Here is a 144179-nt window from a genome sequence, read left to right on the forward strand (position 1 = left end):
AGCACTTGCAAAGTTGAAATACTGACCTCTCCTTGCTCCACCGCCGTGACGTAGTCCGCGTTTCCTGGGCCCACAAAAAACTTGAGCCAGCCCTACCCCCCCCAACTTTAGCCAAATGACCCCCAATTTTCAATGCCTAGCTATTATTATAAGGTAAATTAAGATTCACAAGCTTAAGTGACACGAATTGATGTTTTTGACATTAAAATGGGCACTGTTGGTGTTTTCCTGTCCTCCACTCACTGCCGACTTTGCTTCCCCATTGACTTACATTGGGTTTCGTGTTTCGTCCGATCCCGACTTTGCGCGATAATCGGCCGATTTCACTCGACTCGACTTTTCACAAAGTCGGGTTTCGCAAAACCTGACTCGATCCTAAAAAAGTAAAAGTCGCTCAACCCTAGGCTGGACCAAGTCGCAGCTTTACAGACCTGCTCCGCCGACGCCTGATGTCAAATGGCCCAGGAAGCACCCACTGACCGAGTGGAGTGCGCTCTGATCCCCGCTGGGATAGGTGTTGTGAATTCTGCTTTTGGGTTCCCTCCGGTGGTAGTAGGTGGTAATGCAGTTGTCCCTGGGTTGCAGTCCTGGTCAGGTGTGTCTGCTGATTGCAGTTCTGACTGGGGTATTTAGGTGTGCAGGATTCATTAGTCCTTGCCAGTTGTCAATTGTTGTTGGGAGGTGTTGGACCTCTGCCTGGTTCCTCCTGTCATTCTGCCAAATCAGCAAAGATAAGTGTCTGGTTTTTTTTTCCTGTGGCACACATGCTGTGTGCTTCACAATTCAGTGCTATTCTTTGTGTTTTCTTGTCCAGCTTAGATTGTGTCAGTATTTTCTCAGTCTTGCTGGATTCTCTATACATTCCATGTCTTTAGTTAGATTGTGGAACTTTTTGTATTATCTGTTGTGGATATTTTTGGAAGGGTTTTAATACTGACCGCCTAGTAATCTGTCCTATCCTTTCCTATTTAGCTAGAGTGGCCTCTTTTGCTAAATCCTGTTTTCTACCTGCGTGTGCCTATTCTTCTCCTACTCACAGTCATTATTCGTGGGGGGGCTGCCTATCCTTTGGGGGTCTGCTCTGAGGCAAGATAGCATTCCTATTTCCATCTATAGGGGTATTTAGTCCTCCGGCTGTGTCGAGGTGTCTAGGGTTTGTTAGGCACACCCCACGGCTACTTCTAGTTGCGGTGTTAGTTCAGGATTTGCGGTCAGTACAGGTTCCACCGACTCCAGAGAAAGTTTTCATGCGGCTCCAAGGTCACCGGATCATAACAGATAGGCTCACCTCTGATGCGGTAGGACTCCTGAATGGTGGAACAAATAAACCTAGATATCGTAGCCTTTGAAGCAGCTAGGCCCTTCCTGTGCCCCTCAGGAAGCACGAACAAAGAATCCGACCTTTGGAAGGACGCCGTCCTCAATTCGTACCTTCTCAGAGGTCTGACTACATCCAGAGTATGGAGAGCCCTTTCCAGCCTGTGAACTGAAGTCAGACAAAATGAAGGAAGAACAATGTCCTCGTTAAGGTGGAAGGATGAGACAACCTTTGGCAAAAAGAATGGGGATGGCCTGAGGACAACCTTGTACTGATGGAAAATAAGGAAAGGAGCCCGACAGGACAGAGCAGCCATCTCCGAAACCCGCCTGATTGATGTGACTACCACGAGAAAAGCAACTTTCCAGGACAGAAAGGTGAGCAAAATGTCCTCAAGCGGTTCAAAAGGAGCTTCCTGTAAGACTCCCAGGACCAAGTTAAGGTCCTAAGGGTCTAAAGGCATACGATAGGGGGAAAGCATATATGTAACCCCCTGAATGAACGTCTTCACCTGTGGTTTTGTTGCAATCCTACGTTGGAATAAGACCAATAAGGCAGATATCTGGCCCTTGAGCGAGCTGAGCGCCAGGCCTGAGTCCACACCAGTCTGCAGGAACTCTAAACTGGTGGGAATAGAGAAGACGAGGGGGAGACGTCCACGAGCTTTGCACCAAGCAAAAAATGTCTTCCTGGTACAGTAATAAATGCGTACCAAAGAAGGCTTACAAGCACTGATCATTGTGGACACGACCTGTTGTGAAAAACCAGCCTGGGTCAGAATCCAGGATTCAATGGCCAAGCAGTTAAACACAGGGCTGCTGAGTTCTGATGGTAAATCGGCCCCTGGGAGAGCAGGTCTGGGCAATCCGGCAGTCGCCAGGGTATGTTGGCGACGAGGCTCACCAACTCTGTGAACCACACCCGGCGTGGCCAATCCAGAGCGACCAGGATGACTGGAACCCCTTCCGCCTTGATCTTTCTGATGACTCTCGGAAAAAGCCGCAGCGGGGGAAAAATGTACGGAAGATGGAACTGTCGCCACGAAAGAACCAGAGCATCCACTCCTATGGTTCTTGGATCTCACGACCGAGCTATGAACCTGGAGACTTTGGCATTCAGTCTGGATGCCATCAGATCCACATTCGGGGTCCCCCAATGAAGACAGATCGGTTGGAAAACATCCAGATGAAGTTACCACTCCCCCGAGGCGAGAACCTGACGGCTGAGGAAGTCTGCCGCCCAGTTTTCCATGCCTGGTATGTACACTGCTGAGATTACTGTGTGGTTCCTCTCTGCGCATCGAAGGATGCGAGATACCTCGCACATGGCCGCCCTGCTGTGGGCGCCCCCTTGATGGTTGATGTATGCCACAGCCGTGGCATTGTCCGATTTAATTTGGATGGGGTGACCCGCTAGGAGATAATGAAACTGCAGGCGCTAGCCATATCGCTCGGATTTCCAAGACATTGATTGGAAGTTTTGATTCCTGAGATGACCAGCGGCCCTGAATGGTGTGATGACAAAAAAACTGCTTCCAAGCCCAGAAGAATGGCATCGGTAGGCACCACTAGCCATTGAACCGGGAGAAATGACTTTCCCTGGTTGAGGGAAGAACTCAATGTCCACCATCTGAGAGTCTGCCTGATCCGCAGGGATAGGCGGCACTGGCAGTCGAAGGAGAACAGGTTCCTGACCCAAGCCACTAGAAGAACATGCTGTAAGGGACGGAGATGCATCTGTGCAAAAGGAACTGCTTCCATTGCTGTCACCATTTTGCCCAGTACCCTCATCGCAAAGTGGATGGGATGAGGGGATGACTGAGAAAGTGCACGGGCTACTTGCTGAAGGGCTAGGACCTTGTCTTGAAAGAGAATCACCAACCCTCAGGAAGAGTCCAGGGTCATGCCTACAGAGGTGTATCTAGCTCTTCCTGCACCTGGGGCAAAGGATCAGTTTGGCGCCTCCCCCTCAGATTTCTGCTCCCTGTAATGTCCTCAGATTTCTGCCCCCATAATGTCCTCAGATTTCTGCCCCCATAATGTCCTGGTTTCTGCCCCCATCACCTCCCTTCCCGGGTGCAGTTGCATGTGGTGGAGAAATCTGAGGAACACAGTAGTATACAGCACTGCCCACAGAGTAGTATACAGCACAGCCCGCTTAGTAGTATATAGCACAGCCCGCATAGTAGTATACAGCACAGCCCACACAGTAGTATACAGCACAGCCCACATAGCAGTATACAGCACAGTCCACATAGCAGTATATAGCACAGCCCACATAGTAGTATACAGCACTGCCCACATAGTAGTATTCAGCACAGCCACACAGTAGTATACAGCACAGCCCACACAGTAGTATGCAGCACTGCCCACACAGTAGTATACAGCACTGCCCACAGAGTAGTATACAGCACTGCCCACATAGTAGTATAAAGCACAGCCCACACAGTAGTATACAGCACAGCCCACATAGTAGTATACAGCACTGCCCACATAGTAGTATATAGCGCAGCCCGCATAGTAGTATACAGCACAGCCCACATAGCAGTATACAGCACTGCCCACATAGTAGTATACAGCACAGCCCACACAGTAGTATACAGCACAGCCCACACAGTAGTATACAGCAAAACCCACACAGTAGTATAAAGCACTGCCCACACAGTAGTATATAGCACAGCCCGCATAGTAGTATACAGCACAGCCCACATAGCAGTATACAGCACTGCCCACACAGTAGTATACAGCACTGCCCACATAGTAGTATACAGCACTGCCCACATAGTAGTATACAGCACAACCCACACAGTAGTATACAGCACAGCCCACACAGTAATATACAGCACAACCTGTTATGATCCTAGTGGTAGAGGATCGCAGAAGTTCCAGCTAAGTCCGCAAACACAAAATCTAGCTCATAGGGAGGTGGTAACTTGGCTGACCGTATATCTGATCCTAGCACAACAACTAGAAGTAGCCAGGGAACGTACCTACGTTGATTCTAGACGTCTCGCACCAGCCGGAGAACTAACTAACCCTTTCAGAGGAAATAAGACCTCACTTGCCTCAAGAGAAAGGACCCCAAAGTTATGATACAAGCCCCCAACAAATAATAACGGTGAGGTAAGAAGAAAAGACAAACATAAGTATGAACTAGATTTAGCAAAGTGAGGCCCACTAATTAATAGCAGAAAATAGGAAGAGGACTTATGCGGTCAGCAAAAACCCTACAAAAATATCCACGCTGAATATCCAAGAACCCCCGCACCGACTAACGGTGTGGGGGGAGAATATCAGCCCCCTAGAGCTTCCAGCAAAAATCAGGAATCACATTGTAACAAGCTGGAACAAAATAGCAGTAATGCGAATAAACAAAAATAAGAAAGCAGGACTTAGCTTATCTTGCAAAAAGCAGGAGACCAGGAGACAGGAGCAAACAGACATAGACTGACTACATCGATTCCAGGCACTAGACTGAGTTTCCAGGAAGTCTAAATAGGAACACCCAAGGCCTAACGAACCAGGTGGGTACCAACCTGGAGAAAGACAATCCAAGTGTCATACCGCTAGTGATCACAAGAGGGAGCCAAGAAATACAGTTCACAACAGTACCCCCCCTTTAAGGAGGGGTCACCGAACCCTCACCAAGACCACCAGGGCGATCAGGATGAGCAGCGTGAAAAGCACGAACCAAATCGGCCGCATGAACATCAGAGGCGACCACCCAGGAATTATCCTCCTGACCATAGCCCTTCCATTTGACCAGATACTGAAGCCTCCGTCTAGAGAGACGAGAATCCAAGATCTTCTCCACCACGTACTCCAACTCGCCCTCAACCAAGACTGGAGCAGGAGGGTCAACAGCAGGAACCACAGGCACAACGTACCGCCGCAACAAAGACCTATGGAACACATTGTGAATGGCAAACGACACTTAGGCAAGGGCACCAAATGGACCATCTTGGAAAAGCGATCACACACCACCCAGATGACAGACATTCCTTGAGACACCGGAAGATCTGAAATGAAATCCATGGAAATGTGTGTCCAGGGCCTCTTCGGGACGGGCAAGGGCAAAAGCAAACCGCTGGCACGAGAACAGCAAGGCATAGCCCGAGCACAAATCCCACAGGACTGCACAAAAGAACGCACATCCCGCGACAAGGAAGGCCACCAAAAGGACCTAGCTACCAAATCACTGGTACCAAAAATCCCAGGATGCCCTGCCAACACTGAGGAATGAACCTCGGAGATAACTCTGCTGGTCCATTTATCAGGAACAAACAGTCTATCAGGTGGGCAAGGGTCAGGTCTACCAGCCTGAAATCTCTGCAACACACGTCGCAAATCAGGAGAAATGGCCGACAAGATTACTCCCTCTTTAAGAATACCAGCTGGCTCTGAGACTCCTGGAGAGTCAGGCACAAAACTCCTAGAAAGAGCATCAGCCTTCACATTCTTCGAACCAGGCAGGTATGAGACCACAAAGTCAAAACGGGAGAAAAACAACGACCAACGAGCCTGTCTAGGATTCAGGCGCTTAGCAGACTCGAGATACATCAAATTTTTGTGATCAGTCAAGACCACCACACGATGCTTAGCTCCCTCGAGCCAATGACGCCACTCCTCAAATGCCCACTTCATGGCCAACAACTCCCGATTACCAACATCATAGTTCCGCTCCGCAGGCGAAAATTTCCTAGAAAAAAAAGCACAAGGTCTCATCACCTTGTCTCAGCAACCAGAGCCCTTCTGCGACAAAACAGCCCCTGCACCGATCTCAGAAGCGTCCACTTCAACCAGAAAGGGAAGTGAGACATCAGGCTGGCACAAAACAGGCGCCGAAGTAAACCGGCGCTTCAGCTCCCGGAAAGCCTCCACGGCTGCCGGAGCGCAATTAGCCACATCAGAACCTTTCTTGGTTATATCCGTCAAAGGTTTAACAACGCTAGAGAAATTAGCAATAAAACGTCGGTAGAAATTAGCAAAACCCAAGAACTTCTGAAGACTCTTAACGGACGTGGGTTGAGTCCAATCATGAATAGCTCGGACCTTGACTGGGTCCATCTCCACTGTAGAAGGGGAGAAAATGAAACCCAGAAAGGAAACCTTCTGCACTCCAAAGAGACACTTTGAGCCCTTCACAAACAAAGCATTATCACGCAAAACCTGAAACACCATCCTGACTTGCTTTACATGAGAATCCCAATCATCAGAAAAAAACAGAATATCATCCAGATAAACAATCACAAATTTATTCTAGATACTTCCGGAAGATGTCATGCATAAAGGACTGAAACACTGAAGGAGCATTAGAGAGCCCAAAAGGCATCACCAAGTACTCAAAATGACCTTCGGGCGTATTAAACGCAGTTTTCCATTCATCTCCCTGCTTAATGCGCACAAGGTTGTAAGCACCACGAAGATCTATCTTGGTGAACCACTTGGCACCCTTAATCCGAGCAAACAAGTCCGACAATAGTGGCAAAGGATACTGAAATTTGACCGTGATTTTATTCAGAAGCCGATAGTCTATACAAGGTCTCAAAGACCCGTCTTTTTTGGCTACAAAAAAGAATCCCGCACCAAGAGGGGAAGAGGATGGACGAATATGTCCCTTCTCCAAAGACTCCTTTATATAAGAACGCATTGCGGCATGTTCAGGTACAGATAGATTAAATAATCGTCCCTTAGGAAATTTACTACCAGGAATCAAATCTATAGCGCAGTCGCAGTCCCTATGAGGAGGAAGGGCACTGGACCTGGACTCACTAAATACATCCTGATAGTCCAACAAATACTCCGGAACTTCAGAAGGAGTAGAAGAAGCAATAGACACCGACGGAGAATCGCAATGAATTCCCTGACAACCCCAACTTGACACAGACATTGCCTTCCAATCCAAGACTGGATTATGGGTCTGTAACCATGGCAGACCTAAAACGACCAAATCATGCATTTTATGCAGAACAAGAAAACGAATCACCTCCCGATGTTCAGGAGTCATGCACATGGTCACTTGTGTCCAATACTGCGGATTATTCTCCGCCAATGGCGTAGCATCAATTCCTCTAAGAGGAATGGGATTTTTTAAAGGCTCCAGGACAAAACCACAGCGCTTGGCAAATGACAAGTCCATAAGACTCAGGGCAGCACCTGAATCCACAAATGCCATAACAGGGTAGGAAGACAATGAGCAAATTAGAGTTACAGACAAAATAAACTTAGGATGCAAATTACCAATGGTGACAGGACTAACCATCTTTGTTAGGCGTTTAGAGCATGCTGAGATAACATGTGTAGAATCACCACAGTAAAAACACAACCCATTCTGACGTCTATGATTTTGTCGTTTAGTTCTAGTCTGAATTCTATCACATAACATTGAGTCAGGTGTCTGTTCAGACAACACTGCCAGAGGATTAGCAGATTTGCGCTCCCGCAAACGCCGATCTATCTGAATGGCCAGAGCCATAGAATCACTCAGACTTGTAGGAATGGTAAAACCCACCATCACATTCTTAATGGCTTCAGAAAGGCCATTTCTGAAATTTGCGGCCAGAGCACACTCATTACATTGAGTGAGCACGGACCATTTCCGAAATTTTTGGCAATACACTTCAGCCTCATCCTGGCCCTGAGAGATAACCAGCAACGCTTTTTCTGCCTGAATTTCAAGATTGGGCTCCTCATAAAGTAATCCGAGCGCCAGAAAAAACGCATCAATATTTGCCAATGCCGGATCTCCTGGCGCCAATGAAAAAGCCCAATCCTGAGGGTCGCCACGCAAGAAAGAGATAACAATTTTAACTTGCTGAGCTGAGTCTCCAGACGAACGCAGTCTCAAAGATAGAAACAATTTACAATTATTCCTAAAATTCCTAAATTTAAATCGATCATCAGAGAAAAGCTCAGGAATAGGTATCTTAGGCTCTGACATAGGACTACTAGTAACAAAATCCTGAATGCCCTGCACTCGTGCAGCAAGCTGATCCACACTAGTAATCAGAGTCTGAACATTCATGTCTGCAGCAGAGCTTCAAGCCACTCAGAGGAAAAAGGGGAAGAAGAAAAAAAAAACAAAACTCAGAACTTCTTTTCTTTTAATCCCGCTTCTGCAATGCATTAAATATTCACTTTATGGCCTGGAATACTGTTATGATCCTAGTGGTAGAGGATCGCAGAAGTTCCAGCTAAGTCCTCAAACACAAAATCTAGCTCATAGGGAGGTGGTAACTTGGCTGACCGTATATCTGATCCTAGCACAACAACTAGAAGTAGCCAGGGAACGTACCTACGTTGATTCTAGACATCTCGCACCAGCCGGAGAACTAACTAACCCTTTCAGAGGAAATAAGACCTCACTTGCCTCAAGAGAAAGGACCCCAAAGTTATGATACAAGCCCCCAACAAATAATAACGGTGAGGTAAGAAGAAAAGACAAACATAAGTATGAACTAGATTTAGCAAAGTGAGGCCCACTAATTAATAGCAGAAAATAGGAAGAGGACTTATGCGGTCAGCAAAAACCCTACAAAAATATCCACGCTGAATATCCAAGAACCCCCGCACCGACTAACGGTGTGGGGGGAGAATATCAGCCCCCTAGAGCTTCCAGCAAAAATCAGGAATCACATTGTAACAAGCTGGAACAAAATAGCAGTAATGCGAATAAACAAAAATAAGAAAGCAGGACTTAGCTTATCTTGCAAAAAGCAGGAGACCAGGAGACAGGAGCAAACAGACATAGACTGACTACATCGATTCCAGGCACTAGACTGAGTTTCCAGGAAGCCTAAATAGGAACACCCAAGGCCTAACGAACCAGGTGGGTACCAACCTGGAGAAAGACAATCCAAGTGTCATACCGCTAGTGATCACAAGAGGGAGCCAAGAAATACAGTTCACAACAACAACCCACACAGTAGTATAAAGCACTGCCCACACAGTAGTATATAGCACAGCCCGCATAGTAGTATACAGCACAGCCCACATAGCAGCATACAGCACTGCCCACACAGTAGTATACAGCACAGCCCACATAGTAGTATACAGCACAGCCCACACAGTAGTATACAGCACAGCCCACACAGTAGTATACAGCACAACCCACACAGTAGTATAAAGCACTGCCCACACAGTAGTATATAGCACAGCCCGCATAGTAGTATACAGCACAGCCCACATAGCAGTATACAGCACAGCCCACATAGCAGTATACAGCACTGCCCACACAGTAGTATACAGCACTGCCCACATAGTAGTATACAGCACTGCCCACATAGTAGTATACAGCACAGCCCACACAGTAGTATACAGCACAGCCCACACAGTAGTATACAGCACAGCCCACACAGTAGTATACAGCACAACCCACACAGTAGTATAAAGCTCTGCCCACACAGCAGTATATAGCACAGCCCGCATAGTAGTATACAGCACAGCCCACATAGCAGTATACAGCACAGCCCACATAGCAGTATACAGCACTGCCCACACAGTAGTATACAGCACTGCCCACATAGTAGTATACAGCACTGCCCACATAGTAGTATACAGCACAGCCCACACAGTAGTATACAGCACAGCCCACACAGTAGTATACAGCACAGCCCACAAAGTAGTATACAGCACAACCCACACAGTAGTATAAAGCTCTGCCCACACAGTAGTATATAGCACAGCCCGCATAGTAGTATACAGCACAGCCCACATAGCAGTATACAGCACTGCCCACATAGTAGTATAAAGCACAGCCCACACAGTAGTATACAGCACAGCCCACACAGTAGTATACAGCACTGCCCACATAGTAGTATATAGCACAGCCCGCATAGTAGTATACAGCACAGCCCACATAGTAGTACATAGCATAGCCCACACAGTAGTATACAGCACTGCCCACATAGTAGTATATAGCACAGCCCGCATAGTAGTATACAGCACCGCCCACACAGTAGTATACAGCACAGCCCGAATCTCTCCTTCTGGCAGTTCGGTGTCTTCAGCTCCAGCCTCCATTACCCAGCCGTCTGGAGCTGGAGCACTTACCACAAACTGCAAGGCTGCCTGTGAAGAGCCGGCGAGTGACATCAGCAGCGTGATCATGTGACCTGATCATGCTGCTGGCGCTTCACTGAAGACGCTATTACATCCTTGGGAATCGACACGCAGCACTTTCTCTGAGCCGGCTGTCAATTTAACAGCTGGCTCACAGAACGGAAGAATCTCAGTGTGGGGGCGGCAGAATTCCGCCGACGGGGAGCCTCCTCCTTGGACCGCCGCATCAGGCGGCCTGCTGGCGCCCCCCTGTCGGCTGTGCCCGGGGCACATGCCCCAGCTGCCTTCCCCTGGATATGCCACTGCATACCTAGAAAGGATATCTCCTGGGCTGTTATGGGGGAAGACTTGGCTAAGTTTATCAGCCAACCCAGATGAGAAAGATTATCGCAAGTGATATGCACGGACTCCGCACATTCGTGGAAAGATGGACGCTTGACTAGGAGGTCGTCCAGATAGGGCAGGACGACTGTTGTGAATTCTGTTGTGGGTTCTGCTCTTGGGCTCCCTCCGGTGGTTATAAGTGGTAGTGCTGCTGTTTGTCCTTCACAGCAGTCATCAGGTGCTTCCACTTTGGACGGGGCTATTTAGTCTGGCTTCACCCTTTAGTGAGTGCCATTTGTCCATTGTTTTTCTGGAGGATTCACATCTCTGCTTGGTTTCTCCTGCTGGATTGTCCAAATCATCAAAGATAAGTCCTGGCTTTGTTTTTGCAGTCCACATGCCGTGGACTTTATAGTTCAGTGAATTGCTATGTTTTTTCTTGTCCAGCTTTGTCTGTGTAAGGATTTATTCAGCCAAGTTGGAAGCTCTGGAGTCGCAGAGTTACCCTCCATGCCTTTAGTTAGGTGTGGAGATTTTTGTATTCTCTGTGGTGGATTTTTGTAGTAATTTTATACTGACCGCACAGTACTCTGTCCTGTCTTTTCTTTCTAGGTAGCGTGGCCTCCTTTGCTAAATTCTGTTTTCAGTGTGCGTTTGTAATTTCCCTCTCCTCTCACAGTCAATATTTGTGGGGGGCTGTCGTTCCTTTGGGGATTTTCTCTGAGGCAAGATAGTTTTCCAGTTTCTTTCTTTAGGGGTAATTAGTCCTCCGGCTGTGACGAGGTGTCGAGGGAGTGACAGGAACATCACACGGCTACTTATAGTTGCGGTGTTAAGTTCAGGGTCTGCGGTCAGTATAGAGGCCACCTACTCCAGAGCTCGTCCATGCTGCTCCTAGGCCACCAGATCATAACAGTACAACTGGCCCACAATGAGTTAACCGCATCTCAAAAGAAGGGAAAGTGCTGAGCCATTTTTTTTTCTATACTCTGTTGTGTTTTTTTTTTTTTTCCCTCTTCACCTCTGGGTGGCTCAAGAGTTAGGCGCTGACATGGATGTTCAGGGACTTGCTTCTCGGGTGGATCAACTTGCTGCTAGAGTACAGGGTATTTCTGATTATATCGTGCAGACTCCTGTTTTAGAGCCTAGAATTCCTACCCCCGATCTGTTTTTTGGGGACAGGTCCAAATTTTTGAGCTTTAAAAATAACTGTAAACTGTTTTTTGCTCTGAAGCCCCGTTCCTCTGGTGATCCCATCCAGCAGGTAAAAATTGTCATTTCTCTGTTGCGTGGCGACCCGCAGGATTGGGCATTTTCCCTGGAATCTGGGAATCCGGCCTTGCTTAATGTAGACACCTTTTTTCAGGCGCTTGGGTTATTGTATGATGAACCTAATTCTGTGGATCATGCTGAGAAAACCTTGTTGGCCCTGTGTCAGGGTCAAGAAGTGGCAGAATCATATTGCCAGAAATTTAGAAAATGGTCTGTGCTTACTAAGTGGAATGAGGATGCTTTGGCGGCAATTTTCAGAAAGGGTCTTTCTGAATCTGTTAAAGATGTTATGGTGGGCTTCCCCACGCCTGCAGGTCTGAGTGATTCTATGTCTCTGGCCATTCAAATTGATCGGCGCTTGCGTGAGCGCAGAGTTGTGCACACTATGGCATTGTCTTCCGAGCGGAGTCCTGAGCCAATGCAGTGTGATAGGATTGTGTCTAGAGCTGAACGCCAAGGATTCAGACATCAGAATAGGTTGTGCTTTTACTGCGGCGATTCTGCTCATGTTATTTCTGATTGCCCTAAGCGTGCCAAGAGAATCGCTAATTCTGTTACCATCAGTACTGTACAACCTAAATTTCTGTTATCTGTGACCCTGATCTGCTCATTATCGTCATTCTCTGTCATGGCATTTGTGGATTCAGGCGCCGCTTTAAATTTGATGGACTTAGAATTTGCCAGACGTTGTGGTTTTCCCTTACAGCCTTTGCGGAGTCCTATCCCTTTGAGAGGTATTGATGCTACACCATTGGCTAAAAATAAACCTCAGTTTTGGACACAGTTAACCATGTGCATGGCGCCAGCCCATCAGGAAGATTGTCGTTTCCTGGTGTTGCATAATTTGCATGATGCTATTGTGCTGGGGTTTCCATGGTTACAGGTACATAATCCGGTGTTGGATTGTAAATCTATGTCTGTGACTAGTTGGGGTTGTCAGGGGGTTCATGATGACGTTCCTCTAATGTCAATTTCCTCCTCCCCCTCTTCTGAAATTCCTGAGTTTCTGTCAGATTTCCAGGATGTTTTCGATGAGCCCAAGTCCAGTTCCCTTCCACCGCATAGGGACTGTGATTGTGCTATTGACTTGATTCCAGGCTGTAAGTTTCCTAAGGGCCGACTTTTCAACCTGTCTGTGCCTGAACATGCCGCCATGCGGAGCTATGTAAAGGAGTCTTTGGAGAAGGGGCATATTCGGCCATCTTCTTCTCCATTGGGAGCAGGTTTTTTTTTTGTTGCCAAGAAGGATGGCTCCTTGAGACCCTGTATTGATTATCGCCTCTTGAATAAGATCACGGTCAAATTCCAATACCCTTTGCCTTTGCTTTCTGATTTGTTTGCCAGGATTAAGGGGGCTAGTTGGTTTACTAAGATTGACCTTCGAGGGGCATATAATCTTGTTCGTATTAAGCAGGGTGATGAATGGAAAACTGCGTTTAATACGCCCGAGGGCCATTTTGAATATCTTGTGATGCCATTCGGACTCTCTAATGCCCCATCTGTGTTTCAGTCCTTCATGCATGATATTTTTCGGAAGTATCTTGATAAATTCATGATTGTATATTTGGATGATATTTTGATTTTTTTCAGATGATTGGGAGTCTCATGTGAAACAAGTCAGGATGGTATTTCAGGTCCTTCGTGATAATGCCTTGTTTGTGAAGGGGTCTAAGTGCCTCTTTGGAGTACAGAAGGTTTCTTTTTTGGGCTTCATTTTTTCTCGATCATCTATAGAAATGGATCCGGTTAAGGTTCAGGCCATTCATGATTGGATCCAGCCCACACCTGTGAAGAGCCTTCAGAAATTTTTGGGCTTTGCTAATTTTTATCGCCGTTTCATTGCCAACTTCTCCAGTGTGGTTAAACCCCTGACCGATTTGACGAGGAAGGGCGCTGATGTCGCTAATTGGTCCTCTGAGGCTGTTTCTGCCTTTCAGGAGCTTAAGCGCCGATTTACTTCTGCCCCTGTGTTGCGTCAGCTGGATGTTTCTCTTCCTTTTCAGGTTGAGGTTGACGCTTCTGAGATTGGGGCAGGGTCCGTTTTGTCTCAGAGGAATTCTGATGGTTCCTTGATGAAACCGTGTGCCTTCTTTTCTCGAAAGTTTTCGCCTCCGGAACGCAATTATGATGTCGGCAGTCGTGAGTTGTTGGCTATGAAGTGGGCATTTGAGGAGCGGCGACATTGGCTTGAGGGGGTCAAGCACCGTATTGTGGTCTTGACCGATCATAAGAATCTGATTTACCTCGAGTCTGCCAAATGGCTGAATCCTAGACAGGCCCGATGGTCCCTGTTTTTCTCCCGTTTTGATTTTGTTGTCTCGTATCTTCCGGGTTCTAAGAATGTTTCTTGAGATTCTTGAGCCGGTTGGTATTCTGAAGGAGGGGGTGATTCTTTCTGCCATCTCCCCTGATTTGCGACGGGTTCTTCAGGAGTTTCAGGCTGATAAACCTGATCGCTGTCCAGCGGGGAAACTGTTTGTTCCTGACAGATGGACTAGTAAAGTGATTTCTGAGGTTCACTGTTCTGTGTTGGCTGGCCATCCTGGGATTTTTGGTACCAGAGATTTGGTTAGTAGGTCCTTTTGGTGGCCTTCTTTGTCACGGGATGTGCGTTCTTTTGTGCAGTCCTGTGGGACTTGTGCGCGGGCCAAACCTTGCTGCTCCCACGCCAGTGGGTTGCTTTTGCCTTTGCCGGTCCCTGAGAGGCCTTGGACGCATATTTCTATGGATTTTATTTCGGATCTTCCTGTTTCCCAGAGGATGTCTGTTATCTGGGTGGTCTGTGACCGGTTTTCTAAGATCGTTCATTTGGTACCTTTGCCTAAATTGCCTTCCTCTTCTGAGTTGGTTCCGTTGTTTTTTCAGCATGTGGTCGTTTGCATGGCATTCCGGAGAATATTGTGTCCGATAGAGGTTCCCAGTTTGTTTCTAGGTTTTGGCGGTCCTTTTGTGCTAAGCTGGGCATTGATTTGTCTTTTTCTTCCGCATTTCATCCTCAGACAAATGGCCAAACCGAGCGAACTAACCAGACTTTGGAAACTTATTTGAGATGCTTTGTGTCTGCCGATCAGGATGATTGGGTGGCTTTCTTGCCATTGGCCGAGTTTGCCCTTAATAATCGGGCTAGTTCTGCTACCTTGGTTTCACCATTCTTTTGTAATTCTGGGTTTCATCCTCGTTTTTCTTCAGGGCAGGTTGAGTCTTCTGATTGTCCTGGGGTGGACTCTGTGGTTGACAGGTTGCAGCAGATTTGGGCTCATGTTGTGGACAATTTGGTGTTGTCTCAGGAGGAGGCTCAGCGTTTTGCCAACCGTCGTCGGCGTGTGGGTTCCCGGCTTCGGGTTGGGGATTTGGTCTGGTTGTCTTCTCGTCATGTTCCTATGAAGGTTTCTTCCCCGAAGTTCAAGCCTCGGTTTATTGGTCCTTATAGGATTTCTGAGATTATCAATCCAGTGTCTTTTCGTTTGGCCCTTCCAGCCTCGTTTTCCATCCATAATGTTTTTCATAGATCTTTGTTGCGGAAATATGTGGTGCCCGTGGTTCCCTCTGTTGATCCTCCTGCCCCGGTGTTGATTGATGGGGAGTTGGAGTATGTTGTGGAGAAGATCTTGGATTCTCGTTTTTCAAGACGGAGGCTTCAGTATCTTGTCAAGTGGAAGGGTTATGGCCAGGAGGATAATTCTTGGGTTGTTGCCTCCGATGTTCATGCTGACGATTTGGTTCGTGCCTTCCATTTGGCTCGTCCGGATCGGCCTGGGGGTTCTGGTGAGGGTTCGGTGACCCCTCCTCAAGGGGGGGTACTGTTGTGAATTCTGTTGTGGATTCTGCTCTTGGGCTCCCTCCGGTGGTTATAAGTGGTAGTGCTGCTGTTTGTCCTTCACAGCAGTCATCAGGTGCTTCCACTTTGGACGGGTCTATTTAGTCTGGCTTCACCCTTTAGTGAGTGCCAGTTGTCCATTGTTTTTCTGGAGGATTCACATCTCTGCTTAGTTTCTCCTGCTGGATTGTCCAAATCATCAAAGATAAGTCCTGGCTTTGTTTTTGCAGTCCACATGCGGTGGACTTTATAGTTCAGTGAATTGCTATGTTTTTTCTTGTCCAGCTTTGTCTGTGTAAGGATTTATTCAGCCAAGTTGGAAGCTCTGGAGTCGCAGAGTTACCCTCCATGCCTTTAGTTAGGTGTGGAGATTTTTGTATTCTCTGTGGTGGATTTTTGTAGTAATTTTATACTGACCGCACAGTACTCTGTCCTGTCTTTTCTTTCTAGGTAGCGTGGCCTCCTTTGCTAAATTCTGTTTTCAGTCTGCGTTTGTAATTTCCCTCTCCTCTCACAGTCAATATTTGTGGGGGGCTGTCTTTCCTTTGGGGATTTTCTCTGAGGCAAGATAGTTTTCCTGTTTCTTTCTTTAGGGGTAATTAGTCCTCCGGCTGTGACGAGGTGTCGAGGGAGTGACAGGAACATCCCACGGCTACTTATAGTTGCGGTGTTAAGTTCAGGGTCTGCGGTCAGTATAGAGGCCACCTACTCCAGAGCTCGTCCATGCTGCTCCTAGGCCACCAGATCATAACAGACGACCACCACAAGAGAGTGAAAGATGGACATGATGGCCGCCATGACCTTTGTGAACACCCTGGGAGCAGTAGCAAGGCCGAATGGCAAGGCCGTGAATTGGAAATGCTGTTCGCGAATAGCAAAATGCAGGAGCTTTTGGTGGTGGTGGGGAAATTGGGATCTGCAGGTAAGCATCTCGAATATCGATGGATGCTAGAAACTCCCCTTTTTCCATTGAGGTAATGACCGAACGCAGAGACTCCAGGCAGAATTAACGGACCTTGACAAGCCTATTTAGAAGTTTGAGGTCTAGTATCGGTCTCACATTTCCAACCTTTTGTGGGACAACAAATAGGTTGGAGTAGAAACCCTTGAACCTTTCGTTTTCCGGAACCGTGGCTCGGGAAAGAGCTTTTGCTCTTGATGCTGGAAGTAGGGAAGGAAAGAAACAAGCCGGGGGATGCAATAAAAACTCGATTTTGTATCCGGAAGACACCAGATCTCTGACCCATTCGTTGTGAACGACTGAGAAGCAGACCTGGCAAAACAGGAGTAGATGACCACCTACCCTGCTTGTGTCGACCTGATAACCCCATGAGTCATTGGGAGGAAAATCTCTGGGACCTAGATCCCTTGGATCCAGACTGTTTGGGCCAGTTCCTCCATTGCTGATTGGACCTATAGGATGCTGGGAGTCCTCTGTTCATGCGAGGAGAGCATCCAAATCCTGAAGAGATAGTGGTAGTTGACCAACCCGGATTGGCGCAAAAGGACCGGAAAAGGGTTTGTTGTTGACGCCGAAAAGGAAGCCCAAGCCTCTGCTGGGAAAGAAATTTGCTCTTTCCCCCATAGCATCTGAAATAAGCTGATCCAGCTTCTCTCCAAACACCCACTCAGGTAAGGAAGAGATGTCAGAGACTTTTTGACGAGAATCCGCTTTCCATTCTCTGAGCCATAAAGAGCTTCTGATTGTGATGGCATTTGCCGCTGATAGAGCAGCACAGTTAGCCGTATCCAAATAAGCATGTACCAGGTAATCTCCTGCCTCAGAAATCTGGTAACCAGCTGCACTGCCTCCAGAGGAAGATTACTGCTCTGAATGGAATTAGCCAAGGTCTCCGACCAGGAAACCATTGCTTTAGCTACCCACGCTGCAGCAAAGGAAGGCTATAGAGCCGCACCTGAGGCCTCAAAGACAGATCGAGCAAATTTTCTATCTAGCGGTCTGTTGGATTTTTAATAGATGATCCGTCCGGCAGGGATAGAAGGGTTTTGGATGCCACGTGAGAGACTGGAGGGTCTACTACTGGGGATTCGGCCCAATATTTTCTCACATCGGCTGAGAAAGGGTACTTCGCCTCAAGCAGTTTTTGTCCTGTAAAACGCTTATCTGGTCGCTCCCTGTGCCGATTAACTATATCCCGAAAATCCGGGTGAATGGCGAATGTTCTATGAGGGTGCTTAGCATTTTTGAAGCACTCAGCCTGATCCGGCACGAAGCTGGTTTCTTTGTCAACCTTCAGAGTCTGGTTGATGGCCTCAATCAGAGAACTGACCGTCCACTGAAAGCTCAGAATCGAGTTCGCTACCAACATCTGGAGAGGGCGAACGAGAAACGGAGCTCATAGATGCCATGGTATGTGATTGCACGGGAGACGTACTACGGATCCCTTTCCTAGATGCTTGTATGTTTCTAGATTGTGTGTGGCCGACTGTTCCCGTGTAGGGGAGGGTCCCTCTACGTCAAATGTGCGAAAGCCACGATCCCCAGAAGGAACACTGAAGGATTCAAGCGCTTTGGCCAGAGAAGTCATAGATTGCAACAGAGACGAGACCCACTGAGGGGGACTAAGAACACTGGGCTCAGTGTCAGCGGGGGGCTCCTGAGCACATTTGGGGTCACAGGCTTTGCAGAGCGGTGAACTCTGAGCTTTTGGAAACACAGACTGGCAGGAGTTACATGAAGTGAAAAAGACTGTAATAGTCTTTTGGGAATTCTTAGGTGCCTAAGGCTGGGGCATGATGTACTCCTATGTTCCCCCTTTAATAGGGGTTCCCACAGAGGATAAGAAACTGAGAGGAGGAGAAAGAGCTAGTGGCAGCACTTCTTACCCAGGCCCTGTGTCCCAGCTTTGCAGCGAATCAGTGCTCCGCGTCGCTATCCGGGCAAGCAGGAGGCTTCCTGAGTATCTGGTGGCCCTGTCAGTGACAGGGTGTAGGAAGATGGCCGCGGAGATTACATGGGCGCCTCTCGTTAAGAACGAGAAGTGCCAGGAAAGTGGTGGAGCCGCCAGATCGCGACATAGCGAGGGTGGAACGGTACAAGGCCAAAGCTGGGGACTAACTTAGGCCCGAAAGTTGGAAGAACGCCCCCCCTGCCAGGAAAAGTCTGCTGCCTGTGCCCGGACCTGCTCAGAGCCCCCCTCTCAACGCTTAGCCGGAGAGGCTGGTGCAGGTACCTCCGTTGTGCAGCTGCTGCCTCTGGTAGTTTTTGGATGGTGCAGGAAAAAAAGGGGGTAAAAACAATCAATCCACTCTCCATTTCATAGGGAGATGGAGAGGGACCGTCCGCCTTATTGCTTCATCCGCTGAACAGTGGTGGAGCAGTGGGGGCTGCACAGACGCCAAAACGGTGGGTGCCACTGTGCAAGTGCGGCGCCCCAGTGTCCTGGCCGTCGCAGTGATGTTATTATCCTTTCAGGGGAGAAGTGATGTCATGTCTGAAGGCAATGAAAGACAGCCACATTCAGGTATCACACACATTCAACATGTTCACACTCCAGACCAGAAGGGGGAGCTCTAAGCCTGTTTAGGGTGAACTCCCCTATTTAACATCCTGATCTGGAGGAAAAGGGGGTTCAGAGTTCAGTTCCTGTCAGGCAGGGAGAAGGAGAGGAGCTCTGCTGGCATGACGTGCTGCAACTCCTGGGGAAAAGACACTAAAAGGTGAACATACTGCAGAGTGTGCAGCAAAGCAGAGCACAGGAGAGAAATACCAGAGGGAGATAAGCCAGGAACAAGCTGCTCCTTTCTGAAGCGCAGAAGCCGGTAGCCAGGAACACCGAGGGAGTCAATTCCAAGTTGGCTGCCCGACCTTAATACCTAAGAAGACACGGTGGCAAATTGTGGGGGTCGGGGTGTCTCTAGGGTCCCTACAAACAAGCCCCAGGCTATCCCAGTATATGGGTTGTCCTATCCATACCATCTGGGGGACAGAGAGGAAGAAATAACATCTAGAACATCTACAAGAAGTTGTGAGGACCTTACCAGGAAGCTCAGCAGGGAGGTACTACAACACACAGGCGCTAGAAGGAAGGCTACTGATTTCCACCTGGATAAGGGGACTCTGAAATTGCCTTCAGACCGACCGGACTCTGCCTGCCCTGTCATCTGGTGCTCCGGGCTGAGGATACCATCTGATGTCTTCAGTAAACAAGGTAAAAGACTGCAAACCTGTCTCTTCGTTCTTTACTGCGCCTTGCCCATATATAAACTCTTTTACTGGACACCCCTGAGGGCCACGGACCAGGTCAGCCACCGTGACATCCCCCAAACCGCAGGACCCGGTGCCGAGTACCCCATTGCCCTACTCTGGGGGCGATCCACATCCAAGGGGTTCACTCCCCCTGGGTGGACAGGGCTGGTTGTCTGGCATTAGGCCTGGCTGCAGAAGAGGATACATGGAGGCAACACTCCATGTGCTCGTCTGTTGGTGGTGCGGGGAGGTCGGTGCCATTCAAGGGACTTGTTGCCCCTAAAAATCAGCCCAGGCATGGCATCCCACGTCGCAGGAGAGGATACGTGGAGGCGACACTCCACGTTCTCGCCTGTTGTTGGTTCTGGGAGATCGGAGCCTTGAAAGGATCCGTCGCCCCTTCATCCATGGTAAAAAATCTTAAAAATTAAAAGTTAAACTAAAAAAGAGGTTTTGGTCCGAAACTGGACCCGTATGCCTCCTACGGACACTAAGCATGAAATGGGAGCCAGCATGAGGGTGTATACTGCAGGGAGCTAACTTTCTTTGTATGAACTTCGTGTGAGCCTCCTAGTGGTAGCAGCATAACACCCATGGTCCTGTGTCCCCCAATGAGGAGAAGGAGAAAATCATTGTTTGGGCGCACAGCAGAGCTTGGAAGGGAAGGAGCGCCATTGGACTTTTTGAATGCAAAATTTGCTGTAACAATTGGTGGACACCATGTCACATTTGGAGAGCCTCTGATGTGCCTAAATGATTAAAATCCTCAGGGAACTGATCTAGATGTTTGTTGAGCACATTGAGCACTCAGGTGCTTCACAGAAGTTTATAACTTTGAGCCGTAAAAATAAATAAAAAATTCACATTTTCCCCACAAATGTTTTAAGCACAAAATATTGCATTTTCATAAGGGCAACAGGAGAAATTGCACCATATAATTTGTTGTGCAATTTCTCCTGAGTACGCCAATATCCCATATGTGGGGGAATACTACTTTTGAGGCACAGTGCAAAGCTCAGACCGGAAGAGGCGCCATATTGGAGTTCAGATTTTGCTGGAATGGTTTGAGGGTGCCATGTCACATTGGCAGAGTCCCTGGGGTACCAGAACAACAGAAACTACCTATAAGTGAACTTATTTTACAAACTACACTCCACAATGAATTCATCTAGGGGTGCAGTGATCATATTGACACCACATGTGCCTCACAGGATTTTATACCACTGAGCGGTGAAGAAAGAATAAATTATTTTGACCACTAAAATGTTGTGTTAGCCCCAAGTTTGAAATTTTTCCAAGGGCTAACAGGAATTTTTATTACTACAAACTGAGGTCCATTTTTTCCAGAGTGCGCCAATACGCTATGTAGTGAGATGGACCAGAATAGTGGTCTATCTTGCGTGTCTGGGCCGGAACTGTCGGAACTGTCACCATTGTTGCCGGGGGAAGCACTTTCTGACCAGAGTAGACCTTTGCACCTGACTGTTGGGGGCAGGTGCGATATAAAAGGGACTGTGCGAGCGGGAATGAGGCTTTTGGCAGGGACTCAACGTGCGCTACAGAAGGTTGACTCTCCGCTGACCGATGCCAATTGACAAGACCACTTTGCAGCGATCCATCCCCCGCGCATATAGACTGTGTATTCCCTGAGACCAATTCCCTGTTACTCTCCGACCTTAACAGCACTAACTGGTCGGTACATCTTACATCTTCTGTCCCTCTTGGTAGCACTGATCAAGCGTTGCACGCAGCCCGTAGTGGTGAGACTGCCGCCTGCAGTCCGGGTCTTTGTACATCTTCAGCCATGCAGCAGACCTTTCCCCGTTCAGCACCTCGTTCAAGGATCACAAGACCACAGGGAAGAAGAACAGTGCGCTTTGTTGCCGTACAGAGACAGTGTACACTTTCCTTCAGGACCGGCTCAGAGACTTCATGCGCCACTTACGGCGCCATCGTGGGATTTTCCTACCACCATCGTCCAGGAACCAGAGACTGATAAGTTAACCCATTATTTCACCTGTTGTAGTTACTTTACTGCTATATACACATTGTGGGCCTGTATGTTTACACCCCCTTACTCCCTGCGTGGAGTATTTACTGTTGAGACATTCATATACACTCACTGGCCACTTTATTAGGTACACCTGTCCAACTTCTTGTTAACACTTAATTTCTAATCAGCCAATCACATGGCGGCAACTCAGTGCATTTAGGCATGTAGACATGGTCAAGACAATCTCCTGCAGTTCAAACCGAGCATCAGTATGGGGAAGAAAGGTGATTTGAGTGCCTTTGAACGTGGCATGGTTGTTGGTGCCAGAAGGGCTGGTCTGAGTATTTCAGAAACTGCTGATCTACTGGGATTTTCACGCACAACCATCTCTAGGGTTTACAGAGAATGGTCCGAAAAAGAAAAAAAATCCAGTGAGCGGCAGTTCTGTGGGCGGAAATGCCTTGTTGATGCCAGAGGTCAGAGGAGAATGGGCAGACTGGTTCGAGCTGATAGAAAGGCAACAGTGACTCAAATCGCCACCCGTTACAACCAAGGTAGGCCTAAGAGCATCTCTGAACGCACAGTGCGTCGAACTTTGAGGCAGATGGGCTACAGCAGCAGAAGACCACACCGGGTACCACTCCTTTCAGCTAAGAACAGGAAACTGAGGCTACAATTTGCACAAGCTCATCGAAATTGGACAGTAGAAGATTGGAAAAACGTTGCTTGGTCTGATGAGTCTCGATTTCTGCTGCGACATTCGGATGGTAGGGTCAGAATTTGGCGTAAACAACATGAAATCTTTGGGATGTGGTGGAACGAGAGATTTGCATCAGGGATGTGCAGCCGACAAATCTGCGGCAACTGTGTGATGCCATCATGTCAATATGGACCAAAATCTCTGAGGAATGCTTCCAGCACCTTGTTGAATCTATGCCACGAAGAATTGAGGCAGTTCTGAAGGCAAAAGGGGTCCAACCCGTTACTAGCATGGTGTACCTAATAAAGTGGCCAGTGAGTGTATATAAAATCTGTTAACTCTTGCTCTGCCTCCTGCTCGTCACTGCATCCCACATTCCTGCTAGTACCTTACATTCTTTTCAGGCACAGTGCAAAGCTCAGAAGGCAATGAGGGCCAGATTTTACTGTTATGGTTTGCTGGTGCCATGACCCACTGGGAGAGTCCACGAGGTGCCAGAACAGTAGAGCTCACCATAAGTGACCCCATTTTACAAACTACACTTCTCAATTAATTAATCTAGGGATGCAGTGGTCATGTTGATACCACGGGTGTGTCACGGAATTTTATACCATTGGGCAGTGAAGAAAAAATAACTACATTCTTACCACCAAAATTTTGTTTTAGCCCCAGATTTTACATTTTCACACAAGAAGTGGGTAAAAATGACACGAAAATTTGTCCAACAATTTCTACTGAACGTGGTGATACCCCATATGTGGCTGTACAGTGCTACTTAGCCATATGGAGAGACTCGGGAGGAACGGAGCGATATTTGCCTCCTGGAGAGCAGATTTTACTAGAACACTTTGCGGACTCTATATACAGAGCCCCTAATTGCTAGAAGAGCAGAATCCCCCCTCAAGTGACCCCATTTGGGAAACTATACCCCTTGGGGAATTTATCTACAGGTGTAGTGACGATTTTGACTCCATGGGTACTTTCCAGAAACAAGCAGCAATGAATGTTGCCGAGTGAAAATTGCAAACTGCCGTTGTAGTTACCAGTACGCTGCAATCACCAATACATTAAGCCCAGCCTGTGCTTCTGGAGACATGCACCCGTAAGTTAGGCAGGCTCTCAACGCTTCAGAAATGCCAAACGTGGACGATATATGTGGTGTAGATACACAGTGGCGCTCAGAAGAGAGGGGGGGGGGGTATTTGGATTTGGGAGCAGAGAATTTGCTGAATTTCTTTTGGGGGGTGAGGAGCCATTTCGCTTTTCCAGAGCCTTTGTGCTACCAGTAACATGGAAGCCCCCTATATTTCTGCTAACAGATGACAGATCTGAGTGGGGACTTAATTTTTTGTGGATTGAGTTGAAGCTTTTATTAGTAACATTTTACATAATGTTTCGGATCACAATTATCCGGCATTCTACGCTGACTACTTACTTTGGGGTTTCAATCTAAAACCCCGAGGTATACATTCACTATAATGAAGCAGCAGTTACGTCTGGCCTCTGTTCAGTGGTGTCCTTTTCAGAAGTGCACAAAACTGTGGCAGACGGCACTTATTATAGGGAATCTTCTGCCAGAGGTTCCATCTGAATCACGTATTTCAGAGATTTACATGGAAACCTCGGTGTAAGAGCTCAACGCAGAGCGCAGGATAAATGTGCGCCAAGCCTTACTGCGATCTTTGGGAGGCAGGATGAAAAAAACAGCATGTGAAGAATTGTTTTTTTTTTATTTTTTATGCTGTTCCTCATGTGGTATAAGTGATTAGGCGACTTTATTCTTCGGGTCAGTGCGATTACAGCGATACCAGAGATTTATATTGAGTTTTTAGATTTGGCTGCTGTCACACACTAAAAGACGCTTTTTATTGCAAAAAATCGTTTTTGCATTACCACATTTTGAGAACTATAATTTTTCCAGATTTTGGCTCACAGTCATGTGAGGGCTTGACATTGTGGGTGGTAAAACTGATAAGGCAGTTTTATTTTTCAAGTCAGTACGATTACAGCGATGCCTCGTTTATATCTTTTTTTGCGTTTTGGCGCTTTTATACAATAAAAACTATTTTATAGCAAAAATTATTTTTGCATCATTTTATTCTGAGGGCTATAACTTTTATTCTTCCACTGACGTAGCTGTATGGCGGCTTGTTTTTTGCGAGACAAAATGACGATTTTCAGCAGTACCATGTTTATTTATATCCATCTTTTTGATCGCATTTTATTCCACTTTTTGTTTGGCGGTATTGTAAGGAGAAGACCCGGACCAGGCCTACCTAATCCGTAACGGATCCGGAACTGTCCGGGCTGTCACCCGGGTTTCATGGGGGAAAACTTAAAGCCCAGGACCGACCTCTGCACCTAGGAGTAGGGGGTGTGGCTAAGATAAAAGGGCCACAGCGTGCGGCAAATCAGTTAGTTGCCGTGGGAACGTGCATCGCGCAGGAGGGCAGTGTCAAGGCTTCTGCGGGGGTGGGCCAACTACCAGAGTGAGCAAAAACCAGCAGAGGCTAAAAGCTGTTAAGAGACTGACGACAACGACGTACCTGGTCCCCGCTGACCGTGACAGGACGCCCAGTCAGGACATAAGCCTGCGCACGCTCCGATGGGAGAATTGGGACACCCCCCACTGTGAGGGGTTTCCCTTTGTACCTGAATCGAGTTGCTCATTGTCCCTGTACGCTGACAGGGGGAAAGACTGTGCTCTGTCCGGCTCATCGTTTCCTGACACACCGATCACCAACCAGATCACAAGGAATCACCACCGCCGACGCCAGGATCCAGATCGCCATCTTTTCCAGGACCATACTGGACCCCTTATGCACCTCTGCTTTGGCGCCAACATCCACATCCTGAACTAACCGCATTCTGAAGTCGTCAGAGTGAAAAGTTTGCTATCCTTGAACTTCCTACCCTATGCTTCACACCCGCTTACCCTCAGTTACGTCCCGTGTTCCTTTATATCGTTTTATCTGTTTTCTCCCTGCGAGTATACCTGTTCCATTAAACTCCACGTTAACACTTGCTCTGCCTCTGACCCGTGTCTTCATCTTCCTACCTGCTCACAGTATGATGATAAAGCATTGATTTTTGCCTTTTTTTATGGTGTTTACTAAAGAGGTTAACTAGCAGTAGTTTTATCAGTTGGGTCATTGCGGACACGGTGATACCAAATGTGTACTTTTTTTTTTTTTTTTTCTTCATTCAAATATTTATTTTCAGATACATCTTGATTTTTTTTTTTTAAATATTTTTACAATTATTTTTACATTTTTTTTAAGCTTTTTTTTTTTTACTTGGTCCCACTATGGGACAATCATTTTTTGCAGGCTGATTGCTTCTATAGCATGGAGATGAAGCAGCATCTCCATGCTATAGAAACTGTCAGCTCGGCACTGACAGAGAGCTGCTGATCATGCACTGCACATCACGACGATATCCGTTCACCATAGAATGCTGCGATCGTGTTCGATCGCAGCATTTTGGGGGTTAAAGTACCAGGTGTCAGAATCAGCTGACACTTGGCGACGAGCGCCTGTACACCCCTGTGTGCGCAGGTGATCGCGATGAGGTAATGATCCATATCTGGTCAAATAGGCCCAGGGCACATGGATTGATCATTACGCCTAATGTCAGAAAGGTGTTAAGGGCAAAAAAATTAAATATTTGAAAATTGTGAAATTTTCTAATTATGAAATTTTTATAAACGCAAATCATATGGACCAAAATTTACCACTAACATTAAATACGCGTCACAAAAAATTTCCGAACCACTGGAATATGATGAAGTGTTCCCGAGTTAGTGATCATTAACGCACAGTGGCTGGGTCCTTAAGGGCTTAATTAAAACAGTTGAACAAAAACATCCTGTGAAACGTTTAGGAATTGCAGCCATTTTACTACAAAGTTTCCACATTTCTGGAGCTCAAAAGTATTTGGACAAAATTAACTTTACTATGAATAAAATAATGATGTTTAATAATTTGTAGAGAATCCTTTGCAGGTAGTGACTGCCTGAAGTCTGGAAGCCATGGACGTCACCAGACTCTGGGCTTCCTCCTTTGTGATACTTTGCAGCTAGATGGGGCTGAGGACTCATCCACTGCAGAATATTCCTCCTCTTTGCCTTGTAGAACTCCCGTGTTGCTTTCGCAGTATGTTTTAGGTCATTGTCCATCTGTACACTGAAGCGCCGTCCAATAAACCTTCTGTATTTGGTTGAATCTGAGCAGAAATTATTGGCCTGTACACTTCAGAATTCATCCGGCTGCTTCTGTCTTCAGTCACATCGTCAATAAACACTAGTGACCCAGTTATATTGGAAGCCATACATGTCCGCGCCATCACACTTCCTCCACAGTGTGTTACAGAGGATGTGCCGTGCTTTGGATCATCAGCCGTTCCAAGCCTTCTTTCTTCTTCTTAGTTTCTCCTTCTTTCTTCTTAGTTTCATCTGTCCAATGAATGCTTTTCCGGAACGGAGTGGCTTCTTTAGCTTATTTCTGGCAAAGTCCAATCTGGCCTGTTTTTAAAAGGGTTGTCCACTACTTGGACAACCACTTCTTGATCTAAATGTTTGGCCCTGATAAAATAAAAAAATCTATACTCCCCTTCTGTGCCGCTGCTGTTCCAGCGACATCAGCTCTCTTGGTCCAGAGGCTGTCGTGCAGTTGCTGTGACCCCGGCATCCAATCAGTGCTGGTGTCACTGTCCCCACCTTCGGACAAATCGAATATGAAGAGGAAGTCCAGGCTGTAGCTGCTCTCTCACTGCCTCATGTTCAATTCAACAGGAGGCGGGGACAGTGACACCAGCGCTGATTGGATGCCAGGGTCACGTCACAACAACCGAACGGAAGCCCCGAGAACGAGTGCAGACACTGCGGGAATAGCGCCAACACGGGAGGGGAGTATAAGATTTTTGTATTTTCACCATGGGTCAAGCAAGGGGTAAGACAAGTTGTCATCGAAATAGTGGACAACATCTTTAAGGGTGATTAACGGTTTGCACCTTCTAGTGGATCTACTATGTTTGCTCTCATGAAGTCTTCTCTATATGGTAGACTTAGATACTGAGAAACCGACTTCCTTGAGAGTGTTCTTCACTTGGGTAAGTGTCCTGAAGGGGCTTCTCTTGGAAAGGATTCTGTGATCATCCACCACTGTTTTTTCAGAATGAAAACTATTGATTAGACAACGTCTAACATTTCTGCTTTCTTTGATGGATTTCTTAATTTTTTCAGATTAATGATTTGTCTGTTTCTCTTCCATTGAGATGTCCTTTGACCGCATATTGTGGGTTCACAGCAACAGCTTCCAAATTTCTAACCTGGAATCAGCTCCCGACCTTTTACCTGCTTAATTGATGGATTAATGGGGGGAATAAACCATGTAGCCCATTAAAGCACTTTTGAGATCACACAGTGTCTATCAGAATAGTGGTGGATGGGGTCACTTTGGCTTAGTACCAGCATGGTTAATAAGTGTTCTCACTTGTCAGCTTCACCAATTTTCACCATCAGACACTGCTGGCTCACCTATGTAAGAACAGGAGGGTAGAGGTGCAAGACACAGCATAGACTTTATTTAAGAAACTGATATACAGTCGAAACTTCTAATAACAAGTCCTCTAGACAGTAAACTCCGGTTCTGTTGTGACAGAAGAAATTTGTAAAACTCATACAAATGTTTTTGTTGTTTGCTTTTTTTTTTTCTTGCAGCTATCTGGGATTTTTCTACTTTTGCTTGACTGTGTATTCTGGATCATTATTTCAGTTTGGGTGTTAAGGGAGGGGTTGATAAAAAAAAAAAAAAAAAAAAAAGACTGGGTGACGATAATGGCCAAAAATAAATAAATCGTCTGGGGAGGGGGAACAGCGTTGCCTCGTCTATAAACAACAAAGTGCAAAGTTCATGCAGAGATCGGCACCAACATTAAGACGTACAGAGGAGCTGCAGATGATGCTTAGGTTTTATTAAAATAAAAATAAGATGTCATGATAGTGATAATGAACAGAACTGTAGGGAGTCCACTTTTTTATAATATTATATATATATATATATATATATATATATATATATATATATATATATATATATACATGGTTCCATATTAATGTTTTTTTTTTAGCTGATGCGAGATGAATAATAATTAAGAATAAAATCTCAGGAGTGGGAGATGAAATGCAAATATGAGACAGAAACGTAGAGATTCACTTTTTTTTGTTAGAACAGTAACATTTATCAGACTTAAATAAGTAAGGGGGGCTGTTCATTTTTTTTTTCTTTTAAAAATGGCACTTTTCTTACAAACCAATGAGCTTAAAATAAAACAAAAAAAAAATAGATATATATATTATATTATATATTTTTTGCACAGATGCAGATGTTAATTGAATGCCCCCTAAAAAAAAAAAAAGGAAGAAAAAAAACAAAAAAAAGGACGACTGCAAAATGCAGAAAACCACATTTAGGCTCTATTACATTTACAAATACATACATAAATATATTACATACACCAGCAAACCAAAAATAAAGCGGGTAAGTGTCGCACTACGGACGTGTTCGCGGACCGTTCCCGCACAGGTATTTTGGCTGATCACAGTTGTCTTTTCTGTAAAGTATTCAAATTAATGGTGGGGTCCAGGAATGCGCAGTAGCATACTCTTCCTTTAGGCTGCCGTGAAACGCGTCAGTTTGTCCAGTATGGGGAACTGGTGTAGGCCGTCTTGTTTGCCTGAGTCTTCTGCTGCATGGAGTTTGGTTGGCTGCGTTGGCCAGACCCACCCTGGTGGATATAAGCAATAAAATAATGTATAATACAACTACATACACACAGACTACATTACAGCCCCTGGAAATTAGAAAGCCACCAAAAGCAGACATTTAGTAAGACATGCAAGTAGAAGGCCAGAGCTAAATCTGTACCGTTTCTCTAGTCATAAAGTCAGCCCACGATCTGGCAATGGCTGGTGATGCTCAGGTTAATAACCTGCCCATTTCCCCTGGTAGGATAGTTGGGCGTCTCCCCCTCAGGGGCGGAACATATTGCAAGTCGGTAACTTGTTAGAAGTGCCTTATAATCTACATATAATGACTTTATGACTAATATTTCCACTATGTAAGGGTCAGTGTAGTTGTGGGGTGTAAAGGTCTCATCTGCACCTGTCACGGGTGTGTCAGACAGTCATCTTGGAACCGGCTGTGGAAGGTCATTGCGATTAGCTTTACAAGCACCTTCTTGATTTTTTGCATCTGTGTTACGGAGTTATATCCTTCTCCCTCTAGGACCCAACAATTACCTCCACCTTCTGCTGCTAGTTAACACACCCTTGCTGAAGGTTTAAATACATTCAGTCTCTTCAGCAAGGTGCTGGTGTTAGCTCAATTTACCTTAGTCTGGTTGGAAGTACTAGCAGTCGGCTAGTGTCTTCTTGGAGGATTGCTGGCGTGATATCTCGGTGGTCTACTCAAGATAAGTGTATCCCTTCGTTTATCCACTCTCTGTCTCAAGTTGTAGTGGGGGCTGACTAATGCTACCCCGTCCTCTCCCTATCCAGGGCCTATTGCTAGTGTCAGGCAGGGATTAGGTTCCTGCTCAGCGATAGGTACGGAACCTATTTAGGGACATCATGCTAGACAGAGTGTTAGATCTGCCTAAGGGTCTTCACTCCCCCCTTCTCTAGTGTTCTCCTCTTCCCATTGTTGTGCTCCTTGCTTCTCCCTCACCCAGCGTGATACCACAAGAATCTACATTGCACAGTATGTTACAACAGAGCAAAATTGTCACATTTTGTACCCACCACATGTGTCCAGCCCAAAACATACAATCGCAATCTGCTGGTCAAAACAATTTTGTGGCAGTTTTCAAGCTAATAACACTTATTAGGCTACGTTCACATTTGCGGTCAGCGCCGCAGCGTCGGGCGCCGCATGCGTCATGCGCCCCTATATTTAACATGGGGGCGCATGGACATGCGTTGTGCTGCGTTTTGCGCCGCATGGCCGCAAGCGTTGGACGCAAGAAACGCATCAAGTTGCATTTTTTTTGCGTCCAACTTTCGGCCAAAAAGGACGCATGCGGCGCAAAACGCAGCGTTTTAGCGTGCGTTTTGCCGCGTTTTTGTTTGCGTTGTGCGCTGCGGCGCCGACGCTGCGGCGCACAACGCAAATGTGAACGTAGCCTTACTGCAAAAGTGCAATTTTGTACTTAAAGATGCAACTGCAATTTTACATGCGTTTTTTCAGACATGTACCAAAAAACATAGCATTTCCGCAGCATCTTTAAACACAAAGGACACAAGTTTTCATGAAATTGTATCATATTGCTGCTGTACGCAGCTGATTTGTCACTTCCTCCCCCCACCTAACTTTTTTTTTTTTTTTTACAAAAGGAGCACGTTTGGGGTGCAGCACGTACCGGAGCATTCTGGGACAACAGGATCTGGTACATGCTGGGAGGACTTCTCACCTGTCCATCCTGCTGGAGGTGGTGATGTAGCAGCTGGGAGTGAGGCTGTTGATGAGCAGGGAGAATATGCAGGAAAGGGGCTGGCGCGTAACCTGCAGCGGCTCCAGGGTTTAAGGGCCCAGTGGATCCAAGAGCAGACGGGAGACTGAAGGGAGGTGGCGTGGCTGCGTGGAATCCCTGCTTGTCAAACGTCTGTGAAATACAAGGATAAAGGCATTGGTTTTATGCTGGGAGGGAAACCTGACCAGTATGGTCAAGTGTCCATATCCTGCAAACACAAGTCCGAGAGACTGACAGACACTCACCTGAGTCTTGTTATAGACCGAGCCGCTGATATCGGGCACTCCGCTGTTACTGGAGCTCACAGAGACACCTGCATCAGAGATCAACATGGTTACAACAAAAGGGTTTACTATGGATCCTGGCACATCACTGCTCAATGACCCAACTGATCTCTGAGACCCCGAATACCGAGAACACAGGAGGCCCCCATACTATAAAGGCCAGGATCCATTTTGCTTCTTTCTGACAAACACCCAAAGGCTGTATCTGGTAATCCAAGCTCCTTGCGTTATGCCGCATTCATACATCCGCAATTTACGGACCGGCCACAGGCCTACAGACCCGAACTCAACAGCTTCATAGGCGTACATGGGGCTGTCAAGTTTAACCATGGACATCTAAAGCTACTGCAATGCCCTGCACATGGGGTAAGCGACATAGCGAATCAGAAGAACTGTACTACAATTCTAATTAGAGGAAATTGCTAATATTATTATTGCACCTACTACAGATTGGGATTGGATTATGCAGATTGGAATACCTCTTTTACTCCTCTGCAAAGCGTTACTAACCTTTTCCTGGCCCCGCTCCTGCAGCCTTGCTTTGTGCTTGCGCTGACGCACTGTATCCACCTTTGCTGTAATCTGCGGCCGTCGTTCCCTGGGCCAGGTCATCGTAACCTGTTGGAAAATGGACTAATCACATACACATAATGTGTAAGGATCAGTAAGAAACACAAGCCTGGGCCAGACGACCGATTAATCGTTACCTGCACTGTAGCTGTGTTGACCGTACCCTCCGGCCTGTTGAAAAGGCGTCGACGCCGTGTTTAGATTAACCCCATGTTGCTTGGCTGATGCAGGAGGCACCTAAGGAAGGAAAATTACAAAAAAAAAAGTGTATGAGCATCCTATGCCTCCCTAGCTCATCAGTCAATGGGTGGATTATGTCCACAACTTATGCCGATACTTACAAACATGGTGGGACCGTACTGGAAAGCACTTGGCACTCCTGGCACGCCGGCGTAATAAGGTAATCCTGTGTAGCTGTAGCCAGGTGGGAGCGCGGGGTTCAGGAACGGCTGCTGAGCCGTGTGGTGTGTTTGCGTCTGATTTTGCTGAGGTTGGGCTAACGTTGTTGCAGGCGCAGGAGAAGCGGAGTCACTCCGGCCAAACTTTGCTACATCACCTGCAATATAAGAAAAAAAAAAGTAAACCAGCAAATAATGCATGGTATCGGCATAATCAGGCCACTTACAGCTTCCCACTGAATCGTCAATAGTCTGAGTAGTAATTAATGTGAAGTGAAGCGGGTAGGTGGGCGCTGGATAGCAGCCCCTGATGTACCACTAATGATCCCAAAAGTATAGAGAACATGTCATAAAGAAAATCCATACAAGCAACAATGGGATTTTTGTTCTCTGTATCAATAGCCTTTTAATAGAACCCAGGGAGATCTTAAAGGGTTGTCCCAACTTACAAGTTATCACATCCACAGAAGAGGTGATAAATTGCCATCACTGGGACAATCACCAATGCCAAAACTATGGATCTGAAGTGCCTGATGTGAATGGCGAATATACTCCATTCATTGTCCATGGGACTGCTGGTCCCATAGTGCATGAAATGTGGAATAATGGTGTGCATGCACGGTCTTCACCCCATTCCTACAGGGCACTTCAGAACCCTGTTTTCATGTTCCAGGCGATCAGCATATTATCACCTGTCTTGTAGATAAATTCCTTTAATGTCCCTGAAATGTAACTAATTACTTGTCCCAACATTGTCAGGATTCTGTCCGACTGAAAGAACAGCAAGAAAATTCTGCGGATTTGATTGCATAAAGTCCTCGATAAATAATTACATGGTTCCAAGTTTACGACAAAGGTCGAGGAAATGTACGATGTTGAGAGGCCGCACGTACAGGAACGCAAGAACGGGCCGGAGAATGGATTCTCCTTTTATGCAGTCAACCAACCTGAGTATGGGTTGCTTGCGAGTCCTCCATCTCTACCAGTAAGCGTTGCAGGGGCAGGGAATGTGATTCCGTAGTAGTCCTATGGAAAACAGAACAGGTGCAGAGAGTTTAAAGGAGCCCCATTAAGACAGCCTTAGGATGGTTTCACACTAGCGTACAGGAGGGCTGCGGATGGCAGCGTACTTCCTTCCTTCTTCCTCCCTGAATCCCCACCTACTTCTCCTTGCATCCTGTGGTGCCCTGTGTACCTATCTTTAACATTGGGTCCGCAGGGAGGTGCGTGGTATGTGGATGCCTCCGCATGCGCTGCTTTGACGCTGCACCGACCGCAACAAAATGCAACATGTTGCGTTCGGCACGTCAAAACGGCGCAAGTGGAGGCATCCACATACCACGCACCTCTACGTAACCCAATGATAAAGATAGGTACGCAGGGCAACGCAGGAGGCAAGGAGAAGTAGGAGGGGATTCAGGGAGGAAGTACGCTGCCATCCGCAGCTCTCCCGTACCCAAGTCTGAAACCAGCCTTATACTAGGAAAGCTGCTCTTCTATGCAGCTATCCAACATAGTCAGCAAGATGAAGGGTCTTAAGTATGTACTTTCCCTAAAAGAGCACACGGATAAGATGTGTCCTGTAGGAAATCCATTTTTTTGGGAATAACCTTAAAGGGGTTGTCCGGGCTTTCCGTATAATGTGTGTGTACCTAGGATGCAGAATGCTGACGGTTTGTAAAATACTCTCTGCCAGCATTCTGCACGGTGTCCTAAGATATCACACCTAGTGATGTGAGCAGCTGTCTCACGATTCTGGAGGAGCTGCTCACTCCGAGTTTTCCTGTTGCCAGAGACTGGTCCTAACCGCAGACCCTCCCCCCTGCTCCAGCCTCCCGTGCAGCACACACTGCAAGGCAGCAGGGGAATGGCTCAGATTGGGAGAACCGGGAAGGAAAAGGCTTCTAAATAGGTGAGTATAATGTGCTGTGTGCATCCATCCCTCCCTCATCCATCCATCCATCCATGCCTCATCCAGACAACCATCCCTCATACACACACACACCACTATAGGCTGAGGTTCTGCAGCAGCTGAAGCGTATTATGAAGTATATATGTAGATGTATACACATACCACACTATAGACTCTTCACCTCACAGATCTCGTATATCAGGTTTATTGTGGGAACATGCAAAGCTCTGTCACCTCTGTGGATGTGGTGTGAGGACATGTGACGCTCTATCACCCCTGTGGATGTGGTGTGGAGACATGTGATGCTCTATCACCACTGTGTATGTGGTGTGGAGACATGTGATGCTCTATCACCACTGTGGATGTGATGTGGGGACATGTGAAGCTCTATCACCACTGTGGATGTGATGTGGGGACATGTGAAGCTCTATCACCACTGTGGATGTGGTGTGAGGACATGTGAAGATCTGTCACCACTGTGGATGTGGTGTGGAGACATGTGATGCTCTATCACCACTGTGGATGTGATGTGGGGACATGTGATGCTCTATCACCACTGTGTATGTGGTGTGGAGACATGTGATGCTCTATCACCACTGTGGATGTGATGTGGGGACATGTGAAGCTCTATCACCACTGTGGATGTGATGTGGGGACATGTGACGCTCTATCACCCCTGTGGATGTGGTGTGGAGACATGTGAAGCTCTATCACCACTGTGGATGTGATGTGGGGACATGTGAAGCTCTATCACCACTGTGGATGTGATGTGGGGACATGTGATGCTCTATCACCCCTGTGGATGTGGTGTGGAGACATGTGAAGCTCTATCACCACTGTGGATGTGGTGTGGAGACATGTGAAGCTCTATCACCACTGTGGATGTGATGTGGGGACATGTGAAGCTCTATCACCACTGTGGATGTGATGTGGGGACATGTGATGCTCTATCACCCCTGTGGATGTGGTGTGGAGACATGTGAAGCTCTATCACCACTGTGGATGTGATGTGGGGACATGTGATGCTCTATCACCACTGTAGATGTGAAGTTCTGTCACCACTGTGGATGTGGTGTGAGGACATGTGAAGCTCTATCACCACTGTGGATGTGATGTGGGGACATGTGACGCTCTATCACCCCTGTGGATGTGATGTGGGGTCATGTGACGCTCTGTCACCACTGTGGATGTGATGTGGAGACATGTGTAGCTCTATCACCTCTGTGGATGTGATGTGGAGACATGTGAAGCTCTATCACCACTGTGGATGTGATGTGGAGACATGTGTAGCTCTATCACCTCTGTGGATGTGATGTGGAGACATGTGAAGCTCTATCACCACTGTGGATGTGATGTGGGGACATGTGACGCTCTATCACCCCTGTGGATGTGGTGTGGAGACATGTGAAGCTCTATCACCACTGTGGATGTGATGTGGGGACATGTGAAGCTCTATCACCACTGTGGATGTGATGTGGGGACATGTGATGCTCTATCACCCCTGTGGATGTGGTGTGGAGACATGTGAAGCTCTATCACCACTGTGGATGTGGTGTGGAGACATGTGAAGCTCTATCACCACTGTGGATGTGATGTGGGGACATGTGAAGCTCTATCACCACTGTGGATGTGATGTGGGGACATGTGATGCTCTATCACCCCTGTGGATGTGGTGTGGAGACATGTGAAGCTCTATCACCACTGTGGATGTGATGTGGGGACATGTGATGCTCTATCACCACTGTAGATGTGAAGTTCTGTCACCACTGTGGATGTGGTGTGAGGACATGTGAAGCTCTATCACCACTGTGGATGTGATGTGGGGACATGTGACGCTCTGTCACCACTGTGGATGTGATGTGGGGTCATGTGACGCTCTGTCACCACTGTGGATGTGATGTGGAGACATGTGTAGCTCTATCACCTCTGTGGATGTGATGTGGAGACATGTGAAGCTCTATCACCACTGTGGATGTGATGTGGAGACATGTGTAGCTCTATCACCTCTGTGGATGTGATGTGGAGACATGTGAAGCTCTATCACCACTGTGGATGTGATGTGGGGACATGTGACGCTCTATCACCCCTGTGGATGTGGTGTGGAGACATGTGAAGCTCTATCACCACTGTGGATGTGATGTGGGGACATGTGAAGCTCTATCACCACTGTGGATGTGATGTGGGGACATGTGATGCTCTATCACCCCTGTGGATGTGGTGTGGAGACATGTGAAGCTCTATCACCACTGTGGATGTGATGTGGGGACATGTGAAGCTCTATCACCACTGTGGATGTGATGTGGAGACATGTGTAGCTCTATCACCTCTGTGGATGTGATGTGGAGACATGTGAAGCTCTATCACCACTGTGGATGTGATGTGGGGACATGTGACGCTCTATCACCCCTGTGGATGTGGTGTGGAGACATGTGAAGCTCTATCACCACTGTGGATGTGATGTGGGGACATGTGAAGCTCTATCACCACTGTGGATGTGATGTGGGGACATGTGATGCTCTATCACCCCTGTGGATGTGGTGTGGAGACATGTGAAGCTCTATCACCACTGTGGATGTGATGTGGGGACATGTGAAGCTCTATCACCACTGTGGATGTGATGTGGGGACATGTGATGCTCTATCACCACTGTAGATGTGAAGTTCTGTCACCACTGTGGATGTGGTGTGAGGACATGTGAAGCTCTATCACCACTGTGGATGTGATGTGGGGACATGTGACGCTCTGTCACCACTGTGGATGTGATGTGGGGTCATGTGACGCTCTGTCACCACTGTGGATGTGATGTGGAGACATGTGTAGCTCTATCACCTCTGTGGATGTGATGTGGAGACATGTGAAGCTCTATCACCACTGTGGATGTGATGTGGAGACATGTGAAGCTCTATCACCACTGTGGATGTGATGTGGGGACATGTGAAGCTCTATCACCACTGTGGATGTGATGTGGGGACATGTGATGCTCTATCACCACTGTGGATGTGATGTGGGGACATGTGATGCTCTATCACCACTGTAGATGTGAAGTTCTGTCACCACTGTGGATGTGGTGTGAGGACATGTGAAGCTCTATCACCACTGTGGATGTGATGTGGAGACATGTGTAGCTCTATCACCTCTGTGGATGTGATGTGGAGACATGTGAAGCTCTATCACCACTGTGGATGTGATGTGGAGACATGTGTAGCTCTATCACCTCTGTGGATGTGATGTGGAGACATGTGTAGCTCTATCACCTCTGTGGATGTGGTGTGGGGACATGTGACGCTCTATCATCACTGTGCATGTGATGTGGGGACATGTGACGCTCTATCATCACTGTGCATGTGATGTGGGGACATGTGACGCTCTATCATCACTGTGGATGTGAAGTTCTGTCACCACTGTGGATGTGATGTGGGGACATGTGAAGCTCTATCACCACTGTGGATGTGATGTGGGGACATGTGATGCTCTATCACCACTGTAGATGTGAAGTTCTGTCACCACTGTGGATGTGGTGTGAGGACATGTGAAGCTCTATCACCACTGTGGATGTGATGTGGGGACATGTGACGCTCTGTCACCACTGTGGATGTGATGTGGGGTCATGTGACGCTCTGTCACCACTGTGGATGTGATGTGGAGACATGTGTAGCTCTATCACCTCTGTGGATGTGATGTGGAGACATGTGAAGCTCTATCACCACTGTGGATGTGATGTGGAGACATGTGTAGCTCTATCACCTCTGTGGATGTGATGTGGAGACATGTGAAGCTCTATCACCACTGTGGATGTGATGTGGAGACATGTGTAGCTCTATCACCTCTGTGGATGTGGTGTGGGGACATGTGACGCTCTATCATCACTGTGCATGTGATGTGGGGACATGTGACGCTCTATCATCACTGTGGATGTGAAGTTCTGTCACCCCTGTGGATGTGATGTGGGGACATGGGAAGCTCCATCATCATTGTGGATGTGATGTGGTGACATATGATGTTCTGTCACCCCTGTGGATGTGATGTGGAGACATGTGAAGCTCTGTCACCACTGTTGGTGTGATGTGGGGACATGTGAAGTTCTGTCACCACTGTGGATGTGATGTGGGGACATGTGAAGCTCTATCACCACTGTGGATGTGATGTGGGGACATGTGAAGCTCTATCACCCCTGTGGATGTGATGTGGGGACATGTGAAGCTCTATCACCCCTGTGGATGTGATGTGGGGACATGTGAAGCTCTATCACCCCTGTGGATGTGATGTGGGGACATGTGAAGCTCTATCACCACTGTGGATGTGATGTGGGGACATGTGAAGCTCTATCACCCCTGTGGATGTGATGTGGGGACATGTGAAGCTCTATCACCCCTGTGGATGTGATGTGGGGACATGTGAAGCTCTATCACCACTGTGGATGTGATGTGGGGACATGTGAAGCTCTATCACCCCTGTGGATGTGATGTGGGGACATGTGAAGCTCTATCACCACTGTGGATGTGATGTGGGGACATGTGAAGCTCTATCACCCCTGTGGATGTGGTGTGGAGACATGTGAAGCTCTATCACCACTGTGGATGTGGTGTGTGGACATGTGACGCTCTATCACCACTGTAGATGTGAAGCTCTATCACCCCTGTAGATGTGATGTGGGGACATGTGACGCTCTATCACCACTGTGGATGTGGTGTGTGGACATGTGACGCTCTATCACCACTGTAGATGTGAAGTTCTGTCACCGCTGTGGATGTGATGTGGGGACATGTTAAGTTCTGTCACCACTGTGGATGTGATGTGAGGACATATGATGCTCTATCACCCCTGTGGATGTGATGTGGGGACATGTGAAGCTCTATCACCCCTGTGGATGTGATGTGGGGACATGTGAAGCTCTATCACCACTGTGGATGTGATGTGGGGACATGTGAAGCTCTATCACCCCTGTGGATGTGATGTGGGGACATGTGAAGCTCTATCACCCCTGTGGATGTGATGTGGGGACATGTGAAGCTCTATCACCACTGTGGATGTGATGTGGGGACATGTGAAGCTCTATCACCCCTGTGGATGTGATGTGGGGACATGTGAAGCTCTATCACCACTGTGGATGTGATGTGGGGACATGTGAAGCTCTATCACCCCTGTGGATGTGGTGTGGAGACATGTGAAGCTCTATCACCACTGTGGATGTGGTGTGTGGACATGTGACGCTCTATCACCACTGTAGATGTGAAGCTCTATCACCCCTGTAGATGTGATGTGGGGACATGTGACGCTCTATCACCACTGTGGATGTGGTGTGTGGACATGTGACGCTCTATCACCACTGTAGATGTGAAGTTCTGTCACCGCTGTGGATGTGATGTGGGGACATGTTAAGTTCTGTCACCACTGTGGATGTGATGTGAGGACATATGATGCTCTATCACCACTGTGGATGTGATGTGGAGACAAGTGAAGCTCTATCACCACTGTGGATGCTATGTGAGGACATGTGAAGCTCTGTCACCACTGTAGATGTGAAGTTCTGTCACCACTGTTGGTGTGATGTGAGGACATGTGAAGCTCTGTCACCCCTGTAGATGTGATGTGGTGACATATGATGCTCTATTACCACTGTGGTGTGGGGACATGTGACGCTCTATCATCACTGTGCATGTGATGTGGGGACATGTGACGCTCTATCATCACTGTGGATGTGAAGTTCTGTCACCCCTGTGGATGTGATGTGGGGACATGGGAAGCTCCATCATCATTGTGGATGTGATGTGGTGACATATGATGTTCTGTCACCCCTGTGGATGTGATGTGGAGACATGTGAAGCTCTGTCACCACTGTTGGTGTGATGTGGGGACATGTGAAGTTCTGTCACCACTGTGGATGTGATGTGGGGACATGTGACGCTCTATCACGACTGTGGATGTGATGTGGAGACATGTGAATCTCTGTCACCACTGTTGGTGTGATGTGGGGACATGTGACGCTCTATCACCACTGTAGATGTGATGTGGGGACACGTGAATCTCTGTCACCACTGTGGATGTGATGTGGGGACATGTGACGCTCTATCACCACTGTGGATGTGATGTGGAGACATGTGATGCTCTATCACCACTGTGGATGTGGTGTGGGGACATGTGATGCTCTATCACCACTGTGGATGTGATGTGAGGACATGTGAAGCTCTGTCACCCCTGTAGATGTGATGTGGTGACATATGATGCTCTATTACCACTGTGGATGTGATGTGGGGACATGTGACGCTCTATCATCACTGTGCATGTGATGTGGGGACATGTGACGCTCTATCATCACTGTGGATGTGAAGTTCTGTCACCCCTGTGGATGTGATGTGGGGATATGGGAAGCTCTATCATCACTGTGGATGTGATGTGGTGACATATGATGTTCTGTCACCCCTGTGGATGTGATGTGGAGACATGTGAAGCTCTGTCACCACTGTTGGTGTGATGTGGGGACATGTGAAGTTCTGTCACCACTGTGGATGTGATGTGAGGACATGGGAAGCTCTATCACGACTGTGGATGTGATGTGGAGACATGTGAAGCTCTGTCACCACTGTGGATGTGATGTGGAGACATGTGACGCTCTATCACCACTGTGGATGTGATGTGGAGACATGTGATGCTCTATCACCTCTGTGGATGTGATGTGGAGACATGTGAAGCTCTGTCACCACTGTAGATGTGATGTGGGGACACGTGAATCTCTGTCACCACTGTGGATGTGATGTGAGGACATGTGATGCTCTATCACGACTGTGGATGTGATGTGGAGACATGTGACGCTCTGTCACCACTGTGGATGTGATGTGGAGACATGTGATGCTCTATCACCACTGTGGATGTCATGTGGAGACATGTGACGCTCTGTCACCACTGTGGATGTGATGTGGAGACATGTGACGCTCTGTCACCACTGTGGATGTGATGTGGAGACGTGATGCTCTATCACCACTGTGGATGTGGTGTGGTGTGGAGTGCAGTGATTTTGCGGCTTTCCACAGATGAGGGCACTGCTCTGTTATTTCCAATACTGGAGTGATGACAGAGGTCAGCACAGGAGCAGATTACCGACAGTCGATGAGTGTGCCAGCTTTGGCTGTGAGGATAGATAGTAAAGCACAGGGAGCGGTCAAGTTTGGTAGACCTGCAGGTAAAGTGAGTGCAAGGAATTAAGTGAAATTCAGGAAGAGTGAAAGGCAGAAACAAAAAACAAAATGTATAGGGGTGTTGTATATCACAATACAGCACAAAAGAGAGAAAAAAATTGGATTTCGTCTTTGGACAACTTCTTTAACCCCTTCACAACCTTGGATGTATCCTTCTTTAAAGGGAACCTGTCACCCGCAAAATCGAAGATGAGCTAAGCCCACCGGCATCAGGGGCTTATCTACAGCATTCTGCAATGCTGTAGATAAGCCCCCGATGTATCCTGAAAGATGAGAAAAAGAGGTTTTATTATACTCACCCAGGGGCGGTCCTGGTATGATGGGCGCCGCGGTCCGGGGTCTCCCATCTTCTTACTATGACGTCCTCTTCTTGTCTTCACGCTGCGGCTCCGGCGCAGGCGTAATTTGTCTTCCCTGTTGAGGGCAGAGCACAGTACTGCAGTGCGCAGGTGCTGGGCCTCTCTGACCTTTTCCGGCGCCTGCACACTGCAGTACTTTGCTCTGCCCTCAACAGGGAAGACAAATTACGGCTGCGCCGGAGTGTGAAGACAAGAAGAGGACGTCATCGTAAAAAGATGGGAGGCCCCAGACCGCCCATCGTACCGGGACCGCCCCTGGGTGAGTATAATCTAACCTCTTTTTCTCATCTTTCAGGTTACATCGGGGGCTTATCTACAGCATTACAGAATGCTGTAGATAAGCCCCTGATGCCGGTGGGCTTAGCTCATCTTCGATTTTGGGAGTGACAGGTTCCCTTTAATGAGGCACCACGACCGGTCACGGTGCTAGCATTAAAAGTTCAACACCATCTTGCAGCAGGGACCCGGGGGTCTTCGTCGCAGCTGCTGGTTTGGCCCCACACCCCATGACGATGATTGCTGTGATTGGCTGTTCAATTCTGAACAGCCAATCAGTGTTTCTCAGTGTAAGAGCACCGATCATAGGCTGGTGCCTAGCAACGCTAGGATCACCAGGGCCAGCTCTGATTATCATCATCATCACACGATTGATCACACCAGAGAACACAGACGCAGTCTGGACTCTCAGTGACCTCTCTGTGCTTCCTCATTTCAGGATCCAGACGTGAGGAGAGCGGTCACAGAGATCTGCTGTGCTGGGCCTTGTGGTGCCACAGACTTTTAAAGCCTGTGCCACCTCTGCTAGTGTTGCTGGTGAACAAAGAAGAGTTCCTGATCCCTCCTTGAACCGTTCCTGATCTTTCTCCACCCCAATCCCCTTCTCAAACCTACTTGATCGCTCGTACCTCTACACCGGTCCACAAACCAAACTGTGTCCTGGGGTACAACAAGAACATCGGGGAAGTTGAACTTTCCAATCAAGTCCTCCAACCGTACAGTGTGATGAAAGAAGCCAAGGTGTGATACGAGAAGCTGGCCATGCACATCGTACAGATGACAAAGTACAACACTTTCCTGCCATCAGGATGTGCAGGCCAGGCCGGTGCAACATACCTTCAGTTCCAGGAGGTTGTAACCCAGGCCCTAATCTTTGGAGACCAGGAACGAGCAGGCACAAATACGTCTGGAATTGAAGGTGCTCGTATTGTACCAGGCCAACATTTCACTGGGCAGATCCCTCAAACCACAAAAAAAAGGAAGGTCGCAAAAGAAATGCTGAGTTTGTTACAGAAGGGGGGTATGAAAGGACACCACTTATCAATGCGACACCTGCCCCGACAAACCTGGTCTGTGTATAAAAGAATGCTTCAGACCGAACCACACATCCATGGACTATTAAATTCATTTCTGACGCACACTACACAACTCAGATATGCTAACCTGATGCACTAGACAACTTACATATGCTATTATATAAGTCACACACCAGGACACACTAGATCATTTCCAATATAGGGCTACTTGCGGGGGATTTCCACTGTTTAGGCACATCAGGGTCTTTCCAAACACGACATGACGCCCACAGACCATTACATCAAAGTCTGAATTCCAAAACGTCACTTCTTCCCTTCCGAGCACTGCCGTGCGCCAAAACAATGGTTTTCCTCCACATATAGGGTATCAGCTTGCGCAGGAGAAATTACACAACAGATTTTGGGGTCCATTTTCTCCTGTTACCCTTGTGAAAATAATAAAAATTGGGGCTAAAGGATTATTTTTGTGGAAAAAATGTAATTTTTTTTATTTTCACAACTCAACGTTACAATTTTTTGTGAAGCACCTGGAGGTAATAAATAAGTTCTTTGGGGGGGGGGGGGGGGTCTAGTTTGCAAAATGGGGTCACTTGGGGTGAGCATACACTGTCTAGCCACATCAGAGGCTCTGCAAACGTGACAAGGCATCTGCTCTAAATTCCAGACAATTCTACGTTCAAAAAATCAAAAGGCGCTCCCTTCCCTTCTGAGCTCTGCCGTGCGCTTAAACAGTGGTTTCCCTCCACATATGGTGTATGGCATGTTCAGGAGAAATTGAAATACAAATTTTGGGATGCATTTTTTCCTGTTACCCTTGTAAAAAAAAAAAAAAAAAAAAAAAAAAAGAATGTGGGTCTAAAGAAAAATGTTAGTGAAAAAAGTTAAATGTTCATTTTTTCCTTCCACATTGCTTCAGTTCCTGTGAAGCACCTGAAGGGTTAATAAACTTCTTGAATGTAGTTTGGAGCACCTTGAGCGGTGCAGTTTTTAGAATGGTGTCACTTTTAGGTGTTTTCGGTCTTATAGACCGCTCAAACTCACTTCAAATGTGAAGTGGTCCCTAAAAAAAAAAAAAATGGTTTTGTAAATTTTGTTGGAAAAATTGGAAATTGCTGGTCAATTTTTAAAACTTCACTTACTAGCAAAAAATGTTTCAAAAATTGTGCAGATGTAAAGTAGACATGTGGGAAATGTTATTTATTAACTATTTTGTGTGACATCTCTGTGATTTAAGGGCATAAGAATTCAAAGTTTGAAAATTGATACGTTTACCAAATTTTGGCCAAATTTACGCTTTTTTTTTTTCACAATTAAAACGCAAGTTGTATCAAATAAATTTTTCCACTATCATGAAGTACTACTCACCATTGGCAATCTGGATTGAAGCATCTGGAGGTCATCATATCCATAGATCTGCTTAAAAGTAACAGCACAGGATTATAATCAAGAGTGGGCATAATGGGGGTGACATGTCATTTAACAAAAAATGATGATTGCACACACACAGCCTTTATGAAATATGGATTTGATCGAGACACAGAACTTGAATGAGAAACAAGGCAAAAGCACAAGCACGCACGTGCACGCACACACACACACGTCACATCCCAAAATTACGACATCTGCGACACAACAGTAAACTCCTCATCACGACACAACGACTGGGCTTACTGGGTATGCAGGCAGGAGACCTCCAGGTCCTACTATGTACTGATTGTGTAACAAAGGGGGCACACCCTGCGGCAGGTTGGGGGGAGCTTTTCCTGGTAAGGGAAGGAAAAATATATATATTACTTGGAATATCTATTGCAACATTAGCTGATGTCATGTGTTACATAACCTCTACAAAACAAGGACCTGAAATGTCTACAGAATTCAAGAAATATGCAGAGTCTATGAGCATTTTAATGACTGTCATTTCCATTGCATTTTACTTGTCCTGGTGCTCAGATACAAGTCCCTACTTGCTGGAAAGTGTCGGTCATCTAATGAAGACAGACAAAGAACTGTGTAACGGCAAGAAGGTTGTGCTGAAAACGCGGTGCATCAGCAAGACTCATGTAACCACACTAGCAGCTTTTTTCTGCACTGATGTTGTACGTAGAATCTGCATCAACCACAACCCTAATACCGTAGTGATTGCTAAGTGCTCAATAAGAGCGATAAAGGTCTATATAGCAAAGCAACATTGTCGTGGCAGGTGGGGTGCACACCATTGTACACAGCAGGTGGGGGGCACACCATTGTACACGGCAGGTGGGGGGCACACCATTGTACACGGCAGGTGGGGGGCACACCATTGTCACGGCAGGTGGGGGGCACACCATTGTACACGGCAGGTGGGGGGCACACCACTGTACACGGCAGGTTGGGGGCACACCACTGTACACGGCAGGTGGGGGGCACACCACTGTACACGGCAGGTGGGGGGCACACCACTGTACACGGCAGGTGGGGGGCACACCATTGTCGTGGCAGGTGGGGGGCACACCATTGTACACAGCAGGTGGGTGGCACACCACTGTACACGGCAGGTGGGGTGCACACCACTGTACACGGCAGGTGGGGTGCACACCACTGTACACGGCAGGTGGGGTGCACACCATTGCACACGGCAGGTGGGGTGCACACCATTGCACACGGCAGGTGGGGTGCACACCACTGTACACGGCAGGTGGGGTGCACACCACTGTACACGGCAGGTGGGGTGCACACCATTGCACACGGCAGGTGGGGCGCACACCATTGCACACGGCAGGTGGGGTGCACACCATTGCACACGGCAGGTGGGGTGCACACCATTGCACACGGCAGGTGGGGTGCACACCATTGCACACGGCAGGTGGGGTGCACACCATTGTACATGGCCACAGCCTCTTACCTGAAGAGACAAGTGGAGCAGTTCTGTTGTTGGCAGCGGCCGCTGGCACACTGACACTGGGAACGCTCAGGCCCAAGCTGTTTGTAGTGTTCATACTGCTGGCCAGGCTGACTACAGAAGAGGTGGTGCTCGTCGCAGACGTGGGGGCCGTAGAGAACGTTGTGCTGGGCTGGAGCGACACGGAGTTCTCCACACTCGTATGCTATAAAAGTGTAACAAGTTTAGATTCCTGGAATAATTACACAGCTAAGCCATCACAAATGAGAGATCTTACTGTGTGGGAAACGGCCGTGGACAATACAGACGCTGCAGGAAGGCTGTTCTGGTGCCCAGACAAAGTGCTACGGGGAGAATTATAGACATGGTGTTACAATGACAAACTAGCAGTGAAAAACATTGCCAACAGTTTGTGCAAGACTCAGTCATAAAGATCTCCAAATGCAAGGTCAGATGTGTGCTTGGTTACCATCACCGTCTGCTGCGCTTACTGCCGGACAAGCTTGTTGGGTTTATACCTGTTGAGTTGGGATAGAGAGCTACTTGAGAGGTCGCTGGGCTGCGGTAAGCTGGAGAGCGACACAGCCGACGTGTGCTGCTGAGACACTGCTGGAAGGAGAGAGGAGGCAGTGGAGGCCGGACTGGACAGAGACACCACAGAAGACAGGCTCTGCGAGTTCTCAGACTTCAAGGATGGTACAGAAGAAGTTGCTGTAACAAGAGGACACACAGAATTATTGCTCTATTTAGCCAGACCAGACAATGGCTCCCAGACATATGGGAAATCTTACATTTACATACAGGCGCCATCCAGTTAAAAAACAGTTTGTTATACTCGCCCTGGGAAGCCGCGCCATTGGGATCGCAAGTACTCGGATTCTGCAGCCAATAAGTGGCCGCAGCCTTCAGGTGACTGGTGGTCGTCACATCACCATTTGCAGTCTGACAGAGAACGTCGGACCAGTAGCGCTAAAGCGGATTTTTGGAGCAAGTATAGTAGTTTTTTATATCTGGACGGTTCCCTAATTCAATATCGAAAAGAAGGCAGGAAGACCCCCTTTAAAAAGGAACTGGGCAGGAAAACAAAAATTGCTACTTACCTGAAGTAAGTGATAACTGTTTTTAGACCTGTTCCGTTGTCTAACTGGAAGTGCGGTAAAGGGAGAGAATGAAATAGGGATTTTTGTGTACTCACCGTAAAATCCTTTTCTCCGAGCCATTCATTGGGGGACACAGACCGTGGGTGTATGCTACTGCCACAAGGAGGCTGACACTAAGTGAAACAAAGAAAGTTAGCTCCTCCCCTGCAGTATACACCCTCCTGCTGGCTCTCAGCTAACCAGTTCGGTGCAAAAGCAGTAGGAGATCAATAACAACATATGAGCGTATAGCATGTCACATTACATATGAGAGTATAGCATGTCAAATCATAAAAGCAAGCACAAACTAATAATAGGGAGGGAGCTGTGTCCACCAATGAATGGCTCGGAGAAAAGGATTTTACGGTGAGTACGCAAAAATCCCTATTTCTCCTTCGCCTCATTGGGGGACACAGACCGTGGGACGTCCCAAAGCAGTCCCTGGGTGGGGACAACATCAGATCAGGCCGGTGTAACCGCTACTTACAAGTGCGTCACCGCGGCCTGCAGAGTCCGCCTGCCCACTCACATGTGTGGAAGTGTGGAAATTATAGTGCTTCAAGAATGCATGCGGACTAGAGGAATTTGCAAGCTTGCGGCCGTGCTTGCCGACGTCTGGTGTCTAGAGCCCTCAGACAGGGAGATAGGCTGACATCTAGCACGGAAGGACTCCTGGATGGTGAAAAGAAACCACAAAGCTAACATGGCTGATGAAACGGCTAAACTCTTCCTGTGACCATCAGGAAGCCTTCTTACCATCGAGAAGCCCAAGTAAAGTGTCCAACCTTCGGAAGGACGCCGTCCTTGATACGTACCCACTCGGAGCCCTCACTTCTTCCAGATTATGGAGAACCCATTCCGTTTTGTGGACTGGAGCCGAAAGAGATGAGAGAAGGACGATGCCCTTGCGACAGTGGGAATACAATACCACCTTGGTAACGAGGGAAGGAGATGGCCTGAGGGCGACCTTGCGTTGATGGTAATAAGGAAAAAGTCTGAAAGAACAGAGTGGCGAGCTCTGAAGACTCATCAGGATGACAGGAACGCAGAGAAACAAGGGGAGCGACCATCCTTGATAGTAAAGTCTGTCCGGATCAAAAAAGGAGTCTACTGTAAGATCCCCAGGACCACTAAGGTCCCACAGAACTAACGGTACGCGGTAGAGAAAAACTACAGGTGAAGACTCCCCGCTATAAATTCCATATTTGCAGTTTTGTCGCAATAAGACGGAAAAAATGCTAGTACGGCAAGCGAGAGAACCTGACATTGTCAGTGTGGGTCTCCTGGGACCCCTGGGGCCCTTTCTGCTTCCAAAAAGATCTCAGAAGTAGTGGAAGAGGGGTTATGGAAATTGGTACCATGGAAGAACCGAGCATGCACTGCGATGGTCTTGGATCTCGAGGTCGAACCATGAACTGGAGTACATTGGTGTTCAATTTGGACGCCACCCGACGTACATCTGGAGTACTCCAGCAAAGGCAGATCTGATGGAAGACTTCCGAGTGAAGTTCCCACTCACTTGAGGAGAAAACCCTGACGGCTGAATAGGTCTGCGGCCCAGTGTTCTACTCCAGAGATATGTACTGCTGAGACCACCAAGTGACAGATCTCGGCCCATCAGAGAGTGCGAGGTACCTCGGCCATGGCGCTTGACTGTGGGTACCTGCTAGACATTATCCAATTGAAGACGGATGGTTGACCCGCCTGAAGGCAGTGGACCTGCTGTAGGATTAGCCGTACCGATCGGATCCCCAGTGCAATGATCGGGAGAAGACTGGCATTGGTATTCCCTAATAACCATTGGACCAGGAGAAGGCTCTAGATGAGGAAGGAGGTTAGAGACTGCCCTTTGAAAGCTGATTGATTTGCTGAAAACGAGCGGAGCGAAAGAAAACTGCTTCCATTGTCGTCTTTTTTCCCCAGAACCCTCCTAGCGAGTTGAATGAACCGAGGGAATGAGTGACCAAGTGCCGAGCTCCCTGTTGAAAGGCCACGACCTTGACTCGAGAAAGGATTACCATCCTTCTTGTGCAGGATCATCCTCAAAAAGGATCTGCTGGGCTGTGAATGTGGAAAAACTCGTCTAAGTTTAGCTGCTAGCCCAAGTGAGAAGGTATTGCAAGTGATATAGACGACTCAGCGTAGTCCTGGAAGAGCGGCTAGAAAGTCGACCAAATAGGGCAGGACGACCATGCTTCTAGGTGCAAGAGGCACATGACAACCGCCATGCCCTTTGCGACCACTCTGGTGCGGTAGCCAGGCCGAAGGGCAAGGTCGTGACTCGAAAATGCTGTTCGCGAATGGAAGGCGAAGGGATTATTGTAGAGGGGAAAAATAGGAATGTGAGGGTAAAAATCCCGAATGTCGATGGATGCCAGAAACTCCACATTTTTCTGTTGAAGTAATGGCTGAACGGAGGAACTCCATTTGAAAAAGGAGGACCTTGTCAAAGGTTGTTAGAAGTTTGAGGTCCAGGATTGGTATTACTTTTCATTCCCCCTTTTTGGAACCAAGATCCCTTAGATCTAGACTGTCCTGGACAACGCTTCCACTGCTGGTTGGGTCTGTAGAAAAGATACGATCCCTTGTTAGTCTCCCGCTCAGAAGATTTGATTGGCCAGCTGAACTGTCTTCGGGGAAAGGTTACTTGTGTGAAACAAAGTAGTTAAGGCCTCTGACCAGGAGACTATTGGTCCAGCAACCCATGAGACGACTAAGGAAGGGTAGAGCGCTGAACCTGAAGCCACAAGACGGAACGAACCAGATTTGCTATCCGACCGTCTGTGGTATATTAATTGATGATACATCGGGCAGGGACACTGGTAGGTATACCATAAGAAATTCTACCCGGTTAGTCTGCCAAGTGGCAGAATGCGGGGCTGCATCCAGCAGGTCAGGAAAATACAGTGCCTTGCCATCGTCGTGCAGAGTAGAAAATTAGGAACCCTCGATCCACCATCCTCTTAACAGGGAGGAATCGTCCGCTTTCTTGCATCACCCGCTAAATAGTGGTGCTTGGATGCCAGGGCAGGTTGTCTGGCGATAGGCTTAGATGCAGAAGAGGATACATGGAGGCGACACTGCATGTGCTCGTCTGTTGATGGTGTGTGGGGGGGATGAGGAAATCGGTGCCCTTTAAAGGACCCGTCGCCCTTAAAAATCAGACCAGGTATGGCATCCCACGTAGAGGCTTCTGTCCAGGGAACCGCTCGTCAATTTGTTGATATAAATAGGCGAGTCCCTCTTTTTCTGAAGCTCTGGCAATCCAAGGCAATATCTGATCCATATTCAGAGCATTGTTCTCAACAAATCATAGAGGGGAGATCAGGAAATGAAAACTTCCGTTTTCTAGACGCCTGTTCATTTTTCTAGAATACTTGCCTGCTAGCCGACGGCTCCCATTGTAGGAGAGGGACCATGTATATCTGTCCTGCGAGCACTCCGAGCCACAGAGGGTTCACAGAGGGATTCGATCTCTTGGTCAGAGAAACCATGGGTTGCGGTTAGTGACAAAGTCCACTGAGGGGGACTAGGTACTCAGATAAACTGGGATCAGCGGCGGAGGGCTGCAGAGCTCAGTTAGGGTGACCAGCTTCGGATTGAACATGTGACCTTAAGACCAGTGAATACTGGTCATGCGCCTTTAAGACTAGGGAATACTGGTCGTGCGCCTTTAAGACTAGGGAATACTGGTCGTGTGCCTTTAAGACCAGGGAATACTGGTCTTGTGCCTTTAGGGGGGCATACTGTTCATGAGCCTTTAAATGGTCATGTGCCTTTAAGAACCAGGGCATACTGGTCATGTGCCTTTAAGACCAGGGCATACTGGTCATGTGCCTTTAAGACCAGGGCATACTGGTCATGTGCCTTTAAGACCAGAGCATACTGGTCATGTGCCTTTAAGACCAGGGTATACTGGCCATGTTCGTAAGACCAGGGCATGCTGGTCATATGTCTTTAAGACCGGGGCATTTTTCAAGGATTACGCCAGAGGTGAAGCCCCTTGTGGGGAACTAGGTACTCTGGGAAGAGCCGGGATCGGCAGCGGCGGAGGGCTCCTGAGCTCATTTGAACTAAGTACTCTGTGGAAGGTGACCGGCTCCTGGCTGGTCATGACTTGAAGAGCAGAGAATGCTGGTAATGTGCCCCTTTTAAACTAGGGAACCATTAAGACCAGGGAATGCTGGTTATGTGTTTTTACAAAGCCAGGGAAAGCTGGACATGTACCTATAAGCCCAGCGACTACTGGGCATGCGTCTTTAAGACCAGGGAATGCGGTCATGTACCCTTAAGACCGGAGCTTGCTGGACAACCAGAGATTACAGGTCTTAAGTATTAAAAATAGGGAACGCTAGTCCCTTTATGCTGCCAGGTGCGTGCGGGGGAGGGGTGTGGAGGGAGGATTCTCCTTACCGAGATTCTGAGTCCGCCGTCTGAATACTGCCGGTGCGATGCAGCAGCCACTTCCGGATGAGCTCGTGTCCGGAGATGGCAGGAGGATGAAGATGGCTGCCGAGAATAGAGCTCTCGTCCTGAATGAGAGGCGCCTGAATTGGGGGGCGGAGCCTGCAGTGCGGCCTAGCATGGGCTGGAGTTCCAGGTTGCGGCCTACACAAACCCGAAGCCGGGGGCTAAATTGTTTAAGCCAGCCGGCGCCGGACGGGGGAAAATGCGCAGAGCCCTCCAACCGCTCGAGTCCCGGCACTTACCCCAGTATGCAGCTCTGTTCAGCAGGTCAGAAGGTAGAAAAAGATCCTGTGCTGTCGCTGCTGTTTTGGACGGTGCAGGGATAAGAAAAAACCCTCAATCCATCGTCCCTTTAGCAGGGAGGAGAAGAGGAACCGTCCGCCTCCTTGTACCATCCGCTCTTAATAGTGGTGGTGCAGTGGGGGCTGCTCGGACGCCACACTGGATTGTGCCTCTGAACAGCCGAGGGTAAAACCTGGTGGGCAGGGCTGAATGTCCGGCAATAGGCCTGGCTGCAGAAGAGGATACTGGAGGTGACACTCCAGTGCTCGTCTGATAAGGGAGGGTGAGATCGGTGCCCTTGAAGGGGCCCGTCACCCCTAGAATCAGCTCAGGCAGTGGCTTCCCACGTCGCAGGAGAGGATACGGAGAGGTGAAACTCCCGTGCTCGCCTGTTGTTGGTTCGGGGGAGATCGGAACATGAAAGAATCCGTCGCCCCCTTTGTCCGGTAAAAGGTAAAAGTAAAAAGATTCTTTGGGTCTGAATAGCAGACCAGTCCGTGTGCCTCCTACGGACACTAAGCAAGAACTGGTTGGCTGAGAGCCAGCAGGAGGGTGTATACTGCAGGGGAGGAGCTGAGAGCCAGCAGGAGCGTGTATACTGCAGGGGAGGAGCTGAGAGCCAGCAGGAGCGTGTATACTGCAGGGGAGGAGCTGAGAGCCAGCAGGAGGGTGTATACTGCAGGGGAGGAGCTGAGAGCCAGCAGGAGGGTGTACACTGCAGGGGAGGAGCTGAGAGCCAGCAGGAGGGTGTATACTGCAGCCTGGAAGGAGCCGAGTGCCAGCAGGAGGGTGTATACTGCAGGGGAGGAGGTGAGTGCCAGCAGGAGGGTGTATACTGCAGGGGAGGAGCCGAGAGCCAGCAGGAGGGTGTATACTGCAGGGGAGGAGCCGAGAGCCAGCAGGAGGGTGTATACTGCAGGGGAGGAGCTGAGAGCCAGCAGGAGGGTGTATACTGCAGGGGAGGAGCTGAGAGCCAGCAGGAGGGTGTATACTGCAGGGGAGGAGCTGGGAGCCAGCAGGAGGGTGTATACTGCAGGGGAGGAGCTGAGAGCCAGCAGGAGGGTGTATACTGCAGGGGAGGAGCTGGGAGCCAGCAGGAGGGTGTATACTGCAGGGGAGGAGCTGGGAGCCAGCAGGAGGGTGTATACTGCAGGGGAGGAGCTGAGAGCCAGCAGGAGGGTGTATACTGCAGGGGAGGAGCTGAGAGCCAGCAGGAGGGTGTATACTGCAGGGGAGGAGCTGAGAGCCAGCAGGAGGGGGTATACTGCAGGGGAGGAACTGAGAGCCAGCAGGAGGGTGTATACTGCAGGGGAGGAGCTAACTTTCTTTGTTTCACTTAGTGTCAGCCTCCTAGTGGCAGCAGCATACACCCACGGTCTGTGTCCCCCAATGAGGCGAAGGAGAAATGTTATTTTCCCGCGGGCAGCTCGCTTCCAGGCATCGGGGCCGCCATTAGTGAGCTGTGGTCATTACCCCTGCACCTCAGAATGAGCAGCCAGAGAGGGAGAATTCATCAAGATTTTCTGCCTGCAGCCGCTCTTCCAGTTAGACATCCAAACATGCAGATTACCACTGTGCCTACAAGTAAAATACACACATATATATATATATATATATATATATATATATATATATATAAAGATTGTATCAATTCTGGCATTAAGGGACCCAATTACCATTACCTATAGCATTTCATGACTTCATTTCTCAGTAATGATTCCTGAGTGATGGTCAATGGGAGGTGGGGTAAGAAACCAACCACTAATAGCAATGCGTCCCAGGGAGCGGAGATTACTACTCGGAGTTTTGCATGACCACTAAAATTTATTGCAGAACAAGTGCCATCATAATCCGGGCTGGTAATACCTACTGCAAACTCTTTGGTGGTTTGCTTCCCTGTAACTACTTGGAAAGAAGAAAAAGTCGTAGCTGAAATGATGGTGAAGTGAACACATGAAATAAGAGCTCAACCAGGAACCTGATAAGGCCACAATGTGGAAGAAGAGACCGGTGATCGAATGCCAAGCAGATGCTTCATGCCTGGTAGAACATTAGCTGGGGACGTGCTGGGTCAGGTCTCCTGCTCACGAGCAGTGGACCTCACACAAGGCTCCCAGGTCAGGCGAGTCACCTTTTCTTCACGTTGGCCTAGGTAAGCCCTAAGGTCACCAGAGACTCAAGGGACATCTCAACACAGACGAGCCAGAAAGGAAATGTCTTAAACTCTAAACTACGAGAACTCAGGAGAAAACACAGTGCAGAAAATGTAAAATTGGAAAGCAAATGATTTAGAAAAGATTCTCAGTTTCTACATAAAAGGTGCATTTCTTAAGAGGTCTCTGAATATAACAATCTCAATTCTGGGGCCTGGACAGAGTACCCGGGGTTAAAAAAAAATAAAAATTTAGACATTAAGAACTTGGCAGCATGTCCAAAGATATGTGCCAGCTGCAGGCTGAAGACTATTATAACAGAAAGATGGCTTGCTTGGGATTAGGAGGCGATCGTGTCAGTCTGGATGGCCACAAGACTCAGTAAGTTTCTGTCCGCACAATAATTAGGACGTGTGCTTGGAAGGAAGCATCATTGTCTTGTTACAGAGCTCTGGGGAGAGCCGGCACCCACAAGGAAGACTGCAGTTACATAAATGGTGCATGTATCAGGAGGAAATAAAACTCTGGTGATGATCACTAAGCAGGTACTTACTGTTCAAAGACACTTGAGCCCGAATCCCATTGTGTCCGTTCTAGAATGAGAGAAAAAAAATAAGATCTCCGCACAACGACCAGCGACAAGATCCTGAGACTGTGTGTGATCGATGCATATAGGGGGAGAAATGTGCATGCTGGTAGACAGAGAAGGGAAACAGCCTAACTAGGCTATGAGGGAATGAAAAGGACCCTGACAAAAGGTCCAGTAGCCAGACACTGGTTGCGTTATTGCAGCCATGCGGTTTTTATTCTGAAAATTCAGAGAAAACCATTTTAAAAGCAGTCCGGGAACCATGCTACACCTTGCTCCCCTAAATGCACACATATGGAGAGACCTGTCAGTTCATGGGAGAGGAACTGGTAGATGCCATATGGCTCCTTGCCGGCTTTTCACAAGTTAAATCGTAAAATAACTATTCTTCATCTACTCAGTCCCCCACCTAAGGGGTAACTTTTCACCTTATGGAGAGTGACATACCATCTCTGGCTTGTCAAGGTAAGGAGGCTTATTCGCCGTGCAATGCTCCTCTGGGAAATTAAATATGCAAATTGCCTCTTCTGAGAAAAAGAGGACTTAAACTCTATAGCGCCACCTGTTTGAAGCAGCGATCCTACAAGTCACAATCAACCCTCTAACGAGTCGTGCAATATGACTTAGGATAAAAGTTAAATCAGTATCTCAATTCGCAGACACGGTGTTTCGGGCTGTTGGCCCTCGTCAGTGCGAAGCATGAGAACTGATTTGGCTAGGTGAGAGGCTCTGGACTGGGGTCTAAGGGGTAAGGTTTCTCCTTATGGAGAGTGACATACCAGCTGGCTTGTCAAGGTAAGGAGGCTTATTCGCCCTTAGACCCCAGTCCAGAGCCTCTCACCTAGCCAAATCAGTTCTCATGCTTAGCACTGACGAGGGCCAACAGCCCGAAACACCGTGTCTGCGAATTGAGATACTGATTTGGCTTTTATCCTAAGTCATATAGCACGACTCGTTAATGGGTTGATTGTGACTTGTAGGATCGCTACTTTCAACAGGTGGCGCTATGGAGTTTAAGTCCTCTTTTTCTCAGAAGAGGCAATTTGCATATTTAATTCCCCCACCTAAATGATTGTTGAAGCGCCAGCTTCAGTGCGGCAATAGGAGTAATGGTTTTACCTTTTAAATACATTTCCAGCTCTTAGACTATCCTCCCCAAGATGGGGGTTAACATCCTGAATGCCGCAATATGCAGATAACTGGTCCATGAAGAGCCACGTGCCTTCTGCAGGTCGAGCATGCGCTCCTCCAGTCCATTCATTCCACGGTCGTGAGGAGCGCAGCATGGTTCTTCAGCACTCCCATTGAGAATGAACAGCGGTGCGCATGATTGACCTCCGCCTATAGAAACCTGCTCTCAGGATTGGTGGGGACCTCCAAATAATCAGGGAGTAACCTCTTATCCAGGGAATAGGGTGAAACTTTCAATTTTGTCATTATAATCCCATACTCCAGCACAATCTATCAAAATAGGACCCATACAAGGGAAGGTGATGGGGAACATTGAAGTGTCAGCTATTTATCTAAGCCTTGGTTCAAGGACAATAAGTGGCAACAAAAAAAAATTAGCCCCATTTTTTTTTTTTTTTGCTTCAAGCTTTTTGGCGTTCATCAGAAATTTGCTCTGAAATTGTAAATTGAAGCATAAATTAGGAGCTTACAGTGACAGGTACCACCTCAGAGGCCGACATGGAGCTTTGGTATCCTATTCTGTTGTGCACAGACGTCTGGTCGTAAGAGGAGGAGGAGGAAGAGGAGATGGTGACCGGACTGGGGCTCTGCGTGGAGCTGCTGTGGCTGGACGTGGCGATTACTGGAGACGTGTAGCTGGGCTCCTGCACAGTACTGGATATTGGCAGAGAGGTATTCAGGGAGTCACTAGAAAGAGAAAGATAACACTTGCTTTAAAAAGAATAAAAAAAAAATAGAAAAAATTCTTAACCCCTTCACCCCCAAGGGTGGTTTGCACGTTAATGACCGGGCCAATTTTTACAATTCTGACCACTGTCCCTTTATGAGGTTATAACTCTGGAACGCTTCAACGGATCTTGGCGATTCTGACATTGTTTTCTCGTGACATATTGTACTTCATGTTAGTGGTAAAATTTCTTCGATATAGCTTGCGTTTATTTGTGAAAAAAACGAATATTTGGCGAAAATTTTGAAAATTTCGCAATTTTCCAACTTTGAATTTTTATGCCCTTAAATCACAGACATATGTCACACAAAATACTTAATAAATAACATTTCCCACATGTCTACTTTACATCAGCACAATTTTGGAACCAAAATTTTTTTTTGTTAGGGAGTTATAAGGGTTAAAAGTTGACCAGCAATTTCTCATTTTTACAACACCATTTTTTTTTAGGGACCACATCTCATTTGAAGTCATTTTGAGGGGTCTATATGATAGAAAATACCCAAGTGTGACACCATTCTAAAAACTGCACCCCTCAAGGTACTCAAAACCACTTTCAAGAAGTTTATTAACCCTTCAGGTGTTTCACAGGAATTTTTGGAATGTTTAAATAAAAATGAACATTTAACTTTTTTTCACACAAAATTTATTTCAGCTCCAATTTGTTTTATTTTACCAAGGGTAACAGGAGAAAATAGACCCCAAAAGTTGTTGTACAATTTGTCCTGAGTACGCTGATACCCCATATGTGGGGGTAAACCACAGTTTGGGCGCATGGCAGAGCTTGGAAGCAAAGGAGCGCCATTTGACTTTTCAATGCAAAATTGACTGGAATTGAGATGGGACGCCATGTTGCATTTGGAGAGCCCCTGATGTGCCTAAACATTGAAACCCCTAACAAGTGACACCATTTTGGAAAGTAGACCCCCTAAGGAACTTATCTAGATGTGTGGTGAGCACTTTGACCCAACAAGTGCTTTACAGAAGTTTATAATGCAGAGCCGTAAAAATAAAAAATCATATTTTTTCACAAAAATGATCTTTTCACCCCCAATTTTTTAATTTTCCCAAGGGTGAGAGAAGAAATTGGACCCCAAAAATTGTTGTGCAATTTGTCCTGAGTACGCTGATACCCCATATGTGGGTGTAAACCATTGTTTGGGCGCAGGGCAGAGCTCGGAAGGGAAGGAGCGCCATTTGACTTTTCAATGCAAAATTGACTGGAATTGAGATGGGACGCCATGTTGCATTTAGAGAGCCCTTGATGTGCCTAAACATTGAAACCCCTAACAAGTGACACCATTTTGGAAAGTAGACCCCTTAAGGAACTTATCTAGATGTGTGTTGAGCACTTTGACCCAACAAGTGCTTCACAGAAGTTTATAATGCAGAGCCGTAAAAATAAAAAATCATATTTTTTCACAAAAATGATCTTTTAACCCCCATTTTTTTATTTCCCCAAGGGTAAGAGAAGAAATTAGACCACAAAAGTTGTTGTGCAATTTGTCCTGAGTACGACGATACCCCATATGTGGGTGTAAACCATTGTTTGGGCGCATAGCAGAGCTCAGAAGGGAAGAAGCGCTATTTTACTTTTCAATGCAAAATTGACTGGAATTAAGATGGGATGCCATGTTGCGTTTGGAGAGCCCCTGATGTGCCTAAACATTAAACCCCCCCACAAGTGACACCATTTTGGAAAGTAGACCCCCTAAGGAACTTATCTAGATGTGTTTTGAGAGCTTTGAACCCCCAAGTGTTTCACTACAGTTTATAACGCAGAGCCGTGAAAATAAAAATTATTTTTTTTTTCACAAAAATGATTTTTTAGCCCCCAGTTTTGTATTTTTACAAGGGTATCAGGATAAATTGGACCTCAAAAGTTGTTGTCCAATTTGTCTGGAGTACGCTGATACCCCATTTGTGGGGGGGGACCACTGTTTGGGCGCATGACAGAGCTCGGAAGGGAAGGAGCGCCATTTGGAATGCAGACTTAAATGGATTGGTCTGCAGGCGTCACGTTGCATTTGCAGAGCCCCTGATGTACCCAAACAGTACAAACCCCCCACAAGTGACCCCATATTGGAAACTAGACCCCCCAAGGAACTTATCTAGATGTGTTGTGAGAACTTTGAACCACCAAGTGTTTCACTACAGTTTATAACGCAGAGCCGTGAAAATAATTTTTTTTTTTTTTCACAAAAATGAAATTTAGCCCCCAGTTTTGTATTTTCACAAGGGTATCAGGATAAATTGGACCCTAAAAGTTGTTGTCCAATTTGTCCTGAGTACGCTGATACCCCCTATGTGGGGGGGAACCACTGTTTGGGCGCATGACAGAGCTCGGAAGGGAAGGAGCGCCATTTGGAATGCAGACTTAAATGGATTGGTCTGCAGGCGTCACGTTGCATTTGCAGAGCCCCTGATGTGCCTAAACATTAAACCCCCCCACAAGTGACACCATTTTGGAAAGTAGACCCCCTAAGGAACTTATCTAGATGTGTTTTGAGAGCTTTGAACCCCCAAGTGTTTCACTACAGTTTATAACGCAGAGCCGTGAAAATAAAAATTATTTTTTTTTTCACAAAAATGATTTTTTAGCCCCCAGTTTTGTATTTTTACAAGGGTATCAGGATAAATTGGACCTCAAAAGTTGTTGTCCAATTTGTCTGGAGTACGCTGATACCCCATTTGTGGGGGGGGACCACTGTTTGGGCGCATGACAGAGCTCGGAAGGGAAGGAGCGCCATTTGGAATGCAGACTTAAATGGATTGGTCTGCAGGCGTCACGTTGCATTTGCAGAGCCCCTGATGTACCCAAATAGTACAAACCCCCCACAAGTGACCCCATATTGGAAACTAGACCTCCCAAGGAACTTATCTAGATGTGTTGTGAGAACTTTGAACCCCCAAGTGTTTCACTACAGTTTACAACGCAGAGCCGTGAAAATAAAACATATTTTTTTTCCCACAAAAATGATTTTTAGCCCCCCAAATTTTTATTTTCCCAAGGATAACAAGAGAACTTGGACCCCAGAAGTTGTTGTTCAATTTGTCCCTAGTACGCTGATACCCCATATGTTGGGGTAAACCCCTTTTTGGACGCACGGGAGAGCTCGGAAGGGAAGGAGCACTGTTTTACTTTTTCAACGCAGAATTGGCTGGAATTGAGATTGGACGCCATGTCGCGTTTGGAGAGCCCCTGATGTGCCTGGACAGTGGAAACTCCCCAATTCTACCTGAAACCCTACCCCTAACCTCACCCCTAACCGTTTACTGAACATTTTCTGACAGTCATAAGTGCCACGTATATAAGTGCCACGTATATAAGTGCCACGTATTTAAGAGCCACGTATTTAAGTGCCACGTATTTAAGTGCCACGTATTTCAGTGCCACGTATTTCAGTGCCACGATATTTCAATGCCACGATATTTCAGTGCCACGATATTTCAGTGCCACGTATTTCAGTGCCACGTATTTCAGGCACTGAAAAATACGTGGCACGTAAATACTTCAGTGCCACGATATTTCAGTGCCACGATATTTCAGTGCCACGTATTTCAGGCACTGAAAAATACGTGGCACGTAAATACGTGGCACGTAAATAAGTGGCACTGAAATACGTGGCACTTAAATACGTGGCACTTAAATACGTGGCACTTAAATACGTGGCACTTAAATACGTGGCCACTGAAATACGTGGCCACTGAAATATCGTGGCACTTATATACGTATATAAACGTATATTTCAGTGCCACGTATTTCAGTGCCACGTATTTCAGGGTAGGGGTAGGGTTAGGGTTTTTTGTTTTTTTCTTGTTTTCTTGTGTTTTTCTATAAAAACGCATGCGTTTTACCGCGTTTACATGCATTTTTTCACACGTGGTTTTTTTAAAAAACGCATGCAGATAAAAACGCAAGTGTGAAACCAGACTAAAAGACGCTTTTTATAGCAAAAAAGTTTTTGCGTCTCCACATTTTGAGACCTATAATTTTTCCACATTTTGGTCCACAGAGTCATGTGAGGTTTTTTTTTTTTTGCGGGACGAGTTGACGTTTTTATTGGTAACATTTTCGGACACGTGACCATTTTTTATCACTTTTTATTCCGATTTTTGTGAGGCAGAATAACCAAAAACCTGCTATTCATGAATTCTTTTGGGAGAGGCGTTTATACCGTTCTGCGTTTGGTAAAATTGATAAAGCAGTTTTATTCGTCGGGTCAGTACGATTACAGCGATATCTCATTTATATCATTTTTTTATGTTTTGACGCTTTTATACGATAAAAACTATTTTATAGAAAAAATAATTATTTTGGCATCGCTTTATTCTGAGGACTATAACTTTTTTATTTTTTTGCTGATGATGCTGTATGGCGGCTCGTTTTTTGCGGGACAAGATGACGTTTTCAGCGGTAACATGGTTATTTATATCCGTCTTTTTGATCGCGTGTTATTCCACTTTTTGTTCGGCGGTATGGTAATAAAGCGTTGTTTTTTGCCTCGTTTTTTTTTTTTTTTCTTACGGTGTTTACTGAAGGGGTTAACTAGTGGGTCAGTTTTATAGGTTGGGTCGTTACGGACGCGGCGATACTAAATATGTGTACTTTTATTGTTTTTGTTTGTTTTTTTTAGATAAAGAAATGTATTTATGGGAATAATATTTTTTTTTTTATTATTATTATTTATTTAGGAATTTTTTTTTTTTTTTTTTACACATGTGGAAATTTTTTTTTTTACTTTTTTACTTTGTCCCAGGGGGGGACATCACAGATCGCAGATCTGATAGTGTGCACAGCACTCTATGAGATCCGCGATCATCCTTTCATCGGAGCAGGCTGCAGCTTTCATCTGCAGCCTGCTCCGACCCGGAAGTGCTCCCTGCAGGACCCGGATACAGCCCCTCGGCCATTTTGGATCCGGGGCCTGCAGGGAGAAGACGTTCGGTACGAGGTGAGTACATCACCTTGTACCGATCGTCTCAGGGAAGCCCGCAGGGAGCCCCCTCCCTGCGCGATGCTTCCCTGTACCGCCGGTACACCGCGATCATGTTTGATCGCGGTGTGCCGGGGGTTAATGTGCCGGGGGCGGTCCGTGACCGCTCCTGGCACATAGTGCCGGATGTCAGCTGCGATATGCAGCCGACACCCGGCCGCGATCGGCCGCGCTCCCCCCGTGAGCGCGGCCGATCGCGTATGACGTACTATCCCGTCGGCGGTCATGGGGGCCCACCCCACCTCGACGGGATAGTACGTCAAATGTCGGGAAGGGGTTAATATACGTTTACTATAATTATACATAAATATATAAACCTTCTTTTGTCAGAAAACTTACAAAGAAGATGAAATTAGGGCCAATACTAGGACCTTGGGGGTCTTATTAGGGTATGGTAAGAAGTGGCATATCCACACCCCACATTGTGGGAGGAAGATCTGCAGGATATTACAGTAGCAGATAGGTGGGCAAGATATTATCAGGTATCGTTCACATGCTGCTGGAAAAAAAAAAAATGAACGAAAACCGCAGCGGAAATATATTTACTATGCTTGCCTATATAGCGCCAACATATTCCACAGCGATTTAGACACTGTCATCACTGTTCCCATTGGAGCTCACATCACAATATAAATGTCCCATCAAGCGTGTGTCTTTGGAAATTAACCAGAGATTCCCATGTTACACCCACAGCCAAATTCATGACAAGGCCATATTGGAGGTATTGGGCTCTACAGGCAAAAGTTTCTTCTTGTGGAAAGTGTCAAGCTGGTACAAGATTTATAGGCCATGCAATGCTCCTCTCGGAATTTTAACCTGTAAATCTCCTCACTGAAGAGGATGAGGACAGGAACTTGAACACCTATTGGATGTATCAATCCTGAGAGTCAATATTGACCCTTTAACCCCTTCGTGACAGGAATTTTCCATGTTTGTTTTTCGCTCCCCTCCTTCCCAGAGCCATAACATTTTTATTTTTCCGTCAATATGGCCATGTGAGGGCTTCTTTTTTGCGGGACGAGTTGTACTTTTGAACGACATCACTGGTTTTACCATGTCGTGTACTAGAAAATGGGAAAAAAATTCCAAGTGCGGTCAAATTGCAAAAAAAGTGCAATCCCATGAGTGTTTTTTGTTTGGCTTTTTTGTTAGGTTCACTAAATGCTAAAACTGACCCTCCATTTTGATTCTCCAGGTCATTACGAGTTCATAGACACCAAATATGTCTAGGTTACTTTTTTATACAAGTGGTGAAAAAAAAAATATTTGTCATTTTCCGATACCCATAGCGACTCCATTTTTTCGTGATCTGGGGTCAGGTGAGGACTTATTTTTTCGTGCCGAGCTGACGTTTTTAGCGATACCATTTTGGTGCAGATGCGTTCTTTTGATCGCTCGTTATTGCATTTTAATGCAATGTCGCGGCGACCAAAACGTAATTCGGAAGTTTCAAATTTTTTTCTCGCTACGCCGTTTAGCGATCAGGTTAATCCTTTTTTTTTTTAATTGATAGATCGGGTGATTCTGAATGCGGCGATACCAAGTATGTGTATGTTTGATTTTATTTTAATTGTTTTATTTTGAATGGGGCGAAATGGGGGTGATTTCAACTTTTATATTTTTTTTTATTTTTTTCATATTTTTTTTTTTTTTTTTTTTTTTTTTAACTTTTGCCATGCTTTAATAGCCTCTATGGGAGACTAGAAGCTGGCATAGCCTGATCGGCTCAGCTACATAGAGGCGAAGCATAAATCGCCTCTATGTAGTAGAAATAGAGGCTTGCTATGAGCGCCGACCACAGGGTGGCGCTCGCAGCAAGCCGGCATCAACAACCATAGAGGTCTCAATGAGACTTCTGGTTGTTATGGCGATGAATCGCTGACCCCCGATCTTGTGACGGGGGTCGGCGATGAGCGCATTTCCGGCCGCGCGGCCGGAAGCAGTAGTTAAATGCCGCTGTCAGCATTTAACAGCGGCATTTAACTAGTTAATAGCGGCGGGTGCATTGTGATGCCACTCGCCGCTATTGCACGCCCATGTCAGCTGTTCATAACAGCTGACATGTCACGGCTTTGTTGCGGGCTCACCGCCGGATCCCACATCAAAGCAGGGGATCTGACCTTGGAAGTACTAACCCGTCCGAGGTCAGAAAGGGGTTAACGAGCCTTACCACATGACTTTGGGGAATGTTTCTCCTTTTAGCCTACCGTAAGTCAGAGGGACCTTCACCTAGCCAAATCAGACCTCCTGCTTTGCACTGATGAGGGGCAAACACCCCAAAACATTTGTCTGCAAATGGAGTGCCTGGGTTGGCTTTTTAGCCCAAGTCAAGTGGCAAAGCTTGTTTAAGATTCTCTGACTTTTAGGACTACTACAGCCTAGAGGTAGTGTTAACAGTCCCATACCTCGCCCTCTCTAAAGTGAATATTTGCACATTTAAATCCATTTTGCAACACATTTGGATTTTGAAGAGGCACTGCAGTGGATCCACAGTGTAAAATCAGTTAGTACTCAAAGAATTTTACACTGCCAAAAATCAGATCAGTGAAGCTTCATTATAAATAAAGGGGACTGCACTAAGACCACCTGATGGGGTCTTAATTCTTATGATTAGTAGGGGTGCTAGTTGACTGTGTAAAGATATAATAAAAAAATAAATAAATAAAGCGTGAACATTGGCATTATTGCAAAGCACAATGAGATGTGATGGAGCTGTGGACGTGTTCCTCACCTTGTACTTTTTGAATACAAGTTGTTTGGTGTCTGGCTTGCAATATCAGGACTTGTGTTAGAGCCGAACTCCGGTAAAGAGGGCTCTGATCCGAACTCCAGGGCTCCAAACTGTACATTTAATCCTGTGACGTCGGCTGATCCTGGCATCTCGACCGCAGATGAGGGAATCTGAAGAGAAAAGGCAGGCATTAATCCTGAGGGCAACAGTGGGTCAGCACTATGTGTAGCCACAGCCAAGGAGTTCAGCCCTCAAGATCTTTTCCTTATGAGAGATCTCCTCCTAAAATGTTCTGACTTATTGCCAATAGACAATACTTACCATGTTACAGAGTAAAGCTGGCACGTGTGAAGAGGGGGGAAAAAGTAGAAAGACCCCAGAGCTGTTGCAAAATCATTTAGGATGGCATCCTGACTGTGCAGTGTTAATCTCCTTGAGACTTATTAAAGAGATTTCAGAAGTCGCGGTGTGTGTGGCATTAAAACTAGATTAGAGGACCTGTGGGGTTCTGCACTTTCAGAAGACTGGGCCCTAAATTCTTAAGGTTACCCAAAACAACGAACACAGTAGGTACTCGCGCAGCCGGGGTTCAGCAACGGCTCCCTGCTGTGATGTTTTGGCTGCAGTAGTGACGTCACTGGGACAGCGCGCATCACCGCTGTAGCCGATCACCGTGCCAAGGTAGAGCGAAAGAGCCGCTGAACTCCGTGATTGGCTACGGAGATGACTCACGCTGCCACCGTGAGGTCACCAGCCAGGGGCAGGCGGGTATACGTGGGCATCTGGCTGTAGTTGTGCATCATCCAGGCCAAAGGCCACAAACTGTATACAATGGAATAATCCTATAAGAAAATGGAGTCTTACAGATCACTCAGACTTGTTGCTCTTCACAAACAGAATTCAGTCGTGTGCTTGGAGAAACGATCATCATTGTGCTCTGCTAAGACCAGAGAAACTTAGAAAACTGGACTTGGGTAAACCGATTTATCTAATACTTTTCTTTTTTTTTTAACTGAAAAGTGTATAAAAATGGAAAGAAAAAATAAGTTGTAAACCATGCACTGACCACTGAGCTGCAGCTTGCAGAATAAGGTGGTGCGCTCTGCAGGATGCTGACCTTTGAGGTGGGCGGTATCCTCCGTTTCTGGGGTTTTATGTGTTTCTGCTGCTGGGTCTGCTGGACAGACATTGCCTGGGAGTCCAGGGACAGGTTGGGGAGCTGAATCATTTTGCTGACGTTGGAGGAGGTGTCCACCGGAGACGTCTCCCGCAGTTTCGCCTGTGAGGAGAAGGTCTCCAGGCCAGGAGGTGGCGCTGTGACTGGCTGGATTTGATGCTGCTGCCGCTGTGCGAGCTGACTCAGCACGGGTGAGGGCTCCGGCTGCGATTTGAAGTCTGAATTGAGAGAAGAAGAAAAATTACGGCTAGCCTCATATACACTTTAATTTTTCATTTTATTTTTTACAAAAGGGGGGGGGGGAAAAAACAAAAAAAAAAAAAACACAAAGCACAATCCCTCATATTTTTCAGGCAATTATTCATCTTATTTCTCCTTAGCAAATGGAATACTTGAATCCCCGTGTCATGCTCCACCTCCTATGGCCCTTTATAGAAACAGTCAGTAAGATCAATCCCCCAATCCCAAATCCCACATACGGGAGCACAGGTAATTAAAAGCAACATCCATAGACACCTTTAAATATTTTATCTGTTGCTGCATTCCCGACAAATCAAGGGTTTAATGCAAAATGAACCGATAGATGCTTTGTGTGTGACAGAGCACTTCCATGCCTCCTGTCCTTGTTTTCCAGCACATTACCAGCCTCTTTAGTTTGATTGATAGAGCAACTGTGTGTGAAATCAACCAAGGAAATCATCAGATGGTGAGACTGATGCTGAGCGGTGAAACAACCTCGCTGACTGCTCTTCCACGCCCACAGCACTTCATATCTCATTTGCATATAACTGAAAAAGCTAAATTCTCAGGAATGCAGCAACAGAAAGAAGATATAAAAGGTGTAGATATATTAGATAGATTTATAAGGCAAAGACCTGCATTCCCACATATGCAGTTCAGAGGGTCCTACTGAGTAATTTGCTTTTATGGGGGATTCTATACATACAGGGGGCTGTCAGCACAGAACGACTTTTCAAACCAAGTATAGGTGCAACATTTACCTGTGCACCTTCCCACCCACTTGTTTTCCATCCATCTCTGTCCTTCTCTGGCTCTATGAAGTCTGAGCTGTCAAATCAAAGAAGAGTGGTGCAGAGACAGAAGAAAAACAAGTAGGTGGAGAGGTTTATTGAAGTATATGGCCTCCGCCGCGGTGCACCGAGCGCCTGAACTTGGTTTGACCAGTCATTCTGTAATGAAAGAGACCCTTTAAAAACAGGCCAAAAGTAGGGAGGTGAGGTAGTATGTGCACGTCTGATTGTGTCTGAGCAAAAATTGGATAGCAGTACTGAATTAATGAACCTATTCTGTGTGGGGAATGTGATCAAAATCTTTAAAGGGTTATTCCCAGCATTGTATGTGACCACTTATGCACCAGATAACTGGCTGATTGGTGGGGGGTCTGACCCAAGAGCAGGGCTCAGAAATTCACCATAGGAATAAGGCGGTGGTCGCACATGTGCTCTGCATGGTTATATTCATAGGTAAAGAACGGAACGAAGGGGTCCATTTCTCAGTAACAGCAGGGGGGTCCCATCAGCCAGATGTTGGACAGGTGATAACTTAGGGTATGTGCACACGCTGCGGATTTTGCTGCGGATCCGCTGCGGATTTCCCAAAGTTTACAGTACCATGTAAACCTATGTGAAAAAAAACCCGCTGTGCACATGCTGCGGAAAAATCCATGCGGAAACGCAGCGGATTATTTTCCGCAGCATGTCAATTCTTTATGCGGATTCCGCAGCGGTTTTCAACCTGCACCAATAGGAAATTGCAGTTGAAAAACCGCAGAGGAATCCGCAGAAGAAACCGCGAGAAAATCCGCAGTGAAAACCGCAGTGGTTTTGCACTGTGGATTTTCCAAATCCGCTGCGGAAAAATTCGCAGCAAAATCCACAACGTGTGCACATACCCTTAACATTGGGAATACGCCTTTAAATAGGTTAAAAAATTTAGATAAAATCTGTAATGAGTCAAATAGGGGAGAACAGGATATAATCTTACGAAAGGCGTGGTACATGCTTGGAATAAACTTCCAGCAGATGTGCTTGCCAAACTAAAAGGATAAAAGGAAATAAGTCCTTGTGGTCTTTTTTTTATGTCAATCTGCTAGGCTTTTAACCCCTTCAAGTCGCGGCCCTTTTTCATTTTTGCGTTTTCGTTTTTCACTCCCCTCCTTCCCAGAGCCATAACTTTTGTATTTTTCCATCAATATGGTCACGGGACGAGATGTACTTTTGAACGACACCATTGGTTTTACCATGTCTTTTACTAGAAAACGGGAAAAAAATTCCAAGTGCAGTGAAATTGCAAAAAAAAGTGCAATCTCACACTTGTTTTTTGTTTGGCTTTTTTGCTAGGTTCACTAAATGCTAAAACTGAGCTGCCATTGTGATTCTCTAGGTCATTACGAGTTCATAGACACCTAATATGTCTAGGTTATTTTTTATCCAAGTGGTGAAAAAAATTCAAAACTGTGCTTAAAAAAAAAAAAGAAAGTGCCATTTTCCGATACCCGAAGCGTCTCCATTTTTCGTGATCTGGGGTCGGGTGAGGGCTTATTTTTTGCGTGCCGAGCTGACGTTTTTAATAATATCACTTTTGTGCAGATACGTTCTTTTGATCGCCCGTTATTGCATTTTAATGCAATGTCGCGGCGTCCAAAAAACGTAATTCTGGCGTTTTGAATTTTTTTCTCGCTACGCTGTTTAGCGATCAGGTTAATGCTTTTTTTATTGATAGATCGGGCGATTCTGAACGCAGCGATACCAAATACGTGTAGGTTTGATTTTTTTTGTATTGTTTTATTTAGGACGGGGCGAAAGGGGGGTGATTTAAACTTTTATGTTTTTTACATTTTTTTTTACCTGTGCCATGCTTCAATAGCCTCCATAGGAGGCTAGAAGCTGGCACAACTCGATCGGCTCAGCTACATAGCAGCGATCATCAGATCGATGCTATGCAGCAGAAATGCAGGTGTGCTATGAGCGCCGACCACATGGGGGCGCTCACAGCAGGCCGGCATCAGTAACCATAGAGGTCTCAAGGACCTCTATGGTTACTGTCCTGACACATTGCCGACCCCCGATCATGTGACAGGGGTCGGCGATGACGTCATTTACGGCCGGAAGCTTTAGTTAAATGCCGCTGTCTGCGTTTGACAGCGGCATTTAACAGGTTAATAGCGGTGGGTGAATAGCGATTTCACCCGCCGCTATTGCGCGCGCATGTCAGCTGTACAAAACAGCTGACATGTCGCGACTTTGATGTGGGCTCAGCGCCGGAGCCCACATCAAAGGGGGATTCACGGCATGCGCAGTACATGTACGGCGCATGTCGTGAAAGGGTTAAAGGAACTGTCACCTGAATTTGGGGGGCTATGTAAATGCCCTGTGTCTGGTCCAATGGGCGGTGTTGTTTCTTTATTCCTCCACCCCATCCTTCCCCGCTGTCCGCAATATTTTCCGGAATTGGAGTAGGTGTCCTCCATAGTTTGAGCGTGTGCAATGCAATCTTGTCTCGCGCAGTATTCTTTGCCCATCTGCGGGAAAAGCCGAAAAGCATTACTGCGCATGCACCGGCGCACTATGTTTCGGAACACAGAGAAATACTTCCGGAACATAGTGTGCCGGTGCATGCGCAGCAATGCTTTTCGGCTTTGCCCGCAGATGGGCAAAGCATACTGCGCATGCGCGAGACAAGATTGCATTGCGCACGCGCGAACTATGGAGGACACCTACTCCAATTCCGGAAAATATTGCGGACAGTGGGGAAGGATGAGGTGGAGGAAAAAAGAAGAAACAACGCCCATTGGACCGGACACAGGGCATTTACATAGCCCGCCAAATTCAGGTGACAGAGTCCCTTTAACCACAGCAAAGGTGCCGTCATACGACAGTATAATATCGGACTGCAATGTATGGACAGCTTCATGGACCTGCCGGTCAGCCCGTGCTTTGCGGTGAAATTTATATGGTCATCTGACTGTGCCTATAGGACGAGCAATAAAACATAAAACATGTCTTCATGAGTGAGAATCTGAGATAGTCCGTCCCATCGCACAATTCCTCAGCTGTGTACATGAAGAACTGGTTTATAGGACAACAGTTAGGTAGGAAACACATATTTCTAGATTCATATCTAGTGTAAAAGGAATACTTGTCATACCCGAATCGATAAGCCACAGGAAATAATGAGGCCCCGTATGATAACAGACTGTATCCAGCAGTCACACGGCTTCTGGGTATTCACATGGTCTATTCCAGTTACTGGGCTGGAGACTCAATGCCACCAAATCTTTAGATTGAAAACACTGCATTACTTATTTTTCACGGTGCCCGAATTACACACTGCATTAAGCTTCAGAGCTGTAAGCAATCTTGTTCGCCATTGATGGCCTCTCCAATAACCAAGCACCCGTGATCCCGAGCACACTTATTTCCATACATTGCCTAACAAAGGACGTATGCAAATGTCTAATGCAAGCCCTGAACAAGCAAGGGATGCTGGGCGATGCCTGCTCTGAAGACTACAGGATAGTGAATGCAGCGCTAAATCATAACATACCCCCATATATTACCTTTGAATGGATCTCAGCTACAGATTGATGGGTGGTCTCCCCTGTCCAATGCAGTAACTTGAATAGACCAGACGATGGTAACAATGGTCCTCCAGCAAGAACCTTCCTATGGCTGGCCTATGAATGTACTGGACACGGGAAGCCGGGCTCCACCATAAGCTTCTGTAAAGGTAGGCCTACAAACTCCGACCCTTGCTATAGTTTTCTAGTCTAGAGTTTTGGGGAAAGGCTTGTTTGGGGCCTCTCACCTTTCACAAAGGTTTTCGATAATCCACATTTTTTGTTTGCACAAGTCAAGTTCACAACCTTTAAATAAATAGGGCGGCACGAATTTCAAAATATATTAATGCTACATATAAATTGTGACACGGCGTCTAAAAGGTGGTGTCCAGATCACTCAGAATGATTGTTCTCCTCAGACACAGTTCAGACGTGTGCTTGGAAAGATTGACATCATTGCGTTCCGGATAGACCACCAATACTTTACTAAGCAGCTGGTATTAGAAGCTGGACGCTAAAAGCCCCCTTTATACAATAGCCGTGATGGCAAGTACTTGAAGGACTGGACTTTATGATACAGGTGCAGTTTGTAAGGGGTCAATCAAAGAAGATTTTCAGGTGCGATAAACTATACCAAGAATTGAACCCAACGTAAAAGATTACCACGGAGAATTACAACAAGGCACAAATTAGTGCAGATGTCTTCATGAGCCCACTTGTAGAGAGGTGGTGATAGTATCTGGAGGTCTGAATGCACAAGTAATGGGAAATTTTAAGGCGAAGAGGGGATATTGCGGAGGTGCGAGGATGCTCTTACCAAACTGAGAGAGGACCGATGGCTGCGGCACAGGCTTTATGTCCCAAGAAGAGGAGGCCGTCGGACTGGCACTCTGCTGAGAGCTTGGGGTTGGGAATTGCCCCAGTCCAGGGTTCTTCAGCTGTTCCAGTATTTGGGCCCCAGCAGAATTCGTCAGTTTTGTAGACCCAATCTCACCAAACCCAGATCCGAGGACAGAGGACTACACAACAGAGAAGAGGGGCGGAAGAGGGGACAAAACAAAAAAAAACAGTTATACTGGTGTGCAAACTGCACCAAGGTTAAAGGGTTTTTCAGAAAACTGTTCACCCTCGACACCATTAAACCAAAAAAACAAACTGTGCTTTACTCAATGTCCTCAGGTGCAGTGAAAAGTCTCCGCCGCTGCTCCCGATGACTATAATTGTCTGCAGTCAGTGAACTCAGTGGCTCTTACCGTCAACTCAAGCAGAGGCACCAATCTCACTTAGAGCAGCAGTTCTCAGTGAGCAAGAAAAATAAAAAAAAAAGTAAAATTTTTTTTGCAAATGTTCAAATCTTTACCAACTGGTTCCAACACTGAGGATCAAGTTGGAGGGAAAAGCATCAAACAGCAAACAGAAAAGATGGTTTTACAAGAGGACGATGGATGAATTCCCGCTATATCTGCTGCCATACGAGTGGATTACGATGTGACGTACCAGACTAGGTGGGGTGAAGTTGCTGATCGCAGTGGCGCTGCTGGCCGCAGGTGTGATCTGAGAGCTGTGCTGAGAATTCGTGAACACCAGCGCCTGCCCGAAATTCTGCTGCTGTGTAGACTCAAATCCTGCAGACCCGGCCTCGCTGTTTTGCTGCGGTTTTTGGAGCAGGGCTACCAGGTCGATGCTGAAAAAAAAAGGAAAGTCAAAAACGCTACAAATAAGAAGGACAGAAGTTATGGTGCAGATTCATGTCCAATGCTAGTCACTCCCGGCGAATGAGAGGCGATATCCCTCAGCTCCTACAGCACATACCTTTGCCCGGGTGTAATTTGGTTTTCTGTGGGTACAGACGATGCAGTGAAGACTTTGGTTTCAGAAAGCTGCAAGAAAAAGACAAAAATGATCAAAAACAACTTCAATAGAGTTACTTTGTAAATACAAGATGCTCATCTTTCACTGATCCAGATTATAGACTATTGTAATCCAGAGCAGCATTCACAATTCTACTGTGCATTACTGGAAACATCAGTAAGCTTGTTGACCACCCCTTTAAATCTGAACAGTAACTTTTTCCTACCTTACTAAAGATGAAACCCTCCCTCAGAATATCAGGGCAAGCTGTGTGCATAGACTAAGAGAGCAGGAAATGCTGGGGGAGTTCAGCTGTGAGGCCTGCAGTTGTGAACTCTGCACTATACACACTGGAGGTGAAGCAGTCAGCAATATGGAATTTCACTTTAATGGGGGACACAGGAAGCCATGGGGTGTATGCTGATGCCACTAGGAGGCTGACACTGAGCAAAAAAGGTAGCTTCTCCCAAAGCAGGGTACACCCCACCAGCTTAGGCTACTTTCACACTTGCGTTTTTCAGCTTCCGTCACAATCCGTCGTTTTTTGAGAATGCAGGATCCTGCAAAATTATTTGCTTCTGCTGCCCACGTTGTGCTAAATTTTCACAACGTGCATTGGTACGTCGCGCCGACGCTTAACGACGGACCCGTACCGACGCAAGTGTGAAAGTAGCCTTAGTGTCAGTAGGAGGTGGACCCAGGTCTCTCATTAGACCCTTATCTACCTAAGTTTTTGTCATTTTACAGTAATATTTTCTCATTTCTTATTCAGAACATTTCCTCTTCTATCTCCTGGAGGGAAATATTGTGACCAGTCTCTCTGTAGTCCCACGTAGAGACAACAAGTACAGCGCGGACTGACACCCCCCATGTATCCTCATTTGTCTATTCGACAGGACCCTAACAATCAAGAGAGTTCAGGTGATCCAGAGGACGGTCGTTGCCCTCCACCCCTGTCCGCTCACGACCACATCCAGACAGCGTCAGGAGTTCCTCAAGGGTCACACACTTATCCCTGCCACACACGTCTCCCCCATCAGACGTGCAGGGTGGGAAGATGGAACCGGTACCCTCAAACATGGAGATGTCTGATGACGCTCTTCCCCGTCGTGCTGCGAAGATGGATGCTGGGCGCCTTGGGTTCAGAGGAAAGTAATGGGGTTGGCTCCTTGTAAAATTAGATATATAGGAATGGGCTTTTTATTTTTTAGGCCTTTTACAGCCCGAGTGTGCAGTACCGCAAACGCCTCGCTGCTCTGCTTCTCCCCGGTGGCCGGGTTTCTCCAGCTCAGGTCGGGGCCTACTCCTGCAGGCGGAACAAGCCCCTTGCAATCCATCCAATCAATCACACGGGTTTTCCTGCGCTCTCCAGCCTCACCCACAGCACGCCTTGCTTCCCAGGCACGTGGGCACCAAGTGGGCTCTGAGAGCAGTTACTCAGTGTGACTTTTCTTCCTTTGCTCACCGCCCCCTCCTCAGCGCCATCTACATCCCGAATCAGGGAAAGATGTGCCGCTGCTCGTCTGTTGGTCTTTATCCCTAACCTGTCACCAATCCCTCCAGGCATCAGGTGTGTGTGTTATAACACACACACACACCTTTGACAGGAGATGGGTTGCCTCATCAGACAGCTCTCCATTTTGTTTCATCAGAAGGTTCTTATCCATAGTCGTTTATGACCAAGCATATCCTACATTGCCCAGTATAGTTCCAGGGTGTCTACGAGGGTTCTCAGCCCACTTCCAGATTCCGCGACTCAGTCATTGTTCTCCAACAATTTCGCAGTCGTCTACACTCAATTTCCTCCCCCTTCATTTATCAGTGAGGTTTGTTTACTTCCTTTCAGTGTCCTCTGGGAAATTTCTATATCTGGTCTCCAGATCCATCTTCTGCACTATTTCGGTGTGACTATTCACGTTTTCTAGGCCTGCACGTGGAACGCAGCATCCAAGCTCTGGTTCCTCCGTTCACGGCGTGTTTACGATCCATGTAGAGAAACCCTCCTATTCTTCCCCTCCTCGTCCTCCCTATTGTTGGAGCTTGGGTCTAGTTTGTTCCTCAGTGCCCTAGGTGCAGGTTTCTACCTCCCTTTCAGGGAAACTAGATTACAAAGGCCGGACCCGAGATTCTCGCCTGTGCTCGTGCCTTTGACTAGTCCTTGTTTGTATTCCCACCCTTGGGGACAGCATTGGGACGTCCCGTGCTTTCATGTGTCCCCCATTGAAGTGATAGAGAAAAGAAGATTTTAGTTTCAGTGTCATTTTTCTCGGAGCCTTCATAGCGCGTGCTCTTTTTTTTCAAAATGCTTGTTTGGCCAGTTTGTGATCTATTTAGGGTATGTGCAGACTGTCAGTAATTGACAGAGTTTTGGATGCAGCACATGTCCGCTCCGTCCAAAGCGCTGCAGACTATTGAACGCAGGTGAATCCGCATGTGTTCATTAAACCATGTGGAATCACCGAGTCCAATACACTGTACAGGTGAAATTTATCTTGCGCGTGTCTCCACAAGGTAAATTGACATGCTGCAGTCTGGAAAGAGGCACCACATGTCCGTCTCCACGGGTGAGCCGCGGGCGTCTGTGCACGCACAGTGGGCATAACATTTCTTGAAATCCCATCCACTATGCTGTAACATATGGATGCTGCGCAAGTACGCAGCGTCCAACTTGCAGCATTTACTGACAGTGTCCACCTACCCTCAAGGTTGCTTCTCCTACTGCTTTCACACTAACCGATCAGTTTAGCTCTGGTCGGTGGGGTGTACACTACTGAGGAGGAGCAGCTAACTTTTATTGGCCTACTAGTCTCAGCAGCACACACTCATGGTTTCCAGTTTCCTGTGTCCCCCCAATGAAGGCTCCGAGAAAGATTTTATGGTAAGAAACCAAAATCTTACGACATTTCTAACAAGCAGTTAAGACTATCAACTTTTTATTTTTTTTTCAGGGGGTTTGGAATAAACTGCCAAAATCTGCCCACAAAAAGGAGATTTTTGTGTACTCACCGTAAAATCCTTTTCTCAGAGCCAATCATTGGGGGACACAGGACCATGGGTGTTATGCTGCTGCCACTAAGAGACTAAGTAAACACAGAAAGAATAGCTCCTCCCCTGTAGTATACACCCTCCTGCTGGCTCTAAGTGAACCAGTTCGGTAACAAAGCAGTAGGAGCTTAATATTTAACAAGGATGAACTATGCCAAAACCAAGTTAACTCAAAAAAACCAAAGCCAATAGGCTAACAGGGTGGGTGCTGTGTCCCCCAATGATTGGCTCGGAGAGAAGGATTTTACGGTGAGTACACAAAAATCTCCTTTTCTCCTACGCCTCATTGGGGGACACAGGACCATGGGACGTCCTAAAGCAGTCCCTGGGTGGGAAACAATTAACTGCAATTGCTGCTTGTACCCACAAGTTACAGATGCGGCACAGCCGCCTGCAAAATTCGTCTGCCGACGGTCGCATCTGCCGAGGCCTGAGAGTGAATATGGTAATGTTTTGTAAAGGTATGCAGGCTGGACCAAGTCGCAGCCTTACAAACTTGTGCTGCCGAAGCTTGGTGCCGGATGGCCCAAGGCACACCCACTGACCGAGTGGAGTGAGCCTTAATCCCTGCTGGGACAGAAAGACCTCTGACTCGGTAGGACTCTTCAATAGCCAAACGGATCCATTTGGCTATTGTCGCCTTGGAAGCGGGAAACCCTTTCCTCGGTCCTTCCGGGAGCACGAATAGGGCATCTGACCTGCAGAAAGACGGTGTCCGCGAGATGTATCTCCTAAGAGCTCTCACTAAATCCAGTGTGTGAAGGGCCTTCTCGATGCAATGGACTGGTGCCGGACAGTGTGACGGTAAGACAATCTCCTCATTGAGATGAAAAGAGGATACAACTTTCGGTAGAAAAGACGGGGATGTCCTCAAAACCACCTTATCCTGATGAAAATTCAGGAACGGAACTTGAGAGGACAGAGCCGCCAGCTCGGAGACTCGTCTAATAGAGGTGATCGCAACTAGAAAAGCAACTTTCCATGAAAGAAGAGACAGGGAAACCTCCTGTAGAGGTTCGAAAGGAGCCTGTTGCAAAACTCCGATGACCAGATTAAGATCCCATGGTTCCAACGGCATCCTATAGGTGGGCGCCCGATTGGAGACTCCCTGAATAAACCTGTAATCTGTTGGCAATCCTGCGTTGGAAGAGAACAGACAGGGCTGAGATCTGCCCCTTGAGAGAACTAAGGGCGAGACCCAAATCCAAACCCGTTTGTAAGAACTCGAGAATGGAAGGGATGGAAAAATGTCCTCAGTCGCTACACCATGAAAAGAAAGTCTTCCAAGTGCGATGATAGATACGCATAGACGTAGGCTTTCTAGCGCTGATCATGGTAGCTATGACTTCTGGAGAGAAACCTGCCTGGGTTAGGAGACTCAACGGCCATGCCGTCAAACACAGGGCCTCTGAGTTCTGGTGGTAAAAGAGCCTTGAGAAAGCAGATCTGCGCGATTCGGTAATCGCCAGGGAACGTCAGCAACTAGTTGAATTAGTTCCGCTTACCACGCCCGGCGCGGCCAATCTGGCGCAATCAGGATTACCGGTACCCTCTCCGCTCTGATTTTCTTGATGACTCTCGGCAGGAGAGGAAGCAGGGGAAATATGTACGGAAGCCGAAAATGATGCCACGGAGTACAAGAGCGTCTGCCCCGATGGCTGCCAGATCGTGGGACCGAGCCATGAAGTCGGGAACCTTGGAATTCAGCCGTGAGGCCATCAGATCCACGTCCGGGGTTCCCCAACGACAGCAAATCTGGTGGAAGATCTCCGGATGGAGAGACCAGTCCCCGGAGTCGAGGCATTGCCGACTGAGGAAGTCTGCCTCCCAATTGTCCACTCCCGGGATGTGAACCGCAGAGATCATTGAGCGTTTTTTCTCGGCCCATCGGAGGATGTGGCCTACCTCTGTCATGGCCGCCCTGCTGCGGGTTCCCCCATGGCGGTTGATGTATGCCACTGCAGTGGCGTTATCGGACTGAATCCTGATTGGGCGACGTGCTAGGAAGGGATGGAACTGGAGAAGTGCCAGCCTGATCGCCCGGATTTCCAAGATGTTGATTGGAAGGCGTGATTCCTGGGGGGACCAGCGGCCCTGAGCAGTGTGATGAAGGAACACCGCTCCCCAGCCTAGGAGACTGGCATCTGTCGTCACAACCAGCCAGTGTACTGGAAGAAAAGACTTCCCTTGATTCAGGGCGAATTTCAATGTCCACCACCTGAGAGACTGTCTGACTCGCTGGGGAAGGAGGAACCGACGATCTAGGGAGAACGGGTTCCTGTCTCAAACAGCCAGGAGTGCATGCTGTAGGGGACGGAGGTGTAGTTGGGCAAATGGAACCGCCTCCATAGCTGCTACCATCCTGCCTCATACTGAAGCGCAGAGAGAGAGAGAGAGAGCGAGGCTGAGAGAGTTTCTGAGCTTCTCGCTGTAAGACTGAGATCTTTTCCGGGGGAAGAAGAACCAACCCCCGGGATGAGTCGAGTATCATTCCTAGAAAGGAAATTCACTGAGCCGGCACTGGGGAAGATTTTTTGAAGTTTATCTTCCAACCCAGGCGAGAAAGGGTATCTATTGTGATGGCGACGGCTTCCTTGCAGGAGCGGAAAGAGGGACCTTTGATGAGGATATCGTCTAAATACGGGAGCGCCACCACTCCTCGGGTGTGGAGTATGGCCACGGCAGCCGCCATGATCTCGGTGAATACCCTGGGAGCGGTGGCGAGGCCGAAGGGCAGAGCAGTGAATTGGAAGTGATCTTCCTGAACTGCGAAGCGAAGAAACCTTTGGTGAGAAGGTAAAATAGGAATGTGGAGTTACGCGTCCTGGATGTCTATAGACGCCAGGAACTCGCCTTTTTCCATGGAGGTGATGACAGAACGAAGCGATTCCATCCAGAACCGTTGTACCCTGACGAACCTGTTCAGCAGTTTTAGGTCCAGTATGGGCCGTACTGTACCGTCCTTCTTTGGAACAATGAAGAGGTTTGCATAAAAACCTTGAAACCTTTCGCTTTGAGGGAACGGAATAATAACTCCGTCTTTTCTCAGAGAGCTTATAACTTTGAAGAACTCTGATGCTTTTGCCCTGGGAGGAGAAGACAGGAAAAAATGGTTTGGAGGACGAGAAAAGAGATCTATCTTGTATCCGGAGGACACTAGATTGCTGACCCACTCGTCGTGAACGACCGAGAGCCACGCGGCACTGAAGGAAAGCAGGCGGCCGCCTACTTTGAGTGTGTCCCCCAGATACCGCAGGGAGTCATTGTGTGGAAGGTCTGCCCGTTCTGGCGCCTCTGGATCCCGGCTGCCTTGGCCTGCCTCTCCATGAAGGGGAAGGCTTAAAAGAGGTCTGTGAACCTCTGTCTCCACGTTGTGCCTGGCCGGAACATGTGGAAGTAGAGGACCAGTTTGAGTTGTAATGAAAAAAAATCGGGACCGAGCCTGTGGTTGCAGGTTCCGAAAGGGCCGAGAGGGTCTCTGTTGTGGAAGAAATTTACTCTTCCCTCCAGTGGCGTCAGAAATTAACTGGTCGAGCTTTTCGCCAAAAAGGCGACCGCTCTGATATGGGAGAGAAGTCAATGACTTTTTGGAAGTAGAATCCGCACGCCAGTCCCTGAGCCATAAGGACCTCCGGATGGTGATGGCATTTGCTGCTGCTTGAGAAGCGCAGTCAGCGGCATCAAGGGACGCGGTCACTACAAAATCTCCAGCTCTGGCTATCTGAGTAGCGAGGTCTGCTATCTCGTGAGGAAGATTGGTATCCAGTACTGCTGAAGACAAGACCTCAGCCCAGTGGGTCATAGCCTTAGCCACCCACGTAGCGGCAAAAGATGGAAAGAGTGCGGCTGCTGAGGCTTCAAAAGCTGAACGCGCCATATTGTCGATCTGACGATCGGTTGGATTTTTAATAGAGGCGCCCTCCGAGGAGGATAAAACAGATTTCGTAGCCAGGCGCGATACCGGAGGATCTACTGGGGGAGATTGTGACCAATCTTTTCTTAGATCCTGGGCAAAGGGATATTTGGACTCCATTGGCTTCTGCCCTGTGAATCATTTATCTGGACGGATCCTGTGAGATTCAACAATTTGCTTAAACTCGGGATGAGTGGCGAACACTCTGCGAACTCGTTTGGTCCTCTTAAAGGACACGGCATGATCCGTTTTAGATAAGGGTTCCTCCTCAAGTCTCAAAGCCTTATTCACTGACTCAATTAGAGTTGAGAGTCTCCTGATCGTGATAAAATTCCTGATCTAGGGACATGTCAGAATCGTCCTCTGAAACAGGTTCTCTACTAGCCCCAATGGAAGGGGAGCGAGAAATGGAGCTCTCAGAACCCCAAAACCGTTGATGGTCTGGGGATATGGCATGAGTCCTTTTCCTGGAAGAGTGAGAACTCCTTGGCAAGGTACGACCCCTGGAGTACGAGGGGTTCTGACCATCGGAAGCGTCGTCCGTATTAGTGCCCTGGTTAGAGGAAGGGTCTCGGAACGAGTCTAACGCTTTTGCCAGGGATGCCATAGACCGGGAAAGGGAGGTAGCCCACTCAGGGGGACTAGGCTCACTGGGATCATTATCAGCAACAGGTGGTTCCTGAGCCGTCACCGGTTCACAAGCTGTGCATAATGCAGTATTGTGACCCCGGGGAAGGGTTAAGCTATACTTCTGCAGCTTACCCAGGTCCTGTGTCTTGAGTCCCCAGGGCAGGTCCACGGTGTAGGCAGAGAAAAAAGCTAGTCCTGAGGGCTGTGATAGGAAACGCTGGAGCAGTGCTGCAGCATCAGGGCTGTGGGTGTCCCAAGATGGCCGCCGAGACCAGGAAGTGGGAGCTCATCACAGGGAACGAGAAGCGCCAAGAAAAGTTGGTGGGGCTAACTGCCGGTGGGCGTGGCCAAAACGCCAGCCTGTATTGAGGGAATTTTTTTTCCCCCCCTGCGGTTGCGGCCTGCAGCGCCGAGACCGCTATTATCGCCAACATTAGCTGCACTCCTTCGTGGGGTTGCCGCACTACGGACCACCCACGGACACAGGCTTAAGGTGCGGACCTCCCATACCCCAGGGACCAGGACCCCCCCAGCGCCTCGGACCCCGCAGTGTACTCACGGTGGATGCGGTGGGCCTGTGCTCAATCCACCATCGCCATAGTCAGGGAGGGGGTGGCGAGCTTCTGCCGCCATGCGTCATCCGCTATATCAGTGGTGAAGCAGAGGGGGGCTGCACGGACGCCATATATTTCATGTCCGGCTATGCACCTGGCTCCAGGAGAGGTAGATGGAGGGCTACTCCATGTGGTCGCCTGCTATGGAGGGGGGAGATTGGAACGCGAAGGAACCGTCGCCCGTAAGGTGAGCTCAGGGCTGGCATCCAACGTTGCAGGAAAGGATACGGGAGGGACGCTCCACGTACTTGCCTGTTGATGGTTTGTCGGAGATCGGAACCTAGAAAGGATCCGTCGCCCCCATTCGCTCCGTTAAGGAAAAATAGAATAAAAAGTAAAAAGCTAAAATAAAAAGGTGGGGTCTGAAAGCAGACCCAAGTGCCTCCTACAGACACTAAGCAAGAACTGGTTGACTGAGAGCCAGCAGGAGGGTGTATACTGCAGGGGAGGAGCTATTCTTTCTGTGTTTACTTAGTGTCCTCCTAGTGGCAGCAGCATAACACCCACGGTCCTGTGTCCCCCAATGAGGCGTAGGAGAAACCTCTTTCTATTGTTTGTAACTGAAGCTCATATTGCTGCTCATTTCGCTTTACTGAAGCAGTTTCCACCAGTGGTTTTCTACATGGTAAGAAGTAAACCACTGAGGTCTGCATTCAACCTGCAAATAAGTGGCAGATCTGCAGGGGCAAGCCTTGAATTTTTGTTGCCAGTTATCCTGCAAATATGTTCGATTTTCCAAATAATTACATGTGAGTTTAAGCAAAGTTTAACTTTGGAGAATTTACAGATCTTTAAAATTACCTGCAAATCAATGGGGGTTCAAGTCTTGAGACCACCAATAGCTCAAAAGGCTACTCAAAAGTGTGTAGCTCAGGAGCCAGAGGCTCTCAAGATCCTGCTGGATTGCACTACAAACCTATAGTCTATTGAGCCCAGACACGGTGTAATCTTGACTTCTTAGTCTACTGAACTATTGGTCTCGTAGCCCAGATTCCAACCACCAACTTGTAGGGGATTTAAGGCTTATAAACATAATACTATATTATATATTTATATATCTTTCTATCTAGATTATATCTATCGATATAGAGAGACATCTATCAGAGCCCCTCAAACCATAGCAATGCAAGCAGCACTCACATCTTCATTCCAGTCTTCCGCTGTCCACTCTTCAATTGAATTTCTCCATGCTCCTTGTAAAAAGCAGTAAATGAAAGTCCTAAGTAACGCATGAACATATAGGGACTAATACTTTACCACTTTCAAGAAGGAAAAAAATAATTAAATAAAAGGAAATTACAAAGACAAATGTAAAATCTAAATGGAGAAAAGACAAGACGAAAAGATCCTAATGCTAATCTCACATATAAAAGGGATGTATAAAATATCTCTACTAATGTAAAAGTTGAAGTGTCAAAATTAATTGATGGCAACCAGATTTTAACCAAAGAGAACCCCTGAGATTTAACAAAACTTACCAGTCCCATCGTCTCCGTCACTCTGGCCCGTCTCCCACACGTCTGCTTTTACACCGAAGCCATCATTAGTGCTAGGCTCGGTGTAGTCTGCAGGGTTGAACGTCCTGCAATGAAGAATAAAATTGCTCTGAGCAAACTACCCCAATGGTAGCCGTTCACATTATTATTATTATGTGTCCCCATTACATACCCCATGCCCTGTGCTGAAAACCTTCCTGCCCCTCTACCTCGTCCACGGCCTCCAAATCCTGGGGGAAAAAAACAAAACAAAAAAGCTGTAGGCAGATCGAAGGCAAGAACAACTATAGGACTGCACAGCAAATAAGCTGTACTAGTATCAATCCAATAAATGATAACTTTTTAATTTTGGTTGGGTGGAGCTGAGTATTTCCATTTAAAGATCCTACAGGATCCATTTCAGCCTACACTGGTGACGTGTGGCCAAGACAATTCTCGGAGTTAGCAGATTCTGCCCTAGGATTGTAATTATTATTCTGCAAGGAAGAGTCAATTGGATTTTCACTGACATCAGTGGACATGTAGGATCACAGATTGCACCTTCCTTATGCCTCAGTAAGACGGCCGAAATGAAGCTGCCATTGCATCCATAGTACTGCTGTAAATCCCAGCCTACCAGTCAACCGACCAGAGCAATTATCATACTGTTAGTTTGGGTCATAAGACTCAAGGCCGGGTCTTGGTGCTGCAATAAGGATGCTAAGAGCAGCAAACAAAAAACCACAGTACCTCTTCCACGTCCCCGTCTTCCCCGGTCAGCAGGTCTGTCCCCAGGGCCGCTGTCTACTCCATTTTCTTCTACTCTAACTGCATTAAAAATATATTAAAATAAAACAACACTCATTAGACTTCATCCATGTTTCCACCCTACCGTACAGAATGACCATAGGAGGCAGCCTACACTCTCTTCCACGGCTTCCTCCTCGGCCACGTCTGTTGGAGGTGCCACGGCCACGACTTGTTTCTCTGTCTCCCCTCTTTTCCCGATTCTCTTTGTTTTCAGAACTCTCTTTTCCAATGCTCTTTTTTTTGCCGCCGACTGTCTCCCAGGAAGTCTACGGTGACAAAAACAGGACAAGTCAAGTCACTCTCAGAACAACCAACCGCACAGGACAGTTCTAGCCCCGTATGGAGACTTGCTTTATTCACTGCCGCACACAATCGATGCCACAATCCAGAGTACAGTAAGCCACTATAAAAGGCGGCGGACTCACCGTGTCAGAGTTTCCTTCCAGGAGTATATTAATGGCCCTGTTCACGTCTCCATTGCAGTCATGAAGCGCCACTATACACTCATCCTGGTTCTTTCCTGTCACTTCCATTAGCTGCAAGAATAGGAAAACAAATCTGAGCAAAGACTAATGCTATTATTTAATGTGACGCGTTTTGTACCCGACCCATTGTAAAATCCTTTTGAAAAGTCATGCCTGAGACCTAACCAAAGGTCGGCAGGCTTTTGGTATTTAATGTGAGAGCAGTATGATGTTAAGGGCTGAGAACCCAACTCCGGCAATGTGTCACTTATTGGGCTACTTGCTGTAGTTGTGATAGATTTCTCTGAAATGTGGTCACAGCTGCTGCTACCGATTTTGACCTCATTCCATGTTTAAACACGTACGTGAAAAAATGGTCCCAGTCCAGAGTGATCAATGTGCGCCATCAGTGTGCGCCATTATCCAAGACTTTTTTTTTTCTATTTTTACTATGGGTATAAAAACTGACAGGCAGGTACGTAGTTGCTATCTACCTGCCTGTTGTGCCCGATGCCGATCTCTGTCAGCACGGAACGGTCACAGGATGCTTTGAACGGCAATTCAGAGGTGCTCTATTGATGGGGGGGGATAAGAGTCGGCTAACAGCGGGAAACCAGCTGTCACTCACCATGATGTCGGCAGTCACGCCAAGTCGGCAGAGCCACTGAATTGTCCGCAGAAGCGGTCAATGAACAACTACCTGCTTGTTGGCTTTTAAGCCAACAGTAAAGAAAAAAAAACATCCTGCCTAAGCCCTTTAAATATGGGTGTAACACGAAGCGTACACTGATGCCACTGAATGCGTTTTTCACAAACCCATAAACTTGTATTGGCACTTTTCATCAGGGATACCGGAGAAAAACGAACATGTCTCCGTGAGCTTTGCACAGACAGTGCTGTGAAAAAACACCCTAGAACCATAGGTAATATACAGGTGTACTATCTGTGATAAAACTGGATACAACCCGGCCGTCTGAATGACACCATGAGAGCTGGACTGGAGCATCTGGAGGCAGACGGTCCTTCAGAGCACATGGTTTCAGACTGACGTGACCAATTTTTAGCTGTAGGGAGAGAGGACAGCTTACACGGCCCCCTACATAGACCCCTGACAGCTGTTCACCGCCCAGCCATGCAGCCTGACACATGCAAATCACCACCTGCCATCCAAGCAGGTCTGTTCAGCAGGGCAGTAAAAGCGGCACAAACGTTCTCTTCCAAAAATGGGTCTACAAGTGAAGAAAGCCTCAACGTACTTGTTTCACCTTATCCTCAAAGTCTGCATCGTTTTTGTCGTAGATCATCTGTGCGAGGCGGATCTGCTCAGCTGTTGCCTGCAAACACAAAACGTGCAGAGTTACCCCGAAGGCGAAGGCAGATTAGCAGCCTCTCTACAAGCATGGCTGACGCCACAGCAGGCTGGAAATATCTCCGCCATCAGCAGGAATGGGGCAGAGCGAGAAGTCAACTGCACGCATGTTATAGAGCTTCAGTATAGGGGCTAAAGATAGAAAACGGAGTAACGTACGGCAAACACACCGTCACCCTGCTGCCGCACCACGCCGGGACGGCACATGTGTCACAGGAACATTACACATCAGAAATATTCCATTATCAATTCATGATTATTAATGGAATTGCTCTAAAGTGGCCTCCAACGATCCAGCACAACGCAATGTGGAATGAGAGCAGAAGACTAAAAGCCAGTAAGAAGCTTTCCAATCTTGGGCTCCTTCTTAATTCATTTTTAATGCAGCCATTTCACATTTTTCCACTAATTTCCTCTTCTTCCTGCAATGCCCATAACTTTCCTACGTTCCCATCTACATAACCAAATGAGGGATTCTTTTTTTGTGGGACGACTTGTAGTTCTGAATTACATCATTTACTTTACCATATAATGTCCTGAAAAGCAGCAAGAATGGCCAAGCTGACAGTTGAAGAATAAAAAAAAAAAAAAAATTCCACCATTGTTTTGGAGGTTTTAATAGCATACTTTTATGGACACCATTATGGGGTACATATAATATTTTGATTTCGAAAATAAAAACGTTATTTAAAAAAACAAAAAAAACAACAAAACACAACACTTTTTTTTTTTTAAATATATTCCCCCACCCCCAGGAACCGTGAACCTGCAATCATACAATTGGTTGTACCATGGGAGGGGGTATCAAAAACTGAGCAAGCAAAACATTTTAATGCCACTGTCTGATGTCAGTGGCACCTAAGTAGTTAATCAGCAGTTAACAGAGCCAGCTTTGGTGCTGCTGTTAGAGGCAGGCGCCAGCTGTATAACACAGTAGGCACCTTCCGTGTATGGTGCAGGCTCCTCAGCCCGCTTCATGCACCTGCACCCGATAAGGAACTGAATGGTTTGTCCACTACAATTATATTTTTTTTTTAAAAGATTGTCACTTCCAACTATCCCGAAATGTCACTATATAAGCCAATTATTGGCTGTTGATTAGCTGTAGTGGTCACATGACCTCCCAAAAAAAAAAAAGAAAAAAAGAAAAGGAGACTGGCAGGGATTATGGGCAGTAATTATTAATTTTACACTTCTGACCACCTTTCGCCAAATTACAACATGAAATTAGAAGACCAAAACCTCTGATGATTTGTAGCCGTAACTTTTTTGTTTTGTTTTAAATAATGGCCTGAAAAATGTATACCGTAATATTGAGCAGAACTTTAACCCCTTCGTGCCATGCGCCGTACTAGTACGGCGCTGCCGGCACTGCATTAGTGCCAGCCGCAGTACTAGTACGGCGCCCCGATCACCGCGGTCTCACGCTGAGCGCCGCGGTGATCGGGTGCGGGTGTCAGCTGTATATGACAGCTGACACCCCGCAGCACTGCCCACGATCGGCGCTGTCGCCGATCGCGGGCATTTAACCCCTCTGATGCCGCTGTCAATAGTGACAGCGGCATAGAGGGGGATCGCGCAGGGACGGGGGCTCCCTGCGCTCTCCCACCGGAGCAGCGCGATGAGATCGCGCTGCTCCGGTGACCTGGAAGGAGTCCTCGGATCCAAGATGGCCGCAGGACTCCTTCCGGGTCATAAGATGACCCTGCTTGCCGGCGTCTGCTGAGAATCCTCATAGCAGGCGCCGGCAAGCCCCTGCAATGTGCCTGGCACATCGGTGATCAGACCGAGTGCTATGCACACGGTCTGATCACCGATCTGTGATGTCCCCTCCTGGGACAAAGTAAAAAAGTAAAAAAAAAATTTTTCCACATGTGTAAAAAAAAATAAAAAAAAAATTCCTAAATAAAGAAAAAAAAAAAAAATATATTCCCATAAATACATTTCTTTATCTAAATAAAAAAAACACCACACAATAAAAGTACACATATTTAGTATCGCCGCGTCCGTAACAACCCCACCTATAAAACTATATGACTAGTTAACCCCTTCAGTGAACACCGTAAAAAAAAAAAAAAAAAAACGAGGCAAAAAACAACGCTTTATTCTCATACCGCCAAACAAAAAGTGGAATAACACGCGATCAAAAAGACGGATATAAATAACCATGGTACCGCTGAAAACGTCATCTTGTCCCGCAAAAAAAAAGCCGCCATACAGCATCATCAGCAGAAAAATAAAAAAGTTATAGCTCTCAGAATAAAGCGATGGAAAAACAATTATTTTTTATATAAAATAGTTTTTATTGTGTAAAAGCGCCAAAACATAAAAAAATTATATAAATGAGTTATCGCTGTAATCGTACTGACCCGAAGAATAAAACTGCTTTATCCTTTTTACCAAACGCGGAACGGTATAAACGCACCCCCTAAAAGAATTTCAGGAATTGCTGGTTTTTGTTCATTCCGCCTCCCAAAAATCGGAATAAAAAGCGATCAAAAAATGTCATGTACCCGAAAATGGTACCAGCAAAAACGTCAACTCGTCCCGCAAAAAACAAGATCTCACATGACTCTGTGGACCAAAATATCGAAAAATTATAGCTCTCAAAATGTGGTGATGCAAAAACTATTGTTTGCAATAAAAAGCGTCTTTTAGTGTGTGACGGCTGCCAACCATAAAAATCCGCTAAAAAACCCGCTATAAAAGTAAATCAAATCCCCCTTCATCACCCCCTTAGTTAGGAAAAATAATAAAATTTAAAAAAATATATTTATTTCCATTTTCCCGTTAGGCTACTTTCACACTAGCGTCGGTATGGGGCCGTCGCGCTGCGTCGGCCCGACATACCGACGCATACTGTGCAAGCGCCGCACAACGGGGGCAGCGGATGCTGTTTTTCCACGCATCCGCTGCCCCATTGTGAGGTGCGGGGAGGTGGGGGCGGAGTTCCAGCCGCGCATGCGCGGTCGGAAATGGTGGACCGTCGGCACAAAAAAAGTTACATGTAACGTTTGTTGCTGCCGGCTGTCCGCCACAACACGACGCAACCGTCGCACGACGCTTGCGACGTGTGTCAATACGTCGCTAATGTTAGTCTATGGGGAAAAAACGCATCCTGCAGATGACTTTGCAGGATGCGTTTTTTCGCCAAAACGACGCATTGCGACGTATGCAAAAAAACGCTAGTGTGAAAGTAGCGCTAGGGTTAGGACTAGGGTTAGGGTTGGGGTTAGGGTGTCAGTTAGAATTGGGGAGTTTTCACTGTTTAGGCACATCAGGGGCTCTCCAAACGCGACATGGCGTCCGATCTCAACGCGTTTGTTTGCGTTAAAAACGCATGCGTTTTTATAGAAAAAAAACAGAACACACTGAAAAGTCACCCACCACCATCAAGGTGATAAAGGGATCCAAACCCTAACCCTAACCCTACCCCTAAACTCATCCCTAACCGTTTAATGAACATTTTCTGACAGTCATAGTGCCACGTATTTCAGTGCCACGTATTTCAGTGCCACGTATTTCAGTGCCACGTATTTCAGTGCCACGTATTTCAGTGCCACGTATTTCAGTGCCACGTTATTTCAGTGCCACGTTATTTCAGTGCCACGTTATTTCAGTGCCACGTTATTTCAGTGCCACGTTATTTCAGTGCCACGATATTTCAGTGCCACGATATTTCAGTGCCACGATATTTCAGTGCCACGTATTTAAGTGCCACGGTATTTCAGTGAAATACGTGGCACTGAAATATCGTGGCATTTACGTGAAATACGTGGCACTTAAATACGTGGCACTTAAATACGTGGCACTTAAATACGTGGCACTTAAATACGTGGCACTTAAATACGTGGCACTTAAATACGTGGCACTTAAATATCGTGGCATGTACATGAAATACGTGGCACTTATATACGTGGCACTTATATACGTGGCACTTATATACGTGGCCACTGAAATATCGTGGCACTTATATACGTATATACGTATATACGTATATAAACGTATTTCAGTGCCACGTATTTCAGTGCCACGTATTTCAGGTTAGGGGTAGGGGTAGGGTTAGGGGTAGGGTTAGGTTTTTTTGGTTTTTTCTTGTTTTCTTGTGTTTTTCTATAAAAACGCATGCGTCTAAAAAAACGCATGCGTTTTACCGCGATTACATGCGTTTTTTCACACATGCGTTTTTAAAAAAAACGCAAGTGTGAAACCAGCCTTATCCTTGGGAAAATAAAAACATGGGGGCTAAAATATAATTTTCGTGGAAAAAAATATATTTTTTATTTTCGCGGCTCTGCGTTATAAACTGTAGTGAAGCACTTGGGGGTTCAAAGTTCTCACAACACATCTAGATAAGTTCCGTGGGGGGTCTAGTTTCCAATATGGGGTCACTTGTGGGGGGTTTCTACTGTTTAGGTACATCAGGGGCTCTGCAAATGCAACATGACACCTGCAGACCAATCCATCTAAGTCTGCATTTCAAACGGCGCTCCTTCCCTTCCGAGCTCTGCCGTGCGCCCAAACAGTGGTTTATCCCCATATATGAAGTATCAGCGTACTCAGGACAAATTGGACAACAACTTTTGTTGTCCAATTTCTCCTGTTACCCTTGGGAAAATAAAAATGTGGGGGCTAAAATATAATTTTCGTGGAAAAAAAAAAATTTTTATTTTCATGGCTCTGCGTGATAAACTGTAGTGAAACACTTGTTGGTTCAAAGTTCTCACAACACATCTAGATAAGTTCCGTGGGGGGTCTAGTTTCCAATATGGGGTCACTTGTGGGGGGTTTCTACTGTTTAGGTACATCAGGGGCTCTGCAAATGCAACATGACACCTGCAGACCAATCCATCTAAGTCTGCATTTCAAACGGCGCTCCTTCCCTTCCGAGCTCTGCCGTGCGCCCAAACAGTGGTTCCCAGCAATGTATGGGGTATCAGCGTACTCAGGACAAATTGGACAATAACTTTTGTGGTCCAATTTCTCCTGTTACCCTTGGGGGGAAAAAATTGCGGGCTAAAACATCATTTTGTGGAAAGAAAAAATGATTTTTTGATTTTCACAGCGCTACATTCTAAACTTTAGTGAAACAACTGGGGGTTAAAAGTGCTCACCACACATCAAAATAAGTTCCTTAGGGGGTCTTCTTTCCAAAATGGTGTCACTTGTGGGGGTTTCCACTGTTTAGGCACGTCAGGGGCTCTCCAAACACGACATGGGTTCCGATCTCAATTCCAGCCAATTTTGCATTGAAAAGTCAAATGGCGCTCCTTCCCTTCCGAGCTCTGCCATGCGCCCAAACAGTGGTTTATCCCCATATATGAAGTATCAGCGTACTCAGGACAAATTGCACAACAACTTTTGGGGTCCAATTTATCCTGCTATTCTTGGGAAAATAAAAAATTTGGGGCAAAAATATCATTTTTTGTGAAAATTAATATTAATTTTTTTTTACGGCTCTACATTATAAACTTCTGTGAAGCACTTGGAGGTTCAAAGTGCTCACCACACATCTAGATTAGTTCCTTAGAGGGTCTACTTTCCAAATGGTGTCACTTCTGGGGGTTTCCACTGTTTAGGCACGTCAGGGGCTCTCCAAACACGACATGGGTTCCGATCTCAATTCCAGCCAATTTTGCATTGAAAAGTCAAATGGCGCTCCTTCCCTTCCGAGCTCTGCCATGCGCCCAAACAGTGGTTTATCCCCATATATGAAGTATCAGCGTACTCAGGACAAATTGCACAACAACTTTTGGGGTCCAATTTATCCTGCTACCCTTGGGAAAATAAAAAATTTGGGGCAAAAAGATCATTTTTTGTGAAAATTAATATTAATTTTTTTTACGGCTCCACATTATAAACTTCTGTGAAGCACTTGGAGGTTCAAAGTGCTCACCACACATCTAGATTAGTTCCTTAGAGGGTCTACTTTCCAAAATGGTGTCACTTGTGGGGGTTTCCACTGTTTAGGCACGTCAGGGGCTCTCCAAACACGACATGGGTTCCGATCTCAATTCCAGCCAATTTTGCATTGAAAAGTCAAATGGCGCTCCTTCCCTTCCGAGCTCTGCCATGCGCCCAAACAGTGGTTTATCCCCATATATGAAGTATCAGCGTACTCAGGACAAATTGCACAACAACTTTTGGGGTCCAATTTATCCTGCTACCCTTGGGAAAATAAAAAATTTGGGGCAAAAAGATCATTTTTTGTGAAAATTAATATTAATTTTGTTTTACGGCTCCACATTATAAACTTCTGTGAAGCACTTGGAGGTTCAAAGTGCTCACCACACATCTAGATTAGTTCCTTAGAGGGTCTACTTTCCAAAATGGTGTCACTTGTGGGGGTTTCCACTGTTTAGGCACGTCAGGGGCTCTCCAAACACGACATGGGTTCCGATCTCAATTCCAGCCAATTTTGCATTGAAAAGTCAAATGGCGCTCCTTCCCTTCCGAGCTCTGCCATGTGCCCAATCAATGGTTTACCCCAACATGTGGGGTATCGGCGTACTCAGGACAAATTGTACAACAACTTTTTTGGTCCAATTTCTCCTGTTACCCTTGGTAAAATAAAACAAATTGGATCTGAAGTAAAAATTTTGTGAAAAAAAAGTTAAATGTTCAATTTTTTTTAAACATTCCAAAAATTCCTGTGAAGCACCTGAAGGGTTAATAAACTTTTTGAATGTGGTTTAGAGTACCTTGAGGGGTGCAGTTTTTAGAATGGTGTCACTTTTGGACATTTTCTGTCATATAGACCCCTCAAAGTCACTTCAAGTGTGAGGTGGTCCGTAAAAAAAATGGTTTTGCAAATTTTGTTGCAAAAATGAGAAATCGCTGGTCAACTTTTAACCCTTATAACTCCCTAACAAAAAAAAATTATGTTTCCAAAATTGTGCTGATGTAAAGCAGACATGTGGGAAATGTTGTTTATTAACTATATTATGTGATATAACTCTCTAATTTAAGGGCATAAAAACGAAAAATTTGAAAATTGCTAAATTTTCATAATTTTCGACAAATTTCTGTTTTTTTCACAAATAAATGCAAGTCATATCGAAGAAGTTTTACCACTATCATAAAGTACAATATGTCACGAGAAAACAATCTCAGAATCACCAGGATCCGTTGAAGCGTTTCAGAGTTATGACCTCATAAAGTGACAGTGGTCAGAATTGTAAAAATTGGCCGTGTCACTTAGGTGAAAACAGGCTTTGGGGTGAAGGGGTTAAAGAAGAAAGAACGTTACTGCTTAAGCAAATAAAAAAAACAAAACCCAGAAATGAGAGTTACGACAGAGGACACTTACCTGTACCTGTTTCTGTGGTTGTGTCTGTGGAGTTGTAATCTGTGTTTTTTCCCGAGTGCCCCGGGTGCGTTCATTTCCCACCGAAGTCATCATATACAGTATATACAAAACAATGTATGTACAAAATAGAAAATCTGCAAGGAAAAGAATAAGATGAGACATTATCCTAAAAATCAGTAACAAAATAGCAACCCCAAAGCAATCCTACAAAGATCCACTCCTCTGAGGCCGCTTTCACACATCCGTGTACATGAACCTCGCTCAGATTAGAAGACCCGGCCGGAGCACTCGGTCTCCACCGATTTCAGCCCAAGCTTTCCTACATACTGCTTTTTGAACCAGGAAAACCAACATCAAAATGTTCCTTGTGAAAATACTCTAAAGCTGGCCATACACTACAGGGCTGTGGGGTCCGTAAGCCAAACCTCCGACTTAGAATCCTCAATGTCCATGACACCGACTCCCCCAAAATGGGCTCCGACGCTGACTCCACAGCCCTGCACCCACATTAGATGTCTTTCGGCCGATCGTTTGGCCGAGGACTGTCTCAGCCGACTCTCCCATACACAGGAGCGCTCGCTCTGCCGAGAGGTTTGTTTTTTTTGTTCTCAATGCGAAAACTGTTCTCCGGAAGAATGTAGCGCTCGACAGTCCGAAACCGGACATACGCAATCGACATCTCTCCTGACCATCAGTCAGCCGGCTAACCCCGAACCTGTCGATATCGGCGGATTCAGCTGACATTGGTGTAAAGTGTACGGTGGACCTTACAGGACAGAACGATGTTCAATACTATTTATTCTGGATCCATTTGGGCGATACAATCAGTCTCTGAACGAGCGTTTTGCTTCTTCACTGGTGGCATGTTCACACATTAGGAACAAACATTTTTAGGCGCACTAGATCACCTTACCAGCCAAAGTAAATGGAGTTTTAATAAATTATTATTATTTTTTTTTTAAAAGTCACTTTTCCTGTATTATCCATGAAAAAAGTCCACATGCCCGAAAATAGTAGAAACGGCAGGCCATCTTGCAAAAATGGGCCGTCATATAGCGACAATAGCAGGAGAGTACAAAGCAAGTTATGGCTCCAAGAACGCAGTGACACAAAGACACTTTTTTGGTCGCACAACAACCGTCCCGATGTCCCTGGTCCCAGTATCGATACCACAATCATCGGTGCGGCTGTCTGAAATCTATACACCGGCCACAGAGCCGATCACCAGGCCTGCACTACACACTGACCACAAACCCTCAGCCTGAGACATCCATCCCCCCGCTGCTCTCACTAATCTCAGCCGGGGAAACGAGGTGAGCGGCCACAATGCAACACCAGGATCACGTTTCATCAACTGCTCCAGTCCTGGCAACATGGGAGTCAATAACCAAACAATGGGAGGGACGCGGAAATCAATAGTAAGACAATAGAAAGGGAGCAGAGGACACCGAGAAATGGGGGGAAACATGAAGACCGCACAACACCGACTAAAGACAACATGCAGCATGTCAATTCTTTCAGCTTATGTTCCCACATGGCATATTCTGCGAGGTTTTTTTCTGCTGCTTTTAACTGCCCAAGCAAAATGGATGCGATTTCATGAAAAACCCGGCCCGTGGAGCGAATAGAAACACTACTGAAATATGAATTTTTAATGCACCTTTTTTCTCAAAAAAAAATCACAGCAGTTGCGTTTAAGTGTGCAATTTTTTCTGTCATTAAAAAGAAAATGCTTAAAAAAATGCAGCTTTAATCTGTACAAACAAAGCATGAAATAAAAGGGAAACTACTAAAAAAACAAACAAAAAAAACCACAGCTACGTCCACATGTTGCATTTTTGCATGTAAATTATAAGCGGCTTTTTACAGTACCAGAAAAAGCTACAAGATTTTAGAAATCTCATGCACACGCTTTTTTTTTTTTTTTTGTGTTTCCTCTGACTGAATTGGAAATCTGCAGCATATCATTTGGTTCCGTGTTTTTTTTCACCCACAGAAAGCAATAAGTGCAATACAGCAGCAAAAATTATGTTGCCATCAGTTTTTGCTGTGTTTTGGTAAAGAAAACACAGGTACAGCAAGATGTGAAACCCACTAGTTTTTGTGATTTTCCCACATATATTCCATAATGACTTGGTGTCCTCACATGTGTTTGGATGTTACTATTAGTACAGATTAATTAAATTCGTGAGATTTGTCAAAGGAAACAATGTCCGACCAACTCAATGCCCTGCCAATGTGTAAAAGTAAACCATGCCTGACCAACTCAATGCCCTGCCAATGTGTAAAAGTAAACCATGTCCAACCAACTCAATGCCCTGCCAATGTGTAAAAGTATACCATGTCCAACCAACTCAATGCCCTGCCAATGTGTAAAAATATAGAATGCCCAGACAACTCAATGCCCTGCCAATGTGTAAAAATATAGAATGCCCAGACAACTCAATGCCCTGCCAATGTGTAAAAATATAGAATGCCCAAACAACTCAATGCCCTGCCCATGTGTAAAAATATACAATGCCCAGACAACTCAATGCCCTGCCCATGTGTAAAAATATAGAATGCCCAGACAACTCAATGCCCTGCCCATGTGTAAAAATATACAATGCCCAGACAACTCAATGCCCTGCCCATGTGTAAAAATATACAATGCCCAGACAACTCAATGCCCTGCCCATGTGTAAAAATATAGAATGCCCAGACAACTCAATGCCCTGCCCATGTGTAAAAATATACAATGCCCAGACAACTCAATGCCCTGCCCATGTGTAAAAATATACAATGCCCAGACAACTCAATGCCCTGCCAATGTGTAAAAATATAGAATGCCCAGACAACTCAATGCCCTGCCCATGTGTAAAAATATACAATGCCCAGACAACTCAATGCCCTGCCCATGTGTAAAAATATAGAATGCCCAGACAACTCAATGCCCTGCCCATGTGTAAAAATATACAATGCCCAGACAACTCAATGCCCTGCCCATGTGTAAAAATATACAATGCCCAGACAACTCAATGCCCTGCCAATGTGTAAAAATATAGAATGCCCAGACAACTCAATGCCCTGCCAATGTGTAAAAGTATACAATGCCCGACCAACTCAATGCCCTGCCCATGTGTAAAAGTATACAATGCCCAGACAACTCAATGCCCTGCCAATGTGTAAAAGTATACAATGCCTGACCAACTCAATGCCCTGCCCATGTGTAAAAATATACAATGCCCAGACAACTCAATGCCCTGCCAATGTGTAAAAGTATACAATGCCCGACCAACTCAATGCCCTGCCCATGTGTAAAAGTATACAATGCCCAGACAACTCAATGCCCTGCCAATGTGTAAAAGTATACAATGCCTGACCAACTCAATGCCCTGCCCATGTGTAAAAATATACAATGCCCAGACAACTCAATGCCCTGCCAATGTGTAAAAGTATACAATGCCTGACCAACTCAATGCCCTGCCAATGTGTAAAAGTATACAATGCCTGACCATATCAATGCCCTGCCAATGTGTAAAAGTATACAATGCCCAGACAACTCAATGCCCTGCTAATGTGTAAAAGTATACAATGCCCAGACAACTCAATGCCCTGCCAATGTGTAAAAATATAGAATGCCCAGACAACTCAATGCCCAGCCAATGTGTAAAAATATACAATGCCTGACCAACTCAATGCCCTGCCAATGTGTAAAAATATACAATGCCTGACCAACTCAATGCCCTGCCAATGTGTAAAAATATACAATGCCTGACCAACTCAATGCCCTGCCCATGTGTAAAAGTATACAATGCCCAGACAACTCAATGCCCTGCCAATGTGTAAAAATATAGAATGCCCAGACAACTCAATGCCCAGCCAATGTGTAAAAATATACAATGCCTAACCAACTCAATGCCCAGCCAATGTGTAAAAGTATACAATGCCTGACCAACTCAATGCCCTGCCAATGTGTAAAAATATAGAATGCCCAGACAACTCAATGCCCAGCCAATGTGTAAAAGTATACAATGCCTAACCAACTCAATGCCCAGCCAATGTGTAAAAGTATACAATGCCTGACCAACTCAATGCCCTGCCAATGTGTAAAAATATAGAATGCCCAGACAACTCAATGCCCTGCCAATGTGTAAAAATATAGAATGCCCAGACAACTCAATGCCCTGCCAATGTGTAAAAATATAGAATGCCCAGACAACTCAATGCCCTGCCAATGTGTAAAAGTAAACAATGCCCAACCAACTCAATGCCCTGCTAATGTGTAAAAGCATACAATGTCCGACCAACTCAATGCCCTACCAATGTGTAAATGTAACCACTGCCCAACCAACTCAATGCTCTGCCAATGTGTAAAAGTAAACAATGCCTGACCAACTCAATGCCCTGCCAATGTGTAAATGTAAACACTGCCCGACCAACTCAATGCTCTGCTAATATGTAATAGTATACAATGCCCGACCAACTCAATGCCCTACCAATGTGTAAATGTAACCACTGCCCAACCAACTCAATGCTCTGCCAATGTGTAAAAGTAAACAATGCCTGACCAACTCAATGCCCTGCCAATGTGTAAAAGTAAACAATGTCCGACCAATGCGTAAAAGTAAACAATGCCCGACCAACTCAATGCCCTGCCAAACACAGCATACACGACCTTAATGTTTTCACTGCAGTTTCCCCACCTTTTTTGCTGTGTCTTGATGCAGATTTAAAGCTGCGATTAGCACAGAAAAGTTAGGGTACGTTTCCATGGTCAGGACACGCTGCGTACAACCGCAGCGTCCAATCCGCAGCATCCAGATGTTGCAGCATAGTGGATGGGATTTTATGAAATCCCGTCTCCACTATTCATTTAAAGACGCAGGTGGCAGACCTGAGTACACCCACATGTGGCGCATCTTTCTAGACCGCAGCATGTCTATATCTTGTGGAGACGCCCAGTCTCTGCAAGATAAATAGCACCGTTCTATGTATAAGGTGTGGCGATTCCGCATGTGCTTAATGAACACATGCAGAATCACCGTGCGTACAAAAGCTGGCAGCGCTTTGGGAGGAGCTGCTTCCGAAGCGCTGCATATATGGAATGTGGAAACAGACCCTTAGGGTTCTGACCTTAAAATACATTATATACATTATCAGAGTTTTCACAGAATTCTATATATTAAAAAAAAAAGCTACAAAAAGTGCACAGTTCAAGAAAAAAGGATTTGCGTTTTTAGAGATGCTGTAGATTTTTGGCACACACACACACACACAAAAAAAAAAAACACAAGAAAAAAAAAAAAGATCCCCACAGTGTTCACCTTAGGCTATGTGCACACATTCAGGATTTTCCGCTTCTTTTTCGGCCGTTTTCCGCGGGAAAAACGCTTAAAAAATGCATACATAAGCATCCCATCATTTTTAATGCATTCTGCAATTTTTGTGCACATGATGCGTTTTTTTTCCCGTGAAAAAAACGCAGCATGTTTATTAATTTTGCGGATTTTTCGCACTATTTAATGCATTGGGAAACTCCGGAAGAAAATGCGAAAAAAAAACCGCATGCGGATTTCCTGCAGAAAAAGTCCAGTTTTGTTCAGGAAAATTCTGCAGAAAAATCCTGACGTGTGCACATAGCCTAACTCTCCACCTACACTCCTCTCCTAGCAGCAGAATGGGGGATGATCTACCACCGATCTCTGAATAGATAGGGACACTGTCAGACTTTGCCATAAAAAATAAATAAATGATATCAAACAAAAAAATTGCAACGATTTCTAAGCACACTTTGCATTTCTCCAGCGTAATTCTCCCTGGTGACACATCACTGCAGACTGCTCTGATCCTCGGTCCCAAGCACAGGCAGGAAATGAAAGGCTCGGAAGTAGGAGACATCCCGAAATAACCCATCCAAAGGCTTCCTACTACCGGTACTGATGCAGCCTGCTGCTGTGTTTCAGATGTGACTCTTACCGCCTGTTAGTCCATGAGCCGGGCCAGATATCGGTACCACCCGGAGTGACTAATTTTCTTTGGTATTTTTAGGTAGATGCATGTCTGTAGTTTATTTTTTGATATGATAGCCCTTACATATACGTAGCTTATTAACCCCTTCAGCCCTAGGCCTATTTGTACCCAAGTGCCTAAGCCAATCTGACCTGTGCCACTTCATGGGCTAATAACTTTGGAACGCTTTCACCTATCCAAGCCATTCTGAGATTGTTTTCTCGTGACATATTGTACTTCACGTCAGTGCTAAATGGGAGTCAATATATTTTACCTTTCTATATAAAAAAATGCTAAATATTCGGAAATTTTGGAAAAATCGGCAATTTTTTAACTTTGAAATTCTCTGCTTTTTACAAAAATACTGATACCCCCCATAATAGTTATTAATTTACACTCCCCACATGTTTACTTCATATTGGCATCATTTTGAAAATGAAACCTTATTGTTTTACGACGTAATAGGGCTTATAGTTTTATGCGCAATTTTTCACATTTACAGCAAAACCCACTTTTCAAAGGACCAAGTCACTTCTGAAGTCACTTTAAGGGGCTTACATAACAGAAACCACCCATAAATTACCCCATTTTGCAAACTACACCCCTCAAGCTGTTCAAAACTCATTTTTAAAAACTGTTAACCCTTTAGGTGTTCCACAGGAATTTTAGCAGAATGAAGGCGAAATTTCAAAATTTCATTTTTTTTCCAGATATTACATTGTAATCCAATTTTACCTGCAACCTAGCAAGGGTTAACGGCAAACCCAAACTTGGTTACCCTAATTCTGCAGTTTATAGAAACACCCCACATGTACTCGTAAACTAAAGTATGGGCACACAGCACAGCTCAACACGGAAGGAGCGCTATGTGGTTTTTGGGTGGCGGATTCACTGGAAGAAATCTAGGGGGCCATGTCACATTTGAAGGCTGCCTGAGGTACACCCACAGTGGAAACCCCAAAAAGTGACCCTATTTTGGAAACTACACCCCCAAGGAATCTTTTAGGGGGTATAGTGACCACTTTGACCCAACCAGTGTTTCACAGTAGTTGGAAACACTTGGTTGAGAAAATGGAAAAAGTGCATTTTTTACATGAAGGTGTCATTTTAGGCTCATTTTTTTATTTTTAAGAGGTGTACCAGCAAAAAATGCACCCCACTATTTGTTCACCAATCTCTCCCGAACACAACAACACCCGATATGTTGTCGTACACTGCAGTATTGGGGAACGGCAGGCCTCGGAAGGGAAGGAGCGCCAAATGACTTTTGGAGTGCAAATTTTACTGGAAGAAATCTAGGGGGCTATGTCACATTTGAAGACACCCTGAGGTGCCCCAACACACGCACACACACTGACACATACACGTTCTGTGCTGAACAGGACTCTCCGGTCTTCTCTGCAGAGCTCCTATCTCCCTCTGCTTGCATGGAAAAACTTCCTTCCATGGCTAGAAGAAAACCATGCAAGGGACCTTCACCATCTGGATGAAACACTGAAGAACATCACAAACTTTCGCATCAGTGTGTCGCAGGGATCCTTCGAAAAGCTCTTGGATAATGAATCTTGCACACTTACCCTGAAGCTCTTTCAAGTTTATCTTGAGACCCTCAGAAATGAACAACTCTCAGCATTCTGGATGTCATACTTGGACATGGTCGAGACCATGCTGGCCCTGGTTCGAGCTTCAAGAGAAGGCAACTGGATGCTTCACCTAGGAGCAATCCGACAGATGATACCATGGTGTTTTGCCTATGACAAGGTCAACTATGCCCGATACCTAACCTATTACTATGCCACAATGTCTCGGCTGCCCATAGAACACCCAGAGGTCCATGAATACTTCATGCAAGGTGGCTTTTCGGTCCAGATCGGTAGCAAGAATCCTTTTGTACGAATTCCTGTGGACCAGACCATTGAAGAGACAATCAACAAAGACACCCAGACACCAGGGGGCACAAAAGGCTTCAGCCTCAAAGTTGGAGCTGTTTCCAGGTTCTACCTGACATCAGAGTACCGCAGTATGTACTTGAGGCAGCTGAGGGCCCTGGTAGGCCAACAATATACTGACTTCAGCCATTCAGACCTACAGGTGTCTAGGATTAGAAGAGATGAAGCCGATGTCCAATCTTTCGTTCAACTGCTGGAGACAGGTTGGGTGAACCCCTTCAACAAAGAGCATAATGGTGAACTTATCAGTTTGTCAACAGCGACTGTAGCACCACCAGATGTAGCCAAAGACCTTCAAGGGGCATACAGTATAGGAGAGGATGCATATCAAACATTCAAGGATGAGCGTTTGGGTACCGATAAGCCAACTACATTGTTTCATGACAAGATGACGAAGAACAAACTTAAAACGTTCTCTAACATCCAAATGAAGACACGCAGACAAGGTCTTGGCAAGGAGGTAATTTTGAAGGCTGACAGAAACCTATTTGGCCAGATGATACTTGTAGCTGAGAACAGAAAGCTACAAATGAGTGATGTCTTGACTCATCCCCTGGGTCCATTGCCATGGGCACTTGCCAATGGTGATGGGTCTATCCGCAAGACCAACAAGGCTGCCCTCGCAAGGGAGTTGGAGAGGAATGCTCGTCCTGCAGAAGTGATCCCCGAGCCCTCTGCAACCATCATTGATGGGATGAGCCTGGTTCAGAAACTGAAGGGAAACAATGCAACATTTGGCCAGCTAGCAGGCACAGCAATGAGTCGCGCTATCCATGAGGGTGCTAAGAGCAAGCGCATTGATATTGTCTTTGACGTCTACAAGGAGACATCCATCAAAGATACAGAAAGAGTCAACAGATATGAAGGCACAGGGATCCATTTCAAGAACATTCAACATGGGCACAACATCCAGCAGTGGAAAAAGCTTCTAAGTAGTTCCTCCAACAAGGCAAGTCTCATAAAGTTTCTGGTAGAAGAATGGAAGGCGAAACACCACAGGGAGAAGCTTGAGGAGAAGGATCTGTATGTCACATGTGAGCAGCTCTGCTTTAAGATCACCAAAGAACAGTGGGAAGAGGCTGCTGACCTTAAGTCAAATCAAGAAGAAGCAGACACACGCCTCCTTCTCCATGCTCTTCATGCAGCAGAATCTGGTTACAAGTCGGTCATCATCACTTCGGAGGATACTGATGTCATGGTCCTGTGTCTGGGCATGTGCCACAAAATCCCATCCCACCTGTTCCAGAAATGCGGTACACAGAACCGGACAAGATTCCTGGATATCACCACTCTGAGCCGAACATTGGGAGGCAGCGTATGTGATTCATTGATTGGTATGCATGCATTTACAGGCTGTGACACCGTCAGTGCATTCGCTGGCCGTGGGAAGATGACGACACTCAAGCAGTTGAAGATGAACAAGACATACCAGGATGCCTTTCAGGAAGTTGGTCGTTCATGGGAAGTGTCTACCGAACTTTTTGAGAAGTTACAGGAAATCACCTGCCACATGTACCTGCCAACTACCCAAACAACTGAGGTAAACAGGCTCCGTTATCAGCTGTTCTGTGCCAGACGTGGAGTGGTAGAGTCAAGTCAACTCCCTCCTTGCCAGGACTGCCTTTTCATGCATGCACTGCGTGCAAACTACCAGGCTGCGATCTGGAGGAGAAGTCTGCAGAGCCAGCCATGGGTTGCAAACCCAACAGACTGCGGTTGGATGATAGATAACGACGGAAAGCTTGTTGTCAAGTGGATGCAAGGGGCACCAGCACCAGAAGCTATTATACAGCTACTGTCCTGCAAGTGTGTGCGGTCATGTGAACTTCCTCAGTGTACTTGCCTCAGCAATGGCCTGAAGTGCACAGACATGTGCAGATTACAGACATGCCAGAACAAGGGTACTGAAGACGAGCCAGTAGAACAACAGTCAGATTCAGAGTCCGATGTTGAAGATATTATGGAGTAACATATATATATATATATATATATATATGCACATGACATGTTCAGTGTGTATTTACATAACTTGGATTAAATTTTGTTACAAATACTACATCTAGTCACTCCGGGTGGTACCGATATCGTCATATTTGGTTCTTGGCTCATGCTAAAATTCCTGTGGAACACCTAAAGGGTTAACAGTTTTTAAAAATGAGTTTTGAACAGCTTGAGGGGTGTAGTTTGCAAAATGGGGTAATTTATGGGTGGTTTCTGTTATGTAAGCCCCTTAAAGTGACTTCAGAAGTGACTTGGTCCTTTGAAAAGTGGGTTTTGCTGTAAATGTGAAAAATTGCGCATAAAACTATAAGCCCTATTACGTCGTAAAACAATAAGGTTTCATTTTCAAAATGATGCCAATATGAAGTAAACATGTGGGGAGTGTAAATTAATAACTATTATGGGGGGTATCAGTATTTTTGTAAAAAGCAGAGAATTTCAAAGTTAAAAAATTGCCGATTTTTCCAAAATTTCCGAATATTTAGCATTTTTTTATATAGAAAGGTAAAATATATTGACTCCCATTTAGCACTGACGTGAAGTACAATATGTCACGAGAAAACAATCTCAGAATGGCTTGGATAGGTGAAAGCGTTCCAAAGTTATTAGCCCATGAAGTGGCACAGGTCAGATTGGCTTAGGCACTTGGGTACAAATAGGCCTAGGGCTGAAGGGGTTAATAAGCTACGTATATGTAAGGGCTATCATATCAAAAAATAAACTACAGACATGCATCTACCTAAAAATACCAAAGAGAATTAGTCACTCCGCTTGGTACCGATATCGTCAAATTTGGTTCTTGGCTCATGGACTATGTAGTTCGGGCAGTTTTCATTTTCATTTTCTTCCCGCTGCATTCAGCTACGTGCAGGTTAGTGACGCTATTAACATGCAACTTAACTCCATACCTGCAGTTTAATAGCGTTATCTCTGGTGACAGGCTCCCTTTACAGAGTTAAGGCCCCGTCTCACATAGCGATTTACCAACGATCACGACCAGCGATACGACCTGGCTGTGATCGTTGGTAAGTCGTTGTGTGGTCGCTGGGGAGCTGTCACACAGACAGCTCTCTCCAGCGACCAACGATCAGGGGAACGACTTCGGCATCGTTGAAACTGTCTTCAACGATGCCGAAGTCCCCCTGCAGCACCCGGGTAACCAGGGTAAACATCGGGTTACTAAGCGCAGGGCCGCGCTTAGTAACCCGATGTTTACCCTGGTTACCAAAAAAACAAACAGTACATACTCGCCTTTCGGTGTCAGTCAGGTCCCTTGCCGTCTGCTTCCTGCTCTGACTGAGTGCCGCCGTACAGTGAGAGCAGAGCGCAGCGGTGACGTCACTGCTGTGATCTGCTCTCACTGTACGGCCGGATCTCAGTCAGAGCAGGAAGCAGACGGCAAGGGACCTGACGGACACCGAAAGGAGAGTATGTACTGGTTTTTTTTTTTTACATTTACGCTGGTAACCAGGGTAAACATCGGGTTACTAAGCGCGGCCCTGCGCTTAATAACCCGATGTTTACCCTGGTTACCAGTGAAGACATCGTTGGATCGGTGTCACACACACCGATTCAGCGATGTCAGCGGGACCTCAACGACCAAAAAAAGGTCCAGGCCATTCCGACACGACCAGCGATCTCACAGCAGGGGCCTGATCGCTGGTACGTGTCACACATAGCGAGATCGCTACTGAGGTCGCTGTTGCGTCACAAAACTTGTGACTCAGCAGCGATCTCGCTAGCGATCTCGCTATGTGTGACGGGGCCTTTAAGGTACCGTCACAGCTAGGTTCACATTTCGTTATTGGGTGATCGCTGACAGACAGCGTTGCACGGCGAAATTGTCGCAATTAACGCCGTGCAACGGGTCCGTTAGCGCACCCATTGACAGCAATGTTCTTTTTGCCTGCAGCGCATCACTAGCGCGTGCCTTTTTCGGCTCGCGCTAGCGATGTGCTGTTCTTTTGTAGCGCGCCTGCTTGCAGCGTCCGCGGCGCGCCCGAGGTCCGTTCCCCGCTCTCGCAGATCGGGGATCTGCGAGAGCGGGGACGTTAACGCGACACCCCAAACGCGACCCCTAAAAATACATTGCGTTAGCGCAATCCGCTAGCGCTAAACGGATTGCCCTAACGCAATGTGAACCTTAGCGACGCTGCAGCGATACAGACAACGATGCCGATCGCTGCAGCGTCGCTGTTTGGTCGCTGGAGAGCAGTCACACAGACCGCTCTCCAGCGACCAACGATGCCGAGGTCCCCGGGTAACCATTGGGTTGCTAAGCGCAGGGCCGCACTTAGTAACCTGATGTTTACCCTGGTTACCAGTGTAAAATGTAAAAAAAACAAACAGTACATACTCACCTTCGCGTCCCCCGGCGTCCGCTTCCTGCACTGACTGAGTGCCGGCCCTAACAGCACAGCGGTGACGTCACCGCTGTGTAAGTGACGTTCCAGGAGAACTAGCGGCGGAATCTCTGTGTATACGAACAAAGTTTTTTTTATTTATTTTTAAAAAAGCTTTTTACAGCAGGATCCCTACAAAAACTGTACAAATTGTCAAACAGCTTAAACGGCTTTTATTTCTATGACAAAACCAATTTGTTGGTCACGTGCTCAGTCTTTGGAGCTTTTTTATTTTTTCCCCTGCGTTGAGGTTTTTCAAAAAAGTGCATAGAACCAACTACAAATTAGGTAATCAGAAAGCTGCAAAGATACCGCTTCAGGGGAAAAAAAATAAATATCCAGAACGCTTAAAAAAAAATCAAGAAATAAAAAACTCTCCCAAAACAATCTCCACTAGACCACGTAAAAAAAATAAATCCAGGTGCACATACCCTAATACAGTCTGTTTGGCAAGAAAGAACATACCTCATAGCACATGGGCCTGTAGTTCCTCTAAAAAGCAGGAAATACCCAGCCCCCCACCTCCCTGGAAGGCCGAAATCTGAGCGTGGGCTTCATAAGGAACAGTTCACATATGTTTCAAACGGAAAAAGTCCTCCTCATTGCTGCCGCTCAGCTCTAATTTCTCCTCTCCTCTAGAAGCAGCAGCAGCTGTTTTCCACACCCAGGCTGACCTCAATCCCAGACAGCGGACCCCCCGGCCGCTCCGCGTGAGCAGCACATTAGAGCACAATGCATGGCGTATGTGCAGGGTCCTCCATGATCAGTAAGGTGGGCAGATTCCATGGAAGTGGGGCCTCACAGATCCAGATCCCTGGAATCCCCTTTGTTTGGGCCTGCTGCAATACAAGATCGAAAGACATCTCTACTGGGTGCTGCAGGTATACTGCAGGTATATAGGGGGGTGTCCACACATTACAATTTGTTCACGGCACAACGCATTTATAGGGTAAGTTCACACCAGAGGGGTTTTCAGCAGTTTTTTGTTTTTGGCAGCAATACAGTTTTCCTTTTTCTTGCTGCCATTTTGGAATGCTAGATTTGTCTCTTGTGTATGCTGGTAAAGTTTAGCGTTGAATAAGAAAAAAAAAAAAGTCCTATTCTATAGAATCAGGTTTTGGCACAAAAAAACGACAGCAAAACCTGAAACTGGCGGTTTTTCACCACCCATTCATTTCAAAGGGTGAAAAACGCTGAAAGAAGTGATTCTCCATTGTGCAAAAAACATGCAAAGCACAAAATGCTGATGACAGAAAAAAAAAAAAAATACAACAAACAAGTGGCATGCATGAGATTTCTGAAATCTCAGACTTTGCTGTTAGGCTGTGTGACCACGTTGCATTTTTGTTATGCGTTTCTGCCGCAGCGGAAATGCTAAAAAACGCTTAAAAACTGCATTCCCATGGGATTCCGCAGTTGCTGTGCCCTTGCTGTGGATTTTCCAGCTGCGGAATCGCATAGCGGTAAAATCCGCAGCATGTTCATTATTTTTGCGGAATCGCGGCGATTCCGCCGCCAAAGGATTGCATTGAAACGCTCACTTTACGCATGTGGCTATGCCCATCATGTGAAAAGTGAGCTTCATGTGCGGATGGTACCCGGGTCGGTCTGGAGGAGAGGAGACTCTTGGGAACAATATTCATGTAAAAAAAAAGAATTAAAATAAAAAATAAGGATATACTTACCTCCTGACGGCCCCCGGAGTCATCTCGCCTCTCAGCGGTGCACGCGGCGGCCTACGTTCCCAGGGATGCATTGCACGAAGGACCTGGGATGAAGTCGCAGTCACGCGACCGTGATGTCCAAGGTTCTTCACGCAAAGCATCCCTGGGAACGGAACGTACCGGGAGCGCCGCTGAGATCGGGGGCCGTCGGAAGGTGAGAATAACCATGTTTTTTATTTTTATCATTCTATTTTTTACTACTGACGTTGCATAGGCTGCATCAATAGTAAAAAGTTGGTCACACTTGTCAAGCACTATGTCTGACAACTGTGACCAACCTGTCAATCACTTTTCCAAGCCATGCTTCAAAGCGCTTTACAAGCGCAAGCATTCTGCAAGCTAAAAACGCTTGTGTTCTGCGGGAAAACACGTGCAAATTCCGCATGCATTTTAACCGCGGCAGGGAATTGCAGAAATGCTGCAGACATTTCTTTTGTCTTTTGGGCATCCAACAAGCTTCCAGAAGTTTCAGTAAACACCTTTTTTTTCCTTAAACTCTCCTAATTATTCATGTGATGTAGTGCCAGTGTATTAAAATACTTAGCAATTGCAGTCTTCAACAGTCCACTTGTAGCCCACGTGACCTAAACACATACAAAGCGGCTCACAAATAGCTTTCTTAAAGGGGATATCCGGGACTAAGCGCTAACAGACAGATACTTGCTACATACCTGCCTGTTTTGCCCGATGCTGTTCTCCGCCGGCACAGAGCGGTCAAAGACTTCTGCTGACGTCACATCAGAGCAGCGGTGTCTTTTCCTGCTGATAAGCTGGGACTACTGGAGTCATGCTGATTGACAGCTGGCTCCCTGCTGTGTAAGTGGGGGAAGCCGGCTGTCAATCAGCATGACACCATGTCAGCAGGAACAGAAACTGTTGGTCTGTTGACAGGCAGCAGCTGAATCTGCAACAGAAGTCAATGACCGTCGCAGACCATTCCCTCACATAATCTTCGATCCTCCCAAGACCACCTACTCTCCTCCACACTTATTCGTTCCTCACACAACCACCGCCTCCAAGATTTCTCCCGAATATCCCCCATCCTCTGGAATTCCACGCCTCAACATGTCCAATTATCCACCACCCTCAGATCCTTCAGACGGAACCTGAAAACCCATCTCTTCAGGAAAGACTACAGCCTGCAATAACCATTTTGCCGCCTCACCACCGCCAGAGCTGCCACCTCACCACCATTCCCTCACGTAATCTTCGATCCTCCTAAGACCTCCTACTCTCCTCCACACTTATTCGTTCCTCACACAACCGCCTCCAAGATTTCTCCCGAATATCCCCCATCCTCTGGAATTCCACGCCTCAACATGTCCAATTATCCACAACCCTCAGATCCTTCAGACGGAACCTGAAAACCCATCTCTTCAGGAAAGACTACAGCCTGTAATAACCATTCTGCCGCCTCACCACCACCACCAGAGCTGCCGCCTCACCACCACCACCAGAGCTGCCGCCTCACCACCACCACCAGAGCTGCTGCACCCTCGACCTTCTATCTCTTCCCCATTATCCCATAGAATGTAAGTCGGCAAGGACAGGGTCCTCTCCCATCTGTCATTGTAAATTTGTTTACTGTAAACGATATCTATAACTTTGCATGTAACCCTTTTCTCATGTACAGCACTATGGAATGGTGCTATATAAATAAATAATGATGACCGGCGACAGGTACAACAGGCAGGTAGCTGTCCTTTAATGCAAGTCTTTGAAGTTTGTTTTGGTTCTCATAAACTTACATTTGAAAAGAAGCACCACCCCACAGTGTGAGCCGCCAAATCTGAAAACCTGACACGTGAGATGACCGAAGTAGCGCTGGAAACCAGCAATCAGTAAGTATATTAATACATAACTACATAAAGTACGTAAGGTGTAGAGGGAAAACATTATGGAGGCTTTTTTAAGGCCTTTTTCGTGTAAATAGACAAAGGAGAGGGTCCCCCCTTAGAGGACTCAATGTGACTAATACAATGAACACCACAAAACCCAATATCCTCACAAAGTCATAAATGTCCGTGGGGAGTTGTAGTTTTGCGAAAGCTGAAACTTGAAGACCACTGATGTCATACATGGAGATCTATTACAAGGGGTATTCTGGAAGGAAGCATCTATCGCCTATCCACTGGAATGATAATGAATTCCAGATTACATCGCCAGTATAAAAGGCCCCCATCTATCATTCCCACCAGCTACAAGACCACGACTAGAAGTCCAATGGTGCTCCATTCAAACTGTGAGGGTCCCCAACGATCTGTCATTTACCATCTATCCAGGTCATAGGGGATAGATGCTCCTGGATAGAATACCCCATTAAATTAAATTGTAGCTAACACATCTGTCAGTAGAAGACCCTAGCAGCAGGACATAGGATGATACAGTGTCACTACTAAAAAAGCAGTATTTCTGGATTAAGAGGTGGTCTTTGTAGCCTGATCCATAAAACACAGCTTTATCTTTTAGTCTATGGATTACAACCCCTTTAAGACTGCTTTCACACACCAGTTTTTTGCCGTCAGGCTCAATCCGGCGAATTTTGAAAAAACGGATTCGGCGATTGATGCCGCCGGATCCGTTTTTTTCCCCATAGACTTGTATTAGCCACGGATTGCCCTGCAGTAACCAAACTGGTCTTTATATGGAGCTCATTCAGAGGTCTGTGAAAACCAGTCCACGCTCGGACTGGCAGCGGGTCTCCTAACTCATGTGCCTTATAGCCATATATGAAGTTGCAGAGCTTGGGCTAGTAGACCCGTGGCCAGTCTATGCACTGCTGACCTATTATAACGGACATCTGAATGAGCCCTAGGAGGAATTCTGATGCCATGCTGAAGTAGTAACTCCTCCACCCCATCCCATTCCCCAATCAGGTAGGTTGCATTTTTGAGACTCCTACCTACCAGATTTTACAGCATATGCCCTTGATTTGCTGTGCATGGCTCACATGGGAACATCTCCAAGTTTTATTGTGGCCCTTGAGTTGCAAGATCTAGCAACATGGCCATTGAAATCAGGAGATTGTGCACGCCTGGGCTACGGGTAACACCAGAGGGACCGGTGACAGTTACAGGAGGTATTCCCATATGAGACAATTATGAGCCACATGATTAGCCATGATTGTTTGAAAGATGCAGGTCTCGGTCCTGCATTTATCTCAAGAATGGAGCTTTGTCTTATGCCCCCGTGAATGTAAAGGTGCCCCCGAAGGGTGGAGATCTCCATGGGAGTTCCATAAATAGTCCAGCCCAGCACACTGGCTATTTTCAGAATTTCCATGGAACTGAAGGCAACCTCTCTCCATTCATGGTGGTGGAAAGAGCAGTGATAAAGGGAAAGGTGGAACCATAAAGTGACCTTAAAGAGGTTGTCCACTACCCTTTCATGGATGACCTTAGGATAGGTCATCAATGTCTGATCGGCCATGGTCAGACACCCTGCCGATCAGCAGTTATCAGTGTCGGCATCCGGACGTACTTACTTTCTGACCTGGCCGTCCTCTGGTAGTGGCTCGGTACTACATATCCACCACCTATTCCAATCAATAGTAGGGGGATGTGTAGTACCCTGCGACGGACACTAGCAGAAGACAGAGCAGCACTTCTTACGGCGGCACCGATAACAGCTTATCGGTGGGGGTACACGGTGTCAGACCCCAGCCGATCAGATATTGATGACCTATCACAAGGATACATCACCATTGAGTAATTAGTGGACAACCTATTTAAGCCACAGTAATGGAAATAGTATCTTTTCCATCTAAACCTACATTTATGCAGTGCATTGATGGCACTTGTGATTGATGAATACTGACAGTGTGCAATATGCACATTATCATGATTTATTATCATCACATGACTGTAGGTAGTATGCGATTTGCATACTTGCGGTCTCATCTTTAGGGTATGTGCACACGTTGCGGATTCTGCTGCGGATTTTTCCGCAGCAGATTTGGAAAATCCGCAGTGCAAAACCACTGTGGTTTTCACTGCGGATTTTCTCGCGGTTTCTTCTGCGGTTTTTCAACTGCACTTTCCTATTGGTGCAGGTTCAAAACCGCTGCGGAATCCGCACAAAGAATTAACATGCTGCGGAAAATAATCCGCTGCGTTTCCGCGCTGATTTTTCCGCAGCATGTGCACAGCGGTTTTTTTTCCCCATAGGTTTACATGGTACTGTAAACTTTGGGAAAACTGCTGCAGATCCGCAGAGTCAAATCCGCTGCGGATCCGCAGCAAAATCCGCAGCGTGTGCACATACCCTTACCATCTTCTTTTCGGTCTTCTGTGACAAATGCTCAAGTTGCCAACAGAGCAGAATCCCGACTGTGAGAATGTTGCACACTATCAAAATACAGTAATATGTAGTTCTATAGAGCCCTTTAAGGTATGTGCACACAGCATCATTTAGACTCTGGTGTACCCATTGAGTTTTTGAAGCAGGAGACGTTACAGAAAACCGCCGACTGCGTTATTCTTGAAGACTCTTCGTTGACGCCTGTTCTGCAGATTTAGCAGCGTCTTAACTGTATGTAAACTAGTGAGATGATTCCTCAAAAGGACAACACAGCAAGACATTTTGACATTACAGTGCATATGTTAAGCCTTTTTAGTGTTTTTCATTTATTTACTGCTTTTTCAAGTGAAATTTGCCTGAAAAAGACAGTCTTCACATACTCTTAAAAGTGGAGAAAGCAAGAAATGTTGCACGGTATAAAATAAAATCATACTCCAACGATAGTTCCCTCTTGCTGACTCAGGCGTCCCTCTGATCTTGTAGACTTGTCCTGGTGTGTGCAGTCGCCACATCAATCACTGGCCTCCATTGTGAGGACTGCATGTTCAGTACTGCCAAGATCAGAGATTGGATGCAGCGGTCACGTGTGCTCATGACGCGCGCATCACAGCAGGACAAGTCAACAAGAAGATTAACGTGGTAAGGCTTATACCAGGTGTATACAAGTTTTCTTTTTTTAATTATTTTATTTTAAAGAGGTGGACAACTACTAACTGAAAAAACTTGCTAAAGGGAACCTGTCATGTAAAATAACGCTGTTAATCTGCAGATATGGGGTTAATATACAAGTTAATGTTTTGACACCACACGGCCCATACACTGACAGTCCCGCTGCCGGGAGGAAGTTAACTTTATTCCCCCCCAGCACTGTTCGGCTTTCAGCCATCGCTCAGTGTATAGAGCGGCAGCTATAACGGCACCCCAGCACTGTGATAGCCAGCCTTAATGTGAGCTTCTGACAATCAGTGCTAGGTGAAGATGGAAACTCCCTTGACTTGGTCTTCTCCTGGCTTTGCTCAGTGGATGATTTCACAAACTCCCCTCTCCCGCTCTCTGACCACAACCTTCTTTCATTCTCTATCAAGAACTGCCATCCCGCTCAGGTCACCCCCACTTTCCACACTTATAGAAACATACAGGCCATTAACACCCAGAAACTTATGAAGAACTTGCAGTCTTCATTGGCCCCAATCTCCTCTATCTCATGTCCTGATTCTGCTCTGAAGCATTACAATGAAACCCTGCAAAGAGCCCTGGATGAAGCTGCTCCTCCTATACATAGAGCAACTCGACACAGACGGCGACAACCGTGGCACACGCTGCAAACACGTTTCCTGCAGCGGTGCTCCAGGTGCGCCGAACGTCTGTGGAGAAAATCTAATCTACCCGAAGATTTCATCCATTATAAGTTCATGCTAAAAACATACAACTCTGCCCTTCACCTCTCCAAACAAACCTATTTCAACACCCTCATCACCTCACTGTCCAATAACCCTAAACGTCTCTTCGACACTTTCCAGTCCCTACTCAACCTAAGAGAGCAGGCCCCAACCACAGATCTCCGCGCTGACGATCTGGCCAATTACTTCAAAGAAAAAATTGACCACATTCGACAGGAAATCATCTCCCAATCTCTTCATACCAGGCACTGTCCTCCCTCCCCCACTGCATCTAGTTCACTCTCTGACTTTGAACCAGTTACAGAAGAAGAAGTAAGCAGGCTCCTTGCATCTTCTCGCCCGACCACTTGCACCAGTGACCCCATTCCGTCACATCTCCTCCAGTCCCTTTCCCCGGCTGTCACCTCTCACATAACAAAAATATTCAACCTTTCCCTCACTTCCGGTATTTTTCCCTCCTCATTTAAGCATGCCATCATACATCCATTACTTAAAAAACCCTCCCTCGACCAATACTGTGCCGCTAATTATAGACCTGTCTCTAATCTTCCCTTCATCTCTAAACTCCTGGAACGCCTGGCCAACTCCCGTCTTACCCGCTATCTCTCAGATAACTCTCTTCTCGACCCTCTTCAATCTGGCTTCCGCTCTTTACACTCTACTGAAACTGCCCTCACTAAAGTCTCTAATGACCTACTAACAGCTAAATCTAATGGTCACTACTCCATGCTAATTCTCTTGGATCTTTCCGCAGCATTCGACACTGTGGATCATCAGCTCCTCCTCACTATGCTCCGCTCCATCGGCATCAAGGACACCGTTCTCTCTTGGTTCTCCTCCTATCTCTCTGACCGATCCTTCACTGTATGTTTTGCTGGTTCCTCCTCCTCTCCCCTTACTGTTGGGGTTCCTCAAGGATCAGTCCTAGGCCCCCTCCTCTTCTCTTTGTATACTGCCCCTATTGGACAAACAATCAGTAGATTTGGTTTCCAGTACCATCTCTATGCTGACGACACCCAATTATACACCTCTTCTCCTGCTTTCACGCCGACCTTCTTAGAAAACACCAGTGATTGTCTTACCGCTGTCTCTAACATCATGTCCTCCATCTATCTGAAACTGAACCTGTCAAAAACTGAACTCCTCGTGTTCTCTCCCTCTACTAACCTACCTTTGCCTGACATTGCCATCTCCGTGTGCGGTTCCACCATTACTCCCAAGCAACATGCCCGCTGCCTTGGGGTCATCCTTGATTCCGAGCTTTCATTCACCCCCCACATCCGATCACTGGCTCGCTCTTCTTATCTGCATCTCAAAAATATTTCTAGAATTCGCCCGTTTCTTACTTTCGACTCTGCAAAAACTCTTACTGTCTCACTTATTCATTCTCGTCTGGACTATTGTAACTCTCTACTAATCGGCCTCCCTCTTACCAAACTCTCCCCGCTCCAATCTGTCCTGAATGCTGCAGCCAGGATCATATTCCTCACCAACCGTTACACCGATGCCTCTACCTTGTGCCAGTCATTACACTGGCTACCCATCCACTCCAGAATCCAGTACAAAACTACTACCCTCATCCACAAAGCACTCCATGGCTCAGCACCACCCTACATCTCCTCTCTGGTCTCAGTCTACCACCCTACCCGTGCCCTCCGCTCCGCTGATGACCTCAGGTTAGCATCCTCAATAATTAGAACCTCCCATTCCCGTCTCCAAGACTTTACACGTGCTGCGCCGATTCTTTGGAATGCACTACCTAGGTTAATACGATTAATCCCCAATCCCCACAGTTTTAAGCGTGCCCTAAAAACGCATTTGTTCAGACTGGCCTACCGCCTCAACGCATTAACCTAACTATCCCTGTGTGGCCTAAAGAAAAAAAAAAAAAAAAAAAAAACCCCCAAAAAAACCAAACCGGTTCCTCGCATCATGTTCTCATACACTTTATGCAGTCAATAGCCTCTGTGTCTGTACTGCTACATACTTAGGCTGTTACCTGGTTCATGCAGCTTTACATGAACACCCGAGCCTTACACTATGACTGGTCCAAATAACTAAAGCAATTGTTACCATCCACCTCTCGTGTCTCCCCTTTTCCTCATAGTTTGTAAGCTTGCGAGCAGGGCCCTCATTCCTCCTGGTATCTGTTTTGAACTGTGATTTCTGTTATGCTGTAATGTCTATTGTCTGTACAAGTCCCCTCTATAAGTTGTAAAGCGCTGCGGAATATGTTGGCGCTATATAAATAAAATTATTATTATTATTATTATTAGGTGAGCGCAGTAACAACCACCGCTCTATACACTGAGCAGTGACTGGAACTGTGGCAGCGCCACCTCTGTACCTGAAAGAGCGAGGCTGCATTGGGGGGGGTTTAAAGTTAATTTCCTCCCAGCAGTGGGCCTCTCAGTGCAGGCGCCATACCGTGTCACACCTCTACTAACCTACAGATTAACACATCTGCAGGTCAATAGCGTTATTTTACATGACGGGTTCCCTTTAAACAGCATATACGTATTTCCCGGGTCCACTGGCGCCTTTCTAGCGATGTTGGTCAGGTGAGTATATGCCGCTTTTATTTTACATGGGGCACTGTTTCATTTAACAAGAAGCTGTCCAAGCAGCGCACATCCATTACAGAGGTTATCCAAAAGATAGTAAGCTATCCCCCTTCTATAACTGAGTGCAGTGCTCCATTTCTGGCAGTCCTATAGACAATGAATGGAGCGGACGTCAAGCGTGCCCACCTACTCTCCATGCATAGCTCATCTCCTGGGTTCCAGGATTCAGTAGGTTACCCCCTCTTATTAATTGCCTATCTTGGGAACAACCCTTTAAAATATTTATCCAGCACCATCCAAAGCTGCTCACTTCACCTGCCGCCCTATTCTAGCTAACATGATTCCTGCGTGATTCCAGACAATCGTTCACGCATTTCGGGAGGTGTGCAGGTTGTAACGTGATTGGCATTACTCCCTCCTAAGACACAAGCGAGATGTTCTGGACGTCGCTGAATAAACTCTGTAACCCAGGGTATAAAGTTACAAGGGGCCACCCTCTGTGATGATCAGATGAAGTCTGTGTGAAATATAATTACTTCAGAGGCCTCTGTAAAAAGCCCTTACTGGGGCCATGTGGAATTAGAACATGGGCTCTTACGTGACCCGACCATTATACATAACCGAGAGTCCTCAATATCAGTGGTAACGAGAGTCCAATTAGTAAAGGGCCCCAATAATGGTTATACACAGATGCAGTTAAAAAGGGGCTCCATGTCTGCTCCTTGTAGGGTCTCCATGGGGGGGCAATTTACTGCAAAAATGTAAAATGAGTATTGACATGTGATTTGTTGTACATTTATTATGGTTAATAAAAATTTATATTTATCTGCTGAAAATAAAAATGGGGCTCCATATACAGTGGGTACGGAAAGTATTCAGACCCCTGTACATTTTTCACTCTTTGTTTCATTGCAGCCATTTGGAAATTCTAAAAAGTTCTTTTTTTCTCATTAATGTACACTCTGCACCCCATCTTTATTGAAAAAAAAAACAGAAATGTAGAAATGTTTGCAAATTTATTAAAAAAGAAAAACTGAAATATCCCATGTCCATAATTATTCAGACCCTTTGCACAGTATTGAGTAGAAGAACCTTTGGAGCTAGTACAGCCATGAGTCTTCTTGGGAATGATGCAACAAGTTTTTCACCCCTGGATTTGGGGATCCTCTGCCATTCTTCCTTGCAGATCCTCTCCAGTTCCGTCAGGTTGGATGGTGGACGTTGGTGGACAGCCATTTTCAGGTCTCTCCAGAGATGCTCAGTTGGGTTTAGGTCAGGGCTCTGGCTGGGCCAGTCAAGAATGGTCACAGAGTTGTACTGAAGCCACTCCTTTGTTATTTTAGCTGTGTGCTCAGGGTCATTGTCTTGTTGGAAGGTGAACCTTCGGCCAAGTCTGAGGTCCAGAGCACTCTGGAAGAGGTTTTCATCCAGGATTTCTCTGTACTTGGCCACGTTCATGTTTCCTTCAATGGCAACCAGTCGTCCTGTCCCTGCAGCTGAAAAACACCCCCATAGCATGATGCTGCCACCACCATGTTTCATTGTTGGGATTGTATTGGGCAGGTGTTGAGCAGTGCCTGGTTTTCTCCACACATACCGCTTAGAATTATCAACAAAAAGGTCTATCTCATCAGACCAGAGAATCTTCTTTCTCATAGTCTGGGAGCCCTTCATGTGTTTTTTTTTTAGCAAACTCTATGCAGGCTTTCATATGTCTTGCACTGAGTAGAGGCTTCTGTCGGGCCACTCTGCCATAAAGGCCCAACTGGTGGAGGGCTGCAGTGATAGTTGACTTTGTGGAACTTTCTCCCATCTCCCTACTGCATCTCTGGAGCTCAGCCACAGTGATCTTGGGGTTCTTCTTTACCTCTCTCACCAAGGCTTTTCTCCCACGATTGCTCAATTTGGCAGGACGGCCAGGTCTAGGAAGACTTCTGGTGGTCCCAAACTTCTTCCATTTAAGGATTATGGAGGCCACTGTGCTCTTAGGAACCTTGAGTACTGCAGAAACTCTGTTGTAACCTTGGCCAGATCTGTGCCTTGCCACAATTCTGTCTCTGAGCTCCTTGGCCAGGTCCTTTGACCTCATGATTCTCATTTGGTCTGACATGCACGGTGAGGTCATATATAGACAGGTGTGTGCCTTTCCAAATCAAGTGCTATCAGTTTAATTAAAACACAGCTGGACTCCAATGAAGGAGTAGAAACATCTCAAGGAGGATCACAAGGAAATGGGACAGTGTGTGACTTAAATATGAGTGTCTGAGCAAAGGGTCTGAATACTTATGACCATGTGATATTTCAGGTTTTTTTTAATTAAATTTTCAAAAATTTCTACATTTCTGTTTTTTCAGTCAAGATCGGGTGCAGAGTGTACATTAATGTGAAAAAAATGAACTTTTTTTAATTTACTAAATGGCTGCAATGAAACAAAGAGTGAAAAATTGAAAGAGGTCTGAATAATTTCTGTGCCCACTGTACCTGTGTGTGACATAATTGAAGAGCTCCTACTCGCTACACAACACTTATGGGGCTCCTATAAGCAAAAGACACCATTAAGGCTTCTTTCACACTTCTGTCGGTACGGGGCCGTCGCGACGTACCGACGGACGTGAAAATTTGGCACAACGTGGGCAGCGGATGCAGTTTTTCAACGCATCCGCTGCCCATTGTAAAGTCCCGGGGAGGAGGGGGCGGAGTTCCGGCCGCGCATGCGCGGTAGGAAATGCAGGATCCGACGTACGAAAAAACGTTCCCTTGAATGTTTTTTTCGATACGACGGTCCGCCAAAATATGACGCATCCAGTGCACGACGGACGCGACATATGGCCATACGTCACGATCCGTCGGCAATACAAGTCTATGGGCAAAAAACGCATCCTGCAGGCAACTTTGCATGATGCGGTTTTTTGCACAGAACGACGGAGGCCAAACGACGCAAGTGTGAAAGAGGCCTAAGCGGAGAATTACACCAGTGACTTAATATATAAAGCAGAGAAGTCCCTGGTGAAATTTACCAGGGACCACCCTAGTGACCTTGGATATGTGTCCCCTGCACAATTTCAGGGACTCCTGTATGGTGACTAAAGGTATGTGGCACCTGAAAAATCTCAGGTAAAATGCGGCCTCAGGTTAAACACGGCTCCCATGCAGTACCACTCTGCACCTTACCTTAGGTACAGTTTTGCCCCTGTGAAGTACCAGGGACTTCTATATAGTGAGTAGGGAGATGTGGTCCTTGCACAGTGTGTCAGCTACAATGCGGCTCCTGCTCAGTGACCTGGGGTACAATGTGGCCCCTTGTACGGAACCAGAGCCGCCTGAACGATGACCTGGGGTACAATGTGGCCCCCTGTATGGTACCAGAGCCCCCTGCGTAATGACCTGGGGTACAATGTGGCCCCCTGTACGGTAACGGGTCCCCTGCACGATGGCCTGTGGTACAATGTGGCCCCCTGCACAATGACCTGGGCTATAATGTGGCTCATTGTATGGTACCAGGGCCCCCTGCACGATGACCTGGGGTACAATGTGGTCTCCTGTACGATACCAGAGCCCCCTGCACGATGACCACCTGGTGTACAATGTGGCCCCCTGTACGGTAACAGGGCCCCCTGCACGATGACATGGTGTACAATGTGGCCCCTTGTACGGTACCAGGGCCCCTGTATGATTATCTGGGGTACAATGTGGCCCCCTGTACGGTACGAGGGCCCCCTGTGTGATGACCTGGGGTACAATGTGGCCCCCTGTGCGGTACCAGGACCCCTGTATGATTATCTGGGGTACAATGTAGCGCCCTGCACAATGACCTGGGGTACAATGTGGCCCCCTGTGCGGTACCAGGGCCCTGTGTGATGATCTGGGGTACAATGTGGCCCCCTGTGCGGTACCAGGGCCCTTTGTGCTGATCTGGGGTACAATGTGGCCCCCTGTGCGGTACCAGGGCCCTGTGTGATGATCTGGGGTACAATATGGCCCCCTGTGTGATGATCTGGGGTACAATATGGCCCCCTGTGTGATGATCTGGGGTACAATGTGGCCCCCTGTGTGATGATCTGGGGTACAATGTGGCCCCCTGTGCGATGATCTGTAGTACAATGTGGCCCCCTGTGTGATGATCTGGGGTACAATGTGGCCCCCTGTGCAGTATGAGCTCGCATCTCGGGTCCCCGTACCCAGTACAGGGGTGTTCTCCCCCGATCAGGGCCATGGAGCCGGCGGGCAGGACTGCGGCACAATGCGGGGGCTCCCCACCCTCCGGAGACCACACGGCGCCGGCCCGGCCTGCTCTCTTTGTCTAGTGACCGGAGAGGGAGGAGCCGCCGCCATCACTAGGCCGCAGACCACCCACCCCACTGAGGGCTTCACATACCTCGCCCCCCACCGGAAAAGCCCGGTATTACCGGGAGAATATCGGGAGAGCGCGGACTCGGTAAGCACGGTGCCCGGTGATCATATCACTAACAGCTGACCCCGTACACGACGTCCCCGGTTACTTGCCGTCCCCCTCCGTCGCCGCCGCCTCTTACCTGCAGCACAATGCGCCTCACAAAGCAGCAGCAGCAACGGGCGCCGTCACCTGACTCCTCCCCCAACGTCACCCGGCAGCGCCGACATCTTTCCCGGCCGTGACGTCATTCGCATGCGACAACCGCCCTATAGCCAGACAACGCTCCCGATCCCCGGGGTATTACTCACCGAGCCCGGGCCTCCGCGTCCTCACCCTCCCCTCACCAACAAGAAAACACGCGCTCCGCCCCTTTCTATCTGTACCTTCACTGAGCGCAAGGGGTGGGCGCGCCCTGATGACGTCAGCAATGCGCTGTGCTGGTTGCTAGGGGTGACCGTGCAGGGAGCCGGCCTGTGAGTGAGAAAGGCCGGGTGTCTGCCTCCTCCCTTTGTGTCCCTGCACAACACAATAATGTGCTCCTCCCCCTGCAGAGGAACTAGAGGTCCCAGCACTCCCTGCCTGCTGGCTGACTAGTCCAGTGTGCTGGCACTTACATCTCCACCAGACTGACTGTGGAAAGGGATTCTCTTATGTTAGGAGTATAAATAGTTGTGTAATTGTAAGATATAATATACGCACCGCTGCACTTGTGTGTTTTTCCTCTTTGTTTTAGCGGTTTTTGTTTTCACAGCATTCAGTAGTAAGAATGACCCTAAAGCCGTGTTCACACCAGTATTTGGTCAGGAGAGGAACAATCGGAGGAAAAGTGTAAGGCTGCCGTCACATTAGCAGTATTTGGTCAGGATTTTACCTCAGTATTTGTAGCCAAAACCAGGAGTGGGTGATAAATACAGAAGTGGTGACGTGTTTCTATTATACTTTTCCTCTATTTGTTCCACTCCTGGTTTTGGCTACAAATACTGATGTAAAATACTGTGTAAAATACTGACCAAATACTGCTAGTGTGACGGCAGCCTTATAGAAACACGTCACCTCTTCTGTATTTATCACCCACTAATGGTTTCGGCTTACAAATACTGAGGTAAAATACTGTACGTGTGAACACGACCTAAACTTGATTCTCCGGATCAGTACGATCACTGCGATACCAAACATGCAGATTTTTTATTTCAAGGGGTTGTCCACGCTTAGGGCTCGTGTGCAGTCACTCTATATGACCAGACTTGTGAATACTCATAGCACACTGTCAGGATTCTCCAGTGTTGGGAGCGAGCAGGCGTCTGTTATCACAAGTATGTGGTTTGCATATCTGTGGCCACATGCCAACTAGACTTGCGTAGCATCATTTCATAAAAAAGATTTTAGAGAGGCTGGACACATCTAGTTGGAATGGGCTGGAGGTATGCAGATCACATCCTCGCGGTCAGGGCTGTGGAGTCGGTATAAAATGGACCGACTCCAAAAATATATAATAAATTGGCTACAGTAGTGCAGAATGTGCTGTACATTTTTTCATAGGAATTTGGGAAAGTTATGAAACGTCCTATAAATGTCTGTTCTGTTCCTGGTCTAAGGATCTCGGCTTTTAGTGGAGATGAATCTGTGCTGCACTTTATGTACATGCTTAGTAGTGACCAGTGCTGGGGAGTCGGAGTGGAGATGAATCTGTGCTGCACTTTATGGACATGCTCAGTAGTGATCAGTGCTGGGGAGTCGGAGTGGAGATGAATCTGTGCTGCACCTTATGGACATGCTCAGTAGTGATCAGTGCTGGGGAGTCGGAGTGGAGATTAATCTGTGCTGCACTTTATGGACATGCTCAGTAGTGACCAGTGCTGTGGGGTCATAGCTGAGATGAATCTGTGCTGCACTTTATGGACATGCTCAGTAGTGATCAGTGCTGGGGAGTCGGAGTTGAGATGAATCTGTGCTGCACTTTATGCACATGCTCAGTAGTGATCAGTGCTGGGGAGTCGGGGTGGAGATGAATCTGTGCTGCACTTTATGGACAGTACATGCTCAGTAGTATCCAGTGCTGGGGAGTCAGTGTCAGGGAAATTTAGAAGTCGGAGGTTTGACTTACCGACTCCACCTCCCCGCTTGCTTTCACATGACCACCTGACCCCAGAGAATCCTGACATAGAATGGCGGCAGACTTGAGCTCCAAGCATTGACAACACTTTTAAAGTCGTGAAAAAAATGGCAGAAATTGGTATAGGGGGCTTCCACGTTACTTGTAACATAAAAGGCTCTGGAAGAGCACTATAGTTTCTCAACCCTCAAAAGAAATCTACCGAAGTTTGCGCCCCACTCCTTTTTGAGCCCCAGTGTGCCTAACCTGCATTTAGCATCCACATGATTGGCATTTCTGTAGCAATGAAAGCCCTCTTCATTTTTGGGTGCATGTCTCCAGAAACATGAGCTGGACATAATTTACGGCCACTACAACGTACTGGTCACTACAACGGCAGTTTGCAATTTTCACTGAGCAACATCCACTGCTGCTTGTTTCTGGAAAACACCCATAGGCCGGGGTCACACTTGCGAGTGCAAAGCGAGAAACTTGCACGAGTCTCTCGTATCAATACCCGGCACTCGGGAACGGAGCGTTCAGCTGCATAGAAATACATGGAGCAGCACAATCCGGTCTCTAGTGCCGGCAGCAGTGCCGGGTATTGATGCGAGAGACTCGTGCGAGTCTCTCGCATTGCACTCACAAGTGTGACCCCGGCCATAGAGTCAAAATTGTCACTACATCTGTAGATAAATTCCAAGAGGGATGTCATTTCCATAATGGGGTAACTCTAGCACTCCTCTAGCACTTAGGGGCTCTATATATGGTGTCAAAATCTGCTCTCCAGGAGGCAAATAGCACTCCGTCTCTCCCGAGTCTCTCCGTATGGCTAAGCAGTACTGTACAGCCACATATTTGATATTTCTATATTCAGCAGAAATTGTGGAACAAATTTTGGTGCCATTTTTACTAATGTTCCCATGTGACAATGTAAAATCTGGGGCTAAATCAAAATTTTTGTGGTAAAAATTTAGTTATTTTTTCTTCACTGTCCAATGGTTATAAAATTTTGTCACACTCCTCTGGTGCCAATATGATCACTGCGCTCCTAGATGAATTCATTGAGAGGTGTCGCTTGTAAAATGGGGTCACTTATGGGATCTTCGGCTTTTCTGGCATCTCAGGCGCTCTCCTAGTGGGTCATGGCACCCGCAAACCATAACAGTAAAATAAGCACTATAATATGCTGCGCCATCCCTTCTGAGCTTTCCACTGTGCCTGAAAAGTAGTTCCCTATTACAAGGTCCATTTTTTCCAATTAACCCTGATAAAAATTCAAAAGTTTGGAGCTAAAATAACATATTAGTGGTAAAAATGTAATTATTCCTTTTTCATCACCCACTAGCAAAAAAATTCTGTGGAGCCCTTGTGGTGTCAATCTGATCACTGCACCCATAGATTAATTCATTGAGAGGTGTAGTTTGTAAAATGGGGTCACTTATGGGGGGGTTCTGCTGTTCTGGCACCTCAGGGGCACTGCCAATGTGACCTATCGGTGAACGCAAGAAACATTTCACAACAAATTGTATGGTCCATGTTCTCCTGTTACCCTTGTGAAAATGAAAAATTTGGGGCTGAAGCAACATTTTTGCAGGGAAAAATTATTTTTTCATTTTCATTGCTCAACGTTATAAAATTCTGTGAAGCACATGTGGGTTCAAGATGCTCATGACACCTCTAGACAAGTTCCTTGAGGGGTCTAGTTTCCAAAATGCTGTCACTTGTGGGGGGTTTCCACTGTTTAAGCACATCAGGGGCTCTCCAAACACGACAAGGCATGCCTTATCTATTCCAGCCAATTTTGCCTTCCAAAAGTCAAATGGTGCTCTTTCTCTTCCGAGCCCTGCCGTGCGCCCAAACAGTAGTTTTCCACCACATGTGAGGTATTTGCATGCTCAGGAGAAATTGTACCACAAATTTTATGGTCCATTTTCTCCTGTTACCCTTGTGACAATAAAAACGTTGGGGCTAAGGGAACATTTTTGTTGGTAAAAGTAACATTTTCCACATTACTTTAATTTCTGTGAAGAACCAGAAGGGTTAATAAACTTCTTGAATGTAGTTTTGAGCACTATGAGGGGTGCAGTTTTTAGAATGGTGTCACTTTTGGCTTTTTCTGCCATTTAGGCCCCTCAAAGTCACTTCAAATGTGAGGTGGTTCCTAAAAATGGTTTTGTAAATGTTGTTGGAAAAATGAGAAATCGCTGAAATTTTAATCCTTATAACTTCCGAACCAAAAAAAAGTTTAACAAATTGTGCTGATTAACTATTTTGTCTGGTATAACTATTTGGTTTATGGGCATAAAAACTGAAGGTGTGAAAAGTGCAAAATTTGAATTTTTTTTCCAAATATCCGCAAAAAATATCGATCCAAATTTACCACTGACATGAAGTACAATGTGTGACGAAAAAAAAAAAAGTCTCAGAATCACTGGAATGCGTTGAAGTGTTCCAGAGTTATTACCTCATATAGTGACATTGGTCAGAATTGTAAAAATTGGTGTGGTCATGAAGGATTAAAGCAGGCTCGGGGGGTGAAGGGGTTAAATATAGTTTAATTGTATCAGTATTAATAAAATTAATGATATGTGGTAAAAGTAAACAATGTCATGTCCAATAAAACATAAAAAAAAATTTCCCCTAAATAATTTGATCAGTTTCTATGGTCTAACACCTTGTATTTTTTTTTTTTGTATTTTTCATTCTTGCAAAGTGGAAGCAAAGCTGAACTTTGGAATCCTGAGGCTATGTGCACACGTTGCGGATTTTGCTGCGGATCCGCAGCGGATTGGCCGCTGCAGATTCGCAGCAGTTTTCCATGCGTTGTACAGTACCATGTAAACCTATGGAAAACAAAATCCGCAGTGCACATGCTGCGGAAAAAAACACGCGGAAACAACAGCGTTGTTTATTCCGCAGCATGTCAATTCTTTGTGCGGATTCCGCAGCGGTTTACACCTGCTCCATAATAGGAATCCGCAGGTGTAAAACTGCATGTGAAATCTGCACAAAAAACGCAAAATAAAACCTGCGGTAAATCCGCAGGTAATCCGCAGTGCGGTTTACCTGCGGAGTTAGCAAAATCAGTGCAGGAAAATCCGCACACCAATCCGCAACGTTTGCACGTGGCCTGAAAAACGCAGCAAAAAAAAAATCTGCAAGAAAACACAGCAAAAACTGTTTTTTTTGGCTGCAGCTTTTTTCTTTTACTACCATGAGATCAGGTTTTGGCTGCAGAAAGAAAAAAAGCGCATTAAAAAATTAACATGTGAATAGCATAAGTGAGTCTTATCTACCTAAGATCTAAATTGTATTCTTCTTCGTTGCAGGAATGTTGTTCTGGTAAATAGAGATATATTTCTAAATCCAGTACTTATTTATTACATACGTGTATAATATGGATAAAAAGTAAAAGCCAGATATTTTTATTCTTTAAAGGCACTAAAAATAAGGCACAAAAGCAATTAATAATCACATTGTCGTAATATACGTTTTTTAAATAAGTCACAAACCAGTAACATGGATATATTTGGTATCCCTGTAATCACATAAACCTTAGAATACTTGCCAATACAAATTACATGAAAGGTTATGGTTGTTACGTCTATAAAAGTGGGAAGGTGAAATAAAAAATTAACAGAGAGTTGGGAACAAGCTAACAAAGAGGAGCAGTCATGGAGAGCTGTCGCTGCTAACTTCTCCCTGGCTCTACACGTATGTAGGGAGTGACCTGACAGTCAAGCAGAGGCAGGTGGTGAGAAGCCATGATGACTAGTCATCTCAGTCTAGTTGTTCCTAGCTCCTTGTTAAAATTGTGTTGGTCGTTATTATTTGTCTTTTTTTTTTTTTTTAAGCTGGAGCTTTTCAGATTAAAATATGGATATTTGTAATCATAGACGCACGCTACTTATGGCTCAGGCTCCCTTCAGTAAATTATATGTACCTTAAAATTGTGTAATTGAAAAAAAAAACATTCTTGCTTATACTGCATCAACTTTGATGGAAAAATAACAAAGTCATGGCTCTTGAAATGCAAGGATGAGCAAGCAAAAAAAAAAAAGGTCCTTAAAATGGGGTTTTCCACTTTCAGATAACCCTTGAGCACGGGCGTAGTCTTTAACAAAAGGAATAAAAGTGCTTTTCTCTTGTTCCGCTGCTCCTGGAGACCGTTATCTGTTGTCTGAGTTATGTTGACAGTGCCGCAGCCAATAATTGAGCTCAGCGGCTCTGCCCCAGTAGGTAGCACGAGCCGCGCAGTGACACTGAGCTCACTGATTGGCTGGAGCGCTGTGGTGTCAGCCCTGCAAACAATAACTCTTGCCACCTCCTGTCGCCTCCAACTCAAAAATATTTCCAGAATCCGGTTGTGATGGTGTGATATGCTATGTGGGTATCATTTTTGTGTATATTTATATTTTACTTATTTTCATGGTGTTCTCTTGTAGGATGAGTTGTTATTTGCCATCTGATATTCTCCCCACAGTTCTGTATTGTTATCTCTCCACAGGGTCAGTGAATAATGTTGTTTGCTAATATGCTAATGACATGTTGACCTAGCTTGTTGAAACAATGAGCCCCTGAGACCTTCCCCCCTAACCTGTGAATGAGGAGAGGGACTTGTAAACATCAGGGAGGTGAGACACAGATCAGTCCTGGGTGGAACGATGATGTGAAGAGCATATCAGAGAGAACGAAGAGTATATGGACTATGCTATCCTCTGCTGGATTGTTGGACTTTTATCCTGTTACTGAACTGCATTCGTGTTCTGGACTATTGTATCCTCAGTGTGGTGGATCGTATATATGGACCTTTTGTATTTTTGCGTAACTAAAGGATCTTGGATCTTTTCACTCATCTCTCGCTCTGTTGATTGTGTGATACTGGAGAAGGAACCCGTGACACCGTCCCTTCCTCAGCCCTCAATCTACTAAAACTCTTGTGCATGCCCTCATCATCTCCTGCCTTGATTACTGCAACACCCTCCTCTGTGGCCTCCCCGCTAGCTCCCTTGCACCACTCCAGTCCATCCTCAACTCTGCTGCCCGGCTAATCCACCTCTCTCCTCACTACTCCCCTGCTTCTCCCCTCTGCAAATCCCTCCACTGGCTCCCAATTCCCCAACAAATCCAGTTCAAGCTACTAACACTGATCTACAAAGCCATCCACAACCTGTCCCCTCCCTATATCTCTGAACTAATTTTCCACTATCTTTCCTCACGTAATCTCCGATCCTCCCAAGACCTCCTACTCTCCACCACACTTATTCATTCCTCACACAACCGCCTCCAAGATTTCTCCCGAATATCCCCCATCCTCTGGAATTCCATGCCTCAATACGTCCGATTATCCACCACGCCCGGATCCTTCAGACGGAACCTGAAAACCCATCTCTTCAAGAAAGCTTACAGCCTGCAATAACCATTCTGCCGCCTCACCACGCCTGAGCCGCCGCCTCACCACCATCCGAGCTGCTGCCTCACCACTGCCAGAGCTGCCGCCTCACCACCACCCGAGCTGCCGCACCCCCGACCTTCTGTCTCTTCCCCATTATCCCGTAGAATGTAAGTCCGCAAGGACAGGGTCCTCTCCCCTCTGTTCCAGTCTGTCATTGTAAATTCATGACTGTAAACGATACCTATAACTTTGTATGTAACCACCTTCTCATGTACAGCACCATGGAACTAATGGTGCTATATAAATAAATAATAATAATAACAGGCACCAGTAGCCATGCTGGACCCAGGGTGGGTGAAAAATGCACTTTTAAAAAAAAAAAAAAACTGCTGTGGAGAAGGGTTTTCTGAAAACAGAAAATGCATAAAAAAAAACCCTGAAGAGGAGTTCTTTAGTAGTGATGAGTGAACGTGCTCTGACAAGGTGTTATCTGAGCATGCTCGGGTGCTGCAAACCGAGTGTCTTCGGCGTGCTTGAAAAATATGTTTAAGTCCCAGCGCCGCATGTCTCACGACCGTTCCACACCTGCAAGACATGCAGGGACTCCCAGCTAATAGCCACGAGACATGCAGCCACGGGGAATCGAACATAATATTCAAGCACACCGAAGACACTTTACCACCCGAGCATGCTCAGATAACACCTTATTTGAACACGTTCGCTCATCACTATTCTTTAGAGGTGAAAGAGGTTTTCGGAGACTGCAACGTCATTCTTAGATCATCCTACAGTACCAATCAACAAAATGAATGGGATGCTTCTGCCAATCTGTGTCAGCAATGAAGGATGTGATGGCAGCGGCCGCTTATTGAGCTGGTCGGTGGGCGATCCTGAGGTCAGACACTGATGGGTCACATGTTGTTTATATTATACGAGGCCCACATTTTATATTACTCATTGGTCACTGTGCCCTGCATTGTATGTTACTCGTCAGCTGAATTTACAGGCATCAGAGATTTCTGCTTCTTTCCCATTCATCTATATCGTGTTTGCAGGAAGCCAAACAGATCCCTCACTAACAACTCCATTCAACTCCATTCAGACGTATCTTCTGTTAAGTTGATGGTAAATCGCCTGTAGACCGACACAATAACTCACATCAACACGGTGTTATGAAAAGCCGATCCCTCATCCTGCCAAGATCCCGCGTCAGGGTGGCAGCCAGAATCTTATTCCGCCAGGACAGGGTCAGTACATCAGCTTTAGAATATTTATCAAGAAAAACGTAGATCTTTTATTAAATCTTTTGACACAATTGGAAAAGGCTCCATTGGTTGCTAAGCAACTGGATTTAAAATAAAAAATGATGGGCTTTCTTATTGCTTGTGCTGCCACACAAGGTAATATCTTATTGTTATGGTCACAAAGCTTCTCTTATGCCCGGGGGCAAAGAACCAACCACAACAACTAGAAACATGACCAGCCAAAAGAGTGTATCCACACAATAGATCAATATAAATAGCCTTTATTAAAGTGAAAGTGGCACAATAATATTAACTTATTTAATAAAAACAATGTAGTACGCGAATTAATGACAGGAACATATATAGAAAAATTCTAATAAAAATGTATCATAGTTGATATTGGTGACCACACTAAAAGGATGCCGCCAAGTAGGTGCCAAACTTAGTGAAACCAGAAGAATAAAAGCAAAGTGTATAAAAAAGTATAATTTATATATGTGCAACTAGTGCTGGGATAATTATAATACATTAAAAAACTCCTCAACAACTGCCAAATTAAGTGCAAGAAAAATTCATTATATAAGTGTGGAGCCGCAGTATACAAATCAAGATCTGCGGGCCCATTAAAAAAAGAGACTATAAAGTGCAGCGTGCAGAGTGGTAAAAAAAACTTTTGAGAAAGGCACTTCTATCTGCAGTATACCTTTTTAGGGGGTCACCAGGTTCCGTCAGCCGCGCACCCCAACGCGCGTTTCGGAATATCTTCCTTCGTCAGGTAATATCTTATTGTTATGGTCACAAAGCTTCTCTTATGCCCGGGGGCAAAGTATCTTCCTTCTGTATTACAAGGGTGATCCAAGTGCTATATCCATAAACAGGAGCAGTAGGCAGCAACTAACAGAATGGTTTTTAACAGGGAGAAATGCAAAGTGCTACATCTGGGCAATAAAAATGAAAAAAACATATGAGGAATAGGGCTAAGCAACAGCACATGTGGAAAAAAACTTGGGGATACTAATAGATCACAGACTGAACATGAGTCAACAGTGTGATGCAGCAGCAAAAAAGGCAAATGCAATTCTGCAATTAACAGAAGCATACAGTCTAGATCATGCGAAGTCATTATTGCCCTCTACTCCTCTTTGGTCAGACCTCATCTGGAATACTGTGTCCAGTTTTGGGCACCACAATTTAAAAACATCAACAAACTAGAGCAAGTTCAAAGAAGAGCGACCAGAATGGTGACCGGTCTGCAAACCATGTCCTGTGAGGGGTGGTTACAGGATTTGGGAATGTTTAGCTTCCAAAAAAGACTGAGAGGAGACTTAATAACTGTCAACAAATATCTCAAGGGCTGTCACATTGCAGAAGGATCATCTTTATTCTCATTTGCACAAGGAAAGACTAGAAGCAATGGGATGAAACTGAATGGGAGACACAGATTAGATATTAGAAAAAACTTTTTGACAGGGTGATCAATGAGTGGAACAGGCTGCCACGAGAGGTGGTGAGTTCTCCTTCAATGGAAGTCTTCAAACAGAGGCTGGACAGACGTCTGTCTGGGATGGTTTAGTGAATCCTGGATTGAGCCTGGGGTTGGGACCAGATGACCCAGGAGGTCCCTTCCAACTCTACCATTCTATAATTCTATGATTTTATGATCCATGTGATCAGTATCCTAAGGCTGAGTTCACATAGTGTATAAGTACATGTTCAGTGGCTTCGTCGGCTTCGCTTTCGTCCAAAACCCCGCAAAATAAAATTTTGATGTATACGCTTACGGGGCCATTGACTACTGTATAATGATGCAGGCAGAATAACTGTGTGTTCTGTCAGAAATCATTTTGGCCATATACGTTTAGTTGAGTTGAGCATCAAGATACAGTCATGGCCAAAAGTATTCACACCCTTGCAATTCTGTCAGATAATACTCAGTTTCTTCCTGAAAATGATTGCAAACACAAATTCTTTGGTATTATTATCTTCATTTAATTTGTCTTAAATGAAAAAAACACAAAAAGAATTGTCCTAAAGCCAAATTGGATACAATTCCACACGAAACATAAAAAAGGGGTGGACAAAAGTATTGGCACTGTTCGAAAAATCATGTGATGCTCTCTAATTTGTGTAATTAACAGCACCTGTAACTTACCTGTGGCACCTAACAGGTGTTGGCAATAACTAAATCACACTTGCAGCCAGTTGACATGGATTAAAGTTGACTCAACCTCTGTCCTGTGTCCTTGTGTGTACCACATTGAACATGGAGAAAAGAAAGAAGACCAAAGAACTGTCTGAGGACTTGAGAAACCAAATTGTGAGGAAGCATGAGCAATCTCAAGGCTACAAGTCCATCTCCAAAGACCTGAATGTTCCTGTGTCTACCGTGCGCAGTGTCATCAAGAAGTTTACAGCCCATGGCACTGTGGCTAACCTCCCTAGATGTGGGCGGAAAAGAAAAATTGACAAGAGATTTCAATGCAAGATTGTGCGGATGTTGGATAAAGAACCTCGACTAACATCCAAGCAAGTTCAAGCTGCCCTGCAGTCCGAGGGTACAACAGTGTCAACCTTTACTATCCGTCGGCGTTTGAATGAAAAGGGACTGTATGGTAGGAGACCCAGGAAGACCCCACTTCTTACCCCGAGACATAAAAAAGCCTGGCTGGCTTTTGCCTAAAACTTACCTGAAAAAGCCTAAAACATTTTGGAAGAATGTTCTCTGGTCAGATGAGACAAAAGTAGAGCTTTTTGGGCAAAGGCATCAACATAGAGTTTACAGGAGAAAAAAAGAGGCATTCAAAGAAAAGAACACGGTCCCTACAGTCAAACATGGCGGAGGTTCCCTGATGTTTTGGGGTTGCTTTGCTGCCTCTGGCACTGGACTGCTTGACCGTGTGCATGGCATTATGAAGTCTGAAGACTACCAACAAATTTTGCAGCATAATGTAGGGCCCAGTGTGAGAAAGCTGGGTCTCCCTCAGAGGTCATGGGTCTTCCAGCAGGACAATGACCCCAAACACACTTCAAAAAGCACTAGAAAATGGTTTGAGAGAAAGCACTGGATACTTCTAAGGTGGCCAGCAATGAGTCCAGACCTGAATCCCATAGAACACCTGTGGAGAGATCTAAAAATGGCAGTTTGGAGAAGGCACCCTTCAAATATCAGGGACCTGGAGCAGCTTGCCAAAGAAGAATGGTCTAAAATTCCAGCAGAGCATTGTAAGAAACTCATTGATGGTTACCGGAAGCGGTTGGTCGCAGTTATTTTGGCTAAAGGTTGTGCAACCAAGTATTAGGCTGAGGGTGCCAATACTTTTGTCTGGCCCATTTTTGGAGTTTTGTGTGAAATGATCAATGTTTTGCTTTTTGCTTCATTATCTTTTGTGTTTTTTCATTTAAGACAAATTAAATGAAGATAATAATACCAAATAATTTGTGTTTGCAATCATTTTCAGGAAGAAACTGAGTATTATCTGACAGAATTGCAGGGGTGTGAATACTTTTGGCCATGACTGTATCTCCGATTACATCTTTGTGCCCGCCTCCAATAATCGAATACGAATGATGTCCGACAGCACGCTGTGACTATTATGGTGCAGACCGAGATAATGACCCCATCAGTGCATACGCCCCATGTCCCATTTTGCATGGCTTCAGACATATGCCTCAATGGAACGACTGAGCGTATGCCGAAACGCTATATGAACAAAGCCTAAGCCAGCATACTGGCCCATTCAGGCCGGCTGATTGTGGTAATAGACACTGATCAGCTATATATAAGTCAATAAGTGCTTGTTTACTGGCCTGTGAGAACACAACAATCGGTAATATGTTTATTATGACCCCATACAGAATCATGATGTTGACAGCACATTCTCCGGCTGATACCCTTGATTTCTATTCCGGCCAAAACTATCAGATCACCTGACGAATTATAATTTTGCTTGTTTGTCGAGTAATCTCCAGCATGTTTACATGGGCTGAAAATTGGGAATGAATGTTTTAACGAGGACTCATTTACCATCTAGGTGTGCCTTAGGCTACGTTCCCACGATGAGCTTTTTGGTGCGTTTTTGATGTTGAAGATTTTCTGCACCCATTAAGATAGGTTACTTGCATTTAAAAGAAAAAAAATATGCAGCATGAAAAACGCATCTTGGGAATGTAGCCTTGCAGTGGACCTGTTACTTACCATAAATATGTATCCCCCGCAATCCCGTTATAAATGCCGCTGTTCTCCTGGATCTAGTATTGTTTTTCTTTTGTTCCTGAGCTTCTCGGTTACCGAGATATGGCTCCCTTTACCCTGACTATAAATTTAGTCTTTCTAGCCTATGCATGGTTATCAATTCTTCTCTGTTGGGGGATTTTCTTAAAGAAATTAAAAAACGAACTGACTTCAGCTCACCAGTGTGAGAAATGTCATAGATTGAGGAAGATTCAGTCAGGTTCTTGAGCCACGAAAGCCATAAACGAAGGAAAAAATACCAGCGACCGCAAAAGAAAAATTAATCTAAAACATCACATTTATTTGATCCTTTTAAATACACGAAAAGTGAATTTAAAAATACATGAAAAAAAAACCATGAAAACAACACGGGGGTCTACGTGTTTCGAGCAGTCATAGCTCTTAGTCCTGACGTCACGTCTTAGATTTAATTTAATTTTTCCTTGCAGTTGTTCGTATTTTTTCATTCATTTATGGATTTTCTTAAAGACTTCTTCCAATTGGTAAAAAGACTAGAATTTTATACAAGGAAGAGTAGGGCCATATCTTAGGAATGGCGGGCCGCAGGATCAAAAAATAAATAATGCCAAATTCAGAAGAATAGCGCCATTTTAAATTTAAAAAAATCTATATTTATGGAAAGTGACCGGTCCTCTTTGAGATGATGGGTCCTCTTTGAGATGATGGGTCAAACAGCCTGAAGTAGAAATGAGAGCACAGTTAACAATAAATGGCACATCGTTAAAAATAAGGGACCTTTAAAATTGAGGCACTCACTTGGGTTGCCAATTAGTTGGCAAAGTGGATCCAGTTTTGATACTTTTCACACTTTTATACCAGCCCAGTAACTTTCTTAAAAGCAGGAAGAAGACGTAATCAACATGGCTCAAAATATTCACTAGACGTTACTCTAGAAAGTGGTGTAAATGATAGAAGAAATCTACTGTAGGTCAGAGTGGTCCAGCTGCATGAACAGCCTGAACAATGCCTCAACTCATCACAGAGGTTGTCCACTACTGCCTACTGCATAATTACCTCCTGCCATTTCCTGCACTGTGCCCTCAGACTGGATAGAGAAGGCTATAGATTATAAACACATTGAAAAATGTTTGTATATCAAAATACGATAAATAAAAACTACACCTATGGCATAGAATCTTAGAATGTTAGAGTTGGAAGAGATCTCGTGGGTCACTGGTTGGCCCTGCTCAATGCAGAATTCACTAAACCATCTCAGACAGATGTCTGACCAGCCTCTGTTTGAAGACTTCCATTGAAGGAGAAGCCTGTTCCACTCATTAATCACCCTCACTGTCAAAAAGTTTTTTTCTAATATCTATTCTGTACATACAGCCAAATTTATTAAATTATTTTTTATTGGATAAATTGATCCTTCACGGTTAACTCAGTGATTTCCAAATTAATCTACAAGGTGTTGCCGGCAACTGAAAATGACCAGACGGAGACGTGTGTCTCTGTTTGGGGGGATCAAGCTGATCTCTCTGGCCCCCGTTTATTCTGCATGACTTTTCATAGTCATAGAAATTATACTTCAACCAATCAGCATAACAACACGCTCACAGTTCTTAACCTATAAGAATACAGGAACAGTCTGTGCGTCAAAGTTTTGTAGAACAATACACCCTCAGTCTCATGTTCTATTTAGATTGCAACAATCACGGTCTCATAACAGCTGTAAACTTTAGCCTACTAACAAAATTTATATCAAAACAACAAAATGGAGTCGAAAAGCACAAAATGGAGAATCTTTCTTAATTTCTTCCTTCACAGTCCCCCCTAGATAAATTTTGTTAATTAATGTCCAGCATCAGAGGTACTATCCCAAGCTATAAGCTCGAGGGGTACTGGTCTTCACATGGCTGGTGCCTTGTTACCAGCCATGGCTGTTGCGGCGTACCCATCCCCCCTGTATACTAGAATTTCCAAATAACAATTATTGATAACAGTGGTGGGGATCTTTTGAAGATAGCCATGCGCTTGGCTTCAACATCTTCATCAGGTAACTTTGTGAAATCAGTGTAGAGAAGAGCAGGGGTGGCAACGCTTTTGGTTTAATCATTAGTTGTTTTAGTGCAGAATTTCCTAATACACGCAGAAATACACCAAAGAACAAGTTTTAGTATTACATACATAACAAGGATAAAGGCAACAATATATAACAAACTTTGCAAGATTCCAGCTATCCAGCCCCCAAATCCCTTAAACCAATTTGCTGGATTAAGAGAGGAGAAGGTGTCTGCCCACCAACTGTCCTTATTACGGTCATTGCTTTTATTATATTGATCTCTGTGTCTTTGAATATCTTCTAACTTTAACTTCATTGTGCTATTGGGGTCTATATAATGACAGCAAGCGGGTCCAATAATCTGACACATACCACCCTGTGCTGCTGTTAAGTAATCCATTACTACAGTGTGTTGATTAGTGACTATGATAAGTTGGTTTTGGACAGCAACAGTAGTATTAAGTATATCCAATATATCCCAAATTTGATCATCTAAATAATCTGTGGCCCTAACCAATGTATCCCACATTTGTGTAATCATAGGGTAAATGGAGATAGAACTGACAATTTTATTGGCTATACCCATCTGTACTACTAATCTTTCATGATATTGTACAAACTTATTATTCAAGAAAGTTGGGGAATTTGGGCTGTCCCATGCGGTTACCAATATTATTATATGGAAATACGAAAAACCAAAACATTATGTCCCCTTATTTGCTACTAGTGTGTTCGACCAGCTTGCAGTGCGATACGTGGATCCACGTCGGCCTTCCTTCCAGCTTTACTGACATAGGAGTGATACTGAGGACTTGGTAGGGACCATCATACAAGGGTTCTAGTCCATGTTTTCTGACATGGCTTTTCATGACCACGAAACCACCAGACTTTAAATTGTGACAAGTGTCGGTTTCTGCTGAATCTGGAAGGGAAGGAAAAAACTAAAACATGGATGTTAGCAAGATTTTTACTAAACTGAATAACATATTGAACAGCACGGTCAGTTTCTTCTGATAACTACTGAGACTGGAAATTTGCAACTGGGGGCCTAGCACCAAACAATATCTCATATGGGGACAGGCCATGTTTTGCCTTAGGGGTAGTACGAATGTGGTACAGTACAATGGGTAGGAGCTCTGGCCATGGAGCCGTAGTCTCCTGCATCATTTTGGTCAATTGTCCCTTCAGTGTGCCGTTCAGCCTCTCAACTTTCCCACTAGATTGTGGAGAATATGGAGGGCTACAGTGGATCCATGCATTGTCAGAACCTCCTTATACACATGAGAAGAAAAGGCCGGGCCTTGATCACTTTCGACAACTTCTAGAACACCATATCTGCATATAACTTCCATCACCAGTTTCTTTGCTGTGGTTTCTGCAGTCATATTGGTAACGGAAAATGCTTCTGGCCAACTGGAGAACATGTCGACAACCACCAGACAATATTCATACCTTCCAGACTTAGGCAACGTGATGTGGTCCACCTGGAGCATTTGGAAAGGATAGTCGGGCTTAGCAAGATGCTTCGGGGGTACACGTTGAAGTTGACCGGGATTGCAGGTCTGACACATATTACATGCACGGTTGAGTGCTGTCAGGACTGTAGAAATACCTGGAGCCCAGTAGAATTTTTGTACCAGGGCTAGGGCCTGTTTTTTTCCTCGATGTGTGGGCGGCCCATGTGCCCACATAGCAATAGCAGGGTATATCCACTTAGGGAGACACACAAGTTGGTCCTTTTCCAGAGACCATGTCCATACGTGCTCCATCTGCCTTCCACTGCTTCACTTCTTCCTTTGGGGACATTCTCTGCATCGTCATTAAGCGGTCTTGCGGGGTCCGACAGAAAACCTCAGTCTGGCGTAGATCATCAGCTTCCTGTAGAGTCAGTGTTTCTTGTAACTGTTTACGCTGAGAGCGTGTGGTCACCATAGTTGGTATGGTCAGTTCAACGGGTAGGAGAGCAGCAGCTTTTGCTTACATATCTCCAAAGGCGTTACCAACAGTGTGTGGACTGTTCCTAGGACCGTGCTCCTTAACTTTGATAATGGCCACCTGGGTAGGTAATTTGATTGAGTCCATGAGGGTTTTAACAGCCTCAGCATTCTTCACTGGAGTCCCAGCGGTGGTAATAAACCCTCGATTGGCCCATAGGGCTCCGAAATCATGAGCAATACCAAATGCATACTGTGAGTCCATGTATATATTAGCCCGCCTGTCTTTGGCCAGAACACATGCAGTAGGCAGAGCCTGAAGTTCTGCTTCTTGTGCTGACAGTGAGGGAAGGAGGGAGTGTAGCTCCGTGCACTACAGTATCTTCCGTAGTAACAGCGTATCCAGTGTGGAATCTGCCAAACTCATCAGCATATCTTGAACCGTCTTTCAGGGCATTGTAGAAAGGTTGCATTATACGGGATGCGTCCGGTATCCACTGACGACAATAAGTACATAGTCTAAGAAAACGCTGGAGTTCAGTCTCATCTTTTGGAAAAGGAAGGGAGCCGATGGCTATTTTTCTTTCTTTTGAGAGGTGTCTGACACCCTGAAGGAGACAGTGACCCAAAAATATCACTTGACCAAGGCAGAACCGAAGTTTCGAGGCCGAAACCCGACAGTTCAGATCTGCCAGATACTTGAGAAGGCCAACAGTGGCAACAATGGCTTCCTGCTCTGTTCGTACACACAACAAAAGATCAGCCACATACTGAAACAGCGTAACATAGGGGTGTTCTAACTGCCAGGGTAAAAGACACTCGCCCATATTTTTTGCAAACTGATTGGGACTATTTTGGGCCCCTTGTGGCATAACTGTCCGCGTCAATTGTCATCCCTGATAAGTGAATGCAAACAGAACTGGCAAGGCATCGGCGAGGTCGATGACTGTGAACCAAGCAGCATCCTGAGATATCTGGGACAAAAGAGTATGTGGATTAGGCACCCGAGTTTCCAGAACAGTAGCTGCATTAACTGCCCATAGATCTTGTACCAGCCGGTACATAGGGGGTTGGCCGAGTGGGGGCTTTTCTTAACGGGAAACAAGGGCGTGTTCCATGGGGAAACACAGGGTATCAGGGCACCATTATCGAGTAACGTTTGTATTTGCTCCTTGAGGCACCGCTCCTGATCATGTTTCAAAGGGTATTGATAGACTTTGGGAAAAGGGGCACCAGGTTTGAGAAACACTTTTACTGGTTCTACAGGCATTATTGGGGGAGAATCTGGGTCTATCAGGACCATCATAACCGTAGGAAGGTCATGTAGGATACACATCTCATTATGTTCATCTGCATAGGGGTTATATAACGTAAGGACCATCTGACCATCATCTTGGAATTATATTCTGGAGCGGAACTGTGATAATAAATCTGCCCCCAGTAAATTTACCAGACATATAGAAGAGATTACGAACTGAGCAGTAACTTCAGGGAAAGGTCCCACAGGGATAGGTTTTATAAGAGTATATTTATTGGGTCTGCCATCTACTCAAATTAAAACAAGCTCTTGGTCTGAGAATTGAATAGGGATATCAGTAGGTACATCTGATGACCTGATTATAGAGTTGGCCGCCCCAGTGTCTACCATGAACCTAACAAGGGTGTCCCCAACAGGAAGCGTGACAGATGAGCATGCCCCAGATTTGGTGAAGGACATTGTGATGGCAGACTCTGGTTGGCCACCCCTTCAGTATGGGCGATTATCAGGATTTTGAGGCTGTCTGTAATTGGGGTATCCTCTGGGGTTCCCTGTATTTAGGTTGCGACTGGAAGGGGGAACTTGTGGGTAGCATCTGTCAGCAGGGGTGTGACAATCTCTCTGAAAGTGACCGGGCCGGCCACAGCGCCAACACTGCAAGCGAGAACTGGTGCTGCGGGGCTGGGGAGCGATACCTCCAGACATAGGGTTAAAAGAAGTATTTGAGTAGGGGACTGAATTCGTATAAGGTGGGAGGGCTGGAATTAGAGTTTGCTGCTGGGCAGGCCACTGATAAGGAACCAGCTGCGTGCTTGTACCTGGGGTGGGGGCTGGAATTGGAGCAGAGATTGCTGCAGCTTCAGTTTTAACCTTTGATTTCCCTGTTGATACAGAACATACTAAATTCTTCTGAAAACTTTTAATTTCTTTTAATGCATCGTCTGGAGTGGAAATCTCAGTATCAGATCTGACTGACATTATTGCCTCTTTCAATTCAGATTTAAGGCCGGACCTTAAAGCTACTACAAAAAGGTGTGTATGGGCTTTTTGTTACAATGAGACCCAGATCTTTAAATACTACCATAAGACGCCCATAGAACTTCTCGGCAGTCCAGGATATATTGGTGCCTTGGGGTTAAGGGGCATAGGGCTTACAGTCGGGAGGAGAGGCTTGATTTCCTGGGGAGGGACCATATCATCTAACAGGGAGCCCCCCTGTTTCATATTATTATTTTTAATTATTTGTCTTTCTAACACATTACCCTCAATCACTTTCTCAATTCCTTCCTGCACCACAAAACTTCAGTTTTTTTGTCATAGTAATAGACAACTTTAATTTTTCAACGTGGCAAAAACAATCAGAATTCACTTCCTCTGTTGATCCTCAATTTGCTATATATCAACCACTCAACTTGAAGCAGGTGAATCTTTTACCAATCTTTCAATCACACTGATAACCAAACAATCACTTGCAAGTTTCCTTAGGCACTAGATTTCACTTTCAATTTACAATATTTCTTTGTACTTCAAAACAATATTGTCGCATTAAACAAAACACAGATCTACCAGCGCGTACTACACCAAGAAAATACAGAGAAACTCAAGAGCGCAGCCACATGCCCCCTCCACACCAGAGACACAGCATAGATAAGAAAATCGCAACATTCCTCAGCACAGAAAGGAGAAAGCAATAGCGCAGCTGTTTGACCCCTCCCATCGGGTATCTCAGAAATCTCACACAGAAACGGAATACAGCAGTTCTCAGACTTAATTAATTTCTACAAAATCTTCATCACACAATTCACATGCCTGATTGAGAATATTTTCTCTGCATTCCTGACAGATTTCTTTCCCCGTCTTTGGGCTAACAATATCAAATTCATCACACAAATTCAAAATAATCTTCTTCTTCCACGGAAACTGATTCTCCTTTAGAGCTAAATATCCTTACTTAGTCGTGCATAGTACTAGAGCGGCCGTATAGTCTATTCCACTAGGGTTTACCTGTCCCCTGCTGGGACAACCCAAAATCGCGGTACTCAGCGAAAGGAGGAGGGCGTTTCAGACTTTCCCTCCGGACACCTCTGGATATATTTATATCAATATATACCTGAGTTACGCATCCTACCCAATCTTCGATCACCTCACCGCGCCTGATTCTAACAGTGATCAGGAATTCAGGATATTTTGACTGTAAAGAGAATTACATCACTGGTCAATCCGGGGTGTCCGTCCCTTATGAGGTACGGTTCGAGCACTGGGCTCCCAACGGAACTACACCTCTATATGATTCCACCCAAAAATCATCCCACCTTCGGGGACAAACCTCAGATCCTCTTTGCAGCAACAAACACAGGAAAACCACACCAAACGGTCAGTCTGGACAGTATAACTGCCAACTTACCGTGGTTGTTGTGGGGGATGATCAGTCCCAATTTTCCAGTGCCTGCGTCCGGTCCGAGGGTCCTTTGTCTTGTTGTCCTCCGGGGGGCAGAGGCGTTCCTGCTTGGGGCCCCACGTTTTGGGCGCCAACTGTTGAGGGAGGATCTAAATTGATCCTTCACGGTTAACTCAGTGATTTCCAAATTAATCTACAAGGTGTTGCCGGCAACTGAAAATGACCAGATGGAGACGTGTGTCTCTGTTTGGGGGGATCAAGCTGATCTCTCTGGCCCCCGTTTATTCTGCATGACTTTTCATAGTCATAGAAATTATACTTCAACCAATCAGCATAAGAACACGCTCACAGTTCTTAACCTATAAGAATACAGGAACAGTCTGTGCGTCAAAGTTTTGTAGAACAATACACCCTCAGTCTCATGTTCTATTTAGATTGCAACAATCACGGTCTCATAACAGCTGTAAACTTTAGCCTACTAACAAAATTTATATCAAAACAACAAAATGGAGTCGAAAAGCACAAAATGGAGAATCTTTCTTAATTTCTTCCTTCACACCCTCAGACTGGATAGAGAAGGCTATAGATTATAAACACATTGAAAAATGTTTGTATATCAAAATACGATAAATAAAAACTACACCTATGGCATAGAATCTTAGAATGTTAGAGTTGGAAGAGATCTCGTGGGTCATTGGTTGGCCCTGCTCAATGCAGAATTCACTAAACCATCTCAGACAGATGTCTGACCAGCCTCTGTTTGAAGACTTCCATTGAAGGAGAAGCCTGTTCCACTCATTAATCACCCTCACTGTCAAAAAGTTTTTTTCTAATATCTATTCTGTACATACAGCCAAATTTATTAAATTATTTTTTATTGGATAAATTATTTACAACAGGACAGATTAAAAATTATTTAGGGAAAATGGATAACACGAAAAGATGGTTAAAAAGCATAATGTAGGGGTGTGTCTTAATCATAAATATATTAAATATATCAGAAATAATCAAGTGATATATTATATGTATGCCCGATGAGTTTACAGAAAAACTGTAGGAATGTGCACTCTTAGGTCCAACTTCGAAACGCGTAGAGAATAAACAGTTACATTTCCTTATTGTCTTTGGTTTTTTTGAGTTCTCCATCAGCAGCGCATACCACCACCACTATTCTATTTTTCACTGTGTTCAGCACAATGGGATTTCCCAGCTGAAGGGTGTTGCAGCAGCTGTTATACGTGGCTCCTCAGTTGTGGGACCAACAACCCCCTTAAGGTGAGCAGCAATTCCCTCTTGTTCTGCTTGATTTTCCTCCTTAGGATAAGACGTCATTGCTCCTGGTGTCTCTTTTCTTTCATTTCTTGAATATGGAGCACGTGGGTTCATACTGAAAATTTTACACAAACTCAAAAAAAGCTCTTCATTGTCTTATGTTTTTATGCGGCTTTGTAGTGCAAAAAAAGGCATAATCTTAATCTGCTATAATTATGAAAAATGCATTCAAAATTACAGCCGAACGAAACAACTAGTAGAACTCGTTGTAAGGCAAATATATACAACTATCATTTACTGAACATACAATTTTGTCTGAGATTACTGCAAAGATTATCAATTGGACTACGAAGAATATTGACAGGATTGAGACTGGTTGGTTATTGTTAATAGGCGTTGTTCTATACTTACCCCCTGTGGTGGTCATATCGATACAGTTAGGATTAGCTGGTAGGCCATTGTTCTTTGTCATAGACACAATTCTGGTGTTTTGGCAAATCATCCATTGTCCTCAGAGGGCACCTTTACTTTGAATAGATGCCGGTGCCATAAATACAGTAATTAACAGAGGTCATCTGGTGTCAGGCATTCAATGGAAAGATTTTTTCATAAGTGCAAGGCGCCATTCACAGGATGAACATGACCACTGCAACCACATGTTAAAATGGCTGATAATTGTATTACCAGAAGCTGATTGGACAACAGAGAAAGGGTTGTACGAAAGTGTGAATAGGATTTCATTTGATTTATAAACATGGTATTAACAGTGGTAGATTATTTTTTAATCAATTGATTCCATTGAAAATTAACAGACTACATAGAATAGCAATAAATAAGGCCCTATGCCTAAGATTATAAAGGGCCAAAATACTTCATATTCAAGGACACTCCCAATAGAACATCATCCACAAAAAACATGGAGCAATATAGGCCGCAATCAAATATAACAAAGTTTATTTAAGACCGGTTTCAAAGGTCCTGATTAGTGATGAGCGAGTATACTCGTTGCTTGGGTTTTCCAGAGCACGCTCGTGTGGTCTCCGAGTATTTGTTAGTGCTCGGAGATTTAGTTTTTATCGCTGCAGCTGAATGATTTACAGCTACTAGCCAGGCTGAGTACATGTGGGGGTTGCCTGGTTGCTAGGGAATCCCCACATGTTCAAGCTGTCTAGTAGCCGCAAATCATGCTGCTGAGGCGATAAAAACTTAATCTCCGAGGAGTTACAAATACTCGGAGACCACCCGAGCATGCTCGTGAAAACCCGAACAACGAGTACACTCGCTCAGCACTAGTCAAAAAAAAACAGTACCGGAGATATCTGTGTATGTAATACTTGTGGCGTACATGTGGCAACCGTGTGCCGCATCAGTACCACACATACCGGCGCCTAGAAAGCAGTGGTACAGCAAGCTTTGTTCCACAGCGCCGGGTACTGAAGACGGCTCTCATCATTCTCCCCTGCTCAGCCATCATATTCAAGTGATAATAGTGAGAGCAGGGGGCTGATAGGACTATTTCTCCCATCAGCCTACACCTGCTGCCGCTAATAACAGTGACAGCAGGAGCAGCTGATGGGAGTATTCAGCTGCCGCCTGCGCTATAAATAAATGAATGAATACATTTAAAAAAACGGCGTGAGTTCCCCAGTATTTTTGATAACCAGCCAGGCAAAATGGACAGCTGTGGGCTGCAACACTCAGCTGTCAGCTTCAGCAAGGCTGGTTATCAACGATAGAGGAGTCCCCACACCTTTTTTAAAATTATTTAAATAAATAATAATAAAAAAAATGGCATCCCCCCCATTTTTGACAAACAGCCCTGCTAAAGCAGATAACTGGGGGCTGGTATTCTCAGGTTGGTAAGGGGCCATGGATACTACCTCCCAGTCTAAAAATAGCAGCCCGCAGCCACCCAGAAAAGGCACATCTATTAAATGTTGGGTAATATTTGTGGGGTTGATGTCACTTATGTATTGTCTGGTAACATCAAGCCCACGGGTTAGTAATGGAGAGGGATCTTTAGACATACTAGCAACAATGTTCTACGTGGGGACTATGGGTAAGATTTAATGGAGCCACATTATTTTTTATTCTAATGTACCCTTAAAGTGGTATACACACCTTTAGTTATAACTGAGCCCTTTTGCCATTAATATGATATTCTGTTCAATTATGAAATTATAAAAAATTGGATATATGGACATTGGAGGTTTATTTAAATGGATGTGTGTAGTATAATGCTACTGCTTATATGAGCACTGGCACTTTATGCAATTTCTGGTTATCCATTTGTCTTCCCACCCAATAAAGACTATTTTGTGGACAGTATGTTCTTTATACCTGTGTCCAACTATCAATTTTTTCAGTACTTTGTATTTTGATGTTTATGCCTAGTCTTTTTGTACATATTTAAATAAACGGTTATATTTGATTGCGGACTATATTGCTCCATGTTTTTTGTGGATGTAGTTTTTAATAATTTTAGGACTACATGTACAGTGATAAAAACTTGATTCCAGCTCACCTAGTAGCTCTATGCTCATCCAACTGGGGCTCAGACACCAGCCTCGCCCTGGCCTCACATCAAGGAAAATAGAAAAAACTGGAGTCTGGTTCAACAGGACTGGATTTTCCTTTTCTTTTTATTTTTCAAAAGAAAATATAGAGCATACAAAAGAAAAATGTACATGGTTGACATGACCCAGTCGACGCGTTTCGACTGCACTAAGCAACGCTGAGCAAAGGCTTTGTTCCATTCCCTTCAAGGAAAAGAACATGTTCAGACCGGGTCTGGATGAGTTGCTGAAGAAGGCCTTAAACAGGAAGAAAACTTTGTCTGAGCCGAAGAACTTCAGGATAAGATCCTTTCGGCTTTCCCAAGAACAACCCCCTTATTACAGAGGGAAAGGAAAGTCAGGCCGGTGAAGTTACCCCAAAGGAGGATGGGGCAGAAACCTTTTTCTCTACCAGAACCAACGACAAAACAATCAATGTCTCCAGAATAGTAGAAGGTCATATTTCAGAGTTCCTGCCTCAGTGGCACACAATTTGCTCAAGCCCATGTCTCTTAAAGTCAGTCTGATGGTAAAGATGGAATTCTCCGCCTATCCTCCAAGAAGGCTGAGAGTAACTCATCTTTCTTCTCCTAAATTACGAGCTCCCTGATATCCGGTCTACTCTCTTCAGGAGTAAAAGGAAGGAGGGCACTTCCTGCCGCTCAATAAAACATGGATTTTTATTTCAAGGTGCCAAACTAGCTTCTTTTTGTCAGAGAGATGCTACTATGATACTTTGACCTTCTCTGTTCTTATCTTTTGTAGAGCCATTGGAAAGACCGGGATTGGCGGAAATGCATAAGCCAGGTTGAATCGTTTGGTTTCAGGGAGAAGTATGGATCCAACTTTGCATTTTGAGGACTGGCAAACAGGTCTGCTTCTGGATGACCCCATATTCTGGTTATCATCTGGAAAACCTCTATATTTAAGCTCCATTTGCCTGGATGCACATCTCTTTTGCTCAGAAAGTCAGCCTGAATGTTGGTGGATGTTCTTCTGTCCAAGAAAATATTCTCTTTGAGACTGCTTTTAGGTTTTCCTGCCTTGTGCTTCCCTGATGACAGAGGTGGGCAAATGTGGTCATATTGTCTGACTAAACCCTTACATGGGTGCCCTGAATTATGGATGTTACTGATTAGAGTACCTCTTCTACTGCCTTCAGCTCTCTGAAATTGGATGACAGCTGGCTGATTCCCCTTGTCCGGAGTTCCTGGAAGGAAGCATGGGAAATTATAGCTCTCAATCCTCTTCTACTGACATCCACTGTTATCGTTGATAGAGGGCTCTAGATCCAGGGGACTCCTCTCCTTAGGTTCTCTGGATTGAACCACCAGGTTAGAGAGGAATTTATTAGATCAAAACACCAGAATCTTCCTGACTAGGGATTCCAGAGATCCATCCCAATTG

General features: G+C 45.9%; 1 protein-coding gene and 2 non-coding genes across 15 annotated transcripts; all 3 read right to left on the minus strand.

The window, feature by feature from the left end:
- Positions 1-29146: 29146 nt before the first annotated feature.
- UBAP2 (ubiquitin associated protein 2) lies at positions 29147-118768 on the minus strand. Of its 13 annotated transcripts, none has more exons than XM_077284381.1 (28): positions 118673-118768; positions 91642-91775; positions 84220-84297; positions 82925-83035; positions 82612-82765; positions 82440-82517; positions 81883-81940; positions 81693-81796; positions 81355-81404; positions 71974-72041; positions 71659-71845; positions 70979-71180; positions 65523-65800; positions 64406-64575; positions 56421-56637; positions 54724-54763; positions 46648-46840; positions 46407-46473; positions 46133-46334; positions 44923-45014; positions 44617-44667; positions 33422-33500; positions 32418-32632; positions 32214-32313; positions 32017-32124; positions 31468-31535; positions 31163-31354; positions 29147-29479 (listed from the first exon to the last, which is right to left on the minus strand). In XM_077284381.1, the coding sequence occupies exons 2-28, from the start codon at positions 91732-91734 to the stop codon at positions 29384-29386; spliced, it is 3351 nt and encodes a 1116-aa protein (XP_077140496.1). In that variant the 5' UTR covers positions 91735-91775; positions 118673-118768; the 3' UTR covers positions 29147-29383. The 13 variants fall into 13 exon arrangements, with proteins under 13 accessions (XP_077140496.1, XP_077140416.1, XP_077140478.1 ...); XM_077284301.1 differs by having other exon boundaries at positions 31112-31354; positions 32017-32139; positions 81355-81407; XM_077284363.1 differs by lacking the exon at positions 118673-118768 and adding an exon at positions 118504-118638 and having other exon boundaries at positions 32017-32139.
- On the minus strand, positions 65266-65348 carry LOC143797503 (small nucleolar RNA SNORD121A). The gene has a single exon (XR_013220519.1). It is a non-coding gene; the product is annotated as a small nucleolar RNA SNORD121A (small nucleolar RNA).
- On the minus strand, positions 70548-70630 carry LOC143797501 (small nucleolar RNA SNORD121A). The gene has a single exon (XR_013220518.1). It is a non-coding gene; the product is annotated as a small nucleolar RNA SNORD121A (small nucleolar RNA).
- Positions 118769-144179: the final 25411 nt, after the last annotated feature.

The sequence above is a fragment of the Ranitomeya variabilis genome, chromosome 1 (assembly GCF_051348905.1).
Source record: "Ranitomeya variabilis isolate aRanVar5 chromosome 1, aRanVar5.hap1, whole genome shotgun sequence".
In the NCBI taxonomy this organism is placed as follows: Eukaryota; Metazoa; Chordata; class Amphibia; order Anura; family Dendrobatidae; genus Ranitomeya; species Ranitomeya variabilis.

Coding starts and splice junctions, on each gene's coding strand:
- UBAP2 (XM_077284301.1), bottom strand. CDS start 91,734: ATGATGACTTCGGTGGGAAATGAACGCACCCGGGGCACTCGGGAAAAA. Junction 54,764..56,420: donor CTGAGGTGGTACCTGTCACT/GTAAGCTCCTAA, acceptor CTCTCATTCTAG/AACGGACACAATGGGATTCG. Junction 46,335..46,406: donor CCACGGCCGTTTCCCACACA/GTAAGATCTCTC, acceptor ACACTTTTATAG/CATACGAGTGTGGAGAACTC.